At 41.5% G+C, this 108,891-nt stretch overlaps 4 protein-coding genes across 6 annotated transcripts; all 4 read left to right on the top strand.

Annotated features, from left to right (window-relative positions):
* Nucleotides 1–7,496: 7,496 nt before the first annotated feature.
* On the top strand, nucleotides 7,497–42,215 carry TMPRSS7 (transmembrane serine protease 7). Its single transcript, XM_042780173.1, has 17 exons — nucleotides 7,497–7,581; nucleotides 13,133–13,263; nucleotides 16,116–16,183; nucleotides 17,222–17,415; nucleotides 18,260–18,298; nucleotides 22,998–23,226; nucleotides 24,524–24,654; nucleotides 25,931–26,043; nucleotides 27,664–27,770; nucleotides 32,378–32,514; nucleotides 33,652–33,759; nucleotides 34,330–34,440; nucleotides 35,567–35,683; nucleotides 37,656–37,833; nucleotides 38,009–38,277; nucleotides 39,721–39,857; nucleotides 41,977–42,215. Exons 1-17 carry the CDS (start codon nucleotides 7,497–7,499, stop codon nucleotides 42,145–42,147), a joined length of 2,325 nt encoding a protein of 774 aa, XP_042636107.1. The 3' UTR covers nucleotides 42,148–42,215.
* Nucleotides 42,183–68,999, top strand: LOC116992111 (suppressor of tumorigenicity 14 protein-like). Its single transcript, XM_033051326.2, has 17 exons — nucleotides 42,183–42,274; nucleotides 44,294–44,462; nucleotides 45,060–45,184; nucleotides 46,051–46,118; nucleotides 47,091–47,269; nucleotides 47,366–47,404; nucleotides 48,191–48,410; nucleotides 52,101–52,240; nucleotides 53,682–53,779; nucleotides 54,686–54,798; nucleotides 55,496–55,629; nucleotides 61,360–61,467; nucleotides 62,511–62,630; nucleotides 63,199–63,382; nucleotides 64,071–64,342; nucleotides 65,566–65,702; nucleotides 68,342–68,999. Exons 2-17 carry the CDS (start codon nucleotides 44,366–44,368, stop codon nucleotides 68,498–68,500), a joined length of 2,193 nt encoding a protein of 730 aa, XP_032907217.1. The 5' UTR covers nucleotides 42,183–42,274; nucleotides 44,294–44,365; the 3' UTR covers nucleotides 68,501–68,999.
* Nucleotides 69,000–70,132: 1,133 nt separating this feature from the next.
* On the top strand, nucleotides 70,133–80,410 carry C2H3orf52 (chromosome 2 C3orf52 homolog). 3 transcript variants are annotated; one of them, XR_004417007.1, is made up of 7 exons: nucleotides 70,133–72,109; nucleotides 74,814–74,940; nucleotides 75,476–75,609; nucleotides 76,433–76,503; nucleotides 77,761–77,951; nucleotides 78,878–78,973; nucleotides 79,506–80,410. XR_004417007.1 is itself a non-coding variant. In XM_033051328.1 (6 exons), coding segments are annotated over exons 1-6 (621 nt in total). In that variant the 5' UTR covers nucleotides 70,133–71,938; the 3' UTR covers nucleotides 78,880–80,410. The 3 variants fall into 3 exon arrangements, 2 of the variants coding, with proteins under 2 accessions (XP_032907219.1, XP_032907218.1); XM_033051328.1 differs by having other exon boundaries at nucleotides 75,551–75,609; nucleotides 78,878–80,410; XM_033051327.1 differs by having other exon boundaries at nucleotides 78,878–80,410.
* A 15,168-nt stretch (nucleotides 80,411–95,578) lies between these two features.
* LOC117010443 (OX-2 membrane glycoprotein-like) lies at nucleotides 95,579–104,225 on the top strand. Its single transcript, XM_042780172.1, has 5 exons — nucleotides 95,579–95,680; nucleotides 96,188–96,320; nucleotides 97,794–98,129; nucleotides 103,061–103,372; nucleotides 103,900–104,225. Exons 1-5 carry the CDS (start codon nucleotides 95,579–95,581, stop codon nucleotides 104,223–104,225), a joined length of 1,209 nt encoding a protein of 402 aa, XP_042636106.1.
* The last annotated feature ends 4,666 nt before the right edge of the window (nucleotides 104,226–108,891 follow it).

The following is a 108,891-nucleotide window of genomic DNA, read 5'->3' as shown; positions in this document are numbered from 1 at the left end:
GCAAATTACTGATAAGACTGATTTCCTCAATGGTCTTGATTAGCTTCATTTTACCTTTTACACGATGATTGGCTTTAACAATGGAAGAGTTGAAACTTCTTGAAAAAAATATGGGATAGGACCTGCTTATGGGAAAATACAGTGTTTAAATCCCAGGTAAAGCTTTTGTCCAAAAAAGCAGGCTCAAGTGGTGTTGCTGTGAGATGTTGGCTGATGGAGCTGGGTAAAATCATGGTGCTGAAGAAATGTTCACAAGCTCTTTGTGTCGAGGCTGTATGGAGACACAGCAGCTGGAAATGGTGTTTCTCTCTGCTGACCTTCCACATGGCAGACAGAAACAGAAAAACAAAAGCAAATCCCCTCAGCTGTAGTTCAAACTACAATATTTATTTTTTTTTAAAGTGATTACACTGTAAATGGAGCAGACAGGGCTGTAGCTCTCTCCTGTTTATAGTTCCTTAGTTCTTACAATTTCTTCACAGGGCAGTGAATGTGTAAGGACACCGCCATATGCAGAACATGCCATATCCAACCCTTGAGGTCTAACCAATATACAAACAGCAATCTCTGTAAGGCAGAACCTAGAAGCAAGCAGGGGGAAAATGCAGCTTGTGTGGATCACAGTAACAAGTTTTATATTTAGACTTTCATTTGTTTCCATCAGTCCAGATCCTCTTATCTTCTGTTATTTCCCTGCACTCAGCCCAAGGGCACGAGCAGATATTCAGCTGGTGATCAACCCCTAATGAAGATTAGCATCCCTGCAGCTGAGATAAAGAAATTGCCTGTCAGTACCCAAAGATGTCAAGGTCAGAGAAGACTGCAGTGACCTAGGTAGAACATCAAGAGCATCGTTGGAAAAAAATAATAGCATTTCAACAGGGCAGTTTGGTCAATAGGACCCAGTGCAAATCTTGGTCAATTATATTCATGGTTGAATCTTGACAGCAGTTCATCTTGAGAGACTTGTCTGTGCTTCCATGTGGTTTTTATTCTGAGCACCAGATTTTCCTTGTAAGTTAACTGGAAATAGCAAAGCTATGTTATTCAAACACTAAAAATACTTTTGTGTAAACTTTTTTTTTTTGTCAAATTAGGTGGATTAACTTCCTGGTGCGCCACCCTGCCAAGTAGGTTTTTCAGCTCTTGAATTAAGCTCTTTAGATCTTCTGGGTACTCTGCTTATCAAAATCTTTAGTGGATGAGGGATGACAGCAGCAGTGTCGGTCACTTCTAGGGTTGAAATATCAACCTCATAACCTGCCTCATAACTCTTGAAAAAAGAAACTGAAGCCCCAAACTCACCAGACTCAGTGAAATAGCTTAATAGTTGAAAGTGCAAATAATCTAACTGTTTAGTAGATTGTTTAGTAGATTAGTTTGAGTTACTTGTTTTTAAAAAAAAAATTAAAAATCTGTATTGCTCCTTAACAGTTTGAGGTTGTATGTGCTTGCTGTATTCTTCCTGCCTGGACCATAACATGGAAGGACTGATAAAGTAGAAATAAAAGCATCACAGGTGGCATCAATGCCCTCCTGAAATTTTTAGGTAAAAGTAATAAAGCCAGAAAAAACTCTAGGGATTGGGTTTTGTTTGGGTTTGTTGGGATTTTTTCCCCCCAGGCTTTTTTGGTCTATCCTTCTACTTAGAAAGTGATCAGAGTAATAGAAATGAGGGGGAACATCAAGCCTTGAAAGGGCATGGGTAGGTTTCTGAAAGAAAGAGAAGGGAAGACAAAGAGCTAAACTTCCAGTGCTGCTCCTCTCTCAGCGTATGAGAGATCTTCTCTGCCTAATTGCAAGGAAGATGCAACTGTGGAAAGGCAGAACAAGTAGATTATATTATATAATTATATATATTATATTATATTAGCACTTTGTAGGGGCATTTGTTTGTGGCAAACTGAGGCTAGGCTGGCATGGGGCTTTGTGTTTCCTGGGGAGATAAGCATGAGTAAGATATTTGTGGTCTGCTTGCACTAAACATTAGACTCACATCAGCTGGTATCTGTTGTGGCAACAGATATGACTGCTACAAAAGTGAGATTAATTAACCAATTAAGGACCAGGTCACCAACTGAAGTGTGATTTGCAGGGACAGGCACAGAGACTTTCACCAATAAAACTGCTTTGACTTGGCTTGTCAGACCCTGCTCAGGCCTGACCTATCCAAACACACATGACTGAGTATTCTGAAAGATGGGAGTTTGCACATCAGGAAATCACCTGAAAAGCTACAAATGTGGCTTTTGCTTGGCTGAAGAGCTGCCCTGACTTGGCCTCTGTAGAGGGTATTACCATTGGATTCAGTGTCACTTCAAATTGGTCAACCTCATTATTGTAGAAACTCAATTTTTATAGTATTTATTTTATTTAAAATGCAGCAGGTTTCATACCACTGTGATTGTCCTAATAAGTCATATTTAATCTAGCAGTATTATTCCTTGCATGCTGTGTCAATATTGCTTGCTCTGCTACACATAGCAGTTTCATATAAGCAAGAGAGAAACGGAGAGTAAAATTAGCTAGTGGCACCAATGAGCACTGCACAGTGCAAGACCATTAAGTGATGGAATAGCAGGGCTTGCTGTCCTTCAAATGGCACAGACTGATGAATGGATGTCGTGTCCAAAAGATGTGCTCACTTAGCGTTTTAAATTTAATTTAAATTGATGTGATGCAAATAACTGAGCTATTCTCAGTCCGTTGTTGAGATTAAATAGTTCTATTAGCACTGCTGTGCACGATGGTCAGCTGCTCCTTTCAGGTGATGTGCTCTGCCAATGGCAGTTGTGTTTTGTTTCTGGATCCTTGAAGACAGCTCAATTGCCTGTAATTTCCAAGGTGATTTTGTCTGTTGGAAAATGTCTTGTTATGTCAGAGACCTCTAGTGCATGGTAAAGCGTTGTCAGCAATCAGAAATTGAGTAAGAGATCAAGGAGAAGAAAAATAAATACAAGCACTGTGATTCCAAGTTAAATCTCTAGATGACAGAGATCTGGAGAGCAAGAAACATGGTACTCATTCAGTGGAGGAGGGGGAAAGAGGTTCAAAGTTGATACTGAAACATGTGTTACTAGACAGTTATTAATAATTTGTATTTAGTACAGTAATTTCACGACTATAAGGCACACCCTTTTGACTAAAATTTTCCCCTGAACCCGGAAGTGCGCCTTATAGTCCAGTGCGCCTTATCTGATGTGCAAAGTTCGGAAATTTGCAAACCCGGAAGTGAGAGCTGCGAGCCGCGGGGCGAGCCGGCAGGGCCGCGGCTGCAGGGTGGAGGCGGGGCCACGGGGCTGCAGCTGCCGGGTGGAGGCGGGGCCGAAGGGCCGGGACTGCCGGCTGCCTGCGGGGCCGGGGCTGTTGACTGGAGGCGGGGCCACGGGACCGGGGCTGCTGGGTACCTTCGGGACCGGGGCTTCCGGGTGCCTGCGGGGCCACGGGACCGGGGCTGCTGGGTGCCCGTGGGAGCGGGGCTTCCGGGTGCCTGCGGGGCCGCGGGACCGGGGCTTCCAGGTGCCGGCAGCACCGGGGCTGCTGGGTGCCTGCGGGACCGGGGCTGCTGGGTGCCCGCGGGGCCGCACACCGGGGCTTCCAGGTGCCTGCGGGACCAGGGCTTCCAGGTGCCTGCGGGGCCACGGGACCGGGGCTGCTGGGTGCCCGTGGGAGCGGGGCTTCCGGGTGCCTGCGGGGCCGCGGGACCGGAGCTGCTGGGTGCCCGTGGGAGCGGGGCTTCCAGGTGCCTGCGGGGCCGCGGCTGCTGGGTGCCCGTGGGAGCAGGGCTTCCAGGTGCCTGCGGGGCCGCGGAACCGGGGCTTCCAGGTGCCTGCGGGGCCGCACACCGGGGCTGCTGAGTGCCCGCGGGGCCATGGGACCATGGCTGCTGGGTGCCCGTGGGAGCGGGGCTTCCAGGTGCCCGTGGGGCCGCGGGACCGGGGCTGCTGGGTGCCTGCCCGACCGGGGCTGCTGGGTGCCCGCGGGGCCGCACACCGGGGCTTCCAGGTGCCTGCGGGACCAGGGCTTCCAGGTGCCTGCGGGGCCATGGGACCGGGGCTGCTGGGTGCCCGCGGGACTGCGAGGCCAGGGCTCCTGGCTGGAGGCGGGGTCGCAGCTGCTGGGTGCCCGTGGGGCCGCGGAACCGGGGCTGCTGGGTGCCCGTGGGAGCGGGGCTTCCAGGTGCCTGCGGGGCCGCGGGACCGGGGCTGCTGGGTGCCCGTGGGAGCGGGGCTTCCGGGTGCCTGCGGGGCCGCGGGACCGGGGCTTCCAGGTGCCTGGAGGACCGGGGCTGCTGGGTGCCCACGGGACCGGGGCTTCCAGGTGCCGGCAGCACCGGGGCTGCTGGGCGCCTGCGGGACCGGGGCTACTGGGTGCCCACGGGGCCGCGGCTTCCAGGTGCCTGGAGGACCGGGGCTGCTGGGTGCCTGCGGGGCCACGGGACCGGGGCTGCTGGGTGCCTGCAGGGCCGGGGCTGCTGGGTGCCTGCCCGACCGGGGCTGCTGGGTGCCCACGGGGCCGCACACCGGGGCTTCCAGGTGCCTGCGGGACCAGGGCTTCCAGGTGCCTGCGGGGCCATGGGACCGGGGCTGCTGGGTGCCCGCGGGGCCATGGGACCGGGGCTGCTGGGTGCCCGTGGGAGCGGGGCTTCCAGGTGCCTGTGGGGCCGCGGGACTGGGGCTGCTGGGTGCCCGCGGGGCCATGGGACTGGGGCTGCTGGGTGCCTGCCCGACCGGGGCTGCTGGGTGCCCGCGGGGCCGCACATCGGGGCTTCCAGGTGCCTGCGGGACCAGGGCTTCCAGGTGCCTGCGGGGCCATGGGACCGGGGCTGCTGGGTGCCCGCGGGACTGCGAGGCCGGGGCTCCTGGCTGGAGGCGGGGTCGCGGCTGCTGGATGCCCGTGGGGCCGCGGAACCGGGGCTGCTGGGTGCCCGTGGGAGCGGGGCTTCCGGGTGCCTGCGGGGCCACGGGATCGGGGCTGCGGGGTGCCTGCGGGGCCGCGGGACAGGGGCTGCTGGGTGCCTGCAGAACCGGGGCTTCCAGATGCCTGCAGGGCCACGGGGCCGAGGCTGCTGGGTGCCCGTAGGGCCGCGGGACCAGGGCTTCCAGGTGCCGGCAGCACCGGGGCTTCCAGGTGCCCGTGGGGCCACGGGACAGGGGCTGCTGGGTGGAGGCAAGGCCGGGGCTTCCTGGTGCCCGCGGGACTGGGGCTGCTGGGTGCCTGCGGGGCTGCGAGGCTGGGGCTCCTGGCTGGAGGCGGGGTCGGGGTCGCTGGGTGGAGGCGGGGCCACGGTGCTGCAGCAGCCGGATGGAGGCGGGGCCTCGTCCAGCAAACACACGGGGGGAGCTGAGGGCGGAGCCTCGCTGCAAAAAAAAAAGGTGCGCCCTATAGTCTGGTGCGCCTTATCTGATCTACAAAGTTGCGAACTTTGCCGACTCATGGGGGTGCGCCTTATAGTCCGGTGCGCCTTATGGTCGTGAAATTACTGTAATCAATTTTCACCCACTTCCATGCTTTGATAAAAGCATCATTTTATCTTGCTTGCAATTGCCACTTTCAAAAAATTGAAATAGCATCTATTGTGTGCTGGTTCTGTCTTCATTGGTGAAAGAAATGTATTCAAAATGTTAATTACTTGCCAGTGTGTATGCAGATCCTTGCAGACTACAAATTCCACCATAGTTATTATTACATGCTTATTGAAGGTGTAGGTATTTGACTTTCTCTGTGTTCAAAATTAAGCTGAATAACAAATTATTAGGAAGGGCGGCCAAAACCTTTCCTTCCTCTGTTGGAAGTAATCTCAACTGCAATTTGAAGAAATTATTTGAGGGACAAATATGGAATCAGACAGTGTGATTGTGTACCAATGAAAATTGATTGATTTAAGAATGTTTATGAATGCCTCCTGAAATGTTAAATTGCCATTTAAATTCTTGTTTAGTTTTCACAGAGCTGTTAAAACCTGTGCTTTATCTGAGTTTTGATTAAAGAAAAACAGATCCAAGCAGTATGCAAGAGAGTTCTTGTAGGTAATAAAACCAGGTTGTAGTAGAATTAACTTTGCTTTGTGCAGGGACTTTCCTCCATGATTTCATGCAGCTTGTTAGGCATTTCTGGTAAGCAATCCTGCAATACAAGCAAACTCTGTCACTTGTGATGTTTGGTTTGGCAAACATGTCATGCTGAGGTTAGTAGCTCTGTGGAGCTCCCTGCTGTGTCAGTGGGCTGATGCTGTCAGGCTGGTTCTGGGCTCCCATCACTTAAAGGAGCAAGAAGGCAGCTTTGGTCAGGAGGGAAACATTACACAGAGATGATTTTGTAGAGGATAGGTTTGGTAAGATAATTGCCTCTTTTCTCTCTGTACTCGGTGGTGAAAGTGTGATTCATCTTCTCTGTTTTGAATGTCACCGGCAGGTATAGACTCAGTCTAGAAAACAAACTCGGATTTACATGCCTCACTTCTAGACAGTTTAAGACAGGTGAGATGAACCCTATCTTCCCCCAGCACAGCACTAGGTCTGTGCAGCACAAGACAAGCTTTCTGTCCTAGAAGGTGAGCTGCTGAATCCCAGCTTCCTCCAGGACACATCCCTGTAATACAGACAGACATCTCTGCTGTGCCCTGGGGCTGTGGTGTGGATCCTCTGTAACCTTTCCCTTCATCAGGGACTCGGTGGGCTGGGGGTGTCTATCTCCAGTACCATTTCTGAGGTTGACCCAAGGAAGGCATTGAGATTGTTAATCACTTAAAAGGAAACACAGCTCTATACTTAGCATCCATTGAGGAAAGTACTGGTTTACATCCTCTATAAATATTTAATTAACAAAGACAATGGGACGGAACTGTAATAATACAAGTGACTTCCTGCATCTGATTACAGAAAGGATTCTCAGTTTGAAGCCTGATCTATTTTAACAATATGAAATAAGTTGCCTGGAACAGTTTATTCTTCAATTGCAATAAAATAACCAAATTTGAGTGTTCAACAGGTACATTACAAAGTTTTAGAAGAGAGTCCAAATGCTCATCTTGATTTGTTGTTGTTATCTGCAGTTTTCAACACTCCTACTTAGGGTGCTTACACTTCTTTTCCTTATTTTAGCATGTTTTTGCTCTCAATTTTACATTTTACTTGCTGCTTTTCTTGTTCATATACCTAATGTGATACTTTCACAGACTCATAGAATATGTTGATTGAAAAGGACCCATAAGAATCAGTGATGTATAGATTTTAACAGTTCAATGTTGTATTTTAATATTTCAGCTTTATAAAGACCATGGCAAGCCTATTTTATCCAGTCTGAATTTGAAGTCTAAAGTTACATGATAGCAGCCTTCTAACATTTGCAAAGGTGCAGTAGAGCAGATGAGGTTACAATTGGAAACTCATCAAAGTAAATTGATGCCTCTTTTGGTCCTGGACATTGCAATTACCTGTCTTCAGCCTCACAAGCAGAAGGGGTGCCTGAGAAAAGGTGCAAGGCTCTTTCTCAGAATGGACCATCATAAAATTAATTCTGCTGAAATGGATGAAAAAAATGATCCCCCAACAGCTAAACCTGAAGATGAAGTAAGTGTAAGTAGGTGACTTAAACATTCTTGATTTTCTGTACGTCGTGACATTATTATATGTCTTGTGATCTAATTCTCAAGTATTAAACTTAAGATGATGCTTAGATTTGGTATAATTTTCTGGTTTATAGCTCAGTCTGAAAATGACAACATGTGTTTATCTCTGGATTGCTAATATTATGTGTTTTCAGACAATTGAAATAATGGACATGTCAGTGTGACAACATAAATGCTTATTGGTGTAATGAAGTATGTTTTTCCAAAAAGAAGTTAACTTCTAGGCAAGAAAGGCAGCATTAAAGGAGGCAAAGTGTTTTGTTTTTCCCAGGGAAGATAGAGAAGGGGATTGTTGGATGAGTTCTTACTCATGACAAAGATGTAATTAAATAATTTAGTGTATGGTGATAGTCAAATTGCAATGTTAGCTGGAAACCAGTTGTAGAATACAAGAACTAAGCTGCAGTAGAGAGGAAAGCTGAATTGAGAATTATGGTCCTTATTGAGTGAAGAGAGCATCTTAACTTTGCTGTTGCTTTCCTTACTATAAAATGTTTATGGTAAATTAATAAAACTTATTGAAATATTGATAATATAGCACACAGCATTCAATATTCCTATGAATCCCATGTAACAAAGAGCTTTGATATGGAAAACTTGATCTGTGAATTGCTTTTTTAAAAAAAAAAAATAAGATGAGGATTACAGTAGATCCAATGAAGACATTAGTTGTTTCAAGTACCCACTTATACACCCAGTGATGTCAATGTTGAGTAGTTTTTAACCATACTTGACAGGATTTAATTTTTAATAATAAATCTGCCTGTTTAGGTGTAGAGTCACAAAAAGGAGTTACATGGGAACACTTTAATATAAAATATTATTGTGGGAATTTTGATGAAAATGACCAAAATTTCAGATGTCAGAACTCAGCATTCATTGAGCTGCCTCAGGCTGGCCTACTGAACACCTGAGTGTATGAAGGAACTTTGTGACAATCCAGAGCTTTAGACAAACAAACATTTGTTTTTATCCTCAGAGACTCAATAAGGTTTGTAAAATATGGGTAAATCAAGTGGAGAGCACACGAAACAAGTGCAGTTAATTACCTAGATAGAAGATAGTAATCTGAAATGTTCCAATTCTGTGTTTAAAGGTTTTGTTTGAGGACATTGTAGAGGGTCGTGCTTAGTCTTTTAACTTGTTATTACTTATTACCAAGTTTTCTTCTCCTCTTAGAACATTCTCCACTCTGAGATCAAAGATTGCTATCTGTTGTATTTAACTATGGGACCAGCAGGATATTTGTGGGGATGTTTCTTATGCTTCCTCTTAGGATACAGAGGTCTCTTCTTGATAGCGTTACCGATGCATAATATCAGAGAAATATATCAAAAAATGTGTTGGTGAAGACTTCTGCAGATTTTAATTTTTAAGAACAGAGCAGACATCAAAATAAGAACAGATTTCTTGGAACATTGATCCTCTGAGGTTTGAATAACTCCAGGTGTGGGGGTTCCCTGACCTCTCTGGGCATGGCTCAGGTGCATGACCCTTGTGGTGAAATACATTCTTCTCCTTCCCCAGTGCAGCTGGAATGTCCCGTGCTGCTATATGTGACTCTTGTGTCACTCTCTTCACTGTGCACATGTGAGAAAAGTGTGGCTCTGTCTTCTCCAAAGCCCACTTTAGATATTAAAATCTATAATTAGATTTACTCACACTGTCTTTGCCTTCTTGTCTCCTGCTCTCAGCTTTTTGCTGTATCCTCCAGCTCCTTACCTCTGGAATCACTCTGGATTATCCAAATTTCTCTTATCCTGATAGGCCCAAAACACAGATGGAGTTTCCTATTGTTGAGCAAAAGGAAAGAAGCCCTTATTGTAGGTTATTCCACAGCACCACTTCTGCAGATGGCTGGCAGTCGTGCTTGTCTCTTCCTGTGTGTCAAGCTGCATCAGCACAGAGCTTTTGTAGCCACTGCATTAAACTTGGCATCCCACACTGGCAATTCAGGAGTGAAATTCCCACCTGGTTACTTCCTGACTTTCATATTCTTCTTTCTCATCAAGTACAATAATTAGTAGGGATAAAAAAAATGTCTGTGTCCACACATTTTAGTCTAGAACAGGTCACACAGTCTGTAGGCTGTCTTCAAGCAATGCAATGCTGGTAAATAGGTGAGCATCTTGTTGCAACCTTTCTCCTCATCATCTACCTCCTGTAGCTCTGCAGGGGCTAAAAAGGGCCCATGAGCACAGGGACCAGCTGGATCTGCCCAAGTCAGGGGCTCTGCTCTCTTCAAGTGAGATTGTGAATTCCTCAGCGTATTTTGTGTGGGCACAGAAGGGATAGGTGATAGTACAGCACTTTGTCCCCTAGAGTGAGGCTGTCAACATCTTGAGCAAATCATAGACCAGTCATCACTGGTCATTGTCAGAGCTTTTTGATTTGCACTGCTTGGAAATGATGTACCACTCAGAGAGACCTCTGAGTGCCATAAATGCAGCTGTGAGGTGAGGGAGACCAGCTTTGAAGGTGCACCTAAAATGAATCAAATTGTTCCAAAAACAAGGGAAAAAACCTATTTGTTTTGGTCTTCATCTTAAAAATTATTAAACTCAGTTTAATTCTTATATATATGACCTCCTGAGCCAGGTCATTTTGTATAAGACTGTTCTGTGCTTCATAGAAGACTGTGCACTAAAATCTTTGCTGCTGATTGCTGACTGGTGTTTGTGAACACCTCCAGTCATGGACAACCCACAGCTTCCTAAAGCCACTCCTTGACAGCTTCCCTCTCACTGGCATCAACGTGTTTTTAGAGCATTTTTCCTGAATGCTCCTTGTCTATATAGCAATATTATCTAAGTTACAGAAATTTCACGATTATAAACCGCACCATTTTGACTAAAATTTTGGTCCCAACCCGAAGTGCGGCTTATAATCAGGTGCGGCTTATATACGGACAAAGAACGAAAAGTTGCTGTTTTAGTTTGGAGGACAGGTGTCTGCTGAGAAAGGCAGGAACTTCTCTTTGAAATGGAGAATGTAAACCCCCTCCCTCCAAATTATTATAATTTGGAAATCAAGGGGCTTTCAGGTAAAAATATGGAAATTAGGAATAACAGTTCTTTACTAGGGAAATTAAAACAGAAATACAGTACTACAAAGAAACAAACTCCAAACCCCGACAAAGTCAGAGTACAACCTGACACCCCGTCAGGCAGGGTGTTGGCAGCAGTCCCATTCCATGGTGGCTGCATCCTCCTGCAGTGACAGATGTGGCTCAGTTGGAGCAGTGCTCCTGTACAAGGTGCAGTTTCCCTCTGGAGGTCCAGTGGTGATGTGGAGAAATCCGGTTTTCCTCTGGAGTCCAGTGGAGAAAGGGGCTCCCTTAGTGTCCCAAAGTCTCTGTTTTTATCTTGGTAAGAAATGTTGGGCTCTTCCCCCTGGCTGGAGCAACTTCCAATGGGATGAAATAATTTTATCAGTGACACAGTGGGACTCAATGGGCCATTAGCAGACAATGACTCCCTGGAGGAAGGATGGGTTGTGAAAAGATAAAGAACAGTGTCCTGCCTGGTTTCAATGGATGGCCCATTAGCAGATTATCTCCCACGGGGATAAGGATCACTGTCCCCACCCTCAACAGATGGTGATAGAACAGATACCTTTTATCACTCTGTATTGTAACATGCGGCTTATAATCAGGTGCGGCTTATATATGGACAAAAAACCAAAAAGTTGCTGAAACCCAGAAGTGTGGCTTATACTCAGTGCGGCTTATAATCGTGAAATTACTGTACTATAATTTTTGTGTAAGGAAGAAATGCGTGGTGGGTTTTGGTTTGTTGGGGTTTTTTTTCGGGATTTTTGTTTTTTCTTGTAATTGAACTCTGGTGCAGCTGGTTGTAGCAGCTAAAACTGTATTCATATCCAGTGCACTTGGTCAGTAATACTCTGAGTGGTCCAGGAAATTGCCAGCTAAGTTCTGCAGAGATAAAACAATGAATTGACTTGAACCTCTAGCTGATCTCACAACAAACCATTTGACTGTGACAGGAGCTACCCTAAGAGAGAATTTTATGAAGTGCCAGAGACTTCTTCAAGCAGCTCTTGCTGTGCCTGCAGCAACTGCTAAACATTTTTTGTCTGCTTAAATGTGTTGATTATCTTCTGCAGAGGAAAATGCCTGAGGGGGGGATGGTGGTGTCTGGTACAAACGGGCATTCCAGAACCGACAAGCTGTAGATCTCTTATAGCAAAACTACTCCTACAAATATAGAAATGGTCATGTAGTCTTTTGTACCTAGATGAGATGGTCAGGATATATTTTGGATCCAACTTAGAAAATTTTGGGACTGTATTCAAAATAAACCATCAAGTGTTTGGATATCCAGGTGATGATTTTGTGCAGGTCGCATCTCAGCAAGACCTGTGCTGTGCTCTCCTGTTCACTGGAGGTAACTTCTCAGAGGGAGCTAGATACATAGGAAGAGCCTGTCCATAGCCACTGCTCCACAGCCTGAAGGAAGTGCAGACTTTTCTCTGAGGAACCAATTGGTTGAGACTTGTTGATCAGACAATTCCTGCTAGAAACGTTCCACGATTTTTGTTGTCTTTCACCTTATTTTAGGCAGCCAACAGTTCAGTCCAAATGGTATCTGCAGAAGACAAGTTGGCAAAGAGGATTCTGGCAAGGAAAAAGCATGACAAATTGAAGAAAAAAGATAAGTTGCTATGGAATTTTCAAAACAAAATAATTCTCTTTACCCTCATTCTATTCATTTTAGGAGTTGTAACCTGGACATTACTGTGGCTCTTCATTGGTGAGTTGCTGAAAGTTCATGCCAACTCCATATGTCATTATCACCCATAGTACTTTCAGGTGACTTTGGGATCTCAGTTGTCCTGAAGGCTATTTCTAAAGTAAACATGGAAATTTTAAGTTGGGGATCTGAAAAACTTTTGTCTTTGCTAAGACTTAACAAATTATTAGAAAAGCTGGCTTCAGGAAGTGTGACTATTTCGGCATTATGCAAAACATTTTAATGTGCAAGCTAATTTGCACAGACCTGACAGGTTTTTGTGAGCTTGATTCCTCAGAAATTTTGCCTTCCACTGTGTTTCTTAGCCTTCTGAAGTTCAGATAAGTCCTTTATTTTTCAGAATAGATTTAAGGAAGTAAAAGGGGAGTAAAATAAATATGTGTGTAATTAAGCATTAAAAGCTATGTTTTCCTCTTTAGGGCCCTGATGCTAATACTGCCTAAGATACCTCAGGGATGCTCCAGAATCTGGATGTTGATACTGCCTTCAGTAATGCTGGCCCATTTGTATGGTGGTATCTTATCTTGTGTGTAGGCAACAGGAGCTCAATTATGTAACCATTATTTGGTACACATACATCTAGAACAGTTTGACTATAAAAGTGTAGTATTCTTTGGGTAGTTGTTTCAAACTAGAAAGTAGATTAGGCCAAATAGATTAATTTGGTTTAGAATTAAATGAAAAACCTTCATTGCTATTTAAAAAAGGCTGTCTTCTTTTTTTCTTGCAGTTCAGGCAGAGGACAAAGATGCACTGTATTTTGTTGGACTGTTTCGTGTTGCCAACATAGAGTTTCTTCCAGAATATAGGCAGAAAGAGTCAAAGGAATTCCTCTCTATGGCACAGACTGTGCAGCACGTGGTAAGATGGGTGAACTGCTTGGTTAGCAAAAAAATCAGAGCTGTGAACAAGTGATGCTCAGATGCCACTGAGGCTGCTGTGGTGTTCTTCTACTCCTTCCCCCCCCCAAGAGGATTATGTGCAAGCAGTGGCTGTCTGGAGGTATGAAGGAACTGACTGCTTTCAGCTTGGTAATCACAAACTGAGTTTTGAACGGATCTACTTTTTACATTTGACTTAAAATTTTATATATTTTCACTCATTAATTATGATCTAAAACTAATATTCTAAAAAAGCCCTTAACCTCCATTGCTATATTTGAAACATCAAACAGATGAAATCTTTTGCATTTACACTGGGATTTTCTGCTTTAAAACATCTATAATTACCGTAGGGAACACAAACATATTTACATTTACATTTCCTTCTGATACCAGGTATTCTAAAGACCATTATTCTTCCCAAATACCTTGCATCAGTCAAGGCAGAACTAGAACTCTGGATCAATAGCTGTTCTACAGTGGGAAGAAAGGGGTGGGAATCTTGGTTAAAAGGGAATTTGACTTTAAAGACATTTGGTGTAGGGAGAAAAAAATACAGTAATTTCATGATTATAAGCCGCACTTCCATTCGCAGCGAGCTTTCACAAAGTTGCCAATTAGCAACAGAACCGCGGGATCGCAGAGTTTACTGGCAGGTGCTGACCTTGGAAACATTATTTCCAAACAAAAAAAAATACAGACAATAGCAGCGTACCCTGCAAGTTTTATTAACAAGCGGGAAAAGATACGAACAATAGTGTGGTCATTTCACAAGCATTTCCAATGGATCCACGTTGCCTTTAAACAGCCACTCAGCTGGGCAGCCACGTGGGCGGGCAGGGAACCAGGCAGGCGGGGAGCCGGGCAGCCGCGCAGGTGGGCAGGGAGCCGCACAGCCACACAAGACTGAAAACACCAAAAAAATACAGAGAAATATCACAGGCTCAGATCGGTGGCACTGCCCTGCCGCCAGGGCTGCATGGGCTACAGCTCGGCTCAGGGCTGCTGCAGGTTTGCAATTCCAGGTTGGAAAAATTCTGAACATAATTTGTATATTGACTGCTCTGGAGTACAAGCCGCACTTCTGGGTACGGACCAAAACTTTAGTCAAAATGGTGTGGCTTATAATCGTGAAATTACTGTTCATTATTGCTAAAAGCTGCAATACTGTCCACACAAGGATTCAAGCAACTGTATGAAGACTGCTAAACAAAAACAAAACAAGTTAGATACAACCAAGAATTTTTTCAATAATTACTAGTTGTCATCTTATATGTGAACTAACGTTCCTGTTTTCCAGCTCTTTCCAAGTCCTGCATATTAGTTGTTACAGTTCTTCCAGATAACCAGTGCAGGGCATCACCTTTCCCTGCTCTCCATGGAGCAGCTCTGAAGTCCTGTATTCCCTGTGTCTTGTTCTTCTCTCAGAGCATCCTGCCCTTGTCATACACAGGGGAGACAGGCAACAGTCAGAAGGTGTTGAACTGCCAGTGTCACCACCTCCTACTTGAGCATTACTTGGAATTTATTTTTTATCTGTAAGCTTTGCCTGCACTCATCAATGGATTTTGCATTGCTGAAACTGGCAACCTTAGCTGTTGACTAAAATTGTTATTAGAGAAGTGGGGGAGATTTTGTTTGTTGTTCTCCTCAAACCCTTTTCTTAATGGCTGCTGGTCCAGGTCACAGTAGGAAAATCTCTCAAGATAGGTTCTTTCCATTTCCTAGTAACAGTAATACATAAAATCCCTTGTACCTTAATCTGGAGAAAGCCTGAACTCTACCCACCTTATTAAGGCCCTTAAAATTATTGTTTAAACTTCCTGTTTCAAGCTATGAAAGGGAGAGATTACTATATACGTGATTTTTACAGCCTTTGAAACATTCTGTGCCATAGCCCTTTGTGCTTTAGTTTTAATCACAGGCAGCAGAGTGAGGTCTGAACAGCTGGAGGTACATGCCACCTTGTGGCTCTGAACAGGACGGGAAGAGGAAGGTTACTGTCACTCTAGTGTTATGACAACCCAGCAACAGGGAGAATCAGGAGTTTGCTTTCCTCAAAGGCAGTCCTTCAGCAGGGAGCAGGCAGAGATTTTGCTTCTCCACGTTTTACACTGAGTGTATTGGAAAGAAATATGTTAACACTAAGCTGTTGATGAAGAAAATAGACACAAATGAATCAAAGTGCAAGAAATTCCATAGAAACATTTTTTAAAAATTCCTTAGATGTGAGGGGAATCAAGAGCTTGGGTTCTCACTCAGAGAAGATGTGGAGTCTCCACTCTTGAAGGTTGCCGTGAGCAACGTGGCATAGTTGACCTTTGAGCAGTGGGATTGGACTAGATGCTCTCCAGAGACCCGTTCCTATTTCAGTCTTTCTCTGATTCTGTGGGAAAAGCTCTGGTATGTGCTGTTCACTGCACCCTAGTAAGAACACAAAAAAAAAAGGGTTGTGAGTGTGTGCACATTTCTTGAAACTTGGCCTTAAGTTTTAGCATCGGGATAGGGAAGCCCTCTGTGCTTGGAATTTCCTGGGTGAAGGATGTGCACCTTCTTAAAAATTCATTTATATGGAAAGAGCATTACTGTATATGTCAGCTGGCCAAGGCTTGACGTTTCCTGGGAATATTGAATTTGTTATGGGTGCACTGAAGAGCTGGTCTGGTTGTCTCCTGTTCCGCATAGCTTGGCTGATGTGTATCTGGAAGTGTGTGCAGGTTGCATAGTCATGGTGGGAAATAGGTTGCTCCTTAGAAAGCCTGTGCTAGGAATATAGCATCTCTAGGTGTGACTGATTTTCAGAATGCTAAATCATTATACTTTGTCTTTCAGATGAACTTGGTCTACACAACTTCTTCTTTCTCAAAATTTTATAAGCAGTCCACTGTCTCAGAAGTCAGGTAAAACTGCAGTTGATGTAATTGCTTTTCTGCTGGGCAGTATATAATGTAATAAGCCCACAAAACAAGCTTATTTTTAATAGTTATGATTCAGTCTTTGCTGTGTACTTGAACTGATAGGAAAATAGGTTTATAACCTATACCAATTCACTTAACAAAAGTAAGGGCAAACTAAAGTCATATAAACAGCTCCTTGTCTGCCAGAAATACAATGCAAGATGAACAGAAGTAATGTCAATAAAGAAGTTTGGTGATCCTTCGGCTCATGAAGAAGTTTACCCACTTAAACGTGCTGTTGGAGCACAACTCTGTTATTGGCTAAATTGCACCTATTTTGTGAGCAATGTTATGGAATAAAACTATTTTCTATTTAAGAAGCAGAGAATCTCTATGCAATAAAGTGTTCTTACTCTATTATTAAATGTTTTTAGCTGATGTTAGAAGTTTAGTTATTTCAATCCTCTTGAACCAAATACAGTTTTGATTCAGAAACGGTAGGTTTCTAGGCTGTATTTCATTTAAGGGTCTTTCTCTCCACTAAGGTGACACAGATTAATGTGATCATACATGGCCTCTAATGTGTTACCTAAATTGTCTAGGAATTATTTCCTATACTGTGCAGGGTAAGATACATATCAATGCAGAGCTCTGTGTTTCTGGAGATGATAATTCTACTGTTTCTGTTCTACTGTTTCTGTTTTGATCTTTAGGAAAGTCCAGCTCTAATTCATGTGTAGACAATGTGATTTCCATAGATATCAAAAGTTAGGAGCCCTCAGGAAATCAGCCTATTGAATATTCCCAACTGGATGTGAAGAGTTTGTTTTGGGGTTTGTCTTTTTTGTTTTGTTTGCTTTTTTGTTTTGTGGTTTGTTTTTTTTTTTTTAAGGGAAAATATACATCCAGTGGGTTAAAGTAATTATATGGAAATGAGCCATGGACTTCTGAATTTGTAAATTTGTACTTCAGAAGCTTGGGATAAGAGTCTAGTCTTCAGAGAACTTCTAACAGCATGATAATCTGAGCTCTTTATTTCAGTAACAACAACAATGGAGGCCTTCTTATTCATTTCTGGATCGTATTTGTGGTACCACAGGCGAAGGGGCAAGTGCTGTGTGAGGATTGCGTGGCTGCCATTTTAAAGGATTCCATTCAGACAAGTGTCATTAACCGGACTTCAGTGGGAAGTCTTCAGGGCCTTGCAGTTGACATGGATTCTATTGTCCTGAGTGGTTAGTACTAGAACATATCCATATCCTTGAGGAAATGCTCCATTAAGCAAAAGTTTTTATCTTGGAGTAGCAAATTTTGTAAATAAACTACAATCTTGATCCTACATCTCTAGCTTCTAATACTAAAATTTTAATAGAAAGAAAAAAGTGAGAAGGAAAATAAAAATTAGATCTGAGGTTAAATCAAGGTACAAATTGTCCTATTAAACAGTGATTGCAAAACTTCTTGTCCTGGGAGTGCTTATGTTCATAGTCAGGAGGTAAAATGGATACCTTTGTAGGCAGATTTGTGTTACTCTTTAATTTTAAAAGCATAAAGGATGAAGGTTTAAGGTGGATCACTTCATTGAAAATAAGATTCTTATTACTCCTTTATTAAAGATTCAAAAACAGATTATAAAGCTGCCCATTTGTTAAATAACTCCTGTGCCATTCCTGTCTGAGGAATCAATTCACAATGTGTGATTCAAGCATGTTTAATGTATTTAGCTACAAAACGTTTAATGATTTTCCATTCTAAGGACATCAGACAGAACAATTCTATCAAACAAAAAGCTGATAGAGACTTTGTGGCCAAGGATGAGAAAATTACCTCCTGGCTACCTCTTTCTCAATCCTTGAATTGACTTTGACTGCTTAATTGTCATGCAGCCTTTTCTTTCCTCACCTCCAAAGCTGCTTGCAGGATTTCCAAAAATGAACGGAGCTATGGCAACCCTCTTCACAGAGAGAAGTGTTTTGTCCAGTGTGTTCAGTGTTAGGGCTGAGGTGTGATTGAGTTAAACCCTGAATATTCTGGATTTCAGGCAAACGAGAAGACTCACACATCTCTTTTTCTATGCAGCAGGTCTTCGGTCAGATTATTGGTCAACAACGGGAACAGGTAATTCACCCTTTTGGCAGCTTCCTGCAGAGGAGAGGTGGATAACAAAGCTTTTAGCTCATTACTTGGCTTTAAAGATACGGTTCAGTGTTAATTTAAGAGGGCTAAATTCAGCCTTGGCATTTAAGTTCTGACTTACTAAAAGAATGACCAAGTGTCTTGCATGTAACAAATACAGAAACTATTTACAGTAATTTCACAAATACAAGCCTCACCATTTTAACTAAAATTTTGCTCCCAAACCGGAAATGCGGCTAACACTCAGGAGCAGCTAATATGTGAATAATTTTCTGACATTTACAACCTCAGAAGTGCCAGCCAGGGTGCCGAGCCGAGCACCTGCTAGTAAAAGCCGGCATTATCTGATTGTTACAAATTGTTACTCTGTTGCACTGCAGGTGGAGCCTGGCTCCCTGCAGGCAGCAGGGGGGGCGGGGAGAGAGGAGGGAGAGCTCTCTCCTTCCCTCCTCTGCCGCAGCCCGAGGGAGAGACAGGGGGGCGCCGCACTGCCATTGCCACGGCCCAGGGGGAAGGCAGGGGCCCCATGCCACCATCGCCGCGGCTCGGGGAGGAGGCGGGGGGCTCCGTCCCCGCCCGCTGCCACGGGAGCGGGGGGGGCTCCGTCCCTGCCTGCCACCACGGGGCAGCGCCGGACCAGGGCAAGCAAGCCCAGAGGTGGCGACCGGCCCCGAGCGGCCCCACCGAGTGGCAGCGCCAGGCTGGGCCACCTGGCCCCGTTGGCAGCCCCGAGCGGGCCGAGCCTGCACAGCCCGAGCCGAGCCAGTAAACCCCGCCCTGTTGCAGTTCTGTTACTATTTGGCAACTTTGTTGCACGCGGGTCCTCACTGCGAACAACAGAGCGGCTTATACTCGGGTGCGGCTTATTTATGGACAAAGAACGAAATATTTGCCAACACCCAGAGATCCGGCTTATACTCAGTGTGGCTTGTATTCGTGAAATTACTGTACCTTTAATCTGCCTGGTAAAATTTTAGATGTACCTGGTGACATAGTAGGAAAACAAACTAAATCAGATGTTTCTATTCATTGTGTTGATCGGCAACTGAACAGTAATGAATTTAATACGCTGAGCAAGAACAATGCTTTTGTCCATCTTTTATCCACCTTAACTCCCTTTTCTCCAAGGTTAATGGGGAGTTATTATTTTGAATGTATTCCCTAAAAGTACAGTAATTTCACAACTATAAGGTGCACTGGACTATAAGGCGCACTTTTTTTTTTTTTTTTGCAGTGAAGATCTGCGCGTAACGAATTAGTAATGAAATCATGCAATTGCGGATTTTACTGGCAGGTACTCAATTTGCAAATGGTTTTCATGGATCAGTGTAGCCTTTAAATGCAGCCCAGGCGCCCTCCCAGTGCCGCGGGCCCTGGCATTCCTGCCCGGTGCCGACTGGCGCGGCTCTCACAGCTAGTGCGGCACTCATGGCTCGACTTGCGGCTCACACTTCCTGGTTGGCAAATTTCTGAACCTTGTCCATATATAAGGCGCTCTGGATTATAAGGTGCACTTTCGGATTTCAATCAAAATTTTAGTCAAAAGGGTGCGCCTTATAGTTGTGAAATTACTGTAATTACTTTAGGCAGTCTAGTTTTGCCAGGGTTGTGGGAGACACTGTTCGTAGACCTGCTTGGTTTCATTGTTGTAAACCTCCCAGAAAGGTTCTTTTCCAGTGTGCAAAGCACTGACCAAGCCGGTAAAGAGTACATTAAATCTGCCTTCACTAGTACATGGAGTAGGTACCTAGAAAAAATGTGCTTCTAGGCTGAGCAATAGCACCTCTGGTGCAGACATCTGCTAAGACTCTGTTGGGCCAGCAGTTATCAGTCATGGGGATGTGTTGGCCTCCCTTGCTCCTTGGCACTGATTGACTCTTCATCTTGGGAAGTTGCACTGTCTCAGTTTTTCAAGGACTTTATAGCTTTCTGTGTTTGTATTTTTCTTTCCTGAGACATTTTGTTGCTCTTCTATCCGCGATTTTCACCTCTGTTACCTTGCAAAGGCTTTACCTTGAATTTTTTCTTCAGAATCCAACAACTACTTTTGCCATGCAGCCAAGTCAAGCTCTCCTAGTTCTGAGATCCACAGGCAAACTTCAGGTCACAGAGCATGGGCCAGGATTTGCAATGTTTAGATTGCTAACAGCCCATAATTTCTCAAAACTCGAGTTTTCTAGAGCATTCACTTGTTAAAAACCTCCTGACTTAAACTGCAAAGCATAACAATATTGGCTTCCATCACATCTCATTTACAGGAATTTAATTTCTACAAAGAATTTTCTGTATTGGTGTTTACTTGCATAGCGATTTCATTACCCAGTTCAGTGTTCCAGGGTGGAGAAATTAGCACAGTTGGAACTTGGTTCCAATTTATTCCAGAATACATCCCCTAAAACAAAAGAAATTAAGAAGAGCGCAACACAAATATTGTTGCTAAGGCTTTTTAGGACTTACATGGTATCTTTCACATGAAGAGAGAAAGATGACCTGCCATTTTCTAGACATCTTTCAGAGACCTTGTATAGGCAACCACAGGTGTCAGCTGGTGTCTGTGGGAAGAATGGAGCAGGTATGTAATGAAGTTTCTGGGGATAAAAAACATGGATGGCCACAGTAGTTGAGAGTCTTATACTGGTGCAATTTTATTTGTTGTCTGTTTAGAAGTATGAAATGTGAGAAGGTGAAAGTGAACACAGAAAGAATGAGCATTGACAGGCTGTATTTTGAGAGCAGTGGAATTAACTTTGGGTATGGAGATGCACCCAGTGGTTGGTTCAGGCACAGTCTGGAGTGCAGATTTACTGAAGAGTGGAAGAAGGACTTGCAGTAATATCTGGTTGTACTAGGTTTTCTTGGGTAAAGACTTTATCCAGCTTTGGTTTCAAGCCAGCATACTTGAACTGCTGTTAGTTCTAGAGTCAACTCTGAATTCTCAGCTGAGCTCCATAGCAGCAGCAAGCTCATCCCATTATTAATTCTTAGTAGAAATAATGGTAGTTACATAATTTTAGAGATTATGATCTAAGTTGTCTCTGCTAAGGGTAACTAAATAAGCATAAATAACTGTTATTAAAATAATGTTATTGGGAAGAGATAAGAACGAGGAAGAAGGAAGAGCAATGACTCAAACAAAGCTTTTAATAGTTATAAGTGTAATTAATTTAAATGGAATGTGACCCTTACAGATTGTTCATAAACATTCTTAGCATTACTTTCAAGGTTGTAATTTAGAAGTGGAAGTTGGACAAAGCCTACCACTTCCTGTCTTGATTAAGTACTGGCCAAAAGGTCAACATTTGAGTCAACAATTGTTAGTAAATTTTCACAGTGCTCTAATTAGTGTTCCCTGATGGTAACTATTTCAGAGACTTATGTTTGTAATGGGCAGAAACTAATGCAAATAGTAACTTTGGATCTTATTCTCCCTAATTTGCATTTTCCTTCCTTCTCATCTTTCAAAGAGCTATGTTAAGAGTTTTAGATATGACCAAACAAAAATTCCCTAAACTTTTTGCTGACAAGATACAATGTTGAGTTGAAATAAAGACCTCAATATATTTTATTTGGAAATTGCATTTGTTTCAGCTTAATTGGAAAATTGGATGCAAATAGGGTAATCTTCTTATCCTTGTCTAAATTATGACACAAGTTTTTACACTTTTCTTATAAATGTTGTGTAGGGTAGGTTGCATAATTTTTATTTCACAGTATTTCCATTTCTAATGGTGATTTGTAACACTGCAAAAATTTTCAAGACTGGGCAGGACAAAGTTCTGGTCTGAATTCATTTTGATCCTACTTTGAGCAGAATGATGAGCAAGAAAAGTCCTAGCATCCCTTCCAAACTGAAGGACTCGGTGAATCTGAATTTGTTGCTAGCACCTCTAGCTCACGACATGATAAAACATTGAGAACCCTGACATTTAATCCATAAAAAAGCTGGGGGGATACAAAAATGCAACTGCATTTTTGCTTTGATTTTGTTTTATGTCTTTTAAATATCCTAATGTCTATAGTGGTAAGAAGTTCCTTTATGCTTTGAAAGCAGATGAGTATCTTTCAGCAAAGAATTAAGTAATTTATCCTCTAGAGACTCCACAGAACTTTAACTGCAAATTGTACAAAATGCTTTAATTATATATTTTAAAATTGTTTTAGTGCAAATATCCTGCAATAACTGAATTACAGCACTATTGGCCATGCTCTGTACTTTCTATGAATAGACTGTTCTTTGACTACAGAGTTGTAACTAAGATGAAAACAGTGAGTGGCACAGACAGCCAGGAAGGGATGCTTCACAAGGTCAAGTGGGAATGGGTTTAAGCTGAAAAATGGTAGATCTGGGTTTAGGACAGGAAGAAATTCTTTACTGTACAGGTGGTTGCCCAGAAAAGCTGTAGATGCCCCTTGGAAGTGTCCAAGGCTGGATTGGATAGGGCTCTGGGCAACCTGGTTGAGTGGAAGGTATCCCAGTCATGGCAGAGAGTTTGGAACCAGATGATCTCTGAAAACCCAAACTACTCTACGATTCTATTATTGATTTGTTTTCCAAGTTAGATATGCTTCCATATTTTGCTTTAGTTTAACACAAATTTTAGGATTTCTTGTTTTAATGCCTCATGGATTTAGGAGTTTTGGAGTGATTGCATCCAGTGTTGAAAATGTGACATTTTCCCAGGAACAAATTGCATGTATGATCTCTATGCTGACCGACTACATGAGCACTTTCCTCTGGATACACGAGCTACCTCAGAGGGAACAATCTGCTATTTCAAGCTTATTGCATCCGTGGGCCACCTTATCCGCCTTTCAATAGTATCCCTTCAGATTGAAGCAGATAACTGCATCACTGACTCCCTCACCATTTATGACTCTCTGATGCCAATCAAAGATAAGGTACTCTACCGGTGAGTATAAATTTCTATTAAAAATTAATAGAAACAACTTCGGGTTTTTTTCTGAAGACCCGTCACCTTCGTCTTTTGATTAGTTTGGTTTTGTTAAAATTGCTCTGATCTTCGTGTGTTATTCACATAACACCTGACAAAATTTCTTGGATAAGTTATCTTGCTAATAAAAGGGAAAATTTTCTTCAATTTTTTTCTCTTTTTTTTAACTGGAGTGCATCATCAGCTGGCTACAGAACTATGAAAAGTAACCACGTTACTGGGCAAAAATTTCTGTTTCTTCTCAGGAAACAGACGCTGACTAAAAGAGAATGTCAAAATTTCCTCCCTTAAGGAAACTATTCTGTATCTAAAAGGATGTGCTTTTCAGATAAAGACTGAAGTTCTGAAACTGTCAGTCTCGTGATTTTCACGTACTGACACTCACTAGTTCAGTGCTTTTTTTATCTGCTCTATTTGTTTAGAGGGTTATAAAAATCTTGACTCTGTGATGATTTGAAGGATTTGAGCTATTAGTTTTTTCTTTTTCTGCTCTCTTTAATGATCCATTATGCTTTTTCTTTAAAATCCCTGATAATTAATTTCATAGAACTCTGTAAGTCAAGAGGAAACAACAGCACCTCCATGAGGTAAACAAAAACTCAGTGTTTTCAGCCCTGAAACCCTTTTCTCTGGCAGTTGAGTCTGTGTGTAAGCCTCAAAACCAGAGCATTGGCTTTTCAGTTCTTTTTGTGCGCTGTCCTGTACTAATCTGTCTCTCCAATTGACTTGGATGGTGTTCACTTAGATGTTAGTAGCTGTAGAGGACTGAAGATGTCTGCTAGGTAATGCATATGGAAAGTAATTTTTTTTTCTTTTAATGAGACTTGACTGGCTCAGGTTCTAAATTCTTGACTTGAAGAATAACTTTCTTGTCTTTTCCACTCCCCAACAAGAAGATAAAACTGTTGGTCTAATAAAATAAGATCTCACTTTCTTCCAGCTTTTCATTAATTTTGGCTTCATTAATTTTTACTGAGAGTGAAAGCTGAAAGTCATTATCTCATAGAGCAAAACCATTCCATATTCATTTTCATGTTTGGAGTTTTCTTCTTTTTGTAAGGATTTCCAATATAGAGTTTCTAACCAGCCCTGTAGCAGGTATTTTTGTACTCAAGAGCATAGAGATTTGACTGGACTTTGAAGTAGGTAAGATCTGAGCTAGCGGGAAATTTATGCATAGAGTGAGAGTAATGTGTTAAGCTTTTTGCTTTTTAAGCAATTGCTTATGTATTTGCTCTTCTTTCTTCCCCCTCAGAGCATGTGAACCAGCTGATTCATTGGTGTCACTTGTGTCCACAAATAATCTCATGCTGGTAATATTTAAGGCAGCACAAGTAAAGGAGCAAAAGGAATTCCATGGCTATTTTGAGGTTATTACCCAAGAAAGTAGGTTTGTTCTGTGTTTGGAAGTGTGTTTATTATATTGTTTCTTCTGAGTTCCTGAAGTGTCTTTCATGTTTCTGACTATGGAAAAATTATTCCTGTGCGTGAGTTTCTTTTTTTCACAGGTGCCTGTCTCCCCTTCATCACTTCTGCATTACTGTGTGCCATCCTATTGAGTACTTACTCAATAATTACTAAATTACTTCCTATTGAGTAGTCTGATCGGACTAGTTGTGAAGTATGAAGGAAAAAGGCTGAAAGCAGCCCTGAATTCGGTTGGCTAGGACTGCAATGTGCCAGTAGATGGGGCTGTTATTTCAGGTGTAGCAGTGGTCTCCCTTCTGCCTTGGGGCTGCGGGATCATGTTAAATGTCGAAGGATGTCAGCAATAAAAACTGTTTTCAGAAAACAAAGCTTCAGTTGATTTGCCTGCATTTGCTATCTGTCCCTGCCTCCTCAGGAGCACAAAAGAGTCAGTAACATTTGGGCATCAAGTCCATGACTTCATTGCTTTAATCTTTAAGAAATGGTGAGATCATAACCACAAATAGTACGAGGAGTGTCATGCTAGTGGCACAAGGAGAAAAATCTCACACAACTCATTGCAGGGAAATTCGAGCTGCTCAAGAAGATGCTGCATACTTTTCATGTTGATAGTAATTAAGCATTAATATACCATCATAAAAGCATATGACAAATTCTCCATAATAATTAACATCAAGTTCTGTTCTGTGTGAGTTGTGTGTTGGTTAGTTGGTTGGTTGGTTTTCTTTAAGTTCAAGTCTGGGTTTTCTTTGTTTGTTTCTTTGCGTGTGTGAGTTTGTCTTTAATGAAATCTGTAAGTCCATTGAGCAGTCATACAAGAAAATTTTGGTTTCCAGAAGGCTGATTAGTTTAGTATATTGTCCATTTAATTTCTAACTGGCTGCATTCTAAGACTAGAGGTCCCTGTGTGGTGCTGCAGTATGGATGCATTGATATTCTTGTTTGCAAAACTGTCTTCAGTGAAATAACACAGCTGAACTTTACAGTGTGTTCTTCTGGTCCTGCAGAGTCCAGCACTCATCCCTGGATCTTTACATCCTTTGTCTTCTGTGTGCATCATTGGAAAGGGTCTCCTTTCAAAACTTGAATCCAGCTAAATATAATTCCTCACCTTCCCAGCTTTGCAGTGACAGACTTTTGATAAATTTGGATGCTTTAGCCCACTGAATAGCTTTGCTGAAAGTGTATCAAGGTTAGCCAAATTTTGCCTTTTTTTTTTTTTTTCCCCTCCTAGGATGTGGAAAAGCAATAGTGACAAAAGAGGAAACTGGCTATGAAGGGAGAATCACAAGTCCATATTACCCAAGCTATTATCCTCCAAAATGCCTGTGTGCATGGAACTTCCAGGTAACACAATTCTTCCTCTCTTTAGGCACTGCTGTGTGTTTTGGGAACATAGAGCTAAAGTAAAGCAGAAGGGATTGAGTTGGCAGCAACCTGCATCCTCCCACGTGTACAAGTTTATAGAAATGGCATTGCTGAGGAGCTGGCTGTGCTCAGGTGTTTTGTATCGGTTTTTTCTCTTTCTGTGCACTTGTTTTTAAGGAAGAGAACATAGTTCCTAAGATGTCCTATTACAAAAGTGAAGAACTAAGATAAGTTTTGATATTTAGCCTGCAGAATTACTTCATGGCAGACAAAGTAAGACTTTACTGTTTTCTCTGTTTCCTCTTTTCCCACCCCCCAAAAATTTGGATTAAAAGTATGTACAAAAAAACTCCTCTAACCTAGTTATTACTGTCACTTCTCTGGTATCTCTCCATATGCTAATACATTTCATTTGTCTTCAAAATGGTCTGTCTTGTCAGCACAATCCTATAGACTGTGGGTTTTTTTTTTTATTTGGTATCCTTTTTCGGCATCTTTTCAGGTACTCTCCTGAAAGCAAATTACTGAAAGTTGACATTGTTTTAAAGTAATTCTGTTTTCTCTGTCATGACTGTTTCCTCATTAGTGCTGCTAAAATAAGGGCTCTGACTTAGGCTTTGCCTTCAATGTTTTCCTCTCTAAAGAATATACCAATGGATATGAAGAGGTCCACTGTTTACCCATCTTCCTGCTTCTGTTACTCATTACTTATTAAGCTATTGACTGCCCAGATTGAATCACAGCAATATAAACTAAATCCAGCTAGCATAACCTACAGCCTCTTCCCCTTCTAGAATGATAAGGCAATTTTGGGGGGCTAAATTTACAATCTTCAGTTCACCCTGGACTTCTGACAGAAAGGTTTATTGCTCAAAACCAGTTTCATTTTCAATACTGTGTTTTTGTGCAATATTGAAACTTCACTCATTTCCCAAATTATATTTTCTGTAAGAGAGAGAGAGGGAGAAAAATTTTCATTTCTGGATTTTTGGCCTGAATCAGCCCTTGTTTTTAAATGAACACTGCCTTGCCTTGCAAGAAAGACTCGGTTCCTTTTATGAAAGGAATTTCCCATGAAGTACGAACACTTGTGATTTTGCTGGGTTTAAAAATGTTTTGTAAAATACTAAAGAATGCATGACTGAGCAGGTGCTAGGAGCAGACTATAATATTGTGGTAGAAGTAACTCCTAGCATTAAAAAGGTAACAGAAGTATTCCAGGCAGTATCTTAAACTCTAAAAATCCTCTGGGGCTCTGTGTCCCTACACAAGTACATTTGGACGTGTTTGAGTGTTTTGGTCTTGATACAAAAGCTGCTTTCTACTGCCAGCAGCTCTCTGAAGATGAGAAGGCTATTGGCTACAGGGGGAGAAATCCTGCAGCTGTGGTGGGTCTGTGCCAACCCTTGCTTTGACTCAGGACTGAACAGCTTACCAGTGTGTAAAGTGCTGGCTGTTGAGCTGGTGAAGCCAGCGCAGCTCCCAGGGTGTGGCAATGCCAAGCTCCCTAATTCCTGAAATACATTTATAGACTTTTGTGTTCTGTGCCCACAAAAGGAAAAAGAAGACTGCTTACTCTGTCTTTCTTGCTCACAACAGACTCCACAGAAGAGCCTTGGTGTAGCTCTGAAGTTTCATAACTATACCATTAGTGAGAAGAATATTAAAGGCTGTGAGCGAGGGTGGTGGAAAATTAATGAACGCATGTAAGTACTCTGCATGGATTATTAATGTGATGGCTCCAGAATAAACCTTCCCATACTACTACAGCTCACTCAGCTTCCACAAGGACAGAAGTAATTCACTGGGGTGAATTCTTTCATTTCAATGGGGTGAATTCATTCTACCATTCTTTCATTTTAGCTGATGCTGTGACAATCCTTATAAAAATGTGTGTGTGTGTGTATATATATATATATATATATATATATATATATATTCTACTGAAAAGTACCAGAAAGATAAAGACAAGAGTCTTTGGTACTCTCTGGAGAGAGAGAAATGGAAAGAGTTGGGTGGAGATTGATGTCCTGTGAACCCTAAAATAATTCTGGGCTTTCTGGGGTCATTAAGCAAGGTCTGTTTAAAACCCTTTTAAGTGTAACTTAATTCCATGATTGCTCAAGAGGACCATGAATTTAATTAACTTCTTGGTGAAGGCCATTGCAATGAGATGATTTGAAATAGAACTGTAGCTGCTTCCTCATTCCAGTCACTGACTCCTGAAAGAGAAACTGCACAAAGTGGCATCAAAGGAACTACTGTATTTCTGAAGTGTTTTTTTTATTAAAATATTGCTGCTGTTTTTTTTAAGATACTACTGCTTTCCCAGCACATTGTCCAGCTATTTTTTCCTCAGTTTTGAAGTCATCTCTGGAATGCTGGATGATGAGGCAAGGCTAGATTTAAATAATCAGATTTTTTTTTTTCTTAAACTTCGTTCAAATGGAAACCTTGGTAAGATTGGTCTTGAAACTGAGTTTCTGAACTCACTACTGGAACTAAGTGAATTAGGACCTTAAAAGTACAACTGGAAGAATTACAGAGAGAAGAAAAAGCTTTATTTGTTCTTCAATGGCATGTTGTATTTATAGAGTGAAAATTCAATTTGAAGCTCCTATAGTTGGGCCTTGATGGGAATTGGTTGCTGGAGTAGATGAGTGCATAAAAACACTAGTCAAAGCACACCACACTTAGTGTGCTTGTGGGTTTTTTTGGTGATCTTTTTATGACAGAAATTGAAAGATTTGTGATATTTGGGATGGCTGAGATAAAAAACAAAGGCAAAATCTGGAGGAAAATTGATAACAGATTCATAACGAAGAATTCCCTGACAGAGAATCCTGAAAGGAATCAGAGCAGCTTTTTGGCAAACCTGCCAGTTATGCATTCCACAGAGTTAAATGTCCATGCTATGATTCTTAGAAGCGCACTTGGGGTTACTTTTGAAGTACTGCAAAGAACACATGCTCCTGCTTGCTTTTGCAAGCTGCTGGTTATAGTAGTAGACCAAGACAAACTTTCCTTTGAAAGAGTTTTTTATTGAAAGTGAGGCTTTTGAACTTCTGATTTGCTGTTCTATATTTATTTTTGAAGGGGAAAAATTATGACTTCAAGCATGAAACATGATGATGTTTTCTTTTTATTCCCAAATTTTAATTGTTAATTAAATAGGGAGGAAAGGGGCCAGACAGTGGACCCCCATTTTTCAGCTTCTTGCAGTTGCAGCCTATGGGAAGCTTTTTCTGTTGTCTTGGGTAAAAATGGTTCAGAACCTTTGGGATAGTGACATTAGTAAACACTGGGACCAAGCAGGTGGTGGAGAAAAGGTTCCTTCAGACTTCTAGGGAAAGCTTTATCCAAGCAGAGACACTGGACACAACCATGCAGTTCTTCCTTGTCTTTCTTCCAGTGGCTGTCACTGCCTTGTCAAAGTTACAGCTGATGAACTTCTTTACCTGAAATTCTCGGAGGCAGGAATACCAATGAGTCTTTTACGAGCAGAGCACTAGAGGTTTATATGAACACAGAGCTGCTTTATTTGTCTCAAAACTGTTAGTGCAATATCCCATTGTTTCTGCTACAGCATGCATGTATCCATTCATCCCCTGAAAAACTATCCCACTCGCTTGTCCAACATATGGGACAGGAACCCCTGAACCGGTTTGTCTCTGGAGCAATGGCACAGAGTTACAGATGGTGCTTTGCAACTTCCATTTGCCCTGGGCTGGGATATATGACCAGTAAAACACCAGCACAAGGCTCCTGGGGGCCTGTAGCTTTGTTTTGCAAATCCATGAGCATATGGCATTTCTCCCTGTGTAAAGGAGATGTACCTGTTTCAGATTTTCCACAGATGGGCAGCAATTTCCTCTGCTTATGGTGAGATAAGTTTGTTTTATTTGTCTGAGAAGGCATCAATGCAGACTTCAACTTTTTTGGGGTTTTTTGTTTGTTTTTTGTGTTGTTAGGGTTTGTTGGAAGGAAGATTGTCTAAGTCATTGACAGAAGAAGAAAAGTAGAAAATGTCTGTGAGCTAGTTGAAGGGAATTAGATGGGTAAATGGCATTTTGCTGTGCACTTTGAGAGACTGTTTTAGGTTGGGAGCATTGGGGACAAACACTAAAATTAGTGACAATTAGCCTTCCTGTTGTAGGAAGTCTTCACTCAACACTGATAGATTTGATGGGTGGGTATACTGGTTTGACAAAGCAAACCGGCAGGAGGAATAAACTCCACACAAATATTTCGGGAGAGATTTCAAGTCGGAGCTAGGATTTAAAAGGAAAATTACAACACAGGCAATGGTACAGAAACACTGGCTTAAACTGATAAAGCCAGAATATGGCCTGACACCCTGTTGGTCAGGGTGGCAGCAGTAGTCTGATTAAAGGGGGGCTCAGTCCTGCTGGAGTGATGGATGTGGTTCTGTTGATCCTGTGGAAAGGTCCAGTGGTGGCTGTCCAGGGCTCTTGTCCTCTGGGTATGAGTGGCGGTACTGTGGTGTCCCAAGCCCCAAATTATATACAGGGGGACTGTTCAGTACATCCCTGGGGCAGGGAATTTCACAATGGGATAATCCTGTAATTCTGTGAGTCATTCTGGGGAGTCCTTGATGGTCCATTAGCAGAGATGGCCCCTCAGTGGCAGCTGCTTCCCAGAGGGATCATCATGGTCATGGAGAAGATAAAGAAACACTGCTCCACCCGTTTTAGCAGCTCATGTAGATGGTAGAAAACTTCTGGTTACACCTTACACTGTAATCCAAGACAGTGGTTTTGTGGGGTTTTTTTGAGGTTTCTTTTTTTTCGGAGTTTTTGTTTGTTTGTTTGGTGGGGGGTTTTTGTTTGTTTTTGTTTTATTTTGTTGGTTGGTTTGGGGGTTTTGGGGGTTTTTTTTGTGGTTTTTGTTGTTGCTTGATGGGTTTTTTTGATGGTTTGTTTTTGTTGGGGTTTTTTGTTGTTGTTGTTGTTGCTTGGGTTTTTTGGTTTTGTTTTGTTAGTTTGTTTTCTTGTTGTTTTGTTGTTGTTGGGGTTTTTTTATTTGAGAAGTTTGTTTGCTTCCTTCTTTCTTTGATGCTTCATTTACAATTAATTTTGTTCTAGTAAAAAACCTAGGATTATTGCATCTGTTTTCAGGATGTCAAAGAGGAGTCTTGGTTTTTTTAATTGTTTTCTTCCTTTACTTTTCACACTGTTGGAACATGCTCTCCTAACAGGATGTTCAATTTTAATAGGGTGAAATAAGGCAAAAATAAAAAATCATGAATGGGTGTGTCCATTCCCTGTGGCAGACTTCACTGGGGTGCTCAGGACACTGAGGCAACATCTGTTCACATGAAAATCACTGAACAATTTTTTTCCATTCACTGACATGAAGAGCAGTCCTGGGACAATGCTTGATGTGGAAAAACACACAAGGGAAATATTTACCTCTGGCTAACAGTCCACTACTCCATTTATCAATACAACAATCCATTTTTTTCTTTAGTTCTTTCTGCTCATTTTGTTGTCAATGAGTGACCTTGTACTGCTGTCAAACCAAGTGTGTGTGCCAAGTCTGCTAAAAATCAATACAGCTCCCTGTGCTCTTAAATCTATTTAAGATTCCTACGTACTTTGATTTTGGCAGGAATACTAAAGCCAGATGTTTTTCTTATAAACATTGTGTTTCTTATAAATGTTGCAAGAGAGGAGAGGGTCTTTATTTCCACTTCTGGAACAACCTGTACTGTTGATGTTCTCTGGTTTACTGTATTTAAAATTGTCTCCATTTTTTAAAATAATGATCCAGCATTAATTGATTCCTTGTCAAAGAAGCTTTGGTTGTGGGGTTTTTTTGCTTTGGGGTTTGTTTGTTCTTTGCTTTTTTTTTTAAATATAGGTTTTTGTTGCCCACCCCCCAGATAGAGATTGGCATATTTGACGAAAGAAACATTAGAAATTAATAAACAATGGATGGATTAAATGTTTGCTGGCATCAGAAAGCATTTAGGTTTCTCTGAATCAAGTGACACCTAGGCAAAAGTCCAAGGAATCTCTTTGCCAAAATAGCAATTTAAAGTAGATCTGCACCCAAGGCATTATTTTTAGGACTATTTATTTGAAGGTATGACATTCAGAAGTAAATTTCCACAGTGTTAATGGTGGATGAATGCTGGGTGACTACTGAAAAATTTTTTTTTTGTTTGGCTCTTAATTAAAGTATGGCATCTGAATGCATTTCTTAATTTCAGTGGCGTTGGCATTTAAATTGTGTATGTAGGGCAGTCTTCACATGCAGGCTGCTCGAGATCTCACCTGAACACTTCTAGGTACTGTGGTTACTATGTGGATCACCAAACAGTCTTCCACGTCACGAGTTCTGCTGTCAGTGTGGAGCTGCAGTGCAGTTCCAAGGTCTCTGAGAAGCCCCTGCTGGTGGAGTATGGCAGCTATAACATCGGCCAGCGTAAGATGGATTTTATCTCTTTCAACTCTTCTTTGCATCTCAGATCTGGGAAGAGGCAATTTTTGGGTCCAGTAGGACTTAATTAAGTTTATGCAGGAAATCACCTGTTGGGTTTCACTTCGCTTTCTTCTCTAATCTCACTAAGTCAGATGACTACAAACAAAGAACCTTTTCTAGGTTGTGCATCTAAGGTTTGTGGGCAAGAGCAGCATGCTCTGGTTTCCTGCATGCACACTGTTCTCTTCTGCACAGTCCTCAAAGCTTCCTGCATGGCTATGACCGTGGTGCAGTCAGTTGAAGTCTGCTGTTCCTGTTTGTTTTCATCCCCAACACTTTGTTTGCAAGGTTTTTATTGCCATAAGGCTTCCAGGTAATGAAAAGAGTACCGAAATAACCACCTGCTTATTTCAGTGTTTCCATGCATTTATATACAGTGTGTGCAAATTGAAATCCGAGCTGAAAAAACAGCTCTAAAAATTGATAAACTCTGAGACCCTGAGTTTTTCCAGTCCTGAAACGGACAACTTGTTTACTGGTACTTTTTCACCTGTGTTAGTCTTAATATATTCTTTTTATAGTAGAGAAGCAGTGGTTTCTATACAGAGTTACTTGTCACATTAAAGGAACTCTATTCAGTGTGTATATGTAGAGCATGTATAAAGAGGGGAAATTTGATTATTTTAGCTTATAAGGCAGAGTTATGTAGTTTATACACCACCTCAATGCGGTTTACTTACCAAAGTTGCAAAGTGCTGCAAATGTTGATTATTGGAAGTGAGACTGTTCTTTAAAATAAAGGTGGCATTCTAAGCAGTCTTATGTTGCACCACGAAACACTGGCTGATTTGGTCCAGCCCTAGAGAGCCTGTGGAACGTATTCCAGGAACAGCTGAATTGGAACTTTAGAGAAATTTTTTTTCATCTTCTTTAAATCCCAGTTTTCAACATTTGAATTCAATTTAAGTGCTGGCAATGTATACAGACTCTTAAATTTAGATCAACTTTATCGTCCCTTGGAGCAGCTTAGTGGCTGTAAATTGAAACAAGCTGTCAGTATTTGTGAAAAGGAAATTTTGAAGTTTGGTTGCTTGTTTTTTGTATTTTGTTTGTGGCTTTTTTTTCCTTTTTAACCTCCAGCATGCCCACCTGGACATTTCAAGTGTTCTACTGGGTTATGCATCCAGCAGATGCAGCGCTGTGATGGCATAAACAACTGCTTCGATGAAAGCGATGAACTTTCTTGTGGTTTGTATTCACTTTTTAGAGATCTTGACTGGAAAACACAGCGAATGTATTTTCTAATCTTAGAACGCAACTGAAACAAGGTGAATTTTTTAAATGGGGATAACAAAAGAGGTTTTCAGCTTCTTTTGTATGTCCAGGTACAGACTATCCATCAGTCTCTTGAATGCTTAATTCCTAGAATTGGCAAGGGACAAAACCAAGAATGAAGGTGTGGCACTGGGAAGAAATGTAGATATGCAATATAGCTGTAGTAGGCTATATTTTAGTTTTTCCTCATGTGATAAAAGCTGGCAATTTATTAATAAAGATCTGTCTCATTTTGAGATGAGTTATTTTATTTTGTGGGGGATTGACAAAGGGGGTTCATAGAGTAGACGAGAGTGATACTAAACATCTCCACCTGGGGACTTCACTGAACTCCTTCATTTTCTCCATGCATAATGTGGCACTGATGCCCATCCTTGTGCCGTGCTGTGAAGGAATGAATGTTGTATCCAGACATAGTCAGAAGGGGATGTGTTAGCATTCACAGGCATGCTTCTGTACCTGATTTGGCTTATGTTTTTTAAGTTGTCCCTGAGTGGAACTGCAACTCCAGCTTCGCAATACAGGACAACTTGCTTGTCTGCAATGGAGTGAGTGACTGTGAGAACGGAAAAGATGAGCAGAACTGCACCCACAGTAAGGCTGCTCCCCTGAATGACTTCTCTTTCTTTTGTCTGTCTATTCCTGACTTGAATTCTGGATGCTGAATTCAAAAGGTTGAGGCACTGTCAAATCTCACTTGGGCTATATAATTACATTCAATTCTTCTGATACACTCAGGAACAAGTCGTTACTGATTTTAAACTATTCCTTTTTAATATGCTCATGAACATCTGCTTCTGCAAAATACTGGCAAAAGAATTAAGTACTTCAGGTGCATGATGGAGATCTAGAGATTTAAAGCTTGAATCTGAGATTTTATCTCTTTACAGCATGATCTGTGCAAATTAATTCCTGGATCTGTTTTACCATCTGTAAAATAACTATAAAAATTATGGTTTCTCTGTAGCAGTTTTCAGGGTTATAAGGTTAGTGGAAGCTATAAATTTAGCATTAGGCAAATGAAAGTTTTGAATCAGAACTTTCTTGAACTTTTTAGAGTAAATGGATGACATATGGCTGTGACATACGAAAGGGACTTATGAAAGGGAGCACAACTGAAAAGTGCTGCAAGTGACTTTTTAAAGAACTTTTTGACCCCTCTGACAAGACAGTCTGTGTAAATGATTACAGGATACTTCTGTGTGTTGACAAGAAAAACAGATTGGGTTTGAGTGGCCTCATTTATTGCAAGCCACAGGGAAACAGGAAAATGCTGAGCTTGGGGGTTGCAGTTTTTCTGGATACAATTAATACGACTGCTTTCATGGCAATCCTTCATTTCACATTTAATACTGAAATACAAATGAGAGTTCCTTTGCAGAGTACTGGACGTTTTCTCTTACTGTCCTTACACTCTACATCTAATTTTCACTACTGTATCTGTGTGTGTTAGTGCTGTGGGAAAGGATGGGAGGAAATCTTGTTTGAACTTGGCCAAGTAAATGCACACCCAAGTACAGATACAGTTCTATTTAAATATTCTATTTGAATAAGAAGTTTATTCTGTTTAGATGTTAAACCATCCCGGCCAAAGTGCCTTTTGTCATTTTGTACTTCCTATCTATTAATACATGTACATCTTACATATGTGCAGATATCCCTTCATATGTTAAGCTGATCCAATGGTTGTTTTGGGTTTTTTCCCTCATAACTATTTCAGGTATTCCCTGCATGAGCCACACATTCAAGTGCAGGAATAACATTTGCATTAGGAAACAATATGCAAGGTGTGATGGGACTGTGGACTGTGTTGATGGAAGTGATGAAAGCAGTTGCAGTAAGTTCCTCTCAAATATTCATCTTTCTGAACTTTGAACTTTTTACACAATAAAGACTTTATTTCTTCCTGTTTTGGAGTGGGTACAAGTCAGGCTGCAGGGACTGAATTTTTATTGCATTCTCTGATAGTTGGGTAATGATCAGCTATCAGTTTACCTCAGATCTGGTAGCACAATTTGCCAAGTTTCTGTGGGAGGGTGGGCTTACATTTATGGGAAGCCTTAGACTGTTGTACTGCTTATTGTACCTATGCTAAGGATTGGGGCAGCAGGGTTAATCACAGAGTGAACTTGGTTAGTTGGGGAGGCAGGAACTTTTGTTGTCTGCTGCAATGCCAGGCACTTCATTGAAGTTGGACTGTGTTTGGACTTCGGGAGTGATACACCTGCAATGAGGAAAAAGAAACCTGAACTTTTCACTTCTCTGACTCTTCCAGATGGTGAAGACCCCAGTACTTCATAGTATCAAGTTAGGTTCTAGTCTTAAATCTCCCTAAAGTGACCTCTGTACAACCTTTTCAGTTTGGTCTGCTGTAAAGCAAACAGATTGTTGTCACTGCAGTAGCAATAAAAGTGGGGTTGGGATTAGTTGTTTAAACCAAATGGTTTAAAGTGTATTACATAACATGGATGTTGGAACAAGTCCAAAGGAGATCCATGAAGATATCTGCGGGCTGGAGCACCTCTCCTATGGAGACAGGCTGAGAGAGCTGGGGCTGTTTAGCCTGGAGAAGAGGCAGCTTTAGGAAGAAGGCTCTTAGCACCTTCCCGTGCCTAAAGGGGCCTAAAGGACAACTAGAGAGAGTGTTTTCACAAGACCATGTAATGATAGAACAAGGAAGAACGGGTTTATAATAAAAAGGGTAGCTTTAGAACAGATATAAGGAAGAAATTCTCCACTGTGAGGGTGGCAAGGCCCTGGCAGAGGTTGCCCAGAGAAGCTGTCAATGCCTCATCCCTGGAATTGTTCGAGGCCAGGTTGGATAGAACTCTGAGCAATCTGGTCTAGCAGGAAGGTGGCCCTGGCCATGGTAGGAGGGTTGTGACTAGATGTTCTTTAAGATCCCTTTCCAAACCAAACCATTTTATGGTTTTGCCTGGCCCTCAGCTGTTTCTGGCGTGCTGCCTGTATGGAAAATCAGTCAGAACTTGCCTTGGATCCAGCAGGATGTCTTAAGAGACTGGCTATATATCTATTTTTATTTGGAAACATTAAATCTGCATTCGACTTTCTGGATGTGTTCAGGAAAGGGTCTAGAAATAGTGTGGGAGTGTGGTTCCAAAACTCCTGAGCAGAAACTTTGTGTAGGGATGGACAGGAGGCTCTACAGAAGGATTTTTCTTTCTTCGTTGCTTTTCAAATTAAGAGTTCAGTTTCCTCTGCTGATGAGACATGACTTCCTCACTTGTTAGTAATACACATTGTCAGACTGACATTTCCTTACAAAATACTGATTGTACTACCTTGTTTCTCAAATAAATGTCCAATTTCCACATAAATTTTTATTGTATAATTTCCACTGTTTTGGCAAGCAGTAAGCGTTCTGATGATGTTGAACTTCTTTGTTGATGATCTCCTTTCAGGTCAGGGTTGACAGTATCAGAAAGATATGAGGGTTTGCCTATTTGTATATATTCATTGTGATGTTTATTAAATCAACAGAACCTTTGACATTTCTGACACAAGAAATACTTAGGGACTAATTTCTGCAGCAGAGCTAAAAAAAGGACTTAGTAAAATTTCCAGACTAATGCCTTTTTATGGAGTCACCTTTTGTTTCATTAATAGAGTAGCCAAAGTGAGAAGTTTTGTGATTAAGGGAAATTAAATAGATTTAAGAATATTTCAAAGTGCAGTATTCTTTCATGCTGTGTGTGGGAATCCTCCTCAATAAAGAAAAAGGAAATCAATGGAAATGGAGAATCCCCATTACTGGAGATGGGGATTATAACCTGAAATATCTCTTGCAGGCTGTGGCAGTAGCAAGATCAGCAATCTCATCTCTCGGATTGTAGGAGGCTCAAACACTGAGGAAGGTGAATGGCCCTGGCAGGTCAGCCTGCATTTTGTGGGAGCTGCTTACTGTGGAGCCTCAGTGATATCGAAAGAATGGCTTGTGTCTGCAGCCCACTGCTTTCAAGGGAGCAAGTGAGCAGTCTTCTCTCTATATCTGTCCAAAATATGGCCAGAATCCACAAGTGCCTTTAGGTTCCAGAGTCTGAACTGCATGGAGATGCTGTGCTCCCCTTTCCCCAGCCCTGCTGTCAGAGGGTGTTTTGAGGTACTTTTTTAAGAAGCTACTTCTTGGTTTGCTCCCACCCAGGCTGGCAGACCCCAGAGCATGGCGTGCCCACCTGGGCATGCAAATGCAAGGCCGTGCCAAGTTTGTGTCGGGGGTAAGGCGGATCATAGTGCACGAGTACTACAACAGCAGGAACTACGACTACGACATCGCGCTGCTGCAGCTGAGCACGCCCTGGCCGGACACCATGAGCCACCTCATCCAGCCCATCTGCCTGCCTCCCTCTTCCCACAAAGCCCGCAGAGGGGACAAGTGCTGGATAACAGGTTGGGGCCAAAAGCAGGAAGCAGGTGAGTTTTATCCCCTCCATCAAGCTAATTTTGTTTCCAGGAGCCTTCTGTCTTAGTTTGAAAGATAGATGTCTGCTAAGAAAGGAGTCTCTCTTTGAAATTGAGAATGTAAACCCCCTCCCACCAAATTATTATTGTTTTGAAATTAAGGGGCTCTCAGGCAAAGATATGGGAATAAGAATAACAGTTCTTTACTAGGAAAATTAAAATAGAAATACAGTATTACAAAGAACAAACCCAAAACACTGACAAAGTCAGAGTACAACCTGACACCCCGTCAGGCAGGGTGTTGGTAGCAGTCCCATTAAATGGTGGCTGTAGTCCCCTTGCAGTGACAGATGTGATTCTGTTGAAACAGTGCTCCTGTAGAAGGTGCAGTTTTCCTCCAAAGGTCCAGTAATGATGTAAAAAGGTCAAATTTCCTCTGGAATCCAGTGGGAAAAAAGGCTGTTTTGGTGTTCCAAATCTAGGTAGGAAATGTTTGGCTTCTCCCCCTGGGTGAGGCGTCTTACAAGGTAATTTTATCAGTCATACAGTGAGACTCAGTGGCCCATTAACAGCTGATATCTTCCTGGAGGAAGGATGGGTTGTGGAAAAGATAAAGATGACTGCCCCAGCTGGTTTTAACAGATGACTCATTAGCAGAGGATATCTCCCACGGAGATAAAGATCACTGCCTGCTATTTTCTTTGTCAGCTTCTACAACAGAAATGCCAAATCAGTCTTTTAATTTCAAAGTATACTTTATTACTTACTAGCTTTATCAAATCCTAAAACAAAGTTTCATGATGTAAACAAGTGCTTGCGTATTTGAATATGCAGATGAGGGCTTTTTGGCTGAAACCAGATTTTGAAAGAATCACCTGGTGATGAGATTGGGCCTTCTGTATTGAAAGGAGGGGAAACCGTGGGTTAATTCTGTTACTATTACAGAATATATCTTACATAAGAGAGGTGTTTCACCAAATCTTTCAGACAGAAAAAGAAGCAAATTTGGAAATTGGCTCTTTATGCTGTCAGAATTTGCATTCTGAAACTCTGACTCATAACAATCTTGAATTCAGCTCCTTCAGATATGCCCTCACTGCAAATCTGTCATGTGATGATCTAAATACCTTTGTAAAATTCTTTTTTGTTTTTCAAATAAAAAGAGAGCAAATTAAGAAGTCTTGAGACATTTTGGGAAAAAAAACAAAAACTTTTTGGCCTATCCTAGTGATTATGACATTGTATTTGCTGTGTCTGAAGGACCCAGATCACATTACACAATTGCCTGATTGTTCAAAGAGGCTTTCCGCTCAGTTGCAGTTAGTTGTTTAGAATTTGGAATAACTCAATGGTCAAAAGTATCTGTGGATATTTTCTGAAGACTTCTTGTTTTGTATTTCAATAGATGAATAAAATGCTAAGCTAGAATCGCCCTGCTCCGAATTTGTTTTCCAGATGATGAAGGTTCAGCAGTTCTTCAAAAAGCAGAGGTAGAAATTATTGACCAAACATTATGTCATTCCACATACGGGATTATCACAGCTAGGATGTTTTGTGCTGGGCTGTCATCTGGGAAAAGAGATGGGTGTAAAGTATGTATCTCAGCAAACTTTGCAAAGAGCTTAACTTGTCTTTCCTTGTTGCATGATGAGGTATAAAGCATGTTTCAGTTTTGAAAACGAACCGTATAAGAATTGTATGTCAGCAAATCTCTTCTCTGGGTGATTTCAGAATTTTGTTGCTTTATGTGCATGAGTAGTATCACTAAGTTTCTGTTGCAGATCAAGAGCCAATCAATTTGTAAGTCCCAATAACGAGTTGAAATCAGGCAATTTTTGGCATAATAGATTCTCAGCTGAATAAAAAACTGAGAAACTAGCTTGTTTCTTCTCAGGATACCTCCCCTCCGACTTGGAACTACAGGACTGTATGATGAGATGCAGGCAATTAGGCATAAATTTGCAAATGTAAGGTATTTCTGATCTGGAAAAACTGAAAGATGATAAATATAAAGTGCCAAATTCTAGTGAATAGTAGTAAAACCACATAGATACACAATATATATCTATATGACATTTAATATTACAGATCTTATATGCCATATTATATTATATTGAACTTATATAAACTATATATATTTATTGCTAAAAGAGTAGTACATTTACTGCTAAAAAAATAAATAATAAAACCATTTTATGATGGAGATCTGTAATCTTGAAGATGTTCTAGCTTTCACTGATCTGCATAAAAATGAGTGAGCCTGCAGTGGCTGAGGGAGTATAATGCACCAGCAGTTTTTTAGACATTAATGAGACCATTGATATTAAATATAATTTTCAGTAACTGAGAATTTGTTTGTTTATGGCTGGTCAAGATATAGCCAAGGAAAGGAATAATTTTGCCTGCATTTTTGTAAAGGCAAATGATTTGTGTCTGTGTCTGGCAGTTGTTAGAGCTAATCCAATTGTGGTATTCCTGTTTTGTGAAAAGTGCTGGTGTTCTCCTTTTGTTTTGTCCTAGGAATGAAAGAAAAGACTTGCAAATTTTATTCACTAAATGTAAAATCTTATTTGTCATAGAAGAAAAAAAAAAAAGTCTGCTAAATTCTTTACCTTTTTAGAGGCAATTTAAGATATTCCTACTTTGAGGAGAGGGTAGCAGCTAAGCACCTTGGAAGAGATCCCTTCTAACCTGCATATTTTCCAACAACCTATAAAGTGAAGGCAAAATAGTTTTCTAACTCTAATAAAATTTTTGTCTAGAAAGAAGGCACTTCTCTTGAAAAATATCTGAATTTTACCAAATGCACCTTTTGCTTTTAGAAAAGCAAATGCAGCCAATGTTTTTGTATAGTTTAATTTTCCAATGGGTCTCTTTTTTCAGAGGTGCTGTGTTTACAGCAGAGCCTGGCAGGGAAGTATAAGCTTGGTCCAAGGAACTTTCCCCAAATGGTGGCAAATGGTTTATACCTGATGCTATAACAATGTATTTTTAAAATAACACCCTGTAGAGGATGAGTCTTAGTTACTTTGTGCTGTATTACAGCATTATGAGATCCTGTATTAAATATTGAAGTCTGGAACAGACTTCATTTTAACTGCTCTAATTGCAAAGACATTATGGGCCTCCAAACATTAAATGCTGACTAGTATCTACTAGAGGACAATCCTTAGGCTCTTTTTCCTTCCTAAAAAATTAATTTAAAAAAATTAAAAAAAAATAAAAACCCCAAACACAAAACAATTGAGGGATTCTCTCTGTTTCCATTTACCTCTAATTTGAAAGAAACCATACAATTATTAAATACTTTATTTATTGTGTTTATCTTATTTTTAAACATTTTTTTAAAAGCTTACTATTTTTGAGTTTTTGTGTGTAACCAATCAATGTACATACATACTAGGTAGTAGATTTGGGGATAAGCTGTAAGTGTGAGGTTAGAATAAAAGTGACTTCCAAATATAGTCCATGCAAAGTAATATCTTGATTAGTGTCTTTAAAAAGTAAGAATTTCTATCTCTCTCTTGTGAAAGAGCAAACTTTGGTAAAATTGTGCAATGCCATCTACTTGAAAAAAAATCTCTATCAATAGTTTGAACTATGTGAATATGAAAATATAATCACTGGAATTATGCAAAATATGTCCTGTGGATTTTCCCCCAGCTTTTATAACTCATATTGTAAACACATAACTCAATACATTATTTTTAGGGTGATTCTGGTGGACCACTGTCATGTCAAAGCATTGGAGATGGAAAATGGTTTTTGACTGGCATTGTGAGCTGGGGTTATGGATGTGGAAGACCAAATTTCCCAGGTGTCTACACAAGAGTGTCAAATTTTGCACCATGGATACACAAATATGTGCCTTCAGTCTTGTAACTTGAAAACTGTTTTCTTGGAATAAAACATGTCTTGGATATCTTCATTAAAATCATATTTGGAAGAACTGTTCAGTGGTGGAATTTCTTTGTATGTCTCTTGCTGATTCTGGAGCTCACATTTGGAGGTAATAAGTACCATTGTTTCAAACTTTGGTGGAAAAGGAGGAGGCTGTTCCTTGTGGTGGTTGTTCCATGCAGATGTCTGGAGACACAGGGGGTGGTGCAATAATAAACTTCATTTTCAAGGCAACAGCTAAGTGCAAGGGCACTCGTCTCTCAGGAAGCTGAAGATATAATTGAATGTGTAAACAGAGAGCTTCAGGCTTACTCATCATTTCTTCTGGAGTGTGTGCAGACAATGCAGAAGTAACTGTGAAGCAGCAATTAACTGTTTAACACTGCTCTGGCAAATACTACTTTCCCTTTCTCTTCCACCAAGAACAGCTGACAGGGAGAAAGAGAGAGGAGACACTATAAAAAGTTAATTCAATCCTTTCTAATCCAAAAGACCCTAATTTTTGAAGATCAGAAATTCTGCTGCTCTGAGTGGTGATTTCTTGCATGCTTATTCCTTCGCCTGCTTTAATTTTAATTAACTGCATGATTTGGACCTATTAAGTTTTTATTTCCTGCTTTCATTTCTTTATTTTCAAGTTCATCCACCAAATAATTTGAACTCTCGAGCTTCAGGCAACCTCATCAAGATAAGTATGGTGATGTGTTATTGCAAGGATCTTGTCCTTGCTGAAATAAACCTGGAGTTTCTAAAAGGTCCTGTTAGAATTTTTATACACAAGTGGGTTTGTTTCCTGTGGTTTTTTTCTGTGGTTTTTTTTCTTTCCCATGAAGGAAGGGGCAAAGAGTCAGTCAGCAGGTTCTGTGTGTGCAGCAGAGACAGGCTGTTGAAAAACAGAGGACTTGAACAAAACCATCTGTTGCAGCTGTAGTTTGAATTTCTGAGCTGTGATGATTGCTTTCCAATTAATCCCTTTTGCAATCTCTGCGTGAACTGTTGGGATTTGTTTTGTTCCTTTTGTATTTTTTTCTGAGGTTGAGATTTCTTCATCCCCTTTTGCTTTTCTAGATTCTGTTCTTTGTGCTCTCTCTCTCTTTCAACATGTATCAAATATGTTATTTTCCCACAGACACCGTTGATTTTCTTATTTTACATGCAGAATATGCTGAACTTGGTTTGCTGACCTTAAACTGCTTTTGCTTTCAAACAGGAAATGTGAACATAAATTGGTTTGCAATTTATTTATTGCTTTTATTCTGTGATACCGTCTCGAAGCTGGAAAATTAAGGTGATACATGGAACTGAGCTTTTCTCCTCTGTTATGGATATTTCTATGAATTCCCCAGGGTGCTTATTAGAAGTTGACTCATTTATATTGCCCTTGGACCTTTTATCTGTAAATTGGTTGCATGACCTTTGCATTGCATCATAAATGATTTCCCTATTCTTGTATTTCTGGAAGAAGTGATCCATTTTCAAATGATGGGATCCATATCCTACTTAGCCAGTCAGGAAAACAAAGAGTTACAGTGATGGCAACTTTTCCTGCCCACCTTCTTTGACTGCAGATCAGCTGGCTCCAGCTTCAAGCAGTTATGGCAAAGGTGAAATGAGAGAAGCCTGGTGTGTGTGGTGGGGAGGGAAGCTACTCTGAGTTGTGTTTAAGAACCAGGGTTCACTTAGGGGGTTGTTGCTGGGTTTGTCAAAAGGCATTTGTCACAGCATCATGCTGCAGGCTTTTCCCTCCGGCCGGATTTCTGTGTACAGCATTCCAGCTCCGGACACTGAACGGGCTGCAGGGCAGGTAAGAGCCACCAGATAAGCTTTGTGCTAGGAACACAGTAAAGAAATTCTTTCTGTCCACTCCTGTGTGCTTTGACCCCCGTTCTTCATAAATTGTCCTTGACTAAATTGGTGAAAATTGCTCCCCATCGCCTGCTTTCACAGCTTGAGGTGCTTGCAAGAAGGAAATAGCCCAGAGAGGTGTGGGTTTCATGTGTGACCTAACTGATAACATGAAAGATCTTCTCTCAATTTTAATCTCTTAAAGAGAGTAAACACACCAAAATGTGATGCAATAGCTCTTCATTTTTTCTACTAACTGGTGCCATCCATGGTCCTTCTCTAGGAAAAATCACGTGTTTGCCACTGCCCATCCTACCAAGAAGGTTTGTGCCAAAAGAATCGTTCCTTCAAATGGATGAAGCTGTGTTTCTGGAGGAGATGCCTTCTAGGAATATTGCCTACAGTTTCTTTAACCTTTACAGCAATTGTGCTAGTCCTGCACTACTCACTCTGTAAGTGTTACTCCCAGCATGATCTGGGCAGGATGAATATTTTGCACTGTGAAATAATGCACATAATGTGTGTACATAAACTACTGACTCTTCCTTCTTAATGTCTTTGCTAAAGCAACAAAATGCACAGTAATTAGCAAGTAGTAGTTGCACAAGAATACTTAAAGTGTGCATCTCTAATTATTTTTTGTCTCTGCTCACAAATACCATCATTATTGGTGTTATCTTCTGTAGGAACCTATCGGAATTAGTTGTCTATTTTCACTTTTTTAAAAAACAGAATGGGTAGCTAATTTCCTAAATGTCACTACACAGCCATTAAAATCATGCATCTTCAGGAGGAGAGCACTGCAAAAAAATGGAAGTTTACAATGAAATCGTCCCAGTAGAAATCTCAGCTTAAACCTTTATCTCATTCCTTTGGTTTCCTGCTGGGCATTACTCTGTCAGTGGGACTGACTCAGTGCTCTAGCTATTACTGCATGAGCTCTCTTAAGAGCTAATACCTGCAAATGCCAAGGACAAACCACATACTTCTGCAAGCCTCTTGTTCTGTATTGTAAATGTGCCAATTCTTTATAATTCTTTTTTCCTCAGCTCCAGCTTATTCCTTTATTTATATCAGTGGAAGTGTAGAAGTTCCTAACTTGACTTATACAAATGACCTCGATGATCCAACATCACAGAAGTTTCTCCTGCAAGCAAAAGCAATCCAAGATTACGTAAGTTCCCACATAAGTAGAGCAATATTTTGTAAATATTTATACAGAATCAGCTGGGAATGAGAAGGGGACTCCAGTTTGCCTATTTTTACTTTTCCTTAGAAATAGGAAGCTTAAAGCTAACAAGAGCCTTGGAAGTTTTCAGATTTAGAAATGCAGCTAGCTAGATGGGGCTGTAACCTTAGAGTAAAGTCAGTATTTTTTAGCTAGTAAGGTTTCAGGGTTATGGACAAATTACTTGTCTTGAAGGAAATAAGAGAGTGGGTTTTGCTTTATTTTACTTTATTAAAACTCTCTTCCTGATACATTTTTCTTTTGCTTTTTAATTTTACCTCTAATTCATTGCTTCACTTTTTTTATTTTCCTTATCACTCACAACAGTGCTTGCTTTCTTGCCCTTCTTATGAGTTTCTATTTGTGAGATCAGTACTGTTTCCTAGGGACATGTGGACAGCAGTTTTAAAGACAAAGGTGTTCTCTGTTTAACCTGCATTTCCCAAAAGAACTAATCTGGTGTCTCAAAGGTGCTTTGTGCACAGCCAATACAAGTTGATCATACTGGAAGTTTAAAGGCTGAAACAAAAATATAAATGTATTCATAAAGACTTTCTTCATTACTAATTGTCAAGAACTGTTGCAATGGTCTTGAAATGGGATGTGAAAAAGCAATTTTTTAGTTGAATTTAGTGCAAGCAATTTATGATCCTTATTTGATACATTTTATGAAAATTATGGACAGTGCTTGTAATGTGGGGGAGGGAGGTGAGGAAGAGGAAAGAATGAAAAAGACAAGCACTTGATAGTGTTAGAGATTATATTGGCACTAAAATATAATGTTACATTTTCTTTTATCATTTCATTGTCAGTTGGCAGAAACATATGAATCTTCCTTCTTGGGAAAGTACTACTTGAAGTCTGTGGTGGCTGCTTTCAGGTGGGTGCTGTTTCAGCTTATGGTAGAAATTTGAAATATTCAGCTGTGATTTTTCTCTCTTTTTTAATGTATTTTAAATTAGCTATTTAGATGAACATGCACATCGCCATAAGAGAATTAAAAACGCAGAAATGCATTTGAATATATGAGCTAAGATAGTAGTATGACTTCTGTCCTGCCCTGTAGAATTGGTGAGAGAAATGAAGTCTGATTAATTGTTCCTGAGGGCAGGGGTTGTTTTGTTGTCTATTAATCTACTTTCAATTTTTGAAACAACAATTTAGCATTTGAAGAATCTTATTTTGTTTTTTTCCATTCAAATGACAATCTGTTTTAACTTCTGAAAGCAAATCCTTAAATGTGTAATTTGGGGCAAAACACTGTTTGAGCTCTGGGTAGGAAATGTAAATCTATTGAGCAGCTGGTTATTATAATCCTGGTAGTTTCTGAAAACCCTGAAGGGTCAGTGCACAGGCAATTCCAAAGGATTATGGTGGAATCACTGAAGTGATAACTTGTATATGTATGCTCAAGAATTCTTTATTTCAACAAAGATTGTATGAAATGCTGTATCAAAGCAGGCATAAAACTGAGTTGTTGCATGGTGCTAGCTCCCATTAAAAAATATTAACTACAACCTGCCTGGAGTTGTTATATGATCTTAAAAGTGTTTAATTATACAGCAGGGATTGTAACATCCAACTTCATAAAAACCATTGAAGGATTTCAAGGTATGGTTTTCAGTCTCAGCGCGTTGCTGGTTAAGCCACACATGTCAAAAATGTTTCTACTGTATAGCAAAGACAATTGTTAAACAAGAGAGCCTTTTGTCACCATGGTTAGCAGAAACTGTTGGGCACAGATGTTCAGCTGGCTATGAAACTGTGCCAGCCAAAAATGCAGACCACTGGAAATCATTTCCAAAATAGTAATGAGATTATGTTCATGATGCTTTTTTTTTTCCTTTCACAGTGATGGAGAATCTGGGCTGCGAGCTTACTTCTGGAATACATTCTGGGCACCACAAGATATGGTTGCTTCTCTTAAAAAATTAACCCCAGTGGAACAAAAAGAAATCTGTAGTAAACAAGCAGCTCCCTTGTTCAGTTCCGGGGAAAAAGATTTTGATCTTGTTACAATGGAACTTTTTGGTAACAATGTACCTGTCATTTAATACCTATTCTGTCTATTTTTCTTTCTCCACTTTATGTCTTTGGCTTGTGTAGATGATAATTATCACATTTCAGTTTCAGATTTCACAGAATATGATGTGATGCAAAAATCAGGTAATTATGCTTCAATCCCAAGTGATACCACTTTTGGGGGGAGTAGAATCCTGTGATAGAAAAATGGCATTTTTCCAGTTATTCTTATATCTGTAGGGCTTATGAACTAAACTAGACTATGGAATCTCTGTGTCTTGTGTTTCAAATGAAAATACCTTACAGCTTTTATTCTGATGTTCTGACTAGAATGGTTGAAAATTAATAGTTCCCACTGAATTGCAGTGAGCTGTGGCTCCTATTTTTTGCCATCTCGAAAAAACAAAAAAGAAAACCAAGCAAAAACAAAACAAAAACATGCAACAAAACCTCTAAAAAATTGTACATAATTTGGCTTGTGATTAGACAATTTTGGTTAACGTTGTTAGTGATCAGTCAGATAATGTAGAGCTTTAATTCACTTTGCCTGATTTTTTCATATGAAGCGCATCTCGAGATTTGTCTTCATGTACTTAGCGCTCTCATTGCATGGAGAAGGAAGAAGAGAAAATGGCAAAGGAAGCAGTAGGTGTGAAGCAGCTGTTGTAGCAATTGCAGCTGAATCAGCTCCTGCTTGTGGAGTGTGCAACGAGCTGATGATGGTGAGGCTTTGAATTTCCTTGGCCGGAGGAGAAGGTGATGCAGTCTGATAGGGAAAAGGGAACACAGCTGTAAATGTAAGAGCAAAAAGGGAATAGAGTAGTCAAGAAATGTAGGTAGGTGATGCTTCTACTTTGTCTGACATCTTACTCAAGAACTTACCTTTCAATCTAACAGTTTTTCCATATTGATCTACGTTCTTTTTTGTAGCAGTATCCTTTGACCTGTATGCCAAGCCAGGTAACAACAGGACTCTAACTCTGATGAATCCCAAAAAGTCTTTTTATCAATGGAGACTTCGAGTTCCTTCTAATTACGTGGTGAGACTGGTAGTTATCACTTTGGCTGGTGTCACTCCAGAGAGCTGTGCATCACACCACTTGTCAGCATATGATTTCCTTCTCCCACTGCAGAACAAGATCATTACCAGGTAAGATACACAGAGTAGCAATGCTTTACTGAGCTGTACAGAAGCTCTCTGAAAATGTACCAAATTGATAAAATGTGAGGTTTGAAATACAACTTAATTTAAAGTTTGGGAAGGGTAATAAAAAGATCTAAAATGTTGGAAGGGAGTGATAAGGGTTTTCAAATCCAACTCCCTGATCCTCAGATGACTACTTAAAACCAAACCATCTGGCTAAGAACATTGTCCAAATGTTCCTTGAACTCTGACAGGCTTGGTGGCATGACCCCTACCCTGGGGAACCTGTTACATATTTCTGTGGGGTTTATTCTACATTACGACTAATTCTTAATAGGTTCCTTTCCATAAAACTCATAACACTCTAAAATAGTCTGTATCTTTTGGAGTTATATTCTATTACAGTAATTTCACGACTATAAGGCGCACCCTTTTGACTAAAATTTTCCCCTGAAACCGGAAGTGCGCCTTATAGTCCGGTGCGCCTTATCTGATGGACAAAGTGGCAAAATTTGCCGAACCGGAAGTGCGAGCCGCGAGGGGAGTGGCCCCGCAGCAGGGCTGGGCTGTGAGGGGGAGTGGCCCCGCGGGGCCGTGCAGGGCTGTGAGGGGGAGTGGCCCCGCGGGGCCGTGCAGGGCTGTGAGGAGGGAGCGACCCCGCGGGGCCGTGCAGGGCTGTGAGGGGGAGTGGCCCCGCGGGACCGTGGCAGGCTGTGAGGGGGAGAGGTGTCCCGTAGCAGCGTCAGGATGTGAGGGGAGAGGAGCTCCGCATGGGGGGGCCTGCCAGCATCAGGGTGGCCGCCGCGCAGGGTGGGAAAGCCGCTGGAATCAGGGCAGTGGCGGCACGGGGCAAGCCCGCCGGCATGGGGGCTCCCGGAGCAGCGGGGCCCCGGGGACGCCGCACGGAGCGGCGGCGGGCCTTTTCCGGCCCCGGGGATGCCGCACGGAGCGGCGGCGGGCCTTTTCCGGCCCCGGGGACGCCGCACGGAGCGGCGGCAGGCGTTCCCTGGCCCTGGGGACACCACACGGAGTGGCGGCGGGCCTTTTCCGGCCCCGGGGACGCCGCATGGAGCGGCGGCAGGCGTTCCCTGGCCCTGGGGACACCGCACGGAGCGGTGGAGGGCTTTCTCTGGCCCCGGGGACGCCGCATGGAGCGGCGGCAGGCGTTCCCCGGCCCCAGGGACGCCGCACGGAGTGGCGGATACAGGCGGGCCCGGGGCCTTGGCCAGCAACCGCGCGGGGGGAGCTGGGGGCGGAGCCTCGCTGGAAAAAAAAAAAAAGTGCGCCTTATAGTCCGGTGCGCCTTATCTGACCTGCAAAGTTGCAAAATTTGCCGACTCACGGAGGGTGCGCCTTATAGTCCGGTGCGCCTTATGGTCGTGAAATTACTGTACTTTCAAAAAAATGTATGTTTTAAGGCAGTCCAGTCACAGCTGAATTCCTGTTCATAATAGGGGGGTTGGAAGGCTTCATCCTCAGCGTCACTGTGTAGTCTATTAGCATAAGTGAGTTTAGATGATACCTAAATTTGAGTGGCTACACTCCTCCCACTTTTCAGAGTCAAATTGCATGTACAAACACAAGGAATCTGTCTCCCAGATTATTCTGTCAAACAAATATATAAGTTGTAGGTTCTGAGGATGGATGGTTTCAAGAGGGGAATTTTACTTAATTTTTTCCTTTTAGAAACTTTCAGGAAGAGGTTATCTGGGCAAGAAGATTCAGCTAGGAATCTGAAATGCACTTGTTTGGGAGGGCTTTAACTTAATTGAGTAGGTGGTCCTCTTCAGCTCTATTAATGTACTAATTGCTCTCTATGCAATAAAACATAACAGATTGCCATTGTTGGCTTGGAATGGACACATGGTTTTTGTAAGGAGTTACTTTCAAACTGTAGCTTAATGAGGAGAATCCTGTTCCTGATGTGGACCTGCATCTGTTCTGCTTCTTATTATGGATTATTGCTGCAACTGTTACTCCATTGTGCATTATCACCACTGGCTCAGCTTTTTAGGAACTACAAACGTAGAGTTGGCCACGAGCATGGAAACACCTGGAAGACAGCAAGACCAACACAGGTCTGATGTAACAGAGAACATTGATGCAGTAACCTGTAAGACAAAATTCAAGAATGTGCATTGATATCTGTCTATTAAAGAACCAAAACAATTTGGTGACTGAAATTATGTTAAAAGCCTGATGGTACCTCAACAAAACTGACTTTTCTGGTTGCTTTTATTGCCACCCTAGAAAATGTGTTGTTTTGCATGTGTCTATTAGTTTTCTGCTTGGGTCAAAAGCAACCTAGTGACATACTTAAGACACATGCAGTAGAACTAATAATAACAGGATATCCAATATCCATGACTATAGCAGCCATTATTCCTTGATGTTTAGGTCTAGGGTCACACATGGTGACTGAACTGATTCTCACCAGTTTCTGTAATCTGCAGTAATACATCTGCTCAGTGACAAATCCTAAAGTATGTTCAAGCTGAGATGGTGAGGTGAGCTGTGAGAGTAAGCTTCTCATGTGGACCACTCTTCCCACAGCTTGCCTTGCTGTTCTGAGCATACTGTGGCAGAAGGTACAGAGAGAAGATAAGCCAGGGGCTGCCAACTGGGTTGATGAAGATGCTGAAATATTTCCACATAGCAATGTGGAGAGGACTTAAATTGTTATTTTATAAATGTTTTGTCAGCTTTTATGATAAAAAGGATTTAATGTCTGCAGGAGGGGCAAAGAAGAAATTCATTCATTCATTCACTAGTGTCTCACTTCAAATGCATGAAAGGAATAGGCTGCTAAAGCAGAAAATAACTACTTTCAATTTAAGGTTAAAAAATTTGATTTTAATGCTGCCAATTTGGATCTCAGTGACATCAAAGAACTGGATGCAGAGCTGTGATGGAAATACACAGTAACAGAGGGACTCTGTTACTACAAGGGCTAATCTTAATTGCTTTCATTTGCTGTGTATAGAAAAAGAGAAACCTGTTAGAAGTTTTCAACACATAGATTCACAGACAACACAGAATCTTCTGAATTGGAAGTGACCCACAAGGATCATTGAGTTATAAATAAATGAAAAAAGTCCAAAATATGATGTGGATTGCAAAATGGAATAAGCCTAAGAGTGAATTTATAGATTCAAGAAATAGTATCTCACATTAACAAGTAAAAGAACAATAGGAAGTCACAGTTGCCAAGTATGGGGCTTCACATTTTGTGTGATAGCTTTTTTGTGACACAAAACCAGACTGAACTTGGATAGATTGGAAATGTTTTGGGTTTATCTGTTGCACAGATTCTGCTCAAAACCGCTGTACTGGCACCTGTTCATTCCTTTTCATTCCTAACCTCTGCTTCTCAGTGCCACTATCACTGAAGAACTAACATAATCTGGCCTTGCCTTTTGATGCTCCTATAGGTATGAAAACTCCAGGGTACTTGTTAAGCAAGAAAACTGTGATGCACATGCAGAGTGACTGAGCCTCAGTGCTGGGAAGCTCGAGCATCCCGTGCACTGTCAGCTGGGTGGGAGAACAAAAGGGAAGTGCCAGCCCAGGGAACGCTTCCGAAACACAGATGCTGAGATCAGTGTTACTTCTGCCCAGCCTCCCAGCAAACATACAGGAGTGTGGGAAATGTTTTGGGATTACTTTTTTTAATGTGTTTTTTTGGTAACCTTCCAGATGGTGTGGGCCTGGAGCCTGGACCAATTCTGTTGTGCGTTTAACTTCATCAAGTAATGTAATGCTGCTTACCTTCTCACTGGACCGAAGAGGAGAAAGTAACATTTTAAAAGCTCACTTTCAAGCTATTCCTAAAATCAGTACGTAGTTAATAGAAGCAAGCAACTGATGGAAGCACACTTATTACTGGTTTTGCCTCTAAAAAAGTTGATGTTGCCATGAATGTATCTGGGGGAGGGAATGTTGGCATATAAAGGGGGGAATTATCATTCTGAACCACTTTACAGAAGAGTGAGAATTGAACAAAGAAAAGAGAACATCCTTTGGTCTGGGAGATTTTGTCTTCCTGATAACTACTCAAGCCTTACTTGCCAGTCCCTGCATGGGTAGCACAGAGCAGTGGCAGAGGAGCAGCAGCTGGACAGCTACAGGCACTGTCTAGGCAAAGCTCAAGAGCCCCAGTGACAGAGCAGCTGCTTTAGCAGTTTTGGCAATGTCTCCACAGATTGTAGAATGTGAGTTTAAAGAAAATGGAAAACAAGAGCAAACACTTCTAATTTATCTTTGTTCTTTTCCTGAAAGCATTGTTCAGTGTAGTTAACTGAATAAGAAAAGGGAGTTCCAGACCTTAGAACTACAGTCCAAACCCATTGGGTACTTACTATGGATTTTACATGAGTGCTGTGTGGTGAAGTTTTTTGAGTAATGCTAAACTGTAGTGCTAATTTTAGATGAGATAAAGGTGCTTCACAGGGTGGAGTTTAGCCACAGTTATTTGGTAAGGTATCAGTGAAAGAGTTTTGACAATGAAGCAAATGTTTATTTTTTAATGTGTGGAGCAAGTCACAGAGGATAAACTCCTCCACAGCTGCCACATTTCAACTTGTCTCTCTGCATGCTGCTTACCCAAATACTTATCCCATGTACATTACTAATTAAAATGGCTTTATTGCTCTGAGGATGGGCATTTCAAATTATATTTAGCCCAAGTTTTGCCACAAGATTTCTTTAATTTCAAAATTATTTTCTATTATGTTTGTATTTGTGTTCACAATGTTACCTAAATGGAAACAAATGCACTAAGGACTGGATATCTAGGAGAGTCCTTGGTAGAAAATAAAACCTCAAAGTAATTGCTCAAATATGGCATGAATTTTCAAACTGAGAAATGATACACAAACTTCCTTGTTTTAATGAAATTAATCACTTTTCACTTCACTGGGCTGATTACTTTTTAATTTTGAAAATATCTACAGAAGAGTCAGGAGTAAATTAGAAGGGGGAGGTTTGTTGCATCCACTTCTAGTTACTTCTTTTGCTCACCAGAAAATAATCGTTTTTTATAAAAGAAAAACTTCAGTCAGAGGTTTTTTGCACTTACCCTTAGTTGTAATTTGATAAAAATAAGAGAAATTCAGTGTTATGTGGAGGTGGAAGTGATTTTCAGTAAATACAGAAAAAATGTGAGTTTAACACTGTCACAATAATTGTTATAGAGAAGGGTCCTAGCAAGTGAAGTAGATTCTGCACTTGGGCCCAGCTGGGAAAACTGTGTTTCTTGCTGATGTATTTCTCTCCTAGTATGTGGTGGTCATTATATTTCCTGGAATGGGACACTGACCTCCCCTTATTACCCAAGTTACTACCCACCAAACATTGACTGCACCTGGATCATCAAGGTAAGTGCTGGGAACTCTTCTGAGTACTGATGACTTTTCTTTATCTTACGTAGACACAAAATTGGGAGAAATGGCTTTTGATGTGGGTGAAATGGAGAAAACCTAGTGAGACCACTGAAGCTGACCTCTTCTCAGGCATGCATTTCCTTCCTGTCCTATGTACAGGGGCCAACTGTGGGAGGGAAATATTGCCAACTTCCAGAAGTTTGAGCATTATTTGTGACAGAAACAAATTAATGTGTAAGATGACAACTCCCAGCAGCCAGAGAAAATTAATAATAATCAGAGCTTTTCTTCAATGTCAAAAAGAAAAAGTTCATATAAATCATGCTTCACATGATGGATACCACAATGTATTTCCCTGAATTCTGCAGAGCCAGGACCTTCTCTAGCTCAGAAATTTACCTCTGAATTTCCAGCAAGTCCTTTGGCAAGACTTAAAATCTGCTCATGATTTCGACCAGCCACCTAATGTGTTGGTCTGTTGTTTCATTCAGCATTTAACCATGTTTTTAGTTTCCCCTTGTAAAGGAGACTTTTCTTGTATATGACTTGATAAGTCTCTACCTTTCACAGTATTATGAGCAGCTTGTAGCACAAAGCCCTCACCTCTGTGCAAGACAGGAGAACGTGGCATTACAAACCCAGCATGAACCTCAGATACAGTGCTTTATACTGGCTGCAGAAAGGCTGACACTCCTTCATCAGGCACAGCCTAGCCAAAGTCGGGTCTAAATAGACTTCTACAGATGTTTAAATTAGCAAAGTTTTTTGGTTCTTCAGAGCCACTAATTTCAAAAATAGAAGTGCAGTACTTTTAATCCCATGATAGGCAGAGCATCTTGGAAGCAAAGGCTGTTTTCATTTTGTGCATGCATGTCAGGGTTCTTATCTTTTGATTTTTAGGCACCATTGCCCGGCTACAAACTCTCAATAAAAATCCTTGTAATACAAATTCAAGAGAAGTCTCCAGGGTCCAGTAAATGTGACAAAGACTGGTTAGAAATTGAAGGAGTTAGGTGAGTAAATACCTTATTTTCTGGGATATTGCTTTGCACTTTGAAGTCCTGCACATTTAAGCATCCTGTTGGTTTTTTTCTTACAGGTATTTACTTTTTCTTTTGTTCCCCTTAGAGCAATAATGTAGAAAACTGTAGAGTTTTATGCAACTGCAGCTGAACTGTAAATTCCTGGCTGTGGTTTTGATGTGAGTGAAGAGTTTGTATAATCAGAAGTTTAATTTTCTTTGCCACTTGCTCTTCAGTGATTACAATTGTTACACAAACACTAAAAATAATGCTATTGAGAGAAATTTATCTCTTGGAAGAAGCATATTGAAAGAAGCAACAGCTGTTGGATTTGGCTGAATGATTTAATCATTTCCTGGAACTTTTGGATTTGCAAACCTAAATGGGCAATCTAAAATCAAGCATGCTTGAAACAGTTTGTGTTTATAAGGTAGACCCTGACATTGATCATCTTGCTATATTTTGTTTCAAAGTCCATTAATCCCAAAAAAGTTATGGAGTGGAAGAAATTTGTAAATAGGCTTTCTAAAACATTTCTTGGGCAGCTCTTAACACCAAAATACAGCTGATCCTCATTGCATTGTCTTAAAGCTTTTTGAACCCAATTCTGCTCAATAAAAGGAGACATAGCTGGATTGTAGTGGTCAGTTTGGTTAGAAATTAATAATTCTCGCTTTTGCCTTGCTAGATACTGTAAAGCTCTTTCAGAAAACAACAGAAACAGAGAATATGACCATTCTGTTGCAATCAAGTTCCATTCTGATGAGCTGGTCACCCACAGAGGGTTTTATATTGAATACAAAGCTTTCAGTCACACAGACCGTAAGTTATTAAGCACACACTTTAATTTTTAAGGAGAAACCTTTGAGAAACTCTGCTTGACAGATCAATTGTATCCAACTCAACCTGCCTATTTTCTGAACCTCATTGCAGGAGACAAATGTGTAAAATGTTGTGTCTTTAGTTGACCAGAGGTACCAATTTAAACATAAGATGCGTTTAGGAACTAGTACTTATTTTTTAACTTTTATCAACGTTTCTGTAAAGTGGAGAGTAAAAGTAAAATTTCTCAGTTTCTGTAGGTCTACTTATATGGCTCTTTGCTGACACCTTGAAATAGCCAAGCTGCAACATGAAAGTAGAATGGCAAAGGGCCTCTAAGCATGACTCTTCTGCCAACAAAAGTTAACCATGAATACCTAATGTTCTCTTTAAAATCACAGCTCAAGCTGCTGTAGATCAGTTTCCAGGTTTAGACAGACTATTTAAGTTTTACTGGCAGTCAAAGAGGACCCCTGGAAGATGTCGCAGAAATGTGTCTGGGTTTTTTATGGGCCTTTCCTAACTCCCCATTCTAGGTACCTCTGGATCAATGCTAGATTTTGGGGGGGCTTCCAGATGGTGGAACAGGAATTTTCAGGAGATAAACATATTTACTTGTGACACTTCTTAGAAAAGATGCAATTTGGGATTTTTTAAATGCCTGAGGTTTTTTACCCAATTAATGTGTAGGTAAAGCTCCTGTAATTTGAAGTGCTCAGTTCATTTTGAGAAGCCTTTTCAAATCCTCAGCTTGCTTGTCAGAATGTAGTTATGTTCACTGTTGGCATAGAAGCATTTAAGTATTAAGGTTTCTGGTAAAGATTTTTGTTTGCTGCCATTCACTCTAAACAAGTGGTGTGTTTTGTGGTCAGTCATTTTATATGACTCACAAATTTTCAGAGATTTCTTCTTCCACCAATGTGGGTCTCTTTCCACTAGAAAAAGTTACCAACTATTCTGTGGTTACTCTGGTTACTGCCTCAAAAATGGTAACGAGTCTAAGCCTAAGAGCAGCTTTTTTAACAGAGAAAATCCCCAGTTTTTATTGTGTGTATCTGTGTGCTCTGCTTCTAGCACTGAGCCAGCAAGCAGATGGCTCAAAGTTATTTAATCAATTCTTAGTCACAATCAGGAGACTCTGCATAAAGGCTCATCAGGAGGAGTGGAGTAGCTGTGGTGTGTCACCATCAAGTGGATGCAATAATTTGGGAAAGGCTGTCTGAGATATCAGCATGGATTGAGAGCACTGGCCTGTATCAGCCTTGCCTGTAGCAGCAGTAATAGGGGAAGGAAAAAAATAAATTCATGTTTTCCCACATCTTTAGTATCTGCAGTCACCCACCTGAGGTTATTTTTTTCCTGTTGTTGAGCGCCTACCAAAAGACAAGTACAGTAATTTCACGATTACAAGCCGCACTGATTATAAACTGCAATTCCGGGGTGTCGGAAATGTTTCGTTTTTCCTCCGTAAATAAGCTGCACCGGATTATAAACCGCACTTTCGTTCGCAGTGAGGATCCATGTGCAACTTTCACAAAGTTGCCAAATAGTAACAGAATCACGGGATCGCGGGGTTTACTGGCAGATGCCAACCTTGGAAACATTATTTCCAAGTGAAAAAAGATACAGACAATAGTTGCGGCAGCATACCTTGCAAGTTTTATTTACAAGCGGAAAAAGATACGAACAATAGTGTGGTCGTTTTACAAGCATTTCCAACGGATCCACATTGCCTTTAAACAGCTGGGCAGCCAGGCAGCCGCTTGGGCGGGCAGACAGCAGCGCAGCCACTCAGCTGCACAAGACTGAAAACACCGAAAAAAATACAGAGAAATATCACAGGCTCAGATCGGCAGTGCCGCCCCGTCGCCGGGGCCGCGTGGGCTCCAGCTTGGCTCGGGGCTGCTGCAGGCTCTCACTTCCGGGTTTGAAAATTTCTGAAAATTGTTCATACATAAGCTGCTCCGGAATTCAAGCCGCACTTCCGGGTATGGACCAAAACTTTAGTCAAAATGGTGCGGCTTATAATCGTGAAATTACTGTATTAAAAATCACAGGCACTGCTCTGAGCTGCCCTGGAAAGCAAATGCCAGCCTTCAGCTGGGTAACTTCAGGGAGAGATGATGAGAAAATGGATACACTCCTGCTCTGAGCTCCTGCTGGCTGGGTACTGTGTGCTTTCCTCCCACTGAGATCACATGCAAGGCAGTGACAAGGATCAAATTATTCCAGACTGGAACTGATTAGACAGCTGTGGGACAAATGGATTTGGTCCTTCAATCTGATGTAGCTCTTAATTTGCCTATGGTGCTAAATGGGAGAAAATTTCATTTGACTTCACTTGGGCAGAAAGAAGAGTGGTCTGAGATACTTAGTGTTTCAGAGACTTTTTTTTCTTGCACATCTGAAAGAGTGAAAGAGAACAAACATTTTTTAAATATTGGAAGGAAACAACTTGCCATCTATACTAGTAGTTAGTTTACATGAATGTGAAAGAAATTCTTGGTCAAGGGCTGTTTCATAATGAAACTGCAAGTTTTGGGAAGTGTTCGATAAAGCACTTATTCACATCAGACACTGAGTGTAGTAACACAGAGAATAATTTCTACAAAATTTTAATATCAGAAAATATGTATTTGTAATACTAAAGAGAATGCCTCATTTTCATTTTATTTTCTTTCTCCTTTGATGCTCCTGTATTAAATACATTCACTTAACAAATTAAAGAAATACTTCCTATTATGTATCTGTGGTGAATGACATTCAGCCCTTAGAGTAGACGCAATTCATGTGAATTTAATTTGCTAAGTCTATTTAGGTGACTCATTTAATTCAGATAGCTTGATAAAAATCTTTGACAGATTGCACCAAGTAAGATATTATTTCTTTTTTAGTATACTATTTATTTTACAAATTATACAAACTTTAATTTTAGTAGTAATTTTAATATTTATTCATGGTAGAGTCCTGCATTCCTACATTTAGACTGTATCAATATTTCTATCATTGATTTTTTTATTTTTCTAGCTTGTCCTTAGATACGCAGACAGAATGTGCATTCCTTCAAGAAATCAGTTTGAATGGTGGAAAGGCTGCCCAGATGGTAGTGATTAATTGGATTGGGGTAGAGCAATTATTTCTTGTTTGTTGTTTTCTGTAAAGGGTTTCTTCCACGAAGTTGAGAGATGGGCAGAAATTATCTCTAAAATACTGCTGGCAGTCTTTAAGATCACATGAAGCATGTGGGTGAAGATGTAAAAGTGTGGAAAAGAGGCTGTGTAATGTGCCTCTTTAAAGAGTGAGAGAACAGAAATATCAAGAGGGAATTTTACACCAATCTTTGTAAGTTAACCTTCCAAAGGGAAAAGAAAATGCACAAGAAGTAGCCAAAGTAAGCTATTTGTAAATAGTGAAAAGAATATTAAAACCAGCATGGAGATTTAAAATTTTGTTTTGGTTCTCTACTGTGAGAGGATAAATAGAGAAGTTGTACTTTGACACTGTCTTGTGTGGCAAGCTTATCAGTAAGTAAAGAAAATGTGGGGAGGGAAAAAAAAGGAAACTGTTTCCACAGAACGACTGGTCAAGACTCATTAAAAAAGAGGAAGTATATTTTTAATTTCATTCTGCCAGTTTTGTTATGGAATGTCACATAGTTTTTGTTCATTATCTAAATTTGGATTAGACTAGATGCTTATGAGATAGGACAAGTGTTTCCAATAGAAAGTTGGACATATTTAAGAGGGGTGTGTTTGTAAGTGGTCCTGAGAAGCTGCAGAATATACATTGAGAAAAAATAAAGACAAGAATACGATTCAGCAGTGCCCTGGCAACCAGGAGGGCCAATGGTGCCCTGGGGGAACATCAGACGCAGCATCACCAGCTGGGCAAGGGAGGGGATTGTCCTGCTCTGCTCTGAGCTGGGGCAACCTCACCTCGAGTGCTGGGGGAAGTTTTGAGCACCACAAGACAAAAAATACTACAGTAATTTCACGAATACAAGCAGCACCATTTTGACTAAAATTTTGCTCCCACACCGGAAATGCAGCTTATACTCAGGAGCGGCTAATATGTGAATAATTTTCTGACATTTACAACCCCGGAAGTGCCAACCAGGGTGCCGAGCAGAGCAGCTGCCAGTAAAACCCAGGATTTCATGATTGTTACAAATTGGTTACTGTGTTGCGCATCGGGTAGGGCCAGCTCAGCGCCGGCAGCACGGGGGGAGGGAGGGAGGCGGGGGGAGCTCCCTACTTCAGACGGGGGGCTCTGTGCTGACATCCCCACGGTTCGGGGAGGAGGCGAGGGCTCCGTACTGCCATCCCCGTGGCCGGTGGGGTAAGCGGGGGGCTCCAGCCCCCGCCTGCCACGGCAGGAGCAGGCAGGCTCTGCCCCCACCCACTGCCGCCGCGGCGGGAGCGGGCGATGCTCCATCCCTGCCTGCCACCGCGGGGCAGCGCCGGGCCAGGGCGAGTGAGCCCAGAGGCGCCGAGCGGCCCTGCCAAGCTGGGCCACCTGACCCCATCAGCAGTCCCGAGCGGGCCGAGCCTGCACAACCTTAGCTGAGCCAGTAAACCCCGCCAAGCAGCGGTTCTGTTACTATTTGGCAACTTTGTTGCACGCGGGTCCTCGCTGCAAACGACAGAGCGGCTTATACTCAGGTGCGGTTTATTTATGGACAAAGAACTAAATGTTTGCCAACGCTCAGAGATGCGGCTTATAGTCCGTGCGGCTTGTATTCCTGAAATTACTGTAATCTATTTAAGAGTGTCCCCGGGGGGTAACGAAGATGATGAAGGGCCTTGAGGGGAAGCCATATGAGGAGCGACTGAGGTCACTTGGTCTGTTCAGCCTGGAGAAGGGATGACTGAGGGGAGACTTCATTGCAGGTACAACTTCCTTGTGAGGGGAAGAGGAGGGGCAGGCACTGATCTCTGCTCTGTGGTGACAGTGACACTCCTGAGGGAATGGTCTCAAGTTGTGTCAGGGGAAGGTTGGGTTCGATATTAGGAAAAAGCTCTTCATGCAAAGGAGGGTGATTGATCACCGGAACGGGTTCCCAGGGAAGTGGTCACAGCCCCAAGGGTGCTGGAGCTCAGGAAGTGTTTGGACAATGCTCTCAGGCACAGGGTTTGACTCTTAGGAGTGGTGCTGTGCAGGGCCAGGAGTCAGACTCGACGATCCTTAACGCTTCCTTCCAACTCAGAAAGTTTTGTGATTCTGGGAAGATCTGAATGTAGATAATTAAACACACATGTGGATTGCCTAAGTTGCTTCTTTTGCTAAAAAATGGCTGGGGGGATGATTGCTGCTCAAAAGCTGAACTTGTGAGTCAGTCACAAAACATTCTGTGACAAACAAAATACTTTTGTTTTGTATTTGGTGTTTTGTTGGTTACCTTTGTTCTGGGGGTTTTTAAGTGTCACACAAGGTTGTAAGACAGAAATTTGAAAGTACCTTCCCAAGGCTTCAGCTAGAGTACTGCACCAAATTAGGCACTGCATGTCAAAGAGGAAAGGGAAAATTCAAAAGATGCCAGAAACAGTGACCAGATGGTAATCCAAGCTCAGAGAGTCCAGCACAAGTCTCCCTGTCACTGGATGCTATCAAAACCAAGGCAGGTAAGTGTCTGACAGAAACGGCACAGAAACATTCAGGTGACCTCTGGCAGGGAGTGTAGCACTTTGGTCTGTGGTTTATATTAGAAATTTACAAACCTTTTTTCTTCAGGTTGTATTTCAGAACAAACGAACTGTGGTGATGGGAAGTGTAAACCTCAGTCTAAGTCTTGTAAAGGTGATGACAGCTGTGGGCAGGACAGTGATGAAAACAACTGCTGTAAGTATGTATTTTTAACTATTTTACAAAAGATGCTGGAAGGCAGAAGCAGGAATATGCATCTTTTAATGGTTAAATGTGTTGCTTCTAGATTCATTTTTTTTTTCATGGCAAAAAGTAAAAGTTTCATAATAGTGAACATAAATCATGCAGAGTAAAACTAGGTTTTGGGAGAGTTTAGACAATTAATGAAGAAAAATCCTGGATAACAGGGATTTTAGTAAGAAAACAACATCTTGCTGGTGATCCTATTGGAAGAGTACTTTCCCCCCAAATGCTGCCAGATCAGTACCACATAATTTAAGGAAGAGAGACATAGTAGGCTGGGGACTTTTGCCACAGTGATGGTCTTTTTACTGTAGATCCACAATGTTTGTGGACATTGCTGGTATCACCAATGGCTCCCTAGTGACTTGCTGCATTTTGCTTATCTAATTTTCGTCTTGCTTTCAATCTTGGGGTAGCCAGGAGTAAATCTTTGAAAAAAAACCCACTGTTTAGAGGTCTCTGTAAAAAACTGGTAGTAGGAATAACAATATAAGCCAATTGCTCGGCTCTATCAGGATTCTTACATAGTATACTGTGGTAATCCTTAGTCAGAAGGACTATCAGAAATTTAGTCAGAAATTTGTTGGAGGGAGTTATAAAGCTCTTCCACAGTTTTCTCAATTTCACTTGAAAATGAAAAGATGCTGTGAAGATTTAGTATTCGTAATGCCAGTAATGCTGGTGAAGGCAAAAGAACAGATCAGAGAAGTCACACTTACTCAGGTTAGAGTTATGTAAAATGGGAGTGTGGAGAATTGGAGGGATTTTTGTTCCCTCAGGGACAGTGGAGACTGAAATTAGTGTGATCATCAACGAGAGTGGATCATTCCCCTGTTCCCTCTCCATGGAGGGACCAGTTTACACCAGTGTAGACTACTACTTCAAGCAGGCTAGAATGTGCAGCTTTGAACAACCTGCTGAAAGTGCAAGGTTTTGTTAACAATTTGGAAGCATCACTCCAAACATGTGACACTATCTTCTCTCTTTTATTTCAGCCTACAAAAATTGCTCCCCTTATGCATACAAGTGCCTCAATGGAAAATGCTTGCTGAAACCAAATCCTGAGTGTGATGGGAAAAGAGACTGTACAGATGGATCTGATGAAATGAACTGTGGTGTGGTAACATTTATTTTAAAACTTTTTGGTTACTTGGGAAACTAAGTCAGCAATTTGTGTTACTATTAAGCATTATTGGATTAAGAATTAGCTAAGTCAAATATGAATTTTAAAAAATTAATGACCTGGTTGGAAATTAACACCGTGCAAATGCCAATCTTGAATTTTGCACTGTTTCTTCCAAATCAACTCATCCATTCTGTCTATGATGAGTTATTTCAAGTAATACACTTCCAGGATAAGCTGGTAGGTCTTGCTGCTTTTTTGAGCTGAATGAAATGCAATCAAGCAGCCTTGCTTGTAGGAGGGAAAAGAGGCAAGAATTATTCAAATGAACTTTTAAATTGTGTTTCATCTCTTTTTGAGTTATTCAACTCTTTAGAAAGCTACACAGGGAGATAAACAATGATTGCTTTATATCTGACCTGCCCATTGAGTGGAAATGGGCAAGTACTCACCTTTTTACCAATTGCACAATAAGGTCCAAGAGTAAAAGTTTGTGTCAAGCATAGCAAAGTGAATTAACTGCTGGGCTTTGTACTAATTAATTAAATTATTTCTGTTAGCTTGTGGAAGACGCCAGCTTAAGAAAACCAGAATTGTTGGAGGCACAGATACAAGATCTGAGAAGTGGCCTTGGCAAGCAAGTTTGCAGCTGGGGGCACAGGGCCACGTGTGTGGGGCATCTGTGATTTCCAACAGGTGGCTGGTATCTGCTGCCCATTGCTTCCTGGATTCTGAGTCTGTGAGGTATGAAGAAATTATGCTGTTCTAGAGTATTTGTAGTTTAATAACCTTAAAAAGTTGCTTTCAATAATGTGCAGAAGCTATTCCCTGTCTAGATAAGTTGATCCAGGTTATAACTTGGTGACGTGACCTCACTACCTAAACACTTGGTGTCGTCTGCTGGCTTCAAAAGTCTTAAGTTGAAGTTATTCTTTTGCTTCCATTGCCAGTGAATCCTGCATGATAGATTCTGTTAGATTTAGGGTAAACAACTTTTTTTCTCTTTCTTTTGAAAAGCAGAGGTTTTCTGCATACATGTATGGCCTTTTATCCCAAGACATGTCCTATTTGATTAATGAGTGGAAACCTCATTGATGTTCAGTTTAGGTAGTGTAAACTGAAAATGCATACCTCCTACATGTGATAAGGAGGAGATGGAGATAGGAGATAGAACTTTCATGAGTTCCAAAGCATGATGTATAACAAGGAGGTGATCTTATTGCTCTAGGAAATTAATTATTTTCATAGCAACAAGTAATAACATTGCTTAATGTTTTAGCAGAGACTAGAGTGCATCTATTTTCTGAAGTCATATTCTACTCCATGCACTTTGGTTTTGATGAATGTCTAAATATGGAAAAGTAGTTAAAATGGAGTAAACTAACACTGCATTGCTTCCCTATGGGATGTTCTAAAACAATTTCTTTTCCAGATACTCTGTTCCAATGGCATGGAGAGCATATATGGGCTCACATACTATTAATGAAAAGAGCAATAGTGTAACTATGAGATCAATCATAAGGATTATTGTCCACCCACAGTATGACCAATCTATCTCAGACTATGACATTGCCCTGTTGGAAATGGAGAGACCTGTACTCTTCAGTGAGCTGGTACAGCCCATTTGTTTACCCAGCACCTCTAGAGTATTTCTTTATGGAACTGTCTGCTATGTAACTGGCTGGGGAGCCATAAAAGAAAATAGTATGTTCATTTCCTGGATATACTTTTTGCAAGTTTGGCTTAGTTTTAAACTCTAACAATGGAAATTTATACTTGTAAACAAAAAAAACCAAACCCATGTAGTTTACTTAGCATGTCTATAAAAAGCCAGAAAAGATCTTAGCTGCAGTCTGTGAGTTGTGAATGGTTGCTTGGGTGGCAGGTGAAAAGTGACAAAATGCATACTAAGGTGTCACAGATCATTGAAAAACAAATGATTATAGATTTACAAAAATGTGCCCACTTTCATCTTGATGACTCATTTTATCTGGTGAATAGAACCTTGCAGGTAAAGAGATCAGGAACTTGCAACTATTGCAGAGAAAGAATTTGTTTCTGATTGACAATATAGAGCCATAAGCAGCAATGATTGCAAAACAAAAAAGAAAAAGTGGAGGATCTTTAATTTTCTCTGTCTTAACCAAAAGCAGTTTAAAATAAGCCTCATGAAGAGTTCTGCCAGTGTGTAGTTTGGAGCAGCCAGCAGCAGTGGAGAGGCAGGAAAAAAGCACACTGAGTTAGAGAGGGGTGGCAGGGGAGCCTGTGGGATCCTTGCCCTGTCTCAGCATTAAACACCTTGAAACCCGGGCTTGGGCAGCATCTCAGCACATCAGAGGTGTCAGGATATGAGGTGCTCACAAGGGCACCTTATGTCAATACTGTAGCACAGAATTAAGCTCTTGGCATCACTTGTGAGTTACAAACTGTTCTTCGGGGTTTTTAAAGAATTATCTGGTTTTCCATGCTCAGCTTTATTCCTCAGTTTCTTCCCTAGAACTGAGTGGATGGAAAACAATATAGAAATTGCATTTTGCAGGACTTGGATGTTGTTCAGAGCACAATCATGGTATAAATAATAACAAAAAGCTTCAGGCATAATTTGAAATGGCATTCAAATTTAGTCACCCTTTTGCAGCCTTACCTTACAATTTGCATGGCACTTTTACTACTTCCTGGTAGAACAAGGTCATAAGGATAAAGTCTTAGGAAAATGGAAAGGTGATGCATTGGACTGTCTATGGCCATAGGGTAGTGTGGACAAAAAGCTAGTGCAGCAACTATTTGAAGGGAAGGGAATTACTCTGCTGTCATTGATTGCATAGATTTTGAGTTTATAACAATTCTCTTTTGTTTTGATAATTGGTATCTCCATAAGAAATTTGTGCCACCTTAACCTCTGCAATTCCATTTGTATTTTTTTCCAGGTCACCTTGCCAAAACTCTGCAAGAAGCTCGAGTGAGAATGATTAACCAAAGTGTTTGCAGCAAGCTCTATGATGATCTCATTACTTCCCGCATGCTGTGTGCTGGGAATCTTAATGGTGGTGTTGATGCATGCCAGGTAATCTGGAACTGGCAGGGAAACTGCAAAGGAATGTTTGCTTTCATTGGAAAACTCTTCAGTTGTAGGTTGTTTGTATGGTGGGGTTTTTTGTTTGTTTGGTTGGGTTTTTTTAAATTGAGATGTCTTGAGTGTGAGTTTGTGGTTAATTTAACACGGCAACTAAAAGCCCACCAAAATAAGGATGAAAATTCATCATAGATAATCTTTGACTCTCTTAAGAAATATCATTTTGCAAGGACAAAGGATAATGTGTCAAGATGAGTTCGTTTTCCTCTTCAGCAATTATAGTTCATACAAGAGAACGAAAATATAAAGATAAAAGGAATCATCTGTGATAAAAGGTCCACCTGTCAATTATGCTATTTGTATTAATTTCTTTTTACCTTTTTTACTATCTGGGTGTGGAATTGTTAAATACTGCAAAAATTACGATGAGTAATGTATTATTACAGTTGCAAAGAATTATGAAAGGAAAAGCTAAACTAGCTTTAGGAACTGCAGCTGCAATGATGCTTTTTAATTTCAAACATTCATTCATGAGTATAATTACAAGTTGTGACTACATCACAGTAGTGTAAGTTATAAAACCCAGATTGTTTACACATATACAACCAGAAACTGCTTTTTGGTCATACTTCACCTGTTCTGCCTTCTTCCTCCTAGTACACTAGTTGTGTGTAGTTGTGAACATGATTGTGTTCAAACTTCTGATGATGAATAACAACTTTACAAATACATTTTTTATAGCAATTACTATGCAAAGGGGATAGAAATTTGTAACTGAGTATTAGACTGAGGCAATTTGGTACAAATTTTGTGTAATATATAAATTTTATTATTTTAATGCAATAGGAGAACTTTTGCAAGATTGTAGCTCATGATGGGTCAAAATTCTTTAAAACAATAAAATATTTGTAGAATTATGTAAAGTTTATCTGCAAACTTTAACCTTGGAATTGTATTGTTAAAATATGTTAATTTTAGAGGGGCGATGTTCCTTCAAAAATGTGTTGCATAAGAAATGCCTGTGAATTTTCAGATGGGCATTTTTAACCAATTCAGCTGTATATCATACTGGCCAGTTTCCAGCATGTTGTGCTGTGTTTGAGTTCCAGCATGTTGGCCCTCTAGGTCTTTAAGCTCTTAGTCTGGATAGCACTTTCGGTTTTTTGTTGTTTTTGTGGGTTTTTGGTGGTGGTGGTTTTGGGGGTTTTTTGTTGTTGTTTTTGGGGTTTTTGTTGTTTTTCTTTCTGTCACTGGTGTATATATATTATGTAAATATAGTATGTGTTTCCTGTACAGTGCTAGAGAGGAATGACACTGGGAGTTCAGGAACACCCCCAGCACCCTAAACCCCCTTTACAATGCTTTCAGACTTGTGAGTCTCCTGTTTGGTTTCACCTCTTCCTAGACATGCAAGCAGTGCATATGTTGCACAAGATTCCAAATACCTTTCATCTTTAGAGGATCTGATACACGAGAAATAAAAAATTAACCCTTTCAGACTGTTTTCCTATCACTCTAGGATGTTTTTGACCTTGGTTCCTCTGCTTAGGATCCTTCCTCTCCCCAGTGGCACATAACCCCTTTGGTCTTTCAGAACTGAGTAATTGGCAGCCTCCTCTCTCAAGTCACTTTGACATCAGACTCTTGGATTATCAACATTTCTAGTATGGCAGCAGCCTGAGAGAGAGGAAGAGCTCTGGCTTCTTCTCTTATCTCTAGATAATTTTGTACCACCATAATAGATAATTTTGTTTGGTTGGATGATGAAGGTTTTCTGTTGATACTCTTTTCTCAGTACGTGGCTTTCTCCTGACCTCTTACATGTTTTGGCTCGAACTGGGGGTTCAGACAAACCCCAGGGTCAATTTGGAGGCTGCTGACTGCCTTGTGTGCATTAGGAATAGCTGTACAGTAGTTGCCCAGAGTTCAGTCCAGCTCACAGAAGACATACAAGGTTAAAGCAATGAAAGGCAAAATAGCATTGATGAGCCCAAGTGCATTTTGATCCTGTGAACTGAATTGAATGGGTATTTTTATTTTTCTACATTGCTGTGCAAACCTGCATGTTCCATTTAAGAAGCCAGTTCTTATTTGCACATTCCTTATCTTTGTTCTTTCTTCTGCCTCTACAAAGTAGTCTACTGTAGACTCAGTCCCGATTATAAATCGACTGATAATTGTGCCTGGTTTATTTGTTTTGGTTTGTTGGCTTTTTTTGCTTTGGGGTGTGTGGTATCTTTCTGTTCCTATTTAACACACAGTACATGAGATCTGCCTTCAACCTGTGAACAATTTGTGTTGAAATTGTAGTAGTATTCCCTATTTCCATCCCTGTCTTTTTCTCTCCCTGTCTGGGCTGTGGTGAGTTATTCCATGAATCCTGTAACGGGACATTATCAAGGAGTAATTTTATAAACTTTTTTTTTGCCATTAGTTTTATATTGATAAGTTAAAATAATTGAACAAATATGACAACTGTCTCTCTAAATTACATCTAGAAGTAAGTTTTAATTAATATTACGTTTTAATTTGAGAAAAAGAGGGGCAGGTATTTACTGTTTTTAAATAACCTATTTTTTGTGATAGTGCTCTGTGTGTGTGCACTAATGGCTGGACTTCCTTCATTTTAGGGAGATTCTGGAGGTCCCTTGGCCTGCACAGGGAAGGGCAATAGATGGTACCTTGCTGGCATTGTGAGCTGGGGTGAGGGCTGTGCTCGGCGCAATCGTCCTGGTGTGTACACCAAGGTGACAGCACTTCATAACTGGATCCGTCAGAACACAAACTGATGAGCCAAGGAGAAAATGCAGATCACCTCTGTGTGAAAGCTGCTTCCTACTGGAGCCAGCTTGATGATACCACATGAAAATGCCAGTGACTGTTCCTTTTTACATAATACACTTGAAAAATGAAGAAACTATCATTTGTGGTTCACCTAGCAATAACTGTTCAGCCTCAGAGGAACTCCAGATTCTTTATGGATTCATCTTCTTTATGCCTATTTGCAGAAACAGCACTGCCTTAAAATGAAATGGATCAGAACCTGTAACAAAATTCCATCCATACCTCATTCGTAACTCCTTTCTTGTCTCTTGTTATCTGTGTTTGTTCCTGTATATGCATATCTGGATAAAAATGGTCACATGCCTCACATATTCAACTCTTTAGGGCTGTTCAAGGATTCTAAATATAAATAATTATTTCATAGTTCTCAAAAATATGAATAGTGTATTGTGCACAAAGCTGAGATTAATTCTTTCTAGTTATGTGCAACTGCGTGACTGTTGTCGTAAAAATACCAGATATATAGTTCAAAAATGCTAGGATGCAAGAAATCTTCATTAAAGAACTGGAAGAGCATAATTTGGGTTCTTTGGAATGATGTCTAAATAAAAGGAAGGAATTAATGAGCTGTAATTCTTTAAACAGAAATTATAATGCTTTCTTAAATTCTCTTTAGAATTTGGATTACTGTAGGGTTTAGTATTTGCAATATGTTATAGGTGTACTCAGCATGTATAGGTTATTGCTCTGGCTCTGGCATGCATTGTGAATTTTTAGCATGTCCCTGGTAGGTCAGGATTGTTTCTCCTTTGTTCCACAGTAAGCAGAGTTTCAGGCTCAGGAAAACTTTTTTTGTGTATCTTTCTGGGCTGTGCCCACAAGGCCACACTAAATTGGAACGGACATAGAAGGTAAATGGATTTATGCGGCTGAATGCATCCTTGGGCTCAAAGAAAGTAAAAGAAGAAATTATAGCAGCATTCCTTTAACCCTGGTAGTAAATCTAGGTTTTATCATTTTAATCTCTTGATTAAGCTTATCTCTCTAAATCTAGCCAATTTAAGGTTTCCAAAGCTGTTTATGGGACTTCAGAATACCAGTACTCAGCTTAATAAAAGAATTGTCTAGATGGCCCTAAGACCATTTAGACGGTCTCAAAGCTGTGCTCAGTATTTGGAAGTGTTTAGCTTTCTTAATACATATATATATACATGAAATGAAGCTGGAAGTTTGAACACCTTTTATTGCTGACCACACAGCACACTTACCCTGCAGAAGAGAAGTATGCGATCTTTGCTTAATGTTGGACCCACCTTGGCAGGGTGTGGGGGAAATGCTGAAAAGAACCAGCACTGTAAATCTGCATGCAGTGAGATTCCACTTCTAACACTGCTACAGCTTTTCCTTTCTTTCTCCTGTTGGGTATCTTGTCAAGCTTACAGCACAAGCTATATTTAAAGCCTGTATGTTAGGAGGTTTGTTTCTTTAGTGCCTACTCAATTACTCACATCTTCCTTTTTAATAAACATGCTAAATCTACGTGGGGCTACGTTTTATTTGTTGGAGGGCCTCTGAAACTCTAAACCCCAGGTGTAATCAGATCTGCATTGGTGCCTTGGACTTTCCTGGTTTTGTTAAACTGTGCCCCTGTTACTAAAGTGCACATTTAAGGCCATCAGTTGCTTTTCCTTTTGCTGAAACCAGAAATATCCTGCCTAGAGAAGAAAACAGCTTTCCTGTGGTTCTGTTTTAGATAAAAGCCTGGCCTAGAAAGTTCAGCTCACTTCTTGACTTCCCATTTTCTCTGAGAGTTTCTCAGCAGCATGTCAGAATGGTCAGTATTTCACATGGAAGAAATGCACCAAGTGTGGAAGTTAGATCCTCCAGATGAAAGAAAGACTTTCTTTTGTGAAAGAAGCTAAGGAGCTTCTTCACAAATATATAAAGTAAAATGAGGATTTTGGCCTTTGCACGGTGAGATCTCTTTGTCCTAGAGGAACAGTTTGGTTTCAAACAATCCAGTAGGAAGGTCTACTGTGAGTAGAAATTAAATAAATGAACCTGACATCCAGCAGGAGTAGTGAGAATCAGATGAAGGCTTTTCTAGTGTAAGATGTCCCAAGTAAGATTTTGTGGATCCAGATGCATGTTCTGATCTTGATGACTGCTCAGCTTCACCATCAGTCCTCTAGTTACATAATTTGTATTTCTTTTTATTTGTGGGATTAACCTAAAATGTGCTCATTTTCATGGAGTGCCTTTGCCTGGATGGGTGTGATGTGACATCTTGGTGGCAGAACCAAGGTGAGTTGCTCAAAGAGAAAATTGAAATGGTGGGTGGGGGGAGAGCACCCCGAGCTGTGGGCAGGAAAAAGGAGTGGTGCTGTGAGTGGACAGCCAGGCAGTAGGAAAGGAGAAAGAGGAGAGGCTGTGCTTGGCTCTTAATGCATGATACTCCCTGTGCTGGGACAAAAGAGTGAGAAGGGTGTGGTTACCAGCTATCCGCCCAGACCTTTAAATTCAGAGGGGAGAGATGCTCTGCGGGGAGGAAGGAGAAACACGGGGATGGAGTGTGGACAGGAGAAATAAGAGGAGGTAGGATCAAGGACATTGAGGAGGCTGGGGCTGTAACCAGCCCCTGGCTGCAGTAAGCTGTTGTGAGTGACTCCAAGGGCATGAGAGCTCATGTGGGAAGCTAGTGCAGACAAAATCACCACGGTTGTTTCATAAAAGCATGTCCTGTAGAGCACAGGTTGAAATTCAAGGCCATCTTTCTCTTGTCTTTAGCTATGTCCTTTGTTCTTGTTTTTTTTTTACCTTAAAGCAGTTCTCAGGTTTGTGTTAGGGTAGTATGTTAAAGGACATTAATGGTTCTTGAATACCAGGTATTATTTTAGGCAGTATAATAGCTAGAGGGAGAACAATCTACAGCACAAAGATCATTAGTGTTCATTTTTCTATTAACTACAGGGGAAGACTCGAATTACAAGTGTTGGCAGAGTGCCAGCCTAGCAAGCAATGCTCTATGAACTTTTACTCAGTTTTCAGCACCACATCTGTTTGGTTGCATGGATAACAGTAATAACATTTTATTGTTTTGGCTGACTCCAGCAGAGAAAGCGCTCCGGTTCTTTCAAAATCGTCCCAGCAATGACAGCATTGCTGAAGGTTTAGTCACTTGCTTGTTGAGGGCTGGTACAGGAAGGTAGGCAAACTGGAAAACCGAGTATTGCACAGCAGAGAGCCAGAGTTCTCACGGCTGCACAAATCGATACTTCCCCGCCTTCCCTTTCTCTGCAAGCTGACTTCATTTGTTCTTCCAAGGAATTCCCCTAATTAACATATTTTGAGACCTCTCCTGTGCAAGCCATCCGCACTCTCCCTGTTTCCAGCTTCGTGTCAGAGCTGTCGCTGACCATAATTGCAGCCGAAACAAGAAGGAAATGAGTTGTCTCCGTTCTCACTTCAGAGACAGAGGTCCTCGCGAAGAACCTTCTCCAGAGACAGAAGCAATGAACTCGGCTCAGGAGCACGAGGCTATTGAATTACAGGAAAATAATGTAGAGGAAAGCAACGCTGATCACCACAAGACTCTAAATGGCCAAACGAGAGAGGTAGGAATTTCATTTTTCATTTGGTCCTTACTGTGGGGGAAATACTACTCAACTTGAAGGAATATTTTGTAGGGGCGATTGAATTTGTTGTTTGAGGGAAAGAGGCTAAAAACCCGTGAAATGTATTTTTTTTTTTTTTTTAATATATCAATGAAGTATTCTAATATGAGAGTGGAAATTTAAGCTTTAATTTAGGAACTGAAACTGTAATTGATTTTCTGAGTTTTGCTTTCTCTTTTCATGTGCTATCGGTGGGATTAGGCTCAAAAGCAAAAAAGAGAAAAGTTGAAATTAGTTTTAAAACCAGACTTTCTTTCAGTAGAAGTTAACCAGGAAACAGTGCTGCCAAACAAAAATAAGATGTCCTCAAACAGAGCATGCTGGATTCTCTTTATCTCTGGGTAATTTTCAGTTGCTAACCATGAATTTGTATTAATAGAATGCTCCAGAACCTCAGTTAAGATCAGCACGTGAATCCTAAGAGGTAGCTCCTAGTCCCTTAGTTTAAAGCTATGGAACAGAGTAATTCACAGCAATAACACAATCACACATGACTGCTGTACAGTGAATTACACGGCTCACTGCAGCAATATTTGTGGCGGATTCATTCTGCTGGAGAGGCAAACTCCCACTTTGTTCTGTGGTATCAGGGGTCAGCTACATCTCCCGTGGTTTGATGAGGTGAATCAGCTCACTGCAGGGTCGGACATGCTCCAGGGGTGCAAAGAGGAACAGGAGAGGGGGGAGGAGAGGCAGGGGTCAGCTAGATCTGCTTGACTCTCTTGAGAAACTTCACCCTTGGGTTTATCCTTCCCCTTTCTAGAGGTGAGTTTTCATTTGAGCTCTCTTTATGCTGAGCACAGCAACTGGTTCCCATCCTATACGGACTGAGCTTTCTGCTCAGCTGGCAGGTTAATCTAATCACAGCTGCCCTGCCCACCAGGAAGAGACTTTCTCAGCTGCTGTCTCTTCCCCCCAGCCTATGGGCAAAGTTCAGAAGGTGTGGGACTGGTTGTGGAGCTGAATGTTTTCCTGGGATCCAGCCAGCTTGCTATGTGTGATAGAGTTGGTTTCTCTGATAGTCTAAACATGTGGTGGCTCAATCAAAACTTGGGCTTGACAGCTGCCTGTCTCAACTGATGAGGCTATGGATGATTTCATAGTTGCACTCTAGACAGTAGTTACTGGCTTCTAAGAACTTCTAAAATACAGAACGATATGCTAGTGTTAACTATTAAATTTAAATTCATACTTCTAAAATAATTTTAAAATGAAATTTAAAAAAAGCAAATGTGGTCACAGCTGAAAGCATGCTGCAAACAAAACCATTCTCAGTGTTTGCCTTTCATTCTCCAGCAGAGCAAAGTTCTGTGTGCAGAGGTGTCTACAGGGAGTGTTTCCCTTTTTCTGCCTCTGCTCCTGGAGGAATCTCTCTTGTAAGATCTTTCTCTGTGTGCCTGTTTTCTCTCCCTATTCTCCTACCACCCACACAAAAGCTTTTAGCCAACTACTTGATTCAGTGGAATTCAGTGAAAGCCTCTCTGTTATTCTGTGTTCTTAGAAAGTTCAAAAGGGAAGGAAACCTGGGTTAGTGCCTCCAGCAGAAACTGGTTCCTGCCAATCTGCATGTGTGTGGTCCAGACAACCTACACCATGTGCTTTTCCTTATCTGGTACTGATATCAATAAGGACACGGAGTTTTCTACCACCTTTATGGTAAAGGGAGAGGAGTAATTAAAAAGATAGCATGGTCTGTTTATGGATTCAAGCCCTTGCTTCAGTCTTCTGATTCTTCTGGCTGTGCAACAAAACAGATTAAATTATCTGTTTTGCCATCACCTAAGCTTGCTCTTTTTTGTTGTTTTTAATATTCATCCTGTTGGATTAACTCATTAAAAGACTAATTCCTGTCATAGTTTTCAATCTTATTAAAAATTAAATAACAGGCAAGGCATTGTCCTTTCTCTTCCACATGAATATATAAACATGCACAATTACTTCGAATGAAGTTTTCTTTTGACCTCATAGAACAGGTGAGATTTGCATTAAACTCTCTGTTAAATACACTCAATAGCCTCCAAGTTTCCAATCTTCTAAAGAAAAAGTAAGTCAGCTATAAAAGTCTCAATTATTTTATGGAAGGTTTAATACAATAGTATCTACTGATTATCATTTACCTTTGCTTTGGGTTCTGGCACCCAGAAGCTATGCAGGTTGACATCATCAATGCTGCAGAGGTGAATGGTTTTGGAAATACCTCCAGAGACACTTTTTAGTTGGGAGAGATGTCAAACATTAAAAGGAGAGCTTGTGGAATATGCAAATTTAATTCACATAATGAAAAAACCCATGGAGCCAAGAAATCACCTTTGCAATACTTTCGCTTTATGGCCCATTCAGGAGTTGGAAATTCTGCACAAAGAGGAAGGGTCTCTGTCAAATGAAAATCCTTTACCTTCTCTAGGTCTACATTTTCTCCTGCAGCAGTAGTCAAGGCTGGGAACCACTGATGTAGGGCATTGCTTACCAGTGAGGCTCTCCCATCCATGTGGGAGTTTTGTTTCTAAATGGGACAGTAGAGACATGCTTGGATATTTTTTCCTGCCTAATTTTTCATTTCAATTATACCTTATTGAATTGACTTGATTATTCAATTGAATTGAATTATTGAATTGATTGTTCAATATACTCTTCTCTTTTATAGGAGGAGAGAAATCCCTGGAAATCATGCAGGAATGTAGTTTTCTGGAAGTGTGAACTATGGATGGTTATAACTACAATATTTGTAGTGATCTTCCTGGTCATTCTCATCAGCCTATATGTTTATTCTAGTAAGTATGTCACTCTTGGTTACACTAATACAAACAACACAAATACAACAATAACATCCTTTAATCTCCTTCAGTAAACTGCAGAAGCTGGGATACTGACAGCAGAGGGTGGTGGTGTAGTTCAGCAGTTGTTGTAAATGCTTTTATTTTAACAGTCAGCAAGTAACTTGCATCCTGATCAGATGGGAATTTAAGTTTGTAGCTAAGTGAGAAAATATCACAAGGAGAGATTTGGATATGAGGATGGGAATCATGTTTGTAGTGTTGGAACAGGTGCCAAGGATGACTTAGGTCCCATGGTGTCACTGCCTGTCAGGCTCCCAGAGAAGATGACTTTTGCTAAGGGAGGGGGATGATAGACCTCCATGTGCTGTCAATTTTTTCAGGTGACTTCCACTTTCTGTCTTTCCCAGACAGTCCTTACCTAGGAAATTTGTGAGAAAGCCACCCTAGAGAAAGCCAAGAGGGTTTTTTTTCAATACTTCAGCTAACTGAAACTTGTTTCTCCCCTTTTCTATCTCCTTTTGATTGTTAGATATTTACATAGATGAGGATGACTACTGGGATCCTGATGAACTATTAAGCAGTGGAAAATTTCACAATTTTTCAGGAACATTGGAGGTAATTTGTGGTCTCCCACACTTCTCCTCAGAGGACATTACTAAGAGGGTAAGTGTTTATGTGATCCTTGGCAAAGTTGATTCTGCTTACAACACAATTTCAGCGTTTTACTTTTAAGAAATATCTGTTTCTCTGCATAGCAGCTCAGTCATTTGCAAGTCCACAAATGTGTTGTACTTTTTAAACCTGTGGTTTAGGAAAATAAAAAGAATTGTCTACTTTTAAGCACAAAAAGATTTTTTCCCTTAAATCTGACCATTTGTTAAAACACAGTCTTCAGCTGTTTCATAGAATCATTGAATAATTTAGGAGAGGCCTGTGAAAGTAATCTAGGCATAATATGAGCTGAAAATCCTGTGTGCTGCACGCTCTTATGAGTGCATGATTACAGCCTGGGTTTATAGCTGTGATTTCTGCTGAGCCAGTAGCACTCTGAGTTACAGCTGGAACAAGCTCAGTGTACATGGCAGTGATCCTTTAGACATGGTGGGAAGGCAATCTCAGGACAGAGCCTCCCTTCCACGAAATAAGAGTTAGAAGAGCCTTTTGGTACTAATTAAATCCCAAATCTAACAACATCAGAGCAACATGGCAACATGAGCACCTACTTTTAGTTCACCCTGAGTGCCTCCATTGTGTTAAGGTTAGCAATCACTCAAATGCACAATTAACTTGTCTGTCAAATTTAAATTACTCTCTACCTTTTCCAGAGCAGATATTTGCTGTTATTTGACCTTCAGCACCTGCTTTTATGCTCCTTAAAGCACTTTGTAGAAATAATTTATTTGTTGTGCTTTTTTTTTTTTTTTTTTTTTGTGAGGGGAGAAAAGAGATTGGATAGAAGAAACATAATTTTTTCTCTCTCTCTCAGCTAACAGAGGTCTACAGTTCATCTCCAGCTCTGGGACGTTACTTTAGGTCAGCTGAGGTGATTTCTTTCAGGTAAGCAATTTCTGTCACCAAAGTTATCTGAAAATTACAGGCTTCTTGATTAGACATACATGTGCTTATGTAAACATGTGCAATATTTAAATCTGTGAAAAATACGTTGCTTGGGGAAAATTATGTGTTTAGGCAGTGAAAACTGGTCAAAGGATCCTCTGGTGGAAATGTTAAATGCTGCTAAAATTATGTAATTGTTACTGTGAAGTATCACCTCTGTTATGTTTGATTCCAATTGCAGCCCTTAATAAACACATTCAAGGATATTTATTAAAAGGAAAATTGATTACTGGAGGCACTTAAGATTGATATACTTTAAATAATCATAAATAAATAAAGCAGGATTCATGGGGAGTAGAGAATAATTTTGTTCCCAAAAGAGACAAAGGCAGGAGGAATATACATTTCTACTGACATGGAGAAATAGGAGAGAGGCAAGGGGAGACAGAGAGCTTCCCCAAGGACTTCTGAAAAAGAACTCTCACAAAAAGAAATTAGAAAGCCAGCAGAAAATCAAGGGAAGCAGTTTTGCAAAGTCCCAGGTCCTTTGAGATAGCAAGGACAGAGGAATAGCCACGTTGGAACGTGGCATGAGGGCACTTTGCTCCCTGGAGGAATATGCTCCCTTGCCCAGCCAGCCTTGGGCATGCCAGCTTTCAGCCTTGTGGGTGCTCTTCATGATTTAGAGCGTCGAGTACAAAGCTGTAGTTCTTATTTCCTTTTATTTTCCCCCATTCAACTGTTTTTTGAAAATGTTTTGAATTCTGTGAGTACAAAAGGTAACTGTTGGATTGTAGTCAAAAAATGAAGTCTCCAGTTCACTGGTTTGTGTGGTCCCCTCCAGAGCTGAGTCAGGAGCCCAGCTGGGTGGCCCCAGGTACTGCTAACAGGAAAACAAACTTTCCTACAGGTTCCCAGCTAAAATATGCACAGGATATTGCAACACCTCTTATCAGGAGCTTATTGTGAAGCACCAGTGCTGAAAACCACATCCCATCAGAACACGTGTCCCATTGCCCCTCAGGCATTTGAAAACATGTCTCTGGCTGGCTCCAAGTATGTCCCCAGTTTCTGAGAAGGGAGGGGGAGGCAGAAACTGGCATCTTTGGCAGTTTTCTTTCATAACACTTCTCTTGGAAAGATGTGGGGGGTTTGTTAATCCATTCCAAGATTGATACGAAAAGTCAGTCTTCTCAAAAAAAAAAAAAAAGATCCTGTTGAAACCTGAAGATGTTAATCCTTGACTTTGTTTTTCAGTAATGAAAGCTCCACTGTTATTTATCAGCTAGTGTTTTCTGTACCACCATCAACAGAGGGATTTATGGAAAACAGTATGAACCCAGATTTTATAAGGAATATTTTACGTCAAAATATTTATGATGAAGATACTCTTAATCCTGGGACATCTGAATGTGACAGGTTAAAGCTCAACCTGACTTCTCTCACATGTAAGTGCTGCACATTAGAGAAACTGTTTCTTTGCAAACAGCAGAAGTATTTATGGGAAAGGAGGGAAATATTTCTAGAGAGATATTAAGATTCATTAGTATATATGATTTGCATAACAGTATTAAGAACATTTTAAAATAGCTTTCAGAAAGTGTTGTTACGCTTAACCTAAAACCTGGGACTCACTGTTTGGTCCTCTGATGGGAAAGGGAATAGTGATCAGACCAGCTAGACTCCAACCAAACTTTTCTGATCAAATATTGCATTTTACCTATATAAAAAAGTTCTCCTTGTATGTGTGTGTACCATAATGAGGAGACAAATAATTGAAAATATTTCTCCTTATTGTACATTAGGTTTTGAATGCTAACAAAAAACAATTTAATCCAAGGGACAAAAAAGGCCCCTGATTTTTGTCTTTCTGTAGTTTTTTGGAAAATTTATTATGCAGAGAAATACTTTTACATGTTCATTCTTCCAGGAGTTTTCTAGGCAGTGATTCCAATGCCTATTAGTGACTAGATAGTGATTCCAATGCATTTGTATTTGTCCTGATAGAGAATGTCTGTATAAAAGTCCCATGAGCTTTGAAGTTATACTGAAAACAATGCATGGAGCTGCCTCCCCCAATCCCAAGTTACTGAGTCACACCTATGTGCTTTTAGAATAATCCTAGGCTAACAATTCAGCACTGAAGTGTAGGTAAGTAAGGTTTGCAATTAACTCGTATTGATTTTTCTTGGGACTCTTACCAAGGGACAAGAGATCAGCAAGTCATGAGTTTCAATTTTTAGAAGCATTTTATTCCTTATGTATTGACAGGATTCTTAGAAAAAGTAGCGTGAAAAGAGACAGGAAAGAATACATTGAAATAAATATTTATAGTTTCATTTAAAAATTAATATTGTACTGTTTTAACTTTCAGAGAAATTATGGAAAAATTCCTCATCTTCATCACCACCTAGAAGAGATGGGAATTCCCTATCTATAAGCAATCCCAGGGCAGGGAACTATTCATTAGGTAGAAACACTTCTGAAATTGTTGTCCTGTAAATACTGCCTGTGATGCAATATTGTAAATGGAAAATGTGGTATATTTATGACAGTGTTTTATTGTTGTAACACCACTACCTCCTTCTTCTATATCTCAATAATCCATTTCACCCTTGAAAAAATCATGTATTTGATGCATGCTCTGTTGACTTTAAAAGTTCTGCTTTGTCCTGCCTTATGATTAAATCTGAATCCTCTGCATGAGCTTTAAAAGCAGTCTTGCACATGGCTCCTTTCTTCTTCTCTTGGCTTATGCAAAATTATCTGCACAGCTTCATCCTCAACACTTCCACTCAATTTTTTTTCCCTCCAAACTCCATATGCCACATTTCCTTGTTGCTCTTTCCTTGTAAAACAGCCTGAAAACCTAAATATATATGTGTGTATGTGTAGATATATATATATATATATATATTTGTATTCCTTAATTGCGTGCAAGGCCTTTGCACTAGCTTCTTAAGAATCCTTTAACTCTCATGATTTCCTTGTTCTTCCTACAGTCTCCTTGGATAAGGTGCTCTTTACTCTGTTTTTCTCTTCTTCAATGTGGAATACAAAAGACAGTAACAGCAGCATGAAGAGACATGTCTTGTTCACTAATACACCTGAATGTCACAGGAATCTTTAAAGGATCAAATTAGCAGAATTAACATTTTTGCAGTTATCTGCTGCTACAAGTGAATAGACAGATGCTTGACTTGTTTTTGCAAATCTGGAGACTAGTCTATACACTTAATTATAGTTCCTGCCCAGCACTGGGGATTAAAATGAACAGATGTAAGGTATTTGCCTTAATAAGGCAGTAAATAGTTGTTCTTGTTAATGAGAGACCTGATGCCAACCAGTGCCAAGAGGAGGAAGGTGCTGAAGCAAACGACGTAGGCCAGTGTGGCATGAAAGTTACAGACAATAACTGGCTACAACATAAAAATTAAGCATTAATTTTACGCGGAATGGAACATATTCACTACCATGTGAGTGAAGTATATCTTGTCATTTATTTATAGCCTTATAAATGTTAGTACTGTTGGATGGACACTTTTATTTTAAGAAGTGTTTTGTAAGAAATATGTCATGGAAAATTGTTTTTCTCTTTTTAATATTGTTAGTTTTTTAAAGGAGTAATCTGACAATGTCATTGTGCATTAAATTATTTATTTTTGTTCTTAAAGTGACTGTTTTCATTCTTTAGCAGCTCTAGTCTTTCAGCTGTGTGAGTTGGAAAATAACATTGGAATTCTAAATGCTGAGCTGTATGAAGCATGTCTGACAGAGCTGTACATCAAACCCATAGCTGTTGTTGTTGTTGCATGTGTTTAAACTGAGCTTGGGGAACATCCTGGACCAAATTGGAAGTCTGAATGACTCTCATATTTGCGGCTTATTCTGATTCCCTCTTGATTTGTAAGATACAACACTAACTGTAAGAACTATAATTTCTCTTGCTGATATAGTCTATGCAGCATACAGCTAGAAGAGAGATTCCTTTTGATTCTTATGCTGGGGAAGGATAAACTTCATAGCGTGCATGGCTTGTCCCATAAGCAGAAGTCTATGAAAGTACCAGCAGCAAATAAATAAATTGCTGTTGAGATGCTGCTCAATCTTATTGCTCTCACTGACACACCTGATCCTTTCCTTGAACATTTCTTCATCTTGATTCTAGGAACTGAAAAATAATGTAATTATTAGACTTCTTTATGGTGATACCCATATGGGCATTAAGAGTTGAGAAAGGAGTCAAGCATTATTTTATTTTCAGGCATCCTCCTCTACATCCATACCTTTGCCCCAGAACTTCACAGAAAAGATGGAGGTGCAGCTGTAGTAAGAAGTGATATTCAGCAGAAAATGTCTGCTTTTACAGACTGCATCCACTCAGGTTTTGAACTCTCATTGAAGGAAGTGTCAAAAAAAAAAGTGGTTTCTGGTTATATATCTGTGAGGTAAATTGATCATGTGAAAGAAAATGAGACAATGAATTTATTATGACTCAATCCATTAGGGACACAGCAGTGTGAAAACACATTCTTACATCAAGTTAGATATTTTGTGTAAATTATCAATACTAATTTTAATAGAAGAAATGAGGATAATACTTTAATGACCAAGACTACTGAGACATAGTTAAAAAGCAGCTTGTGGCGTGCACAATCAGCCCTTTAAAATCCTTTGGCAGGTGTCATCTGTGTAGCCACAGCAGCCAGTAGTATGAGTTTTGGGCAGACTCAGCTGCCTGGCACCTGCACATGCTTGAGCAGGAACACAGGCACAAAATCACTTTATGAGCTCTGGTAAACAGTTTCAGTCCTTTGCACATGTCCAGAAATGCTGCTTGCAGAGGGATGCTGGGCTGTGAGGAGATGATATTCTAGCAATGCAGAAAGCCAAACTGGAGATCCAGGAGGAGTCAGCTGTGGAAGCTTTGTGTCATTGAAGCAGCACCTGGATTTCTGCTACTGAGAGGTAGTTACCACCTGGGCAGCATCAGTATTGACTGTTTTCTCATGGTCATAATATTGTTTTGCGTGCAGTTTATTGGTTTGGGGCTTTTTATTTAATTCTGGCTTTAAGACTTCACAATAAGTGGTATTACATTAGAAGAGGGAGGGGGGAATTTGAGAAATGAGTTCTTTATAAAAATTGTGCATTGTATAATGATACAAATCAAGCATGTCAGAGAAATTTTTGACTAGACTAAGTACATCTAACACAAGGTTTATGCTTTCATTTAAAACATGAAACATTCCCTAAACAAACAGAAAGACCCTGTTAGTATTGCGTTTTTGAGATTTATGTCAGTAGTTCGTTAAAGCCCCTTTAAAAAAAGAAGTATTCTAAAAGTCTTGAAAACAATTGTAGCTCCTAATTTTCTATGGAGGAACATTGTCTTATGATGGCAGTGGCTACTGATACCTCCCGGTTTAGTTGTCAAGTCCTGTACCCAGTCCATGTTTCTTTCTCTGATCAGCTGTTTGTGGACAGGTTTGTCTCATAGTAAATAACTGGTAGCTGTAGTCTAATGAGTAAGCTTGGTAACGAGAGAGAGATTTGTTTGAAGACCCAACAGCAGAGGTGAGATGGTTATCTTGGCTGCACACACTCAGGTAAGAGAGTGTCTTCTAAGATACCAGGACATCATCGTATTCACTATGCTCTTCAGGGCTGGTGACATTTGCCTTCCTCTTGGGCACACTGATAAGTGCATATTCTGTCTCATTATTGCTGTCAACCACAGAGACTTCATGTTTTACCTCGTGGTTGACAGTCGAGTACCACAGTTCACTGGAATTCATTGAATCTTTTTTGCCAACGTGTTCCTGGGGGGCATATTGGGATTTTAGTTCAAAGTTAGTTATTTACTAGAATTAATTTAAAAGCAAATGGATATATAGGTTTTGCTGGAAATAATTAGAAGTTAAAAGAAAACCAGGCTTGAGATAGTTATCTGAAACATAAATAATTCATAGCCTGTCATCTTATGTTTGCTCAACTGTGCTTACAATGGGAGAAGACAAAACTAGTAAGCAGACCCCAAAGAGACATGAACAATACAACCAGAAACCCCTTCTTTGAAAACCTGGACTACCCCAAAAGCCATTTGTATTGTCATTGATAGAAAAGGATGGAGAATTCAGGGTGAGGAAGACTCACCTTACTTCCTCCTTTTAAGACCCCTCCCCACAAAAACGACCCCAGACTAAATTCAAGAAGCCAGCCACGCATGCTTAATAGCCATTCAAGCTAATTACCATGGGAAGCAGAGGATGGGAAGGGCTGGTGTTATGAATATGTATTTGTTTGAAGCTCTTGTCAATAAATAGACTCTCTGATCAACTGCAATTTTGCAGTGCATATTAGGGGGCTACCCCACGCTGCTGCCTAGTGCTGAATAAACATACCCTTTGTAACTTTAAATTGTTAGAGAGTCTTTTGTCTGTCACAGTTGAGTATGGGTGTTAGACCAATACTCGTATTTTGGTAAATCAGTGCTGCCACAGGAAAAGCTCATCACCACAGGAGGGAGCATGGCAGCACTGATGGAACCTGAACCACCCCGGGCTGTCCTGAGAGAGATCAGCCCTGGGACACCCACCCGAGCAGGGAATGGGAGCTGATGGGCAAGAAGGGAAAGTTCCATGGGACATGGCATCCATGCTTGTGAAGGGAGAGCATTTGGGATTGAAGCAATATGGGGTTTTTAGGGAAGGAACTGAAGGAAGGGGGTCAGGGTGACTTGTAGAATAAAAAGCACAAGAAAACAGAGGAAGAAAGGGAGGGACAGGAGTCACAGCAAGCTGCCAGAGAGACTGTAGGGTCTGGGAGGCAATTTAGACCCCAAGTGTGTGTGTGTGTGTGTGTGTGGCTGTACTGGAGATGCGCTATCCTGGGAATGGCCCTGGCCTCTCCAGAGCTGAAGGGAGGGCTAATCCCATCCCTGCAGCCCTCATCTGATGCTGTCCTCGAGAGCAGAAGGAAGAGAAAGAAGAGCCATTAGCAAAGGAGGAGGTAAGATTATGTGGGCAAATGCCTTCCCAGCTCTGTTTAGACTTGTCCCTCATTTTGCCTTCTGAAGGTGTTTGCTAATGGGTTGTGGGTGATAGTACATTGGATAGTTGGCAGGATAACTTACTAAATCTTGTGCCACTGTGCACTGATTAAGTACTTGGAGCCAGAAGTTAATAATTTGTTTGCTCTTTTGTTCTTGCTTTGAAAGCACTGGGTACTGAAGCCAGTGAGTAACACCAGCTTTAAAGTGATTTCCTCTGCTGTCTGCAGTAGTGGCCGTACTTTGAGTGAGTGTTGCTGGGTTCTTGGTCACATTTGTAGCTCCCTTCCACACTCTGTAAGTGGAACAGAGGTCTCTGTTTCTTGGGTTAAAAATTCCAAAGGGTTAGCTTTTATTTTTCAAGCCTAGAAGAAGGACAGTGTTAGAACAAAATTCTTGCAGAATTCACGTTGGATTTTCCAAGTTTATGCAAATCACATTGTCTGTCCAGATTCTGCTTTGCATGGAAGATCTCCTGACCTTGAGAACACTTCAGTGAAAATAAATTTTGATTTTTGATTTGAAGTTTTATAAAGTTTTGAAATTTAGAAATTCCAGGTGTTTTAAGGAGCAGAACAATCAGGGCAGACTTGCTTATCATGAAGTGCATGGCTCTCTCCTCCCTTAGTCATGATTGCAAAGATGGAAGGACAGCAGTATTGCTCTTAATATGCCTGCGACATGAGGACAGGTAGCCTCTTAATTTTATGAGTGAGCGACTCTCAATCCACTGAGTGAAGTCTGGAGTATGTCTAGTCCCTTCAGACAAATAGGTCTAACCAAGACTTGTTCTGAGTCACATTTTCCAGAATCCTTCCAGTCATCATGTTTTGAAAGGTTGTTATCATCAACCTCTTATCAGTAGGGAGACTGCAGAGGTGGAGTGATTTATCCCACATGCCAATGGAGCAAGTGTGAAAACTTCCATTATTCACAGGCCAAGTTTAACACTCAGAAGGGGCATCTCTCCTATTGCACTAACACCTCTGCAAGGACTGTTTTCAAACCAGCTCTGGGGCTTTTCCTTGGGACACCAAAAACTCTCAAAACAAGACAGCTACTTGGCAGGTTCCTCATTACAGTTCCACCCCCTCCTCTTCCCCCACATTCCATCCTACACTCACAGGTACAGATGATGAACTCATTTCATCACACCCTTTTCTGTCATCTTGCCCACTTTCTTCAAAATTTTCTGCTAAACACCCACTTATCTGCTGGGCACCAACTTCTTCTTTACTGATGTCATCTTTGTTAAAAAAAAAAAAAAAAAAGAAACCAAAACCAAACCAACTCAGGCTGCTAAACGGCAGCGCTTCATTCTGCAGTACATAGGGCTTCTGGTGATTGATTGTCATCAGGAACTCAAGCAGCAACTTCATTTACCCTCTGCTAAAATGAACTTTTTACAAAGCAGAGGCAGCAAACCACAGGTACTCAGGTCCTGCCTCTAGGAACTCAGCAAGTTAAGACACACAAACAACCACAAACAGCCACACAAGACTGTGAAGTGCAACAGTTGAGGAGTGGCTGTTTCCCCACCCCTGCCTTCCAGGGTGATAAATTTGGGCAGAGCAGCAGGGCACACACCCAGTTATAGAGACACCTCTTAAATTACTCTGGGGTGTGTTGTCAGAACTCCTAAAGCTAACCCCAAAGCAGGGAGGTAGGATGAACAGGCAGTGTGTTTATCTTTCCAGTCTTTCCTGCATCACAGTGCAACCATTTGCTCTATTCTGATTTATCAGAAACTAAATGTGCAGCCCGAAAGGGCATGTTAGGTTTTGAGGAGTTTTTTCTTTCCTTCTTTTCTTCCTTCTAGAGGCAGTGAGACACTGGAAGAGGAAACCTTATTCTTTTCCAACAGAGACTTAGTCCTTTGTTGATACATCTGCTATTTTTTTATAGTGCAAATATTAACTAAAACCCTTTAAGCCTCAAAGTATTAAATCTCCCTTTGTTTTTCAACTGAAGATTTCTTTATTACTAAACCTGGTTGGCAGTAGTCCATTTATATTACTTTTAGAAAGTGTCATGCTGAAACTCTTTTGGGAAACATGCCAGTAGTCAAGAGACTGGCTACCAAACAGCTGAGTGGAGAAGGGAAGGAGGAGAGAGAAGCAACCTCACAGTAAGTTGTGTGGTGGCTGAGGACATTCACTGAGACATCATCACAAGGTTCAGCCTCCTGGACTGTCTGATTTGGGCCAGACAAATTACACTCAGCCTCAGAAATTATGAGTATGTGCTGCAATCTGTTTGGCCACTGGCTGCCCAGGAGTGGGGCTACATCTCAGAGTTACAGTTTTATGTGCATACATTTATTTTTTCGTAGGCTTAAGCTGGTGTTTTTCTGCATCATGAGCAAACAGTCTGATTATGGGCTTTTCCTTCTTCTGCAGGAACATGATGGACACTTTGTCGTTCTAATGTGTTTTGGACTCAGTTTCCCAGTGAGTGGAGGGGAGGAAAATCAGTTTTGGTCTTTACCTTGATGGTACCTGATGGATGGCTGTAGGTCTGTGCTGAGGAAAGAGGAAAAAAACACATGAGATTGTCATTCTGGTGTAGCAACACTAGACAGATATTTTCATCAGCACAGGATTTGCTCAAAGACTGAACATGGGCTGTGCAAAAGCATGAATTTTTGTGACAATAGGAGGGAAAAGGGTTGAACCTCTGAGAGCTAAATAAATCTGATGGCTTTTTGAGATTTATCTTGTCTCTAGTTTGTACACACTTGTGTCACACAACACTGCTCACTGACCTGAAGTAAACCTAGATGTGCAGTCTTCTTGGGTTTTTCATTTTGTTTTGGTTTTGTTTCATTTAACTAACTGAAATTAGTTCTACATGTCTGTCTTAGAAATGAAAGTTCTTGCTTTCTGAGTGTGTTTTAGCTTTATGACCCATGCAGCCTTAATTTTGCCTGGGATTGCTGGCTGGGTGCTGGGGCACAGAGGCACTACCTGATGTGCCACCTGTGCTGTCTGCACAGGTTTGGCAGTCTGGAGCTTTTCTGGAAATTTGTCTCTCTGTCCCATGAACATCTAAGTGGCAGAGGTCTGTCATTTTACATTCTGCTTTCTCCTAGCCTTGTCTAGAATGAGTCTGTCTGGTTCTTAATATGAGGTGGATTGAACACATTGCTCCTGTAAAATTCCAAAGTTGAAATTTCACTTTTGCTGAAGATAACAGGGCTTTTTAAGCCTACTTGTTTTGCAACATGATGGGAGAGACGTCAGTCTCTCAACACTGCATTAAAGCTGCCATCTTAGAGAATTTATGGTGTTTTCAAACATTATTGTGCTGCCTTAACACTGCTGTGAAATTGCCAATATAGATGACTAACAAGAGGGTTTTTGCTAGTACTGCAAATTGTGGAACTGGTAAAATTATTATACCTTTGCTACATGAATGGTTTTACCCACAAGAGGGGAAAGACAGCAGCCTGAACCTAAACCAAGACCTGATTCACATGAGCATGTGATCCTGGCAATCACAGAGTCTTCCCTATTTGCATGTTCAATATGAAGAAACTGTTTTTTAGGAGAATACCTCATAGTGACGTGTGCTTAGAGAAAGTCCTAAGCAATGTCTGTGTCAGGGGATTGGGGTCAGGTGAGCAGTGTAGGCTGTGCTGTGCTGGCAGCCCACTGGCTTCAGCAACCTCCCCCTCTTCTGCAGGGCAAGAGGCAGGGGCACAGCAGAGGTTCCCCCTGTGTGCCTGCAGATGTGGCTGTGCTGCACAAGGGCCAAGGCTCCCATTGCTGCAAGGCAGGGCTGAGGCACCTGGGGCTCTGCAGCTGCAAGGGACGGCTGCCCACTCCTGCTGCCTTCTCCAGAAGCAAAAAAGACCAAAGAGCTCCCCACTAATCCAGCACAGTGGGCCATCAGAGGGCAGGTGTATTCCTCACTGGATGCAGGGAGATTTCCCCCTGCTGAGATGCAAAATGCCTTGTCATGGCTGTGCCTGCCAGCTGCCTCTGCAGGGATGCAGAGAGCTCCCCCATGTCCCCATTCAGGCCATGCCACACCACCCCCAAGGGGCTCAAGCAGCTTGTTTACTTACTTTGCTTGTGGGAGTGTCGTTTTCTCCGGATGGAGATGGGCACTTTCCACCTAGGGGATGGAAATAAGGGTGAGTAGGCAGATCTGGGGCTTCAAGGTCCTCACCTCCTGCTGCCAGCCAGGGCCACATGTAAATCCATAGGGAGATGCCTTCTCCAGCTGTTTGGACAAGCCCTTCATGCAGCTTTTCTGCTGCTGCTCTCCCCGAGAGGCAGCCCTGGCATGCACCCAGTCCTGCCCTCGGGGTTTCAGAAGCAGGGGCTGCCACAGGGTAGAGAGGCACAAATCATAGGTCCAGGCATGGAGAGTGGCTGCTGGTGGCAGATATTACAGCATTTAGCTGTGCCCGGGAAGTACAGCCTTTATTCCCTGGGAACCCTGGCAGAACAGCAACAAAGGCTGTGGATTGGAGGAACCATTAGTCTTTCTGGGCTTGTCCATATTAAATAGCACTAGCAGTAAGTATTGGAAAGAGATAGGAAAGAAAGAACCAGTCTCATGCTCCCACAAATGAGCTGCATCAGTCTGACCTCTAGCATGACTTGGGGAAAAGCAAAAGGAAGAAAACCATAGTGTGACAGAAAAGAGCAGACGCATGGGGGTGGGTACAAGGCTATCAGATCTGATCTCTAGCTGTTGAAATAATTCCTCCTGGTTCAAGCAGAAGATTTTACTTGCAGGTTTAAGTACTGAAATTATTTGGCAAAGTTAGGAACCTTTACATTGTGTTCAGATTGCTGTTAGCAGGTTTCTTGGTAATAAGAGCTAGGCTTTCTGGGGTGTGCTGTTGCTTATATTTTACAATTTTGCACTTGTAAATGGCCAGTAACTAACAAACATTTTGCAATGCAGTGTTAATATTTATATGCTAGATTTATATATGTTTTAAAAATGTGCTAAGGGATGTACAGCTGCCAAGTCATATGAATTTAGGGATTACACACAGCATGCGGTGGAGGTATGTTATGAATCAGTCTCTAATTGCTTATTTGCATTTTTTTCTTTCCCAGGACTGAGGAAAACAGGTAATGCCATTAGTCTTTTTTGTTGTTGATACTTTCCTTGTTAAGTGTGTGCTCTTACATCTCCCTTTATAAGCTACCTAGGTAATGCAACTCAGCTGGGATTTCTTTCTGCAGATGTCCCTGGTGCTCTTATAAAAGTAGCAGAAAGTTTTACAAATATTAGTGACCTTCCCAATTTTCTATTTAGTAGGAGAACTTAGATAGCTTTCATTACAGCTGGGTATGGAAATAAAGCTATAATACTACCTCGTTCCAGGTTACCTACCTGGTTTTCTTTGACTTATATATATGAGTTTTGCCTATACTGGATATAAAATTCTCCAGCTAAGTTGGAGATGCCAGTGTGACCATTTCATACAATTCAATGGAAGTCCTGTGAGCTACATTTAAAATATGTCAATGTATTTATAATACACATAACTCACATTAGGAGGATGTTGTAGCTGTCAGACATTGTGAGTTTGATATAAGCATTTTTGTTTCCTGATGTTTATTTATTCCACTTTTTTTTTTTTAAATTTTCAGTTGGTTTCTGAAACCAGAATTTCAGCTGGATTTTTCAGTCCCTTGCTCAGATGAAAAGGCTGTTGGGTTTGGGTAGCCCTTCCCCTGGACTGTCAAAAGATAAATAGCATATGTTCCTATAGCAAGTTAGATCTGTAAACTGATGCATAACTCTTAGATAAATTCTTATTTAGTCAATCCTGTAATCCTGCAGGGAATATACATTGTATGGTCTGAGAATTGAAAGCCTTTCTCAGCATCTGCATTTGTGCTACTGACTCTTTGAGACAGGTCCCCAGCAGTTAGAGAAAGGGAGCCCAGCTTGCCTGCGGGTGGGCTCTGAAGAGTTGGCTCTTATTGGGCTGAGGTTTTTTGAGGCTATCATAAATAATACCTTTATCAGTAAAAATGCTGGGAAATAGTTCTGTCCAGCAGTCATGAAAGAAGACAAATGTGACTCATTAAAATGAGAACAAAGGATTTCCTTTTCTTTCTTTCCGTAGTTTCACTTACCTCTTTGCAGAGAAGCTATGAGCTATATCATGCTCGGGAAGTGGTCAAACTAAATACAGAAATGCTTCTAAAAAGCAAACACTCCAAACAGAAGGGGTGAAATGGCAGACATGGGGATGTATAGGAAGAAGGAAAGAGTCGAGAAATTAATTACAGAGGAAGCAGCAGAGTTTACAGATAAATGGTAGGGTCTGCAGCATTTCCTCCTAGCAGCTGCTGTTAAGAGCTCAAGTTTGTGTTGCCTGCTTTGCACGCCTGAAACTAAAGTTGCCTTCAGTCTGAATTTACTTTAACACAGCTGCCAAAGGGCTGAGAGAGACAGGCCAGTGGGTACCTTTTTCTGTCTCTGAAGGGTGGTGGGATTTCCTGGGCAGAGGTAGTGGGATGCCACTGGTAAGGTCATACCCACAGAACCACCTCAATAAGGGGTGATGCCAGCCTCACCTGCTTCCAGAAGTGAAGTTCCTCTGACCTGCTGTGGGGTATGACACCATCAGCCTTTAGGAGGGAGGCTTTCAGGGGGCACCAGCTGCAGCTGTTGGCTCCATCTGACTTGGTGTCCCACAACAAGAGGTTGCTGGTCCAGAAAGAGCTGGACCTTCCTCCAGAAATATCCAATTCTTACCTGGCTCCTTAAACTTACCATCTCTGACACGAAACTGCCAAACCCTCAAAACTCCCCATATGCAACCAGATAAAAAGTGCCATCCTTGCTCTGTGGCTGGGTGCTTGGCAAAGAAAGCCCCATGCCCCATCACTTCAGTACATTTAATTTCTGCCCACCCCTGTGATTGATTCTGGGGCCTCCTCCCTTGGGTCCCACCAGACATTGCTGGTCCTCACCTAAACATGAGCTAATTCATCCGATGAACTTTGCCTGCCTGTCTCCCTGGAGTGATAATTTTGGGATATTTCTTCTGACCAGCTGCCAATTTTCCTAAGACCTACACACACTCCCTCATCTCTAGGTGCCTGTCTACTTTGATTTTTTTCCACATCTAGTTAAAGTTACTCAGGAGAGATGATGATGGATGATGTAAATGCATGAGGAATTTTATGTGTATGGGCTGTCTGTTATGAGATACACATAAACTTTGTGTTGTAACCTGAGCTGTCCCTTTAGCCTGACTCTGAACTGGCCCTGTGCTGTGGAGCAGAGGAGCCTTTCCTAGCTGACCCTCAGTCTCTGCTTCTCATACTGGCTGGGACTGGACATCTGCAGCACCAGAGTTTTACAAGGATGTTGAGTCACTGCATAGGAATGACTGTTTCGCTGGAAAAAAAAACCAAAACCAAATCAAAAACCCCACTCTCGTCATTTCTCCATCCCTCTGAGCTTCTGCAGAGTTTATGATTTTTCTGAAAGGCGTGGCTTTGTCAGCAATGAGGCAGCCGTGACTGGGATGTGCTACACAAAAATCACCCCAATCTGGCACAGCTCTGACAGCAGCTGGAGTGAGATGTTTTGCAGTTGCTGTCTGCCGTGCTAGGGCAGCTGGGCAATGCTCTCCCTGGATGACTTCTCCTGGCTGTGGTTTGTTGGACTTTTTGGAAGTGAAGAAAACAGGGTGTGGAGTTGCATGAGCACAGACTGGGGCACAGCACCGTGCCAGTGATGTCTTTATTGCAGTGGCCCCTCCCCTCTGATGGGGGATATGGGTTTCATGGCCCCATCAAGCTGACAGGAAAAAAATCTGCCTTACAAACACCTTGATTGTAAAGTTCTTTTAAAGAATTCTGTTCTTATTCCCGTTCCCAAAAAACAATCAGGAATTATTTCGAAAGCAACACAAGTCCCACATGTAAGGGTGACAAGACCATTAAAACAGTGGAGAATCAGCAAGCCTGGGAGCTGAGAGCCTGGACCTGAGACCCTTAAGGTACATTAGCTCATCACTGCTCCTTGCTGCCACAAGTGAGGTTTTACATGGATTTTGTTTGCCTTGGCTCAAACTGCTTCTGGGAGCAAGGCTTCATCCTTTGGGGACTTCTGTTTTTTTCCTCAAAGCCAGGAAACGTGGTCACAACTTAAACATCTGACCAGAGACCTGCAAAGAGACGTGAGAGATGTGTTCTCTTTGCAAACAAGAGGAATGTTGAATTTGAGCAATGAAGTGCCTCATCTGAGCTGCTTAAGACCAAGTATGCAGTCAGGGTGCAGTACTCAGAGGTTGCATGACTTTTCTTTGACATATCAAAAAGACAGTGGAAAAGAAATGGAATTTTCCACCTATCCTAGGTGGTTCCTGTTGAGCATCCTCCTCTGTCTTTATAGTTCCTTAGGAGACAATATATTCCTAACCACTCTTTACATAAGTATAGGATATTCACATATCTCATGTACAGCATTGAAATATATTGTACAATTTAGTCTATTTCTATATCGTGTATATAAAACCTTGTCTTTATGAGACCTGGCACCAACAGATAAGAGATAGCAAGGTAAATCTTCTCTAAGTGTAGTTTTCCTGCCTGGAAACCTGGAGTAGATGCAAGGTATTCTCTGTTCTTTTGTTCCCCACCAGAGGAACACCCTTCCTCCCTTCAGCAGACTGTGCTGTGACCTTACAGACAACGTCACCTCTGTAAACGTTGTCCTGAGGCAATACTCTTTGACATACCAAGAATTATACTGTTCATCTTAATTTGCTTTCTAAATTATGTTTTGTTAATCAAAAAGCTCCTCATGGTGCCTTGCATGATCCCTTGAGGCTGATTGCAGGTATCGTTTGTTTCAGGATTGCTCTCTTAGTCCTATTGTTTAGTAATTAAATATAAAATGGTATTGGACCTACCTTATTTTTGGTAGACAGTTTCCCATCCTTCCACTGGATCTCTGCACCCTTTGGTAGCCAGTTTTGGCGTGGTTTCCTTGCTGGTTGAATTGTTTTCTGGCTGTTTTACAGAATGAAACTCAGTGACCAAAGCAGCTCGTTATCTCATTGTACGCAGCACTCAGATGCTGCGCACCTAAAAAACCCAAAAACCACCCCAAAGCCTCCACTGCATGCAAACATTAACAAGTGGGGGTGGGAGAGGAAGGGAGGTGGAATGGATGAGTGATGTAGCTTCCTGGGGTGCTGGGACAAGCTAGTGGCCTCCACAGAGTGGCTAATGTGTTGCAGAATGGACTGGCGCTAGGTTCTGTAGTCTGAAATAGCAACTTAGGGTGCTTCTGGCAAGAGGAAACCACTTGACAGCCATCTTGTTCTTCTGAGAAATGCTGTGACAAACTGAATGGTAGAAACCAAACGCTTCAAACCGCAATGAAACATAGCCTTTGCTACTGAAGTTTTCCAGTACAGTCTTTTTGTGCTTCTTTGTCTCCTTTTTGTCCTTTATTAAAAAAAAAATTACACTTTTATTCCTTTTTCTTTCTCCTGAGCTGCAAGGAAGAAGAAAACTAGAAGAACCACAAATACAATTGCAGGGCTTGTTGGCTGGGGAGGAAGCAAGTTTTAGTTGGCACATTGTGATTGCCAGAAAAAAAAATTTTAAAAAAATCTCTGTAAGACTTCAGGTTTCTGCAGCCATTTCATCAAACCTCAGAGGTAAGAAGTGTCAGGCAATTAACAGGACACTCTAAGAACACAGGCTGTCCCCTGGGAACGTGTGGTTTTGCAGACAGAGGTACACCACCATGAGTTAGGTCTCTATTGAGCAGCCCTCTACTTTTATTCTGTTTTGCGCTTTGCTGGGCAGTCCAACACCAGATTTCAGAATCAGAAGCTGTAACTTGCAGCTGACAGCAGGGTGATATCAGAGGGAGGGAGTCCAGTTTGGGGAGAGCTCACAGATCACATACCTCCCGTTCAAACATGAAAAGGATGAACAGCTGTGTCTGTGTACCCTTGTTTTCTCTGATCTGAAATGTGTGTGCAAACACAACAATTTGTCTGTAACCCTGCCCAAATGAGCACCACCTGGTCCTGCAGCATCCCTTGGCTTTGAGCTGCCACAACCTGCCCTGATGCAGTGCCAGAGGCTGGAGCAGATGTTAGTAGGTGTTGGTAAGGCTGCTGTCCTTACCTCAGTGTACTGCGGCTCTCCAAACTCAACTGAGATGAAGAGTGATTTGCCATATGTAGGCACTACTTAAATATGTTATAAAGCTCCAGACCTGTTCAACTGCATTCAAGCTGCTTCCCAACAATGCTACCTACAACTAGAGCTGAGGAACCAACTCCCAAAAATTCAGAAGTGGATGAAATCCTCTCCACCTGCTTTGTTCTCTGTACAGGAAATGTCGTGAGAGGTGGCACTGAATCCTTCTGATAAGGTAGGCAGATTTCCAGTTGTTAACCTGGGCTTGGATGGCTGAAAAAACAGTGGTTTAGCCTGGTGTTGTCAAACCAATGTTTTAGACTATAATTGTGCCTGAGTGACTTCCCTTAGCAAGGTTTTCTGGAAGTTCAGCTGTGGCAATTATTATCTGCACTAGTCACTTGGTCTGTAGGGAAATGATGGCATTTTGTGACTGTGCAATTCTTGTATGTCCTTTTTTAAATTTACTCAGAACTAAAGAGAACATCCTGGTGAAACAGAAAGGAAGAAAAAAATAGAAATCCCTGTGTTTTTCAAGCAGTAGTTGCTGAACTACTTCTGCCAAATTTATCCCCAGTTTTTGCTGTCTTTGGAAAGTGACTGAAGCTCAGGCATGGCGTGCAGTTCTCAGAAATGAGGACATTGTGGAACTGAAGCTGAAGAAAATGGGATCTGGCTGGCAAGGAAGGAGAAGGTCTGTAATCCACCAAAAGTCTATGCAAAGATGAACAGAGCAGCAATACATGCACTTGAAGATACATTCACAAATTTCAAATAAGTGGTTGGGTTAATGGATCTCACATTATGAGTAAAACGTTGTGTTTAAAGGAATTAATCAACTGCTGATGTTGTCTGGTCCCTGGGGAAAGGGGAATGGTCTGACAGAGGTGCTGCAGCAGTTGGATGTGCATGCAAACAGGACTCATGAAGGCTCTTAGAGAGGTCCCTGCAGGCTCAGACTCCCTGGGGCACCAGGAGCTGTCAGAGGAAAGGCAGAGCTTGGAAGGAGCAACCAGCATACACAGCTCTTTCTCACCAGGGATGCTGTAACAAATTAAAGCCAACAAATTTTTCCCACCAGCAGGGCCATCTCTGTCCTTTGCTAAGACTAAAAGTTTGTTCTTCATTGAAAAATGTTTCCTCTAGCAGCACTCAGTTTTTAAGGGTTCTGGAAGATCAGAGTGTTTCTGGGAGAAAATGAGCTTGTTAAAGCTGACAAGAATATTTCCTGCACACCAGCTGGGCTTGCAATTCTTTTTAAAATCAAGTGCAGTTCCTTTTGTGATTGCTAAGTGGTGATCTCACATTTTGATTAGGCCAGAATGACCTTCCAGAAATTTTGCAGGAAGGTGCAACTATGCAAACAACTCAAGGAAAAGAAAATAAGATATCTCAAAGGAGCTGTTTCAGTTTTCAGATTAGTTGCCGCTAAGGAGATAAGGAACCATAAATGTGAAAGCATGTTTGAGAAACTTTTGTGTCACTTTAATGGTTTGGGCTTACTGGCTTGCAACTGGTTTGCATAGTGAGGCAAATCTGTGCAGCCATTCCACTGAGAAAAAAACATTTTATTTGTTATCACAGTCATTTGGAGTAGTAAGAATTTGCAAAAATGTAAGCCACCTCATCAGAAATCAGAAACACGAAATACGATTTACCAGTAGAAGTTTGATTAGCAAATGAGGTCTCTCAGTGTGGCTGCCCCCCTGTGCCACAGGAGATCCACCTGAGAGCTGAGGGCTTGGCTGGTTTCGGCAGGGAGCACAAGCCACACTGAAAGGGGAACACAGGCGTAACATGACAAAGCAAAAATGCACAAAAGCAATGACTCAGACAAGTTATGTGACCTATTTTTATGTCATCTAAGGTGATGGTGGAGGAAGAAGAGTATGCTTGTGTAAGGGCAACCCTGTCTTTCCAAGGGACAGGTTTGGAGAAGGATCATGGGCCTGTGGAGATGGGAGCAACCTCAGTGAGGAAAGCTGAGACCAAGGCTCTGCTCTTTCCCTGAGGCAAACACATGACCTAGGGCCTGAGTCTGCCTCTTGGCTTGTTTTGGTCTCCTTAACCTAGAAAAAGAGTTGTGTTACAGATGCATCAGCAGCTCCTGGGTCTTCACTGATGTATATCAGGGGTGCAAACTCCTACTGTGTCCTGATTTACATGGAGGTACATCTGCACCACTCATTGTAGCATGGCCTTTCTTGGAGCTCAGGTCAAGGCCAGGGTGGTCTTTCCTCCTGCAACCCACAGACACTGGGTGCTGAGCCAGTTTCAAAATCTCTGCTTGTATTTAGGTCCTTATGAAAACCCAACCTTATGGATAAAGTGCTTGTGAAAAACCCAGTACCTTGGTCTGCTTAGCAGCACAGCTGGGAAAATCTGAGCTTCTGACATTTTTTGTCATGTAGTTGTGTCAGAGGCAGGAGATTTTTCAGAAGGTGCATTTACAGTAGTTGCATGACGGGAATGTCCCTAGAGCAGGAGTATAAGTAAATGTATAAGAAAGGGGAAGTGGCACTCAGAGGCTCTCGCTCCACTCATCGAGCACACAGCTAAGATGATGACAGTCACTTGTCTGCTCCTCTCCAGCATCTGGATTGCTGTTCCAGGTAACTCCCTTGTCTGTCTGGGTGTCTATGTTATTATCCTAACAGCATTAGGGACCTCAGTGGCGATGCCAGCCTCCTTCTGTGCTGCTGGGTGCTGGAGTCCCCACCTTGCACCCTCCTGGGGCAAGCCCAGTGGTGACACGGCACTTGTGGCATTGTACTATTTACCTGAGGCTCAGGCATGTCACTGCTGGTTGCATTGACAGCATCCACTTCTTAATTTAGCACCAGTGCATTTATAAATTCCAGAGAGATGTATTAATTTATTGCAATGGGCAAATTATAAAGCAGGTAAACTGTGCTTGTAGATATCTGCTCAGGCCATCAATAGGATGGATGTATTACACTGGTATTTTATTTAAAATTAATGTAGAAAAGGCTAAATTGGCTTCAAACTAGCTTCCATGATCATGGTTTTTAGGCCACCTGTGGCACTGCTAAGATCTGGAAAGCAAAGTGACTGGCACAGTTTGACAACTGGTTTCTTGGTCTTTGATGGAAATCCACCTGGCCGTGGTCACAGCCAGACTCTCAGAGCGCTTTGTTGAGTGGGTTAGCCTAATGTACCTCTGGGCACTGCAGACAGCCTCACCCTTCCCTGCAAAGATATTTCCCTTTCTTGTAAATTGAATTCAGTGCTGCAATTGTTACTGCTTATATCATGCTGATAACAGCTTCCCATGCTGACATGCACAAATAAACTTTGAAAACTATTATGCCAAGAGAACTGTGGAGCTGAGCTCTCAGCTTCACCTTGCTTGTACCCTTAACAGTTTTTTCATGTCTTTGAATTGGAAGAGGAGACTGACTGTTTTCTTCTTTTCCCTGGAGACTTTTAATACCATGGTATTTATGCTGTGGAAGTTTTGTGCCTGTCAGCCTTTGGTAGGGTCTCTTCTGCAGATGTTTCTCAGCATCATGACCTTGATGTTGAGATAAGAGGACAGATGTAGTTTGCCTCAGGTCCTTGCCTTTTTCTTCTGGTTTTCTGATCTTTGCCAGTCTCTGACAAGTGTGAATGCATGATGTATAGTGAGGCATGTAATAATTTTTAGCAGTTTTACTGATTTGCTTCACCCTATTCACAGGAGGGCTAAGAGGGTGGTATTGCGCCAACAGCTGTTCAGTCATCAGCATGGCTAAAAGTTTAGGGAATGTCTCCATGAGTACCCATGGAATAGCAGTCCTAGCAGACAAATCAGTGGCTCCCAACACCAGAGCTGCCTTTCTCAGTGTGCCCTCTGCAGCACAGGAGGAGGCTGGCAAGATGCTTGGTGCAAGAGGTGGCAGATCTGGTGAAACTCTCTGGGTAGCTCGTTCAAGCTGCATTTTTCAAATTTTCCCTGGATGGAGGAATAGAGGTATCCTCCAGAGTTGTTCTGCTTGGAAATGAAGGGCTGCAGGGGCCTCTGCTGGGGTTGGGCTGCAGAAGAGTGAGAGAAATGCTGAGTGTGGCACCTGCTTCTCCCCCAGCCTCTGTGCAGGTGATGAACAGAAAGGTCCAGTCAGTCCAGGCAGGAGGAAATGTTACTTTTTCATGCCGGTCAGTCACAAAAGAAGATGTGATACAGGTGACCTGGCAGAAGGAGACGGACGGGCCTGAAGACAACATAGCAACTTACAGCACAATGAATGGCCAGAAGATAGCCAAGGCCTATGTCAGCCACGTGAGCTTTGCCCACAGCGAGCTACAAGCCTCGGCCATCTCCCTTCATGGAGTCACCCTCCACGATGAAGGATGCTACAAATGCATCTTCAACACCTTTCCCTCGGGAGCTGTCACCGGCAGGATGTGTCTCAGTGTTTATGGTAAGGCACTGTAATGGTGTACGGGCACTCATCTGAGGAAAGAGTCATTTTTCCTGTGAAAAACTTTCCCTAGCATTGCTGCATTGGTGTGGGAAAAATGGTTCTCCCTGCCTCCCTGTCTCTCTGGTTTTACCTCTGATGGGAAACCAGCATTCAACAGTTCTTTAATTTTCTTCCCTTTCAAGTCAGCAGCAGCAGATTCAAAACCAGCACCTAACCCATTACTTCCTCCAAGTTTCCCTGGCCCTGTGCTGACAGCTGCATGGCCACAGCCATGAACCCTGTGGCCCTCTGCTTCCCTTCACTGCTGCTCTCACCCCCTAATCCTGGAAATCAGGCCATTTTTAACTTGCTTTGCATTTGATAGTTAAAAATTGCAACATATTCAAAAGGCAAAGAGGCACGTGCGTGACCAGAATAGCTGGAAGATCATTTTGAAGTTAGAGTAAAAATAACAGTAGTTGGTCTGAGGTCAGGAAAAGGATGGGGAAGGAAAAAAAAAGCTAAAATACAGCTCGTGGGATTTGACACATGAATATTTTGAGCAGGTCAGCATCAGCTAGCTTAAAGAAGAAAGTTGAAACACATCACGAGTCAAGATGGTGATATTTGTCACTTCCATGAAATCATCAATTAGCATGATGCAACCTGAAATAAGGACAAATAGATGAACTCAAAAGAACTAAGAGCAACAAGCTGCTTATCTTTTGAGGAAAGCTGTTGGGTTTTGTCCAGCTAGAAAGCTTAGACATTAAACATGCTCTGGGGACACCCTATTGGCTCCTGGCTTCCTCAGGAAATGAGATTTCTGTGGGGAAACTGGCCAAAGATCATATCCCATGTGGAGAGTATCAGTGTCTGTGCCCTGCAGAGTATTTTGTTTTTCCTTAATACCTTCTGCTGACAAAGACACAGAGATTTATGTCCACACATGTCTCTGGAGTTCTCTGTGAGGAGAAAGGAAGCTCCTAACTTATAGCAAGAAGGAGGTGGTGGTGGGAAATACACAGGAAAATCAAGTCTGGAACAAAAATTCTTTCCCCCCTCTTTTGGGAAAACTAGGGCAGAAAAGAGAAATGACAAGAAATTCATGCAGTATTTCATACATGAAGAGGAAAGTTCCTAAAGAAATCCAGTTCTGAGTCATTCAGAGGGTAAACACTGATTATAAGTTACAGGAAAAACAGGGAAGTGTCTTGCAGAGGGTTCCCATTCTTTTTAATCATGTAAACACAAAGAGTTCTTTTGGGTTTTGGTTTGGTTTTTTTTTTCTATCCAAGTGGGGGAATTCCTTCCCAACTCATCAACCTTTTGGCTATCATTCATCCTTCACCAGAACAATACTTCTTAAAAAAAAAATTAAAAATTGGGATGTTTTTCTGCTGCCACACACTCTCAGGAAAGAATCTCTTCCCGCATCTCAGATGAAAATGCATCAGCTGAAAAGGGTTTTGCTTCTCTCATAGGGTCATAGGCCACTGCCAGAGGCTGCCTCACCAGGGTCACAGTGGCCTTCCTGTAATGCGCTGCATCAAATCAGCCCTGGAGGGTGACCATGAACAAACTGAGCATTTGGCACTCTGACAGAAGGTTTCAGTTCATATATGCTTATTTCATTGAAGCTAATTTACATGATGCTGCTTAAAAGCTGCAGTCTTGCTCCTAGTCCTAATGATGGGAACAACTTGTCTGAACAAGCCCAGAGGGTGCCCCAGAGGGAAAGTGAAGCCAGCAGGAATCTCCCAAGGCTCAGAGGTTCAGGGCAGGGTGAGCAAATCAGAGTCACCAGTTGAAAATGAAACACTGCCATGTCTTTGCCCTCAAGAGGGGACTGCTAGGGAGTTTACGAGCTGGTGATTGCCCAATTACAGCAGCCTTTGCAAGTGTGGCTTTTCCAGGACAGGGTGGGCACCATTGCCACGTGATGGAGGGATGTGAAACCACCTAAGAACTGGATACAACACTGTGAAAAAAGAAAATGGTATGACTGGAGGGATGTCAGACCTGCCTGACTGAAAACAATGAATCCAGGAAGAAGCAGAAATATCCTACCCTGTAGCAAAATCCATTTTGGAACAGAATAGTTTCAAGCAAGCTTGGTGATCTTCCCTTTACCCCTTCATTTTACTTTGGAAGTGTTTTACCACACTTCATAGTCAAAAAGGATGAGAATGAAATCCAGGATGAGGATTGAGGGTGAGGTATGGAGAGAGGGGGATGGACCGCATGAGGATGGGCAAGACTTGCTGAGTCCCAAAATTCCCTGGACATTTGCTGTGCTGACCTTGGAGACTGCCTGCCTGCCTTCACTGTAGGTGGCACCTTTTGCCTGGAAGTCTTGAGCACATTTGGAAAAATGCCATTGCAATTTCTTATTTAGGGAAACCAAGGCACAGTACTGCTGGTGAAGACCCATATGGTTGGAGAAAGCTTTCTGTCATCATGAGGCATGCTTTGATTCCTACAATATTTTATCATTCTCTGTAACACCACTGCTAAACCTTCAAACATAAAAAGCATGTCATGACCTGATGGTCCCCCTCTAATTACAAAAAGCCATTACAGAAGGTCTCTTTTTCAAATATTTGGGAATGCTGACAGAGCTCAAATTTGGGAACATCTGCCATACTGATCTACAAGAGAGACTAAAGCAAGTGCTGGCACACAACATCTCAGGCGAAGATTCTTTCACTGGAAACAAATATTCTGATGAAAGTCAAAAAGAAGCAGTTAAGTGTATGCATCAAACATGAACAGCCAGAACATACCAGCAAATAGTGTAACAGGACTTTGCTGAAAAAGCAAGCACTTACAGGTTTTGACAGTGCATCTATTACAGACATTTGCTAGAGAGGAGCTCAGCCCTACAGAGAGAGAACTGCTTAGTCAGAAGAACAGCATGTACAGAGTGTATGTGTTTCTGACAAGACATGGAGAAATTTTTCTCATCGTTTATGGTAACATATGTGACTTCTCCCTTTCCTTTTGAAATTTGCAACCCAATATTTGAAGTTAATGGTGTGGGTGGATATGCTATTTTTATGCATCCCGTGAGTGAAAGAAGAAGTTCAGAGACCATTTAATAATCAAAACATAAATTGTTTATGACACTAGTCTTTTCATACCTGGGAGATTTTGAGAAGTTCCAACTGAAATCCCCCTACACATTTTCCTTGTTTTTCTCAGAGGTTTCAGCAACTCTTTGAGAGTTGAGTTTTTGCCTGTGGTTGATGCAAAATCTGAGAAATACAAGTTGATTTTTTCTAGACTCACAGAACCATAGTAAGTAAATGAGGTCTGGCTTGTAAAAAAATCGAACAACAAACATAAAGCAGCAGAATTGTTGGTATACAAAGTCTTGCTTCCACCCTCTGGCAGTTATGGCACAGAAGACACAGACAACCTTTTGAGGTGCATCTGGAATTGTACCAGGAGGTTATAGGTGCCATTATGCATTTGGCACATGCATTTTCCCTTTTTTGCAGTGTCTGCTACACCTCACAGGCAAATCTTTGTTTACCTTACAAAAGGAAAAATCAGTTTTTCCTAAGAGTGAAAAGAAGTTTTGTTTGCTTGTTTAGAAGCAGGATTGCTAAATGATAGTGGTATGTTCTAGTGTTGGGACAAAAATTAATTTCAGCATAAATATTGCACTTACCACTGTTATTTTTCTTAGGTAAGTAGTAATATACACATGGAATTTTACCAGTTATAGCAGTGGATACCTTTTAAATCAGAGAGTATTCTGGTTGCTCAGACTTGATTGAAACTAGAATTGCCACTGTGCTTAAATGCTTTAAGAAAGCAATATTCTTAATATTCTCAGAAACAGAGACCTAGAAGTAGAGTGTGGTTTAACCCCCTAGTCCATCAGCACATGCACTGAAGTGGAAGGCACGCTGGTGAGCTGCCACGCAGAAACCCATGGACTGCACTCCCAAATGGAACTACACACCTTTATAGATATTGGCCTGTGCAAACTGACCTTATCAAACTGAGCAGAGGCTTGGACTAGACAATCTCCTGAAGTCCCTTCTGATACTAATTATGGTATGATTTTACACAAAGGATAAACAGGTGATGAAGGATAAATAGGTGATTTTTCACATGGGACGTCCCTTACATGTTCAGATCTCACCTAGAGTTTGATCCAGGTTGAAAGCAACTTCTTGGCTTCTCCCTTTTTATCTATTCCTTGCAAATACAGTTTGTAAAATAGGAATCAACAAGTAGGCTTCATGTGAGTGAGTAAGCATGAATGATGCCTGTAGTTCATCCTTCTTCCAGACTAAAATTAAATGTGACAGCATCTGCAAATCTGGAGTGAGAGTGTTCAGAAGAAGTGACCTTTCATAATAGTTTTGAGGGATACCATGATGCACCCAAAACCCATTTACAAGAGGAAACAAAGTTATACAAGCACAAACCCTCCACAGGTGAAATCCCATGGTGTAACCACATATGAATTCATTATTACTGTCTTGCATAAATAGATGCTTTTAGTCCTTTGATTTGCAACTCTACACACCTCAAACAGCAGTAAAGATAATCCTGCAGGTACTTTTAAAGGAAAGTAATTCTAACTCATGTGAGTAGTTCAGCTCTTTCAGAGAGAGAAGGGCATGTGACTTCAGAGTTTCACTACCTTCTGCTTTTAACTCAGCCATAATCACCGCTTCTCAGCTGGGATGCTGCTGCTTGTAACAGAACTGAAACAGATGCTTTTATCCTCTTGCCCTTTCTTTTTTCTGGGTCTTCACTTCTAGACTGCTGTCTGATCACTTTCATGTTTATTTGTCACTGTTGGGCCTGTGGGAAGAGGGAGTTAAGATTAGATGGCAAGCTTTTCCTCCAAGATAACTGTAAATACAGATGCTCTTTGCTCAAACATAGGCAAAAACCAATGGACTTTGTCTCTTTGTTGTTTACAGCCATCTGGGACCCCAAAGTGGAAACTAAGCTTATACCCAGTCCAGACAAAGCTGAGGACTCTAAGAAAATGGTGGGGATGAGCTGCTCAGCAACAGGGAAACCAGCTCCAAAAATAACCTGGCACCTTCCCAGCATCCTGCAGCAGAAACCAAGGGAGTACCACATAGAGTTCCGCAACCAGACCGTGACTGTCATCAGCAATTTTACCCACACCCACTCCAAAATCCTTCAGGAGTTCCCCATCACCTGCATGATCCAACACCCTTCTCTAAATGTGACCCTGGTCCTGCCCACAGACAGCCTGGAGCAGGGTGAGTGTGTAACTCTGCTTCTGCTCTGTAGTGGGTCAGAAATTGGGAAGCACCTCCTGGGGTAGATCAGAAAACTCAGAAGGTTGGGAGCAGGTGGGGAAGGCACCTGGGAGAGCAGCTGTGGCTGGGCTTGGGAGGGATGGAGGAGGTGCCATGGAATGTCCAGATGGTCTGGCCAATGGCACATAATGTCTTAACTGCTCCTCAGGTCCTCTTACCCACCATGAGCCTCCCTGTCCCTTTGAAGGGCTATTTGTGACAGGGTTCCCTGTCACATAACACGACAAACCAAGACGAGCCAGCATTGGGTAGCTCAGAGGGGCTGTGTTCTGCATGCCTGACCTTAACATCAGACCCCAGGCACAGGTCTGCTGGCAGTGCCACTTGTGTGCATCATGGTGGAATGTGCTCCCAGTGCTCCTATCCACCCCATTTCACCCAGGGAATGGCCAAGGAATGCCTGAGATGGGTTTCATGTTGGTTTTTTACTTCATGCACAAACTGAGTTGTTGCTGCTTTCCCCACAGATCCAGACGGCAGCATGGCACCACCAATTGTCATTGCGCTGGGAGTCCTGGTCCCCCTGACCTTCCTTCTTCTCACCTGCCTCCTGTACCACCGCCTCAGGCACCTACATGACCCAGAGAGGAACCCAGCCTGGCCCTGCTGGGTAGGTCTGCCTTTCCTCAGGGTGCAGCAATCACCCCCACAGGTCTCAGGGATCAATACCATGACCTGGTTCTGCCCAGCCACACCAGGGCTGCCTGCACACTGCCCAAGCCAGGCTGAACCTGGGCTGGACAGGGACACAGGAATGGACCCCCAGCCAGAGAGCTGGGAAGGGGAAACCTGATACTGCACAGCCAGCCTACAAGTGCCCAAGAGTGCTGGCAACTAGAAGACGTTCATTGTGCCAATGACAAGGCATGCTGTGGTGGAAGCATCACTCTACTACTAAATTTATGCACAAAAGAGTTGTGTAAGCAATGGCCAGACCCTTGCACCAGTCTTCTGCAGCTCCTAAAATAACCTCCCTCAACACAGCCAATGCAACTCATGGAGGCAGCAGCTTTGAGGATGGGTCTGAAACAAAATGTGGTCTTAGAGGGAAACTGTACCTCTGTGAGGGAAGCCCAGGGTGCCACACTGGGCATGGCCTGAGGCACTGCTGGTTGTCCACCGAGGATATCCTAGTGCAGGGGGTGTAGGATACAAGCTTGAGGTGTGGTAAACTGAGAGGCATTGTTTCAGAAAACCACAGCTCAGTTTTGTGAAGGCTCCTCATCCTCCTTGCAATATATGGCTAGCATGTGCACCCTGGACTTCGGTGAAAATTTTGGAGAAAAAGAAGCGGTGGAGGAAATGCAGCATAGGTCCAAGGTGTGCGTTATACTTGAGGTCCAAAGTGTGTGTTAGAAGTGTGTTATATACTTCCACGGGTGTTACACTTGTAGGTCCAAGCTGAAGACTGCTGTGGGGTTGCAAGGAGAAAACTTTAGTCTCCCCTCACAGAGAGATGCAAGGTTTAACTTGGCAATACAAATATCCAGGATCTCTACCCTCACACTTAAAACATCCATATATTTTGAAGAAATAAACTCAACAACCTCTCTTCCATCAGGTACCTCCTGCCTGCACCAAGGCCAAGAAGTGCAGGCAGTACAGAGCTGCAGGCAGGTGGGCTCCTGCAGTGTCCCCCAGCCTCGGTGCACCACTGAACACATGAGAAGCTGCCCAACCCACACATTCAAGAGAGAAGCTCTTAAAGTGGCACCTCAAGCTTTCCAAGGATACCTCCTGTGACTTTCTCCAAGAGAAATTTAAAAAGGGACAATTTATTATATATATTTATTTATTTTATATGCACTGTAATATTCAGTTTTGTAAGAAAAAACTGTAAAGTATTTATTTGAAACTCAGGCTGGCTGTGTGGCTCCGTTTAGTGGAACTCATGCTTTGCATTTTTGGGGGGGTTTAACATTGTTTATTGCTTTTTATATTTCAGCATTGCAAACTCAAAAGTGCATGGGGGATTGTCTGAAACAAAGCAGCATTTTGTAGGGTTGCTGGCTTGGAAAATGTTACTGATAGCCCCCCACCAAGAGGGGCTCTGAACACACTGCTCTGAACTTCAGGGGTAGAACTTGTTCCCTAAAGGGCACAAGAGATCGGGCTGAGACTGCAGCCAGTCTGAATTTATAACCCAGGTGCCAGGAGCAACAGGATTCAAGCCAGGAGTCATGAGGAAGTGCCAAGTCCAATTTCCAGAAACCTCTCCCGGAAAGCAATGTAAAAGGCACATAGGTGTTTCCCTCTTTCTCAAGGGGTTTCCACTGCCCCCTTCTTACTGTCCCTGATCTGTCACAACTGCCTTGTGTTTCCTGGCATCTCACCCACCTGCAGGAGGAAGCAGGGCAATAAAAGGGCAGGTGGAGAGGTAGTTAGGTTGTCCAATGTATTTTGTTTGTGTCCTGGTGCAGTGGCAGGTGAGTGCATTGGGAAGCAGGAGGCTGGCAGGTCTATGGAAGTGGGTGTTTTATTTAATTCCATATGGGAAATAAAGTACCAGTGCAGTGTGTCAGATCTGAGCTGTAATCTCCTGTAATTCCCTGAATTGCACCATATGCTTATGAAGTCCTGTAGGTTTAGGGAAGGAGAAATGAGCCCACCTGGCTCATGCTGGTCTTGTGGGAAGCCACCAGTGCAGGCTGCTTCCTCTCCTGGCTTCCTGGAGCAAATACATGTAATCTGGTTTTTCCTCATCCACATATTTTAAAGGGGCATCCCACATGAATCACTAAGTTGTAGTCAAAAAGCCAAGCGAACTAAAATGAAAGTGATTTGAGAATGAGTAAACCTGGTTTCTGCCATAAAATACTTCTTTTAGCCCCCCCCTAGCACCTAGAAGTAGCACAGCTGAGGAGAGGAAAGAGGAACTGGCTGCAATTGGGGTTTTTTTCTCTATAACCCCCTAATTGTCAAAGGAGGAAGTAATGGTAATGGTTTGTCCATTTTTTTTCCACCATTGCTTCTTTCCATCATTTCTTCCTTGATGAGGGATGAGGCATGAGGCCATGGCATAAGAAGGTTTTCCCCTGGGTTTGTAGAGAGCAGAAATGGGGTGGAGAGGCCCTGGCACCCTTCTTGAGCAGTCTGTGTGGCCTCAGCCCTTGCCATTCTGCAGAGTCTGCGCTTGCAATTTAGAGCAGTTTATTTGAGTTTTAACATGAGGTTTCTGATAGTGTTTAGACCAAGGTTTTGTTGGCTTTGTTATATGGTTTGTTAGGGTTTTTTAACTAAAAAAAAAAAAAAAGAAGAAAAAATCTCTTGCAGAAATAGGGAGTTTGGACATGGGTAAAGAAAAGGATGTCCTGAGGGAAGAGAGAAAGGCACAATGCCAGTGAGAAATCTACTCAAACCCAGGAAAATGGCAGTGATTATCTGTTACTGTTTTCTACAAGCTGGTCACCTGAAGTGTGAGAAAGCAGGGCTTAGAGTCACAAAAGTATCTGTTTATGTATGGGTTTGTAGTTTCTTTTATTTTTTTAGCTGAATGTAGAAGTTTTTAAAGCTTTTTGAGGTTCTGCTTACGAGCACGATAGGTCCAGCAGCTGGGTGAGGGATGCAACAGCTTACAGGCAAAATTCTGTACAAGACTTATTTTTTCATTCATGATATCAGAATGAGAACATGACATCCAGTCACAGAACATTTAAAACCAATACATGTATTCACCTTCATGCTATACAAAGCCATTTACTAAAATGCTGTGTGCTACTGCTGTAGTGTTTAGCTTCATATAGCAATGAAATGAATGCAAGAATACAGACTGGGTAATTAACTGGGTGATAGCTATGGGGGAAAAAAGAATATGACATGGATACAAACCATCTTTTGTGGGAATCAGGGAATTTTGTGGGAATTCTGAGGGAATCAGAAGTTTTGACAATGAATGATGAACATCCTACCTGCTGTTATGAGATTTCTTTGAGATTAGTTTGTGCTTGTCTGTCCAGTTACTTCTGTTAACAATTTGTAAGAATTCCTTGGGGGTTATATTTCAAATGGTTTTATACAAATACCTTGTATTTGTTTTAATAAATGTGTGTTTTTAATAAATGGATGGGTTTGATTCCCCAACTCCTTTTGTCTGCTGTGGCCCTGCATAGTTGTAGGTGCAAGTGGTAGGTTGGTGTGGAGCTTGAAATGATAAATTTCTGCTCCAATACAAGTGACATGAAGCAGATTAACTTTAAGTAAATGGAAGCAGACCATATTTTCAAAATAAATTCTACGAGAATTTTCTGAGCTACTACTGCCACAACAGAAAAAAAAACAAAAACAAAAACAAAAACAAAAACAAAGCCTAGGGTTTTTGCCTGTTTTGAGGCTGGGCAATTGTCAGTCTCACCCAACTCTGCCTTTGGCCACTTTGTGTCACTGCATTTTGTCCAGCCTAGGGACAAGTGGTGTTGATGCAGGATATAATTTCTCCTAACAGATGGAAAAAGGACAAGCGGGCATGCCACCTTCCTGCTCGCCTCTCACTTAGATAAAACTGGTTCTGGGTAATGTGTCTCTCTCCTATAAAGAATATACATTTAGAAATGTAGCCTGCACCTCTCAGCTTTGAGATCCTTTGACCCTGACCTTAGCTGATTTGGGTTAAGATTTTAACTCATGTAGGAAGTGTCCTTTTAAATACGATAGATAGATAGATAGATAGATAGATAGATAGATAGATAGATAGATAGATAGATAGATAGATAGATAGATAGATAGCATAAAGGTTCTTCATGCTGTATAAAATGTCCATGCTTCTGTTTTGTCATGCCAGGCTATTTCAGAGGTGTATTGTGTTGGTATTTTATTCTGCCTAGATACTGGGTTCCTGTTTCTAAGAGAGCAGTAAGATGCCAGCAAATTGGCTCCAACAGCTCTGGCTGAAGATATGACTTTGAAATGTGGCTGAAATGTTTGTCTTAGATATTTACAGGCACTGGCTGAAACAGGAAGAATATTTTTCTTCTGAAACCAGTGCTTGCTGAACCATGGGACTAAATTTGTACAGTGAAAAGAAACTTTGTTCTGGTGATATACCTTTGAAAGCATCATTTATCAATCCTCTGTTGTGTGACCCTGGGGGAATGATTCATCTAAAATAGCACACCGGTAAATCTTCTTATGAAATCAGACATGAGAGAAAATACTGTTTTTCATTCCATTTTCAGCACTGAGCCCTTGGAAACAAGAGAATTGCACTAATTGATTACATTTTTCTCTTTTATAAATGAGACTATCAAGCCAGGCAGATACAAATCAAGTGTATTTTTGTTTTCTCAGTACACCAGAAATTGATAGTTTTTGGAAGCTGCACAAAGGGCTTTCTCATATCTCTGCTGCTTTCGTCTTTGGACATGTGTGAAAGGAGCACTGAATACTTGTCCAACTCTTTGTGGATGGACTCTGTTCTAGTCTGCTCCACTTTGAGAAAAGCTACCTGAAATTTCTGGGAAACC

Source organism: Catharus ustulatus, chromosome 2 (assembly GCF_009819885.2).
Source record: "Catharus ustulatus isolate bCatUst1 chromosome 2, bCatUst1.pri.v2, whole genome shotgun sequence".
Taxonomy (NCBI): domain Eukaryota; kingdom Metazoa; phylum Chordata; class Aves; order Passeriformes; family Turdidae; genus Catharus; species Catharus ustulatus.
The sequence above is the reverse complement of the archived record's forward strand: the minus strand, read 5'-3'. Positions and strand labels throughout refer to the sequence as shown.

Coding starts and splice junctions, on each gene's coding strand:
- TMPRSS7 (XM_042780173.1), top strand. CDS start 7,497: ATGGACCATCATAAAATTAATTCTGCTGAAATGGATGAAAAAAATGAT. Junction 16,184..17,221: donor TCCACTGTCTCAGAAGTCAG/GTAAAACTGCAG, acceptor TCTTTATTTCAG/TAACAACAACAATGGAGGCC. Junction 37,834..38,008: donor CACTGCTTTCAAGGGAGCAA/GTGAGCAGTCTT, acceptor GCTCCCACCCAG/GCTGGCAGACCCCAGAGCAT.
- LOC116992111 (XM_033051326.2), top strand. CDS start 44,366: ATGAAGCTGTGTTTCTGGAGGAGATGCCTTCTAGGAATATTGCCTACA. Junction 48,411..52,100: donor CAGAACAAGATCATTACCAG/GTAAGATACACA, acceptor GTAACCTTCCAG/ATGGTGTGGGCCTGGAGCCT. Junction 62,631..63,198: donor ATCTGATGAAATGAACTGTG/GTGTGGTAACAT, acceptor TATTTCTGTTAG/CTTGTGGAAGACGCCAGCTT.
- C2H3orf52 (XM_033051327.1), top strand. CDS start 71,939: ATGAGTTGTCTCCGTTCTCACTTCAGAGACAGAGGTCCTCGCGAAGAA. Junction 72,110..74,813: donor TAAATGGCCAAACGAGAGAG/GTAGGAATTTCA, acceptor TCTCTTTTATAG/GAGGAGAGAAATCCCTGGAA. Junction 75,610..76,432: donor CAGAGGACATTACTAAGAGG/GTAAGTGTTTAT, acceptor TCTCTCTCTCAG/CTAACAGAGGTCTACAGTTC.
- LOC117010443 (XM_042780172.1), top strand. CDS start 95,579: ATGGTGGAGGAAGAAGAGTATGCTTGTGTAAGGGCAACCCTGTCTTTC. Junction 95,681..96,187: donor TGGAGATGGGAGCAACCTCA/GTGAGGAAAGCT, acceptor GAATGTCCCTAG/AGCAGGAGTATAAGTAAATG. Junction 103,373..103,899: donor CACAGACAGCCTGGAGCAGG/GTGAGTGTGTAA, acceptor CTTTCCCCACAG/ATCCAGACGGCAGCATGGCA.